This window comes from Mesocricetus auratus, unplaced genomic scaffold, assembly GCF_017639785.1.
Source record: "Mesocricetus auratus isolate SY011 unplaced genomic scaffold, BCM_Maur_2.0 Super-Scaffold_100029, whole genome shotgun sequence".
NCBI classification, from domain to species: domain Eukaryota; kingdom Metazoa; phylum Chordata; class Mammalia; order Rodentia; family Cricetidae; genus Mesocricetus; species Mesocricetus auratus.
This window is the reverse complement of record NW_024429210.1, coordinates 18,492,639-18,624,496: the sequence shown is the minus strand read 5'-3', so window position 1 is coordinate 18,624,496 and position 131,858 is coordinate 18,492,639. Positions and strand designations below refer to the sequence as shown.

At 40.6% G+C, this 131,858-nt stretch overlaps 1 protein-coding gene and 2 long non-coding RNA genes across 4 annotated transcripts; 2 read left to right on the top strand and 1 right to left on the bottom strand.

Annotated features, from left to right (window-relative positions):
- The first annotated feature begins 11,025 nt into the window (after positions 1 to 11,025).
- LOC121134696 lies at positions 11,026 to 26,227 on the top strand. Its single transcript, XR_005871815.1, has 3 exons — positions 11,026 to 11,103; positions 25,262 to 25,370; positions 26,006 to 26,227. It is a non-coding gene; the product is annotated as an uncharacterized LOC121134696 (long non-coding RNA).
- A 28,877-nt stretch (positions 26,228 to 55,104) lies between these two features.
- Positions 55,105 to 120,961, bottom strand: Efemp1 (EGF containing fibulin extracellular matrix protein 1). 2 transcript variants are annotated; one of them, XM_005070355.4, is made up of 11 exons: positions 120,804 to 120,961; positions 119,590 to 119,679; positions 110,863 to 110,911; positions 110,346 to 110,732; positions 71,502 to 71,624; positions 68,458 to 68,577; positions 67,291 to 67,410; positions 65,786 to 65,905; positions 61,188 to 61,311; positions 60,901 to 61,096; positions 55,105 to 55,691 (listed from the first exon to the last, which is right to left on the bottom strand). In XM_005070355.4, the coding sequence occupies exons 2-11, from the start codon at positions 119,668 to 119,670 to the stop codon at positions 55,530 to 55,532; spliced, it is 1,482 nt and encodes a 493-aa protein (XP_005070412.1). In that variant the 5' UTR covers positions 119,671 to 119,679; positions 120,804 to 120,961; the 3' UTR covers positions 55,105 to 55,529. The 2 variants fall into 2 exon arrangements, with proteins under 2 accessions (XP_005070412.1, XP_040589141.1); XM_040733207.1 differs by lacking the exon at positions 120,804 to 120,961 and adding an exon at positions 120,678 to 120,699.
- LOC121134657 lies at positions 107,676 to 111,679 on the top strand. Its single transcript, XR_005871770.1, has 2 exons — positions 107,676 to 108,484; positions 111,246 to 111,679. It is a non-coding gene; the product is annotated as an uncharacterized LOC121134657 (long non-coding RNA).
- Positions 120,962 to 131,858: the final 10,897 nt, after the last annotated feature.

Here is a 131,858-nt window from a genome sequence, read left to right as displayed (position 1 = left end):
GATTTCCAGAGTCTGTCATTTCATCTAGGTCAGGGCCTAAGCCCCCCCCCATGTGTCCAGGATGAGAGAGCATCCCTCCATGTGGAATGGGCTCCCAAAGTCCATTCGTAAGCCAGGGATAAATACTGTTCTACTACCCGAGGCTGCATAGATTGCCAAGGCCTCCTCACTGGCACGGAAATTTAGGGGGGTCTGGCTAAGTCCCATGCTGGCCTCTCAGTCATCAGTCTGAGATCCATGAGCTCCTTATTCAGGTCAGCTGTTTTTTGTGGGTTTCACCAGCCTGGTCTTGACCCCTTTGCTTATCACTCCTCCCTCTCTGCAACTGGATTCCAGGAGTTCAGTTCACTGCTTAGCTGTGGGTGCCTGCCTCTGCTTCCATCTGCCACTGGATGAAGGCTCTAGGATGGCATATAAGGTAGTCATTAATCTCATTATCAGGGGAGGGCATTTAAGGTAGCCTCTCCACTACTGGTTAGATTGCCAGTTGATATCATCCTTGTAGATCTCTGGAAATCTCACTAGTGCCTGATCTCTCCTCAAACCTACAATGACTCCCTCTATTATGGAATCTCTCATCCTGTTCTCCTCTGCTCTTCCCCCGACTCAACCTTCTGCTCCCCCATGTCCTCTGCTCCATTCTTCTTCTCTGCCTCTCTTTTCCCCAACTTCCTTTCTCCTCCCCTCTCACCATGCTCCCAATCCCCTGAGGAGATCCTGTCCCATTCCCCTTCTCTAGGGTACCATACATCTCTCTCTTAGGGTTCTCCCTGATTTCCAGACTCTCTTGTGGTGTCACCCCATTTTTAATGTAAGAGCTCATGGATATAACATTTCCACTTAGATGTCTTATCTGTATCCCAAAGATCCTGACAAGTACTTTTATTTTCAATTTAGAAATAATTAATTCCCTCCGTGATTTATTCAAGAGTGTCTTGTTTAGACTCTAAGTATTTGTTAGCTCCTGCAATTTTTCTTGATATTTATTTCTAGTCTTATATGATAAAGTAAATTATTTGGATTGTTTTGTGTTTGGTTAGACTCATTTGGTAGCTCAAGACAATCTATTTTAGAGAAGGTTCCATTAGTTTCTGAGGATAATGCATATTCTATATCTGTTAAATGGAATAATCTTTATATACCATTAATTCCATCGCATCAATGCTGTTATTTAACACTGGTGTTTATTATTTTTAGCCTAGGTGACGTATCTTGGTATGAAAGTGGCTATTGCAATTGGTAATATAGTAGCCTTCTTTTTATTTTATTACTATTTTTATTATTTGACATTCTTACATGTATATATTGCATGTTTATCATGTTCACCCTACTCTGCCAAGAAAGCCTCCTCCCACTCCTTCTGAACCCTTCTTATCCCCAGTACACTTCTCCATACTTTTATGTCTCTTAACCTGTGAGTCATTGCATTTAATTGAGGTTACTTGTGTGAATATGGGTGTGGAGCTATGTACTGGAGCATAGGCAATTAACACCGGCTACACCATTGAAGAAAATGACTCCCCACCCCACAGCAACTGTTACCTCTACTGGCCCTTCAGGTAGGGCCTCAGGGGCTCTTCCCTTATTCGTGGTAAGATGCCAACACACCCAGCCTTGTACACATTCGGTGCAGGTTACCACAGCTTCAGTGAATTTATGAGTGCAATGACCATGTCATGCCCAGAACTCATCTTTTGTTGCACATCTCTCCATTCTCAGGCTCTCACATTCTTTCTGCACCCTCCTTTGTGATGTTCCTTTAGTCTATGAGGCGATGTCTTAGATGTCTGTGCTGGCTAGTCTTATGTCATCATGACACACAAACCAGGGTTATCTGATCCCCAGATGAGAAAATGCCTCCATAAGATGCAGGGGTGATGCATTTTCTGTTTGTCAGCTATCAAAGAACCAGAGGTAGCTCATTTTGAGCTTCTATTCATTTGATGGTTCGTTTTCTTTTCTTTTTCTTCTTTTTCTTTCTTTTCTTCTTCTTCTTTTTTGAGACAAGATTTCTCTGTGACTTTGGAGGCTATCCTGGAACTAACTCTTGTAGACCAGGCTGTGATGGGTTGTTTTCTATCCTTTGACTTCCAGCACCAGTGAGGCATGTTTCTTGAAGGTAATAGGTAATTGGATGTAGTTTTAACTGAATCAATCTGATTCTCTTTAGTGGTGAGTTGAGGCCATTTACATTTAAGTATACAATTGAGAGATACTTACTAATTTGTATCATTTTGTTGATTATTTTATAGTTGGTTGAATTATTGTTTATTATTTGCTTTCCCCCATTCTAGTACTAAAGATTTTCTGGCTTACTTTATTATATAGAAGAATTCCTTCTACCTTTCCTCAGTTTATCTGTTCCTCTAATAAAAATTTATTTTTATTGTGCCTTTGTGTTTGGTATGTGTTCATACTGACTGTGTCATATTCATTTTGTAACTGCTCTTTGCAGTGATGACTTCATAGTCAATAACTGCCTTAGTTTATACTTGACCTGAAATATCCTCAATTCTCTGTCAGTTTTATTTTTTATTATGAACTATTATTTAGATAAAAACAATCTTATTTTACATAACAACCCCAGTTCCCTCTCTCTCTCAGCCTCCCATGCCCCCCACCAAGCCCCCATCCCACTCCCATCCACTTCCCAGGGAGGGTGAGTCCTCCCATGGGGGATCATCAAAGTCTATCACATTGTTTGGGGCAGAGCCTAGGCCCTCCCCATGAGTCAAGGCTGAGAGAGTATCCATCCATAGGGAATGGGCTCCCAAAGTCCATTCTTGTGCTGGGGATAAATACTGGTTCCACTGCCAGAGGACCCATAGACTGTCCAGGCCTCCAACTGACACCCACATTCAGGTGGCCCGGTTAGGTCCTGTGCTTGTTCTCCAGCTTTCAGACTTGCTTAGGTCAGCTGTTTCTATGGGTTTCCTCAGCATGGTCTTGACCCCTTTGTTCATCACTCCTCCTTCTCAACAACTGGATTCTAGGAGTTCAGCTCTGTGTTTAGCTGTGGATTTCTGCTTTTGCTTCCATCAGCTACTGGGTGAAGACTCTAGGATGGGATTTAAGGTAGTCATCAATCTCATTATAAGGAAAAGGCATTTAAGGTAGCCTCTCCATTACTACTTAGATCCTTAGTTGGGGTCATCCTTATGGATCCCTGGACATTTCCCTAGTGCCAGATTTCTCTTTAAACCTATAGTGGATCCCTCAATTAAGGTATCTCTTTTCTTGTTCTTCCCTATTCTTCCCTCTACTCAATCTTCCTGATCCCTCATGTTATCCTCCCCCTCTCTTTCTCCCCTTTCTCCTACCTCCCTCCTCCCTTTCCTCATGATCCCAATTTGCTCAGGAGATCTTGTTACTTTTTCCTCTGGAGGACCATGTATGTCTCTCTGAGGTATTTTCTTGTTTCTGAGATTCTCTGGGGTTGTGGATTGTTGGTTGATAGTCCTTTGCTCTATGTCTAATAACCACTTATGAGTGACTACATACCATGCTTGTCTTTCTGTAACTTAGGATGGTTTCTTCTAGTTCCATCCATTTGCCTGTGAATTTCAAAATTTCATTGCCCCCCCCCCCGCACCGAAGAGTCTTACTCCATTGTGTAAATGTACCACATCTTCTTCATCTATTCTTTGGTTGAGGGGCATCTATGTTGCTTCCAGGTTCTGGATGTTACAAAGAATGCTGCTATGAACAAAGTTGAACAGATGTCCTTGTTGTATGAATGTGCATCCTTTGGATATATGCCTAAGAGTGGAATTGCTGGATCTTGAGGTAGACAGATTCCCATTTTCCTGAGAAAAGGCCATACTGATTTCCAAAGTGGCTATAAAAGTTTGCACTCCCACCAGCAATGGAAGAGTGTTCCCTTTCTCCACATCCTATTCTACCATAAACTGTCATTGGTGTTTTTTATTTTAGCCATTCTGACAGGTGAAAGTTGTTTTGATTTGCATTTCCCTGATGGTTAAGGATGTTGAGCACTTTTTTAAGTGTCGTTCAACAATTTTAGATTCCTTTATTGAGAATTCTCTATTTAGTTCTGTACCCCACATTTTAATTGGATTATTTGGTGTTTTGGTGACTAGCTTCTTGATTTCTTTTTATATTTTGGAAATCAGCCCTCTGTCAGATGTGGTTTTGGTGAGGATCTATTGCCATTCTATGGGCTGTTGTTTTGTCTTATTGACTGTGTCCTGTGCCTTACAGAAGCTTCTCAGCTTCAGGAGGACCCATTTATTAATTGTCGGTCTCAGTATCTGTGCTACTGGTGTTATGTTCAGGAAGCTGTCTCCTGTACCAATTCATTCAAGGGTACTTCCCACTTTCTCTTCTAAGTGGTTCTGTATGGCTGGATTTATGTTGAGGTTTTGCGCATGCTGATATACATGGATCTGTTTGCAACTTGTACAAGTCAGCATCCAGGTATGCCAACACCATTTGTTGAAGATGCTTTCTTTTTTCCATTGTATAATTTTAGCTTCTTTGTAAAAAATCAGGTTTTCCTACATGTGGATTAATATTAGTGTCAATTCAATTCCATTGGTTTACCTGTCTATTTTTGTGCCAATACCAAGCTGTTTTCAGGACTATAGTTCTATAATAGAGCTTGAAGTCAGGGATGGTGATGCCACTGGAAGTTCCTTTATTGTACAGGGTTGTTTTGCTATCCTGGATTTTTTGTTTTTTCCATATAAAGTTGAGTATTGTTCTTTCAAAGTCTGTGAGAATTGTGCTGGGATTTTGATGGGGATTGAATTGAATTTGTAGATTGCTTTTGGTAAGATTGCCATTTTTGCTATGTGTATCCTACCTATCCAAGAGCATGGGAGATCTTCCTATTTTCTGGTATCTTCTTTAATTTCTTTAAGGACTCAAATTCTCATACAGGTCTTTCCAAGATCTTTATCATGAAGGGGTGTTGGATTTTGTCAAAGACCTTTTCAGCATCTAGTGAGATGGTCATGGGGTTTTCTTTTTCAGTTTGTTTATATGGTGGATTTCTGTATGTTATACTATCCCTGCATCTGTGGAATGAAGCCTACTTGATCATGGTGGATTTTTTTCTGATATGTTCTTGGATTCAATATGCCAGTATTTTACTGAGTATTTTTGGATCGATGTTTATGAGGTAGATTGATCTGTAATTTTCTGTCTTGTATCTTTGTGTGGTTTGGGTATCAGGGTAACTGTAGCCTCATAAAAATAGTTTTGTAATCAACCTTATGCTTTTATTGGGTGGACAATTTGAGGAGTATTGATACTGAATCTTCTCTGAATTCTGCGCTGAAACCATCTGACTCTTTTTTTTATGGTTGGGAGTGTTTTGATGTCTGTTTCTATTTCATTATGGGTTATAAGTCTTTTTAAATTGCTTATCTGTTCTTGATTTAGTTTTGGTAAGTTATTTCTATGCAGAAAATTGTCAATTTCCTTTAAATTTTCCAGTTTTGTGGAGTACAGGTTTTCAAAGCATGACCTGATGGTTTTCTGGATTTCCTCACTGTTATGTCCCCTTTTTCATATCTTATTTTGTTAATCTGCCTTTTGGGTAATTTGGATAAAGGTTTGTCTATCTTGTTGATTTTCTCGAAGAACCAATTCTTTGTTTCAATGATTCTTTATATTGTTTTCTTTGTTTCTACTTCATTGACTTCAGCCCCCAATTTGATTATCTCCTGGTGTCTACTCCTCAGTGGTGAGTTTGCTTCTTTTTGTTCTTGAGCTTTCAGCTGTGCTGATAATTCTCTAGTGTGACTGTTCTCCAGTTTATTCATGTGGGCACTTAGTGCTATGAACTTTCATCTTCACACTGCTTTCAATGTGTCCCATAAGTTTGGGTGTGTTGTGCATTCATTTTTATTGAACTCTAGGAAGGATTTAATTTCTTTATTTCTTCCTTGACCCAGGAGTGATGCATCTGAGCATTGTTAAATTTCTATGAGTTTTAAGGCTTTCTGCAATTTGTGTTGCTGAATTCTAACTTTAAACCATGGTGATCTGATAAAATACAGGGGGTTATTCTAATTTTCTTTTTGTATCTGTTGAGGTTTGCTTAGTTGGCAAGTATATGGTCAATTCTAGAGAAGGTTCCATGTGGTGCTGAGATGAAGGTATAATCTTTTGTGTTTGGATGGGATGTTCTATAGATGTCTGTTAAACCCAATTGGGTCATCACTTCTGTTAGTTCCTTTATTTCTTTGTTACGTTTCTGTTTGATGATTCTGTCTACTGGTGAGAGTGGGGTATTGAAGTATCCCACTTAAATGTGTGGGGCTTTCTGTGTGATATGAATTGTATTGTTTCTTTTATGAATGTGGGTGCCTTTGTATTTGGGGCATAGATGTTCAGAATTGAGACTTAATCTTGATGGATTTTTTTTCTGAGATGAATATGAAACACTTCATCTCTTTTGAAGTCTAATTTGTTAGATATTATGATAGCTACACCAGCTTGTTTCTTAGGTTTTTTTGGATTGGAAAATCTTTTCCAAACCCTTTACTCTGAGGTAATGTCTGTCTTTGAAGTTGAGGTGTATTTCTTTTTTCCCCCTTTTCTATTATATTTTTTTTATTCTCCAGATTTATTTTGGTAAAAAAAAATCAGATATAACCTTTCAAAATTACATTAATGTTTAACATGCATTCAAATAACTTTCTTTTTTTTCCAGTTTAAATTTAGATAAGAAACAAGGTTGCTTCACAAGTCAGTTCCAGGTCCCTCTCCCATTCCCTCCCCTCCTCCCGTGCCCTCCCCCCAACCCCCCCCTTATCCCCTCATTCCCCCAGGGAGAGTGAGGCCCTCCATGGGGGTGTCCACAGTCTGTCATTTCATATAGGGCAGGGCCTAGACCCTTCCCTAAGAGTTCAGGGTGAGAGTGCACCTCACATTGTTCTATGGGAGTCCAAAGTCCGTGTGTATACTTGGGATGGGTACTGATCTGCTGCCCAAGGCTCAATAGGTTCCCTAGGCCTCCTCACTGACACCCAAATTCAGGGGGTATTGATCAGTCCCATGCTGGATTCCCAGGCGCAGGAGAAGGATGGATTCTATCTTCACATGCATTCTGTTTGTCTGTGTCTTTTTAAATGTGAGCTAAGACTGTTGATGTAGAGGGATATTAATGACCATTGACTGTTGATTCTTGCTTGTTTTGGATATGTCGTTGTTCGTGGTATTGTGTGTGGGTTCCCCCCCGCCTCCTTGTCTTTTGGGAAAGTGAATTATCTATTGCCTATGTTTTTGTTAGTGCAGTTAATTCCCTTGTGATGGGGGAAGTCCTGTGTATATGTCAATATGTTGGCCAATAGGGAAACAAGATAGGTGGGACTAGAAATCCAGGAGGACTCTGGGAAGGAGAAACACAAGAAGTCGAGATGTAACGCCATGGGGTAGGAAGCCCGGAAACTTCTCCGGTAAGAGACATACTTAGATTAACAATTATGGGGTAATTACTTAAGTCAGAGCTAGTCAGTAAGAAACCAGCAAGGCCAACAGCTTCCTAATTAATATAGCCTCCTGTGTGTTTATTTGGGACTGATGCGGCTCTGGAACCAGGCTGGCGGGAAGGCTTTCCCTTTACATAATGGTGATCATAAGTGGGATCATGAATTTCCATGCAGAATGACAAAAGCTTTAAAGGAATTTTAGAAACAAAAGAACGGAGAAAAGTATGGGTTTTTGGTAGCAGCATTTTTCTCAAGTGGGTGTACAGCTGCTGGAAGTGGCAGTGACCACATCTCCAAGGATAGACTGAGGCAATGAGCTGAAATCATGCTTAAGCCCGCCATCTTGGAAAAACTGCAGTTTAAACAGCCGCGGTTTTAACAGATAAGACACATGGCCAGAAAAACATAGAGATTTACAGTAAAGTCAGACTTGGATGAAGAAAGATCTCTAAATGTTTACAGTGTGTTTAAAAATATACGTAAGATTGAGAGACAAAAATAAACGACAAAGTGGTAAATAAGTAGAGAAGCCGGCTGTGGCGGTGCACGCCGGAATAATTTGCTGCAGAGGCAGAGGCAGGCAGGTTTCTAAGGAGAAATCCTGTCTCAGCAAAAAAAGAAATAAAAGTAAAAGAAATAGAATAATAATAGATAAATAAATATGCCACGTAAAGATGGAAAATACACAGAGAGTCTGGATACTGTATGCTATTGTGTTTTTCAGTTTTTTTGATTGCTCAGGAAGGAACAACTGCTAAAGTACACTTGATTATAAATGCTGCTGAATTAATTCAACTTATATCTTTCAAAAATGCCTTGACTTCAAAATTTAAGTATAAGGATATGTTACTTGGAAAAGGAGTTTTTGTTTATGTTTCTACAGAAAATAAAAAGCTGAGGATTCCTTCCAGGCTTCTGTGGTTTGATGAATCAAGACCCCAGGAAGCAGTGGACCAGGTGTTCCAACAATTGAAAGAGCTAAGATGATGCAGCTTTACAGACCACGAAAATAAGGACTTATATAGGTTTCTGAGTTTTGTCATGATCTCCATGCTATGAACGGCGCCCCCTTCTAGCTTGAAGCAGTTTGGAATGAGCAACGTCCTAATAACCATCTTGTTTATAAATCTTTGTTTTCATTTAAATGGGTTGCTTATAATTGGTTAATGATCACAACAAATCTCTTTTTAAAGGAAAAAGGGGATTATGGTATGAAAATGAATACTTTGTATTGGTATGGTTTTTCATTTATTGAGACAAATTCAAGGTCGTATATATCTCCTCTTAATTAAGTATTGTGCTTATACTGATCTTTTAAAATGTAATGCATAATTAAATACAGACTATAGATAGTTACTTATAATACTCAGAACTTATAGTTAAGTAAGTTAGGTTTTCTAGATATACAGAAATATATTTGAGATAGTCTTCAAACCTTTCAAAGACCTTCAGAAAGTGGCATTTAAAATGGTTTAGGGTTTTTCTTGACAATGAGAAATGTCTGCTCCTGGCATCACCAATTACGTCTGAGAGGAAGATGGGCATTAAAGAAACTCGTTATGGAGTTTGCTTTAAACATGGCAAGATTAGCCATTTGGGCAAGAAATTGCTCTTGCCTGTACTGCTTGACTATTGTTGTATAATCTGGACATGCAGGACTCACAGGAAAGTGACTGCTGAACTGAGTCTTACAGGGTTCCTGCTTCTTGGAAGAGTCTATGAGACTTTCTGAAGGACACAGAGAAATGACTGACAGACTGCCAATACAGATGGACAGTTTTGAAATCTCCTGCTTTGCTGAGAAATCTTCTAGACACATTGTGGCCTATGGGCTGAAGATGGATGCCCCAACATTACAGAGGAACTTTGGGTGACTGTCCAGGTAGCAAGATGTCTCTGTCAATCCTAGTGTTTATATATTATCCTTCTGTGGTCTTTGATAGAGTTGAAGGCCGATAGTTATAATTATAGTTTTCCTTAGTTATGATAAAAGATAAGCTATATTTAGAAATTTGGACTCACAAGGATGGGATGGATGATATTCTCTTTAAATCTTGCTAAAATATTGTAACTGTGTTCTTACTTGATAACTGTTCTGTTATATATAATTTGACTATGTTAAAGTTAAGACCTTTCTTTTTGTATAGACAGAAAAGAGGAGATGATGGGGGAAGTCCTGTGTATATGTCAATAAAGCACTGTTGGCCAATAGGGAAACAAGCTAGGTGGGACTAGAAATCCAGGAGGACTCTGGGAAGGAGAAACGCACGAAGTCGAGATGTAACGCCATGGGGTAGGAAGCCCGGAAACTTCTCCGGTAAGAGACATACTTAGATTAACAATTATGGGGTAATTACTTAAGTCAGAGCTGGCCAGTAAGAAACCAGCAAGGCCAACAGCTTCCTAATTAATATAGCCTCCTGTGTGTTTATTTGGGACTGATGTGGCTCTGGAACCAGGCTGGCGGGAAGGCTTTCCCTTTACACCCTTGGGTTGGAGTTTTCCTTCCATACCTTTCTGTAGCGCTGGATTTGTGGATATGTGTTGTTTAAATCTAGTTTTGTCATGGGATATCTTGTTTTATCCATCTATAGTGATTGAGAGTTTTGTTGGGTATAGTAGTCTGGGCTGGAATCTGTGATCTCTTAGTGTTTGTAGAACATCTCTCCAGGACCTCCTGGCTTTCAGAGTTTCCATGGAGAAGTGAGGTGTACTTCTGATAGGTCTGCCTTTTTATGTTACTTGGCCTTTTCCCCTTTCTGCTCTTAATATTCCTTCTTTATTCTGTATGTTTGGTGTTTTGATTATTATGTTGTGAGGGGATTGTTTTCATGGTCCAGTCTATTTGGTGTCTGTTAAGCTTCTTGAACTTTCATACTCATGTCTTTCTTTAGGTTGGGAAAGTTTTCTTTTATGATTTTGTTGAATATGTTTTCTGCACCTTTGAGCTGGGTATTTTCACCTTCTTCTATACCTATTATTCTTAGGTTTGTCTTTTCATAGTGTCCTATACTTCCTGGATATTTCGTGTTAGGGATTTGTTGGACTTAGGATTTTCTTTGGTCCTTGAATCTGTTTCTCCTAGTGTGTCTTAAACACCTGAGATTCTTTCTTCCATCTCTTGTATTCTGGTGGTTATGCTTGCTACCATTGTTCCTGCTTGTTTATCCAGATTTTATTTTTCCAGCATTCCCTGAGTCTGTGTTTTCTTTATTGTCTCTATTTCAGCTCTCAATTCTTGAACTGTTTGAATTGTTTCCTTCACCTGTTTGTTTTTTCTTGGTTTTCCTTACTTTCTTTAAGAGATTTGTGTATTCCTCACATTTTTTCGTTGTCTATTCCTCCATTTCTTGCATTTTTGTTTGTTTTTTTCTTCTTTAAGGGACTTTCTTATTTCCTCTTTGAGGGCCTCTGTCATCTTCATAAAGTTGTTTTTAAGGTCATTCTCTTCTGCCTCATCTCCGTTGGGATGTTCAGGTCTTGCTGGTGTAGAATTCCAAGACTCTGGTGATGTCATATTAGTCTTTTGTTGTTGAATGCGTTCTTATACTGTTATATTTGCATCCCTCTTTCCAGTGGGTGCAGATGGTGTCTCTCCCTCTCCCAGTGGGTCAGGGTTCAAACTCTCTCCCAGTAGGTGCAGGTAGGTCCAAAACTCCAATGGCGGTAGACCCTGGATGTTTTGGTATGCCCCCAGCTCTCTGGGGGATTCAATCAGTAGGAACAGTCTTGGTGTAGTCCTCAGGTCAGGAGACTCCAAGCCTCTTTCAGTTTTAAAAGACAAATTTGCTTCATATAAGAAACTTGGTTTGTAGTTATTTACTTTCAGAGCTCAAGAAATATGACTAACATATCATTTCATGCTTCCCTGGCTTTTATATTTGTTGATAGGGATTGTCTGCTGTTTCTACATTTATAGATGAGCTTGTGCTTTTCCCTTATAGCATTTTAATATTCTTTACTTTGTATTTTTAAACTATAGTATGCCATAGAGAAGTTCTTCTTGGCTCATTTGTTGAGGTTTTAAAAGCTTTTTCTATTTGAATGTTATTTCGTTTTTATATTTGTAGAAAATTATGCTATGATCTGTTAGGATTTACTTCAGATATTTCCTTTGCCTCACAGGTTCTTAGATCTGATTTCTTAGTTACACCTGAGTTTCTGCATGCTTTATTTACACTCACATGTTACTATTTTCCTTATTGGAATCTAAGTGTAGTATTTTAATTCTTCCATTCTTGATATTCTTTCTTCTGAATGGTCAAATCTACTAACAGTGCTTTCTGTTATGTATTTTATATGGTTCATTTTTTTCCATTTATAACGCTTATGTCTTTTTCTCCCTAATCCTCATTTCCTTGCTGAACTTTTCCCATGTTGCTGACCCTTTCATCCACAATCCTGTTTTCCCCATACATTACTGACCTTTTAGACATTCTTCTCCAGTTCCTATATTGAATTCACCTGCTTGTTTGCATAATTTATATCATTTATTATATGTAAACAGAAAGCTTTTTAAACCTTCTGGAATTTTACCTGTTTAAATGTGTTTGAGAACAGGATACCTAGAGTCGGTGTCTTTCATAAGATTCATGTTGCCTTAACTCTTCTTTTTCTTCTTCTTCTTCTTCTTCTTCTTCTTCTTCTTCTTCTTCTTCTTCTTCTTCTTCTTCTTCTTCTTCTTCTTCTCTTCCTCCTCCTCCCCCTCTCTTTCTTTGTTCTTGTCTCATTAGATCTTGTCTGCAGTTTCCCCTCCCTTCACTCCTCCCAGCCTCCCTGCCACATCCCCTCTCCCCCACATCCACCTCACCCTCCTTCAAAAATGAGCATTTCTCCAGGGATATCCACTGAACATGGCATAACAGGTTACACAAAGATGAGGTACATCCCCTAATATCAAGGCTGGATGAGGTAACCCAGTAGGAGAAAAGGGTTCCACAATTAGGCCAAAGACTCAGAAACACCCCAACTTCCACTGTTACGAGTCCCACAAGAACACCAAGCTACAGGACCATAACATAAATGTATAGGATGCAGGTCAGCCCCATACAGGCCCCCTGATTATCTCTTCACTCTCGGTAAGCTCCTATGAGCCCTGCTTAGTTGATTCTGTGGTCCATGTTTTCCTGGTGTCCTTGACCCCCCCACTCGATCCTATAATCCTTCCTTCCCCTCTTTCACAGGTTTCCCCAAACTCCACCTAATGTTTGACTATGGGTCTCAGCATTAGTTCCCATCAGTTGCTAGATGGAGCCTCTCTGATGACAATTATGGTAGGCTCTGTTCTATAAGTATAACAGAATGTCATTAGGAATCATTTCATTGAGTTTTTTTTCCAGACATGTTTGGTATTGTCCTAGATCTCTGGACTATCTAGCCTCTGGTTCCTAGCCATCCAGACAGTGCCAGGTTTGAACTCCCTTTCATAGTGTGGGTCTCAAATTGGACCTGTCATTGGTTAGCCACTCCCACAAGTTCTGCACTACCCAGCTCATCTTGCAGGCAGGACAGATTATAGGTTGAAAGTTTTGTGGCTGCATTAGTGACCCAGTCCCTCTACTAGAAGCCTTGCCTGCTTAAGAAGATGGCTGTTTCAGGCTCCATATCCCCCATTCCTAGGAACTTGAATTAGCCATCTTCTATAAGGATCACCTTCAAAGATTCCAGGGAGTTCCCATTGCACTAGGTTTGTGTGTCTGTATGGTACTATTTGTATATCTGTTGGTTGGGATGTCTGTTTTCTTGCAGCAAGGAGAAGACCAACTGCTTTAGGGAGATGTTACCTTGGTGGAGCTGTCCATGATGCTGTCTCCAATGAAGGCCTCTGTGTTGTCTTTTTCTCCACTCTTTCCCTTTAACTTTTAACTTTGTCCCTGGCTCACAAGGAGCAGCATCAATTCCATCATTCTATCTGGAAGCAACTTAAAGGACAAATATTTGAAAAAGAAGCTATCTCTTAATTTGACCAATTAAAAATGGATTCTGTTTTCAGAAGGGTTCACCCAACATTACAGTTCCTTCCACACTGTTAATTAAGTAGCCACTATTGGAAAGTATTTTTATCCTTCCAATCTGCCTGAGTTGTTCCAGTCAAGCATAATTTCCACTAATAAATGACTAGAAATAGAATAAATTATGAACAATGCTCAGGTTAGTGCCCTGAATATGAAATCATCATGAAACTGGAGAAATAGCACAGTGGTTAAAGTACACATTGCTCTTCCAGAGGACCTGAGTTTTTGTTTGCCAGAACCTGCAAAGAGCAGTTCACAACCACCTGCAGCACCAGCTACAGGGAGTCTGGCTTCCTCTTCCGGCCTCTGTGGGTTAGGGTTAGGGTTAGGGGTTAGGGTTAGGGTTAGGGTTAGGGTTAGGGTTAGGGTTAGGGTTAGGGTTAGGGTTAGGGTTACAACCTATCATTACAACACATCTTTAAAATGAAATAATCATCTAGAAGAAAAATCCAGATTCTTGAAAGATATCATGATTATTTAGTTAATGTTCTTGAGTAGAAGCAATTATGCTAATTACATAAAAATTAGCTGGTTAATTAAAATGCAACACATTAGTTAAAGAAGCATCTTGAAAAGTTAGACACTGGTTTATTCTGGTTTAAGCTAGTAGTTCTCTGACAAGTTATAAGAAAAGAAATACCTCCGATTTTGTGTATAGGAAGTCTTTGCTTTAAGTGTCTCTGAGAAGTCAGCTTGCAAAGCACTCTTTTGCACATTGTTTACTCTGTATATGTTAAGTCTATGCTTAGGCATTGCCACATTAGGGTGATTGGAGCCCTTGGAGGTGGGCAGCTTGAATTAGATTTTCTGTAGGACTTACAGGACCTTAGGGAAATTACTTAATGGCTTCAAGCTCTGGTTTCCTCATTTCTCAAATGGGATAAGTGGTTCTAATTTACAGCTTGTTGTGAAGACCCAATGCTATCAGCACCCATAAAAATCCCATCCATCATTAGCATGACTAGGTAGAGGAGAGGTGCTTTTGGCTTGATTTTAAAAAGCCCTCAATTTTTATGTATAGTTGGTGTTTGGTAAGTGTTATTTCTACATCAATTGTTTAACTTCTACACATTTTCCCCTCAAAGGCCCTACAGTTGTGAGCACTGTAGTTTGGGATGATTAAGATAGTTAAACACAGCATGCTATTACATTGTGACAGGTTATAGGCTGTAGGCATTAAAAATATCAACACACAGAAAATAAAACATTCTGAGAAGGTACCATGATGCAATCTTGGTAAAGCTTTCCCATGTCTCCACTTGTTTAAACATTGTTTTAATCATGTAAAATTCTGGTGTTGGACTAAATCCACAATTTCCTTCCAGATCTCCAAGTGTATATGACTGTCCCATCTGAAATTCACTCTTGACAGCTGCTTCTACTTTTATGGTGCCTTATGACCTTGGACTCTTGTCAGGTAGCCTGTCATGAAGGTGATCACCTATTTCTGCCCACTCAGGACTGTTGGTGGGAACCATGGCACAAGTGTAAAGCCACCCAGGAGAGAAGTGTGGGTGTTAAAAGCAGTATAAATGTGAGGGCAGTGATAAAATGACAGTGCGAAGAGCAGAGGCCACCAGAATGCCTCGCTGCTAGTGGGTGTTTGCTTACTTCTTACTGACCTGGCATTTCTTCAAGCAACATATTTCAGATTCAAGCTGCTGGGAATTTCTGTCTTTACTAATACTGGCTTTCACCACCCTATTATCCCCCCATTGAGAAAGAAGTATATCTTATAGGCATATTTGTTACCAATGTTGAGCATTACCACTGTTAATGACCAACTATATGCAAAACTGCTCTGCTGGGCACTCAGGAAATATTTGCCGGTGTTCGAAATGCCAGGAAATCTTGAAGCCTTAATAGGAATGTTGCTTAAGCGAGAGTGGAGGAAGGGCAGTATAACTCCTGCTCACACAACTGTGAAGCCAGATTCTGAAGCTCTGGGTTAAATGTCTTCAAAAACTACCACATGGCCATCATGTTCAGAGTGCATTGGCAACTGTGTCTCCTTCAAGCTGCCTTGAAACTCTTTTCTGTTGACACTTTGGGAGATGAAGAATTCTCCTCTACTGGTTTAGTTTTGATCTGTGTTTGAAAGGGGAGTCGTGGAAACGTCGGTTTGAGTGGGTGAAGCAAAGCAAACCTCCAACCTCACACTGAGGACTCAGCAAGTTGCTTCATGCTGGCTGCCTGCAGCCGCCTCTTCCCTGTAAGCTTCCCTGAAGTACCGATAAAACAAAACAGGCTCATTAAATTTGAGAGGGTAAGTGAAACTGGCAGTTGGGCCTATTCAAATAGGCTTCCCTCTTTAGATGTTTACATTCAGGAAAATAAAAAGCAGAAGACAAGTGTCTGCTTATTGAGGGCTACTCAGGCCTCCCTTTTGGAGTCAGTAAGGTCAGCCAGGCTTTGGAAGAGGGAGATGTTTTGCCCCAGTCTGAACATTAATAACAGTGAAAAGGCAGAGAGGCCTTGTCACTGTCATTTAACACATGACATTTACATGTATGGAGAAGACCATCTCGAGGAGGTGTGTCTCTGCTCCAGCATGGCCAGCACTATGTCAGCCCGAAGACAGCTATCACAAGCACATTCCACAGGTTGACCCTCTTCTTTCATGACACCCCTTCCTCTCCAGCAGCACACAAATTTAGTTTCTTTTCTGGACCTATAGTTTCCACTTGGTAATGAGCTGAAGGGTTGCCAAGATACACGACAGATTTTTTTCTTTTTCTCTTACATTCCAATCCCAGTTCCTCCTCCCTTCTCTCCTCCCACTCTTGCCTCCCTTCCCCATCCCACTCCCATCTGCTCCCGAGAGGGCAAAGCCTCCCCTAAGGAATCAGCTAAGCCTGTCCCATCACCTCGTTGAGGCAGGACCAAGACAACCCCCACCCATGTCTAGGCTGAGCAAGGTAACTCTCCATAGAGAATGGGCTCCACAAAGCCAGTTTATACATTACAGTTAGATCTTGGTCCCACTGCCAGTGGCTTCATATACTGCCCAAGCCACACCACTGTCACCTGCATTAGTTCTGTCCTATGTTGGTTCCCCAGTTGACAGTGTGGAGTCAGAGATCTCTCACTAGCTCAGGTCAGCTGATTCTGTGGGTTTCCCTTCATGGTCTTGACTCCTTTGTTCATATTGTTGCTCCTCCCTCACTTCAATTGTACTCCAGGAGCTTGGCCTAATGGTGAGTTACAGATCTGCACACCTGTTTCCATCTGTTTCTGTAAGAGGGTTCCAGCTTCTCTGGGGTTTTGGATTGTAGGTTGGTTATAATTTGCTTTATGTCTGGTATTCACTTATGAGTGAGTACATACTATATTTGTCTGTTTGGATCTGGGTTACCTCACTCAGGATGCTTTTTTCTAGTTCTGTTCATTTGCTTGCCAATTTAAATATGTCATTGTTTCTTACCTCTGAGTAGTACTCCATTGTGTAAATATACCAGATTTTCTTTATCCATTCTTTGGTTGAGGGGTATCTAGGTTGTTTCTAAGTTCTGGCTGTTATGAATAATGTTGCTATGAACATAGTTGAGCAAACATCCTTGTGGTGTGAGTGTGCCTCCTTTGGGTATATGGCCAAAAGTAGTATTGCAAAGTATTGAGGTAGACTGATTCATAATTTTCTGAGAAATAGTCATACTAAATTTTCATAGTAGCTGTACAAGTTTGTATTCCCACCAGCAATGGAGGAGTGTTCCTATTACTTTACATCCTTTTCAGCATAACCTGTCTCCAGTGGTTTTTGTTTTAGCCATTCTGATTGGTGTAAGATTTAGAGTTATTTTAATTTGCATTTATTTGATAACTAAGGATACTGAGCATTTCTTCAAGTGTTTTTTAGCCATTTGAAAGTTTTCTGTTGAGAATCTTCTGTTTATATCTGTACTTCATTTTTATTAATCTGGATTATTTGGTAGTTAGGTGTCTAGTTTCTTGAGTTCTTTGTATACTTTGGAGATCAACCCTGTCAGGTGTGGAGTTTGTGAAAATCTTTTTTTTCTTTAATTTTTATTATTTTAATTTTAAATAGCTTGTTTTACATGTCAATTCCAGTTCCCTCTCCCTCCCCTCCTCCCACACCCCCCAACCCCCCCAGCCTCCCACCCTATTGCCAATTCCTTGTACATAGGGGATATCTAGAGTCTGTCATTTCACTCAGGGTAGGGTCCAGGCACTTCCCTAAGAGTCCAGGCTGAGAGAGCATCCCTCTTTATGCTATGGACCCACGATGTCTGTTTGTATTCCAGGGATAAACACTGATCCACTGCCCAGGGCCCCATAGATTGCCCAGGCCTCCTCAATGACACTCACATTCGGGGGGTCCCGATCAGTCCCATGCTGGCCTCCCAACTGTCAGTCTGGGGTCCAAGAGCTCTCCCCTGTTCAGATCAGCTGTCTCTGCTGGTTTTGCCAGCCCATTCTTTGTCAATTTGCTCATCGCTCCTCTCTCTCTCTGTCACTGGGTTCCTTGGGTTCAGTTCAGTGTTTAACTGTGGGTGTTTGCCTCTGCTTCCATCAGTCACTGGATGAAGGCTCCCGGATGGTTATAGACATCAAGTTCATTATCAGGAATGGGCATTTGAGGTGGTCTCTCCACTATTGCTTAGCTTGCCAATTGGTGTCATCCTTTAGATCACTAGAGGTCACACTGGTGCCTGATCTGTCTTCTAACCTAGGATTCCCTCTCCCCCTATTCTACCCCCCCACTCAACCTTCCTGTTCCCCCGTGACCTACTCTCTCTTCCTCTTCTCCCCCTCTCTTCTTCCCAGCTCCCACCCCCCCTTGCAGTGTTCCCAATCTCTTCAGAAGATGTTGCCTCATTCCTCTTCTCTGGGGTACCATGCAGATCTCTCTTAGGTTCTTTCCTGTTTCCCAGACTCTCTGTCAGTGGAAGTGCAGACTGGCACTATCCTGATCCATGTCTAAAGCCCATATATAAGTGAGTACATACCATGTTTGTCTTTTTGTTACTGGGTTACCTCACTCAGGATGGTTTCTTCCAGTGCTATCCATTTACCTGCGAATTTCAAGATTCCATTGTTTTTTTTTCTGCTGAGTAATACTCCATTGTATAAATGTACCACATTTTCTCTATCCACTCTTCAGTTGAGGGGCATCTAGGTTGCTTCCAGGTTCTGGCTATTACAAATAATGCTGCTATGAACATAGTGGAGCAGATGCCCTTGTTGTATGAATTTGCCTTTTTTGGATATATGCCTAAGAGTGGAATTTCTGGGTCTTGTGGTAGATTGATTCCCATTTTCCTGAGGAATCTCCATACTGATTTCCAAAGTGGCTGTATGAGTTGACACTCCAAACAGCAGTGCAGGAGTGTTCCCCTCTCTCCACATCCATTTGGACTTCAGTTTTCTATAAGGCGATAAACATGGATCTATCTGCAGTCTTCTGCATACCAGTAACCAGTTATGCCAGCGCCATTTGTTGAAGATGCTTTCTTTATTCCATTGTATAGTTTTAGCTTCTTTGTCAAAAATCAGGTGTTCATAAGTGTGGGTTAAAATCAGGGTTTTCAATTCGGTTCCATTGGTCTACCTGCTTATTTTTGTACCAATACCAAGCTGTTTTCAGGACTATAGTTCTATAATAGAGCTTGAAGTCAGGTATGGTGATGCCTCCTGAAGTTCCTTTATTGTATAGGGTTGTTTTGGTTATCCTGGGCCTTTTGTTTTTCCATATAAAGTTGATTAATGTTCTTTCCAGGTCTGTGAAGAACTGTGTCGGAATTTTGATAGGGATTGCATTGAATCTGTAGACTGCTTTTGGCAAGATTGCCATTTTTTATTATGTTGATCCTACCAATCTAAGAGCATGGGAGATCTTTCCATTTTCTGGTATCCTCTTTGATTTCTTTCTTTAAAGACTCAAAGTTCTTGATATACAGGTCTTTCACTTCCTTGGTTAACATTATCCCCGGATATTTGATGCTGTTTATGGCTATTGTAAAGGGTGAGGTTTCTCTGATTTCTTTCTCAGTCACTTCATCGTCTGTATATAATAGGGCCACTGATTTTTTTGTGTTTACCTTGTATCCTGCCACTTTGCTGAAGGTGTTTATCAGCTCTAGGAGTTCCTTTGTGGAGTTTTTGGGGTCACTTATATAAATGTAAACTATCATATCATCTGCAAATAGTGAAAGCTTGACTTCTTCCTTTCCTATTTGTATCCCCTTGATCTTCTTTTGTTGTCTTATTGCTGTAGCTAGAACTTCAAGTACAATATTGAAGAAATATAGAGAGTGGACAGCCTTGTCTTGTTCCTGATTTTAGAGGAATTGCGTTGAGTTTCTCTCCATTTAGTTTGATGTTAGCTGTTGGTTTACTGTATATTGCTTTTATTATGTTCAGGTATGTTTCTGTTATCCCTGATCTCTCTAGTTCCTTTATCATGAAGGGGTGCTGGATTTTGTCAAAGGCTTTTCAGCATCTAGTGAGATGATCATGTGGTTTTTCTTTCTCAGTTTGTTTATATGGTGGATTACATTGATAGATTTTCTAATGTTGAACCATCCCTGCATTCCTGGAATGAAGCCTACTTGATCATGGTGGATGATTTTTCTGATGTGTTCTTGAACCCGGTTTGCTAGTATTTTATTGAGTATTTTTGCATTGATGTTCATGAGGGAAATTGGTCTATAGTTCTCTTTCTTAGTTGTGTCTTTGTGTGGCTTGGGTATCAAGGTAATTGTAGCCTCCTAAAAAGAGTTTGGCAGTGAGCCTCATGCTTCTATTGTGTGGAATACTTTGAGGAGATTGGAATTAGCTCTTCTTTGAATTTCTGGTAGAATTCTGCACTGAAGCCATCTGGGCCGGGGCTTTTTTTGTTTGGGAGTCTTTTGATGACTGCTTCTATTTCATTAGGGGTTATAGGTCTGTTTGGATTGTTTATCTGTTCTTGATTTAGTTTTGGCAAGTGATATCTATCCAGGAAATTGTCCATTTCCTTCAAATTTTTGAATTTTGTGGAGTACAAATTTTCAAAGTCTGCCCCGATGATTCTCTGGATTTCCTCAGAGTCTGTTGTTATGTCCCCTTTTTCATTTCTCATTTTGTTAATTAGCATGCTGTCTCTCTCTGTCTTTTGTTTAGTTTGGACAGAGGTTTGTCTATTTTGTTGATTTTCTCAAAGAACCAACTCTTTGTTTCATTGATTCTTCTCAATGTTTTCCTGGTTTCTACTTGATTGATTTCAGGCCTCAATTTGATTATTTCTAAGCGTCTGCTCCTCCTGGGTGAGTTTACTTCTTTTTGTTCTAGAATATTCAGCTGTGCTATTAATTCTCTAGTATGACTGTTCTCTAGTTTCATGTGGGCACTTAGTGCTATGAACTTCCCTCTCAGCACTGCTTTCAGAGTGTCCCATAAGTTTGGGTATATTGTGTCTTCATTCTCATTGAATTCCAGGAAGTCTTTAATTTCTTTTTTTATTTATTCTTTTACCCAGGGATGGTGCAATTGTGCATTGTTAAATTTCCATGAGTTTGTAGGGTTTCTGCCATTGTGAGGGATATTAATGACCATTGATTGGTGATTCTTGTTTGTGCTTGATTTATTGTTAGTGAAGTTATTTTGTGTAGTTTCTCCTTCCTTTTTCTTTTGGTGTTTTGTTTAGTGGGATTATATATTGCCTGTGTGTTTGTAAGTGTAGTTATCTTCCTTGGATCTAGGTTTTCCTTCTAGCACTTTCTGTAGAGCTGGATTCATGGATACGTATTGTTTAAATCTGGATTTGTCATGGAATATTTTGTTTTCTCCATCTATGGTAATTGAAAGCTTTGCTGGATATAGTAGTCTGGGCTTGCATCCTTGTTCCCTTCGCGTTTGTAGGACATCTATCCAGGATCTTCTGGCTTTCATTGTTTCCATTGAGAAGATAGTTGTAATTCGGATAGGTCTGCCTTTATATGTTACTTGGCCTTTTTCTTTAGCTGCTCTTAATATTTTTTCATTATTGTGTAGGTTTGATGTTTTGATTATTATATGGCGAGGTGACTTCTTTTTTTTGGTCCAGCCTATTTGTTGTTCTGTAAGATTCTTGTATTTTCATAGGCATATCCTTCTTTAGGTTAGGGAGGTTTTCGTATATTATTTTGTTGAGTAAGTTTTCTGTACCTTTGAGTTGTATTTCTTCGCCTTCTTCTATACCTATTATTCTCAGGTTTGGCTTCTTCACGGTGTCCCATATTTCCTGGATGTTTGTGTTAGGGATTTGTTGGTTTTGAGATTTTCTTTGGTTGATGACCCTATATCCTCTAACGAGTCTTCAACACCTGAGATTATCTCTTGTATCTCTTGTATTCTATTGGTGATACTTGCATCTGTAGTTCCTGATCCTTTACCCAGCTTTTCTATTTCCAGCATCCCCTCATTCTGCGTTTTCTTTATCGTTTCTATTTCAGCTTTCAATCCTTCAACTGTTTGAGTTGTTTCCTTAATTTGTTTGGTTGTTTTTTCTTGGTGCTCTTTAGATTCTTTGAGAGATTTGTTTATTTCTTAAATTTTCCCCCCCATTTCATGGATTTTTTGTTTGTTTGTTCTTCTATTTCTTTAAGGGATTTCCTCATTTCTTCTTTGAGGGTCTCTATCATCTTCATAAAATAATTTTTAAGGTCTTTCTCCTCTGCTTCATCTATGTACTGCTTTTCAGGTCTTGCTGGCGTTAGTTCCCTAGATTCTGGTAGAGTCATGTTGGTCTTTCTATTGCTGAGTGAGCTCTTATTCCGTCTTCTTCCCATCTCTTCTTCCAGTGGGTGCTGGTGGGGTCTTTCCGTCTCCACTTGTCTCCTTCCTTCCTGAAGCTGAAGCTGGGGATGCTGACACTGAAGCTTAAGCTGAAGCTGGGGTTGCCGGAGGTGGGGCCCTGGAAGGGCTGATGTCTTTCCTGTGTAGGCGGGTCTTCTGGATGCTTGGAGCTGCCCTGGAAGATCAAGGGGATGGATGTTGGGCAGGGGATTGGGAGTGTCCCCGCTGGAGACCCAAGCTCTCCCAAAGCTGGGCTCGCTGGAGTTTGGGGCCTGGAAGGGCTGATATCTTTCCTCAGTGAAAATGTTTTCCCATTCTGTAGGCTGCTACTTTGTCTTGCTGTCCATGTCCTTTGCTTTACAGAAGCTTCTCAGTTTCAGGAGGTCCCATTTATTAATTGTTTGCTCTCAGTGCCTGTGCTATTGGTGTTATATTCAGGAAGTGGTTTTCTGTACCAAATGTGTTCAAGGGTACTTCTACTTTCTCTATGATACAGTTCAATGTGGTTGGATTTATGTTGAGGTGTTTGATCTATTTGGACTTGAGTTTCATGCATAGGTGTAGATACTCATCTATTTGGATTGTTCTACATGTCAGCATCCAGTTATGCCAGTGACATTTGTTGAAGATGGTTTCTTATTTTCCATTTTATATTTTTAGATTTTTTCTCAAAAATCAGGTGTTCATAAGTCTGTGGGTTAATATCAGGGTCTTTGATTTGATTCCATTGGTCCACCTTTCTGTTTTTATGGCAATACCAATCTGTTTTCATTACTATAGCACTATAGTAGAGCTTAAAGTCAGGGTTGGCGATGCCTCCAGATGTTCCTTATTGCACAGGGTTTTTTGGCTATCCTGGTTTTTTTTTGTTTGTTTGTTTTGCCATATGAAATTTAGTATTGTTCTTTCAAGGTTTGTAAAATTATGCTGGGATTTTGATGGGTAATGCATTGAATCTGTAGATTGCTTTTGGTAGGAATACCATTTTTATTATGTTAATCCTACCCATCCATGATCATGGAAGATCTTGCATTTTCTGATATCATCTTCAATTGTGTTCTTCAGTGACTTAAAGTTCTTGTCATACAGGTCTTTCTCTTGCTTGGTTGAGTTACCCCAAGATATTTTATGTTGAGAAGAAGTTATATTCTTTGGTGTTTGAGTACAATGTTCAATGGATGAATTTTCAAACCATCTACTCCTCCTGGCTAAGTTTGCTTCTTTTTGTTCTGTTAATTCATTCATGTGGGATTTCTCTAGCTTCTTTATGTGGACATTTAGTGCTATGGCATTTCCTCTTAGCACTGCTTTCATTGTGTCCCATAAGTTTGGGTATGTTTTGCCTTCATTTTCATTGAATTTTAGGAATTCCTTATTCTTTTCTTTATTTCTTCATTGACCCACTGATGATTCAGTTGAGCATTGTTCTATTTCCATGTGTTTGTGGACTTTCTGAAATTAATGTTGTTGTTTTGTTGAATTCTAACTTAATGCTATGCTGATCTGATAAGATACATTGGGTTATTCCCATTTTTTGTATCTGTTGAGGATTTCTTTATTACTGAATTTTTAAGAAGGTTCCATGATGTGTTGAGAAGAAGTTATATTCTTTGGTGTTTGAGTGCAATGTTCAATGGATGTCTATTAAATCCATTTGAGTCACAATGTCTGTTAGTTCCCTTATTTCTCTGTTTAGCTTCTGTCTGATATCTGTCTGTGTTGGTGAGAGTGGGGTATTAAAGTGTCCCACAATTAGTGTGTGGGGCTTAATGTATGATTTGAGCTTTAGTAATGTTTCTTTTACAAATGCATGAGCCCTTGTGTTTGAGGCGTAGATGTTCAGAATTGAGATTTCCTCTTGCTGGATTTTTCCTGTGATGAATATGAAATGACCTTCTTTATCTCGTTTGATTGACTTTGGTTTGAAGTCTGTTTTGTTAGATATTAGGATAGGTACTGGGAAAATTTTTCTCAACCCTTTCCCATGAGATAATATCTGTCTTTGAGGTTCAAATGTGCTTCTTTCATGAAGTAGGAGGATGGATTCTGTTTTCATATCCATTTTGTTAACCTGTGTCTTTTAATAGGTTAATTGATTTCATTTATATTAAAAAATATTAATGTCCACTGATTTCTAGTTCATTTTATTTTTGTTGTTGATGGTGGCACTCTGTATGCATTTTCCATCTTTGAGATTTGTTGCTGTGAGATCGTCTATTTCCTGTGTTTTTGTGATGTAATTTACATCCTTGGGTTAGTTTTCCCCAAGTTTTTGTTTGACTTTTCCCTCAGTTCCTTAAGGGAATTCTTCGCTTCCTCTTTATGGATCTCAAACATCTTCATAAAATTATTTTAAGGTCATTCCCATCTGTTTCATCTGTGTTGGGATGTTTAGGCCTTGCTGTTGTAACACCATTAGTTTCTGGTGGTGCTGTATTGCTCTTTGTGTTCTTGAGTGTGTTCTTACCTTGTTGTCTATGCATCTCTTCATCTAATCAGTTGTGTGAAACACCTGCTTCAGGGTGTCCCACTTCCTCCAATTGGTATAGTTGGGAACTGTGGCTCCAGTGGTGTGATTGCTCCTCCAGGTAGAGGCTGTTCAAGGCTCAGGTGTTTGCTCCTGGAGGTGCAGGTGGGACCACAGCTCTGGTGATTGCTCCTTCAGGTGGAGGCTGGGTCACAGTTCTGGTAATCACTCCTCTGGTAAATATGGGGCTGGAGTTCTGATGGTCGCTGCAGCAGGGGATTATCTCTTACCCAGAAATGTCAGTGGATGCTGGCTGGGATGCAGGTGTTCCTTCCAAGAGGAACTTCTTCAATAGCTTCTGGAAACCACTGCTGAAAGCTGCTGTCATCTCTCTGAGCTTCCCTCTCAGCACTGCTTTCATAGTGTCCCATAGAGTGGGTATGCTGTGTCTTCATTTTCATTGTCATTCCCAACTCTTCACTAGTTTATCACATGCAGCTATAATTGAAATGTTATCTTTCTTCCTATGTTTCTGTCTTTCTCAGATTTGCCCTTGGGAATAGTACTCAATTTTCCAGAAAGATATCAGTAACCTGGAGTGATGTTGATTTCTTCCTTTTCATAAGCCGTCATAGAGTAAATGGTTCTCCTTAGGTAAGTTGCTATTACATTTTGCTTGGATGACTGCAGTAGCCAACTCCTTTCAGACTTCAGTTATTTTTTTCCTCTGTACAATACCTAAATGTTTTTTCCTAAAATTACAAATATCATTTTCCTGTAAGCCATGTGACATTTCCCTTGCTCTAAATGTCCCTTTGTAAGCTTGCTTACCTTTCTTGTTCTGGCCCTGATGATTTCTCACACCTCTTGTTCTGTTACCATTTCTCAAGCCCCTTGACCTTCAGTCATTCTGGAATTTTCTTATAGATAAGTTTTCATATTTCCAGAACTCTGGTCATGTTTTTCCCTGTCTAGAATATTTTTCTAGGTTTGTCCTATGATCTCAGCTAGGAAATCTGTGCTGTATCAGCTCATTTTATGTTGCAGTGACAAAACACCTACAGTTAGTGCTTATAAAGACTAAATTTAGCCGGGCGTTGGTGGCGCACGCCTTTAATCCCAGCACTTGGGAGGCAGAGGCAGGTGGATCTTTGTGAGTTCAAGACCAGCCTGGTCTACAGAGCGAGTTCCAGGATAGCCTCCAAAGCCACAGAGAAACCCTCTCTCGAAAAACCAAAAATAAATAAATAAATAAAGACTAAATTTATTTATTGTATTTAACTTCACAGTTTTGGAGACTGAAAATTCAAGACAACGTGACTCTGTCATGTCAGCTTATGATGAAGTCCTGCCTTGTCTTTGACACAACATGAGAAGGGCATATCACACAGAAATACAAGAGTAGAGATTGGGAAGGGACCAGTCTATTAAAAATAATGACCTGCTCTGTGTGGACTGACTTGGACCCCATAAGAAACGTATTGATCTCTATCTCTAGTGACTTATTCACCCCGAATTAAGCCCCACCCCTACAGTTTCCACTACTTTATGCTGTCAGTTTAGGAAAACAGCTTCTAATGCAGAAATATTTTTTTCGAGACAGGGTTTCTCTGTGTTGTTTTAGAGGCTATCCTGGAACTCACTCTATAGCCCAGTCTGGCCTTGAACTCTCAGAGATCCACCTGCCTTCTGCCTCCCTAGTGCTGGGATTAATGGCGTATGCCACCAACGCCTGGTCTAATGCAGAAATCTTTAGCAGACACTGAAATCACATTTGAACCACAGAAACTGCTCATATTGTATTCGACTGGCCACTTATTCTTTTATATCCTGTTAGACAAATATTTTAAAAATTCTGTAACTTGTTAGACAACCAGAAAGATTATTTTAAGTGAATAAATTAGGGGTGGTATGTGAATATCATTAAGGTCATCCAGTTTGACTGGATTGTAGGCTACATGAAAAATGAATTCTATGTAGAAAGTGTTTTGATTGTCTTACATTGTAGCTTCTGAACACAGATTCTGAGATGAAGATTCCAGGGAAGGGTTTTTATTGGGGAATTCCCTTGGGGTTAATAACTGAAAGAATGAAGGAAACAGGATAGGGTAAAGGAAAAGCTTAGCAAAAATCAAGTTGGAAAGTGACCTTCAACTGGTCCTGTGTGAAGCTGGCAGAGCACTACAAAGTTATTCTAGATTGGGGCAAGGGATCTTAGCCTTTGTACCCTCACAGCCAGCATTGCATGTGGGCTGCCTTCTGGGAGGGGATAGAACTTGAGACAAATAGCTCCTGTTGCCAAAGGAAATTTCTGGAAAGGGGTTCGACTGTGACCTGTCAGTAGACAGAATTGCTGACATCCAGGGGAATAAATATTCCGATGTGAGGGGGAGGAGGATGGGTGACATACCACAGCACTCACTACCTCGGGCCTAGTTTATTTCAGAATGCACAATTTATACTTTATTTGATACTCTATGGGATAGCATGGAGGGTGTTTACTTTGAGAAGTAATGTGAGTCAGAGTTGCATTAGGAAGATTAATCTAGCTGGGTGTTTGGATTGGATTGGAGGTGGGGAAACTAGTGTCAGGAAGGCCAGTGGGAGAGTTTTGAAACAGTCCAGGCAAGGAAACCAATGTCTAAACAAGGATGCTGGCAGTGGGAACGGAAAAGGTGGGTGGTTGCAACAGATACAATAATGACAGAATTCATAAGCTCTGGTGACACAGGTGGCATAGGTGGAAGGAGAGGCAATGGCTCTGAACCTAGCTGAAATATAAGAAAGATAATTCTGGCATGAGAAATTGAGGGGCAACACGTGCATATGGATAGATCTGTTCAGTTTGCAATATAAAATCAAAGTGGCTAATTAGTGGTTATCAATTATGCGCGAGGGAAGACACATATAAGGGAAGTTAGGTGAGGATCTAACAGTGGTTATGTATCATCATTAGCATCAAGTGAGTATAAATGCAATTAACCCTAAGAAGTCAGAGAAAGGAGACATGAGTGTGGTCCAGAGTTGTTGGTGGAGAGGAAGTATTTGAATGGGCGTTAGATGGTGGTCTGGGGTCTAGGATGGGAAAGGAGAGGTGGAATGCAGAATGATGACCTTCTATATGAAGTGGTTTGAGAAGAAACAGAGAGGCAGGGACCAGTTAACTAGATTAGAGGTTCATTTGAGGAAATAGTGCTTTAAAAAGTTGAGATATTGATTGTTGATGAACTTGAATGACAGGCTAAGTGACAGGGAGGGTTGGGAATTTAGAAGGCTTTTTGTACAATTCTGCCTCTGTCTTCAAAGGGTGTTTGATGGGTTGCCAATGTGTGGGTCTTCATAAACCACACAGCTGTACTTGCTGCTCATAGGCATGCAGGGCTTTTGTTTGTGTCTGTGATGAAGACTCCTGGTCATTGGCAGTCTTTCACAGGACTTGTATGAAAGACACATTGAAAGAAACTCCAGTCTGAATGTGTTCTGAGGCTTTTACATGCAGTCTTTCTTAGCTTTCATGAGACCCAAAGAATCTGAGGCCTAATTGGTCAGATGGTTTACTGGCTCTCTCTGAAGAGTAAATATCATGTACTCAGTCTGTATAATCTAGTTGCTAGTCACGCCTGCCCCAAAAACTGCTGAAAGGCTTTACTATGGTCTATAAAACTGTCAGGAGCCAAGACCTGAAGTGCTTCCACACCAAATAACTCATTACTGAAGTTATTGGGAAACTAACAGGCTGTTGTGTTTGATTTGCAGGGATTTCTTTGTTATTGAAACATCTGACAGAGCTAACTGGCTTTGTATCACATTGGGTTTTATATTTTTTGTTATTGTTTTACTTCTTATGTATCATCTACTTTAATCGCCAGGGAACTTTTGCCACACATTTCTGAACATTCATGGAATAAGAAAGTGTCTAGATATGACGTCATTGATTTGAAAACAGGATCTTCTGACTGACACTCTGGCCAACAAATGAAAAGAAAAATCAACAACACAGTTTTGTTGGCCACTCAGAACAGATGTCTGATTTGCCCTCCTCCAAAGTGGTTATGGACTGCTGTTTCATGACAGCCACACCATCACTCATTTTGGGCTCTTTCTGTAATCTCATTGTTGGGCACATGAGCCAGTCAGAGATGGTGCTGAGGGGAAGTCAGATGGGTGAGTCCTGACTTGTTTACAAAAAAAGATGATTGGTTGCCTAGATCAAACCAGATGAGGTCGCTGCATGAACAGCTAGTGTTCACTAGGCAAAGCCTAGGGTGCCTAGGCATGTGATAGGCTGACCTTTGAAACCACTGGCTGGCTGTTTTTTCCTGCTCTGAGGTTTTTTGCTTGAAAAGATGTTTGCTGTGGGACAATAAAGGAGTTCCTGCTTGACTAGACTCCTTGCTGTGTCTGACTGTCTCTGGGAATCTGGGAGGCTGGGGACTGGGTGAGCAGCACACTTACTCTTCCTCAGACCCAGCTCAGCCTTCTGTGGTTGGGCTAAGACCCTGCACATCATAGAGTTTTTGAAACAGCTCTTAGGAAAAGAGATGAGAACCACTGCTTAAAGGACTAATATTTTTGTCCCTTTTTCTTTATTGTTTAGTTTTAGGATCAGGATGTGAGTGCCATGCGTCAGTTCCCTCTGGTTGGTTGGCCATTGCCTAGATTCAGAACTAGGGAGAATATGCAGCTGATGCTGTGTGAGCAGTTACTTCTGGTGAAGTAGAATGACCCTAGAATTCCTATAGATTTCCTCACAATTATTGCATGAGTTCTCATTCAGTAGAAGAAAATGTGACAAACCTTGAGTAATTAAAACACACATATACATACTCACTCTCACAATGCATACATACTCATTCACACACTCACACCAACTCTCACACACAATACACACTCACTCCCCAACTAACATACTCATTCACACACTCACACCCACTCACTCCCCCCTCTCTTTTACACACACACACACACACACACACACACACATATCCAAGCATGTTAAGTGGCAACTGTCAATTAACAGTTGTACATTTATTTCCAAATGAGAGTATTTGCTGTTTTTATTCATTGCTGACTCTTACCTAGTAAAGGATATTCTATTTTAACTTTTGATTGATTTATGAGAGGCTAGCCTCAAACTTATTATCATCCTGCTCCTGTAACCCAAATGCCAGGCTTGTAAGAGTGTGCCTGCTTAGGAATTTTATATACTTATATTTATGTTTAACCTCATCTTTGACTGGCCTGAAGAGGACAAGTCAGTAATCGAAGGAAGCAACAGACATGCATTTTTATTTAATTAGAAATCTTAATTGCTCATAATGTTTAATTATTAGAAATTTACTGTTAGTCATATCTGTGTACAAGCAGATTTCATAAATAGAAAGATCACTTTTAATATCCCTTTTTAAGAGTAAAATATAGCTCCTAAGTAGTACTAAGTTACTCAGGCTGGTCTTGAATGCTGTAGGCCAGGAAGGTGTGGAGTCTGCCACCCTCTTGTATTAGCTTTGTGAACACTGAGATTACAGGCCTGGCTAGGTACCCCACTGATATGCATAATGTTTTAACTAAAATAAATTTAATAAACAACAAAAACAGGACCCTCTTTGCTTCAGCCCTCTCTGTATATGGCATGTATAAGTGGTCTGTGACAACAACAGACACTTGAATGTCTAAGGAATGAGTAAGTGGTATTGAGACAGTGATTTGCTGAGCTCATGCAAGCCTGGGCCTATTGTCAGTCAAACATGGATTTGTTGACAGACCCCTCCATTTCCCTGCTGAACTGTTGGCTGCTGGTGGGTTTGGGGGAGGGAAGGCATTTTCTTCAGTTGTATACTCATGAGTTGGCCACCAGGCTCCAATGGAAAGCTCCAAACATATGATCACATAGATGGCCTTCTTTTATCTTGGTTTGAAAATAGTGACCTGCCTACTAGGCAGTAGGAGCCAGAAATCCGTTTATTCTTGACATGCCCATCTCTGCATACTCATGTCCTTGATTTTGTCTCTTAAATATGCTAAATCTGTGACCTTGTACTCATGTTCTCCACCAGTGCTCTTGCCTGAGTTGCCATGCTCATTCTCTTTTTTTTGACAATTTTTTATTTAAATTAGAAACAAGCTTGCTTGACCTGTCAATTCCAGCTCCCTCTCCCTCCCCTTCTGCCCCCACCCCAACACCCTACCAGCCCTTGCCCCACATTACCCTTCTGTTGCCCAGGGAGAGTGAGACCTTCCATAGGGGAACTTCAAAGTCTGCCATATCATCCTGGGCAGGTCTAGGACCTCCCCTATGTGTCCAGGATGAGAGACCACTCTCCATGTGGAATGGGCTCCAAAAGTCCATTTGTATGCCAGGGATAAATACTGATCTACTATTTGAGGCCCCGAAGATTGCCAAGGCCTCCTCACTAACCCCCCCCCCACCCCCGTTCAGGGGTCTGGATCAGTCCCATGCTGGCCTCTCAGTCACCAGTCTGGGGTCCATGGGCTCCACAATGTTCATGTCAGCTGCCTCTGTGGGTTTCACCAGCCTGGTCTCGACTCCTTTACTCATCACTACTCCCCCCTCTGCAGCTGGGTTCCAGGAGTTCAGTTCAGTGTTTAGCTGTGGATGTCTGCCTCTGCTTCTATAAGTCACTGGATGAAGGCTCTAGGATGGCATATAAGGTAGTCATCAATCTTATTATCTGGGAAGGGCATTTAAGGTAGCTTCTCCACTATTGCTTAAATTGCCAGTTGGTGTCGTCCTTGTAGATCTCTGTAAATTTCACTAATGCCAGATGTCTCCTCAAACCTATAGTGGCTCCCTGTATTATGGTATCTCTCATCCTGCCTATCTATTCTTCCCCCATCTCAACCTTCCTGCTACCCCAAGTCCTCCTTTTCCCTCCTCTTCTTCCCCTCTCTTTCTCCCAGCTCTCTCTCTCATCCCCTCCCCATATCCTCCCAATCCCATCAGGACATCCTATCCCATTCCCTTTTTCTGGAGTACCAGAGAGTCCTCGTTGATTCCCAGACTCTCTGGCAGTGGGATTGTAAGCAGGCATTCCCCTGCTTCATGTGTAAAATCCATATATGAGTGAGTAAATACCATGTTTGTCTTCTTGTGATTGGGTTACCTCCTTCAGGATGGTTTCTTCTAGTGCCATCCATTTGCCTACAATTTTCAAGATTCCATTTTTTTTTTTCTACTTAGTAGTACATCATTTTGTAAATGCACCACATTTTTTTATCTACTCTTCAGCTGAGGGGCATCTAGGTTTCTTCCAGGTTTTGGTGATTACAAACAATGCTGTTATGAACATAGTGGAACAGACATCCTTATTGTATAAATGCATCTTTTGGATATATGCCTAAGAGTTGAATTGCTGGATCTTGTGGTAGACTGATTCCCATTTTCCAGAGGAATCTCCATACTGATCTCCAAAGTAGCTGTACGAGTTGGCACTCCCACATCCTCTCCAGCATAAACTGTCATTGGTGTTTTTGATTTTAGCCATTTTGACAGGAGTGGGATGATATCTCAGAGTTGTTTTGATTTGCATTTCCCTGATGCCTAAGGATGTTGAGCACTTTGTTAATTGCCTACCATCCATTTTTGATTCCTGTGTTGAGAATTCTCTATTTAGTTCTGTACCCCACTTTTTAATTGGATTATTCAGTGTTTTGGAGACTTGCTTCTTGAGTTCTTTGTAAATTTTGGAGATAAGCCCTCTGTCAAATGTGGGGTTGGTGAAGATCTTTTCCCATTCTGTGGATTGCCGTTAGGTCTTGTTGACTGTGTCCTTTGCCTTACAGAAGCTTCTCATATTCAGGAGGTCCCATTTATTAATTGTCGATCTCAGTGTCTGTGTTACTGGTATTACATTCAGAAAGCAGTTTCCTGTTCCAATTCGTTCAAGGGTACTTCCCACTTTCGCTTCTAAGTGGTTCATTGTGGCTGGGTTGATGTTGAGATCTTTGATCCATTTGGGCTTAAGTTCTGTGCGTGGTGATAGATCTGGATCTATCTATACTCTTCTACGTGCCAGCATCCAGTTATGCCAGCACCGTTTGTTGAAGATGCTTTCTTTTTCCATTGTATAGCTTTAGCTTCTTTGTCATAGATCAGGTGTTCATAGATATGTGGGCTAGTATCAGTGTCTTTAAATCAATTCCATTGGTATATCTGTCTATTTTTTTTTTGCCAGTACTAAGCTGTTTTCATTACTATAGCTCCTGAGTAGAACTTGAAGTCATGGATGGCGATGCTTCCTGAAGGTCCTTTAATGTACAGGGTTTTTTTTGTTTGTTTGTTTTTCTACTATCCTGGGTCTTTTGTTTTTCCATATAAAGTTAAGAATTGTCCTTTCAAGTTCTATGAAGAATTGTACTGGGATTTTGATAAGGATTGCACTGAACATGTAGATTGCTTTTGGTAAGATTTCTATTTTTACTATGTTGATCCAAGAGCATGGGAGATCTTTCCATTTTCTGGTATCTTCTTTAATTTCTTTCTGTAAAGACTCAAAGTTCTCATCATACAGGTCTTTCACCTGTTTTGTTAGAGTTACCCAAATACGGTATTTTGTTGTTTGTGGCTACTGTAAAGGTTGATGTTTCTCTGATTTCTTTCACAGAACATTTATTGTCTATATATAGTAGGGGTGCTGATTTTCTGTTTTAGTTAATCTTGTATCCTGCCACTTCCTGAAGGTGTTTGTCAGCTGTAGGAGTTCCCTGGTAGAATTCTTCAGGTCACTTATGTAGACTATCATATCATCTGCAAATAGTGAAAGTTTTATCTCTTCCTTTTCAATTTGTATTCCCTGTGTCTCCTTTTGTTGTCTTATTGCTCTAGCCAGTACTTCGAGTACAATCTTGAAGAGATATGGAGAGAGTGGACAACCTTGTCTTGTTCCTGATTTTAGAGAAATTGTCTTGAGTTTCTCACCATTTAATTTGATGTTGGCTGTTGGTTTGCTGTATATTCCCTTTATTATGTTTAGGTATGTTCCTGTTATCCCTGATCTCTCAAAGACCCTTATTATGAAGGGGTGTTGGATTTTGTCAAAGGCCTCTTCAGCATTTAGATCATTCAGTTTTTCTTTTTCAGATTGTTTATATGATGATTACATTGATGGATTTTCATATATTGAATCATCCCTGGGATGAAGCCTACTTGATCATGCTATATGATTTTTCTGATGTATTATTGGATTCGATTTGTCAGTGTTTTATTGAGATTTTTTGCATTGATGTTCACAAGCAAGATTGGTCTATAATTCCTTATCTTAGTTGTGTCTTTGAGTGGTTTCCATACTAAGGTAACTGTAGCTTGTTAGAAAGAGTTGGACAGTGATCTTTCTGCTTCTATTGTGTGGAGCAATTTGAAGAGTATTGGTATTAGCTCTTCTTTAAATTTTTGCACTGAAACCATCTGGCCCTGGACGTTTTTTGGTTGGAAGACTTTTTATGACTGCTTCTATTTCTTTAGGAGTTATAGGTCTATTTTAACTGTTTGTCTGTTCTTGATTTAATTTTGGTAATTGATGCATATCCAGAAAATCACCCACTTCCTTTAAATTTTCAAATTTTTTTGGAATACAGGTTTTCAAAGTATGACCTGATGATTCTCTGGATTTCCCCAGTGTCTGTTGTTATGTCCTCCTTTTCATTTCTGATTTTGTTTGTTAATTTGCATGTTCTCTTTCTTCCTTTTGTTTAGGTTGAATAAAGGTTTGTCTATCTTGTTGATTTTCTCAAAAAACCAACTGTTTGTTTCATTGATTCTTTGTATTGTTTTCTTTTTTCTACTTCATTGATTTCTGCTTTCAATTTCATTATTTCCTAGCATCTAATCCTCCTTGGTGAGTTTGCTTCTGTTTGTTCTAGACCTTTCAGGTGTTCTGTTAATTCTCTAGTGTTGCTATTCTCCAGTTTCTTCATGTGGGCACTTAGTGCTATGAACTTTTCTCTTATAACTGCTTTCATAGTGTCCCATAAGTTTGGGCATGTTGTGCCTTCGTTTTCACTGAATTCTAGAAAATCTTTTATTTCTTTCTTTCTTTCTCCCTTTTCCCAGGAGTGATGCAATTGAGCATTGTTCAATTTCCATGAGTTTGTGTGGTTTCTGCAGTTTGTGTTGTTGTTGAATTATAATTTTAAGCCATGGTAGTCCAATAAGATATACAGGGTTATCCCATTTTTTTTGTATCTGTTGAGGTTTGCTTTATTGCCAAATATGTGGTCAATTTTAGAGATGGTTCCATGTGGTGCTGAGAAGAAGGTATATTCTTTGGTGTTTGGATGGAATATTCTATAGTTGTCTGTTAAACCCAATTGGGTCATAACTTCTCTTAGTTCCTTTTTTTATTTGTTAAGTTTCTATCTGTTGGTCCTGTACAGTGGTGATAGTGGTGTGTTGAAGTCTCCCAATAAGTGTGTGGGGTTTTATGTGTGATTTGAATTTAATAATGTTTCTTTTACAAATGTGGGTGTCTTTGTATTTGAGGCATACATGTTCAGAATTGAGACTTCATCCTGATGGATTTTTCCTGTTATGAATATGAAATACCCTTCTTCATCTCTTTTGATTAATTTTAGTTTGCAGTCTAATTTGTTAGATATTAGGATAGTTACACCTGCTTGCTTCTTAGGTTCATTTGATTGGAAAATCTTTTCCCAACCCTTAATTCTGAGGTAACGTCTGTCTTTGAAGTTGAGGTGTGTTTTTTGTATGCAGCAGAAGAATGGATTTCTTTGTTTTCATTTTGTTAGCCTGTGTATTTTTATAGGTGAGTGAAGACCATTGAAATTGAGGGATATTAATGACCATTGATTGTTGATTCTTGTTTGTTTTGGATTAATTTTTGGTGGTGGTAATGTGTGTGAGTCTTTCTTCTATTTCTGGCTTTTGGTAAAGTGAGTTTATCTATTGCCTATATTATTGTTAGTGTAGTTAACTTCCTTGGGTGGAGTTTTCCTTCTAGAACTTTCTGTAGGCCTGGATTTGTGGATATGTATTGTGTAAATTTGGTTTAGTCATGGAATATCTTGTTTTTTCCATCTATAGTGATTGAGAGTTTTGCTGGGTATAGTAGTCTGGGCTGGAATCTGTGATCTTTTAGTGTTTGTAGAACATCCATACAGCACCTTCTGGCTTTCAGAGTTTCCATGGAGAAGTCAGGTGTACTTCTGTTAGGTTTGCCTTTATATGTTATTCGACCCCTTTTTCCTTTGCTGCTCTTAATATTCTTTCTTTATTCTGTATGTTTGGTGTTTTGATTATTATGTGGTGAGGGGACTTTTTTTTGGTCCATTCTATTTTGTGTTCAGTAAGCTTCTTGTTCTTTCATAGGCATCTCCTTCTTTAGGTTGGGAAAGTTTTCTTCCACGATTTTGGTGAATATGTTTATTGCACCTTTGAGGTTAACTTCTTTGCCTTCTTCTATACCTATTATTCTTAGGTTTGGTCTTTTCACAGTGTCCCATATTTCCTGGAAATTTTGTGTTAAGATTTTGTTGGATTTAAGATTTTCATTGGTCAATGACTCTATTTCCTCTAGTTTATCTTCAATGCTTGAGATTCTGTCTTCCATCTCTTGCATTCTGTTGGTTATGCTTGCATCTGTAGTTCCTGATCGTTTTCTTAGCTTTTCTATTTCCAGCATTCCCTCAGTTTGTGTTGTCTTTATTGTTTCTATTTCAGTTTTCAGGTCTTGAACTGTTTGAATTGTTTCCTTCATCTGTTTGATTGTTGTTTCTTGTCTTTCTTTACTTTCTTTAAGAGATTTGTTGCTTTCTTGCATTTTTGGTTTGTTTTTTCTTCCATTTCTTTAAGGGATTGTCTCATATCCTCTTTGAGGGCTTATGTCATTTTCATGAGGTTCTTTTTTTAAGGTCATTCTTTTCTGTTTCTTCTGCTTTGGAACATTCAAGTCTTGCTGGTGTAGAGTCCCTAGACTCGGGTGGTGGCATGTAAGTCTTTCTGTTGTTGGATGTGTTCTTATACTGTTGCCTTTCCATCTGTTCTTCCAGTGGGCATAGGTGGCATCTCTCCCTCTCCTGGTGGGTATGGGTTCAAGGCTCTATCCTTCCCTCCTCTCTGTGTGTATTGAAGGGTGGAGGGGCAATCCCAGAATAGTGGCTGATGAGGTTGCCTGCTTTGTTCTGCCTCCAGGTCCCACTGTGGGGTTTGGTGGCTGGAGGGGCCTGGAGGTTGAGGGTCCGGGGACTCGAAGAGGGTGAGGTGGGCTAGAAGAGTCCCTGGGACTCAGCTCTCTACCACAGGGTAGAGTGGCAATCCCAGAATGGCGGCCGATGAGGTTGCCTGCTTTGTTCTGCCTTCAGGTCCCTCTGTGGGGTTGGGTGGCAGGAAGGGTCTGCCTTGCTCATTCTCAGTGGTTCACTGCAATAGATTTCCTGTCTGCACCACTCCTCCATCTTTGCAGCTTTGTCAAATTAAAACTTGAGAACTGTTTAAATCCTTTGGTACTTCTTTAAGAACAAAGCTAGAAATTCAGTGGGTTCTATCTATCTCTTAAGCTTTACCCTTCAGGGCCAGCCACATCAGGATTCCAATTTATTATATTTTATTCCAGAAAATGTTCTTTCCTTCCAAAGGCATTTATATATGTAGGTCCTTTTCTAAATATTGTGCTTAGTTCTTATTAATCTTTAAGAAGAGACACTTGCCAGGGAGGCCTGAGTAAATTGACAAATGTTTTCCTATTATAGGCTTGTGTAATATCTCACGCCATTTTCTTTAGTACTTGCCACAGCTGCAATTTAATTTTATTTGATTATTATGTTCCTCCCCCCAACAAATGATACATTTTTGGAAAAAAGTTAAGAATGATATTTGCTTGTGCAATCAATGATATGGAGAAAATACTAAGAACAGAGAAAAGACAGCTGGTTGGAGTACAATTTGTTGCATGAGTCAGCAGCAGGAGTGAGGACCTTGGCCGTGAGTTATGAACCACGAGGTTTATGCAATGTGTTTGTGTTCTGCTTTCCTGTGTAAGCCTCCCTGTGCTAAGACAGCCTTTTCCTGAAGAAACCCGATTCTACCATCTTTAAAAGCACAGAGGGCTTTCTCTGTGTCCTTGCATTAGGTGCTCTCAGCCCTCAGTGTCTTGGCCAATGTTTAAGTTGGTTCTTGTTTCTTGCTTTAGTTCTACCATAACTGATATTTGGTGTTAACCAAATAATTGAAGCTGCTTTTGTTTTTACTAGTGAAATAGAGCCCATCATCCCCCATCCCACAGGAAGTACAATGTGTGAAACAACAAGCTGAAAACTCCTGTCAGTAGTGAGTGTTGTTCAAAAAATGATGGCTACTTAAAAAGCTGGACTCAAAATATTAGCTTTCATTGTATAAGCATATTTTAAGTTTACCATGAGCAGAGCTTATATGTAATTTTCAGTCTGTTTCCTTAGTATTTAGCCCAGTTGTAGATGCATAGTGGTTATCTAGGCAAGATCCAGAGGTGGAATATAACCAGAGTATAAGTAGCCTTGAAATCTCTCCTTTCTCATTAACAACTGGTTAATAGATATAAGGAAAAACAAAGGTATATGATCATCAGCAAAACAGAAGTGAACAGGATGTTGACGTTCCAAAGAAAGCACCTACAGAAACACACACACACAACACACACTCATATCTGCCTGCATGATACATGTATATATGTCTACCATTTTCATGCCTGGTGCCTGAGGAGGCCAGAAGAAGGCATTATATCCACAAGACTGTAATTCCAGACAGTTGTGAGCTACCATGTGGGTGCTGAAAATCAAAAATGGGCCTGTGGGAGAGCAGCCAGTGTTCTTAACTGCTGAGACAACTCTCCAGCCCCTGAAATATATTTTAAACTTCTGCATGGGTTAAAACTGAATACGTTTACCTCTACAATTGTTACCAAGAAGATTGAATAATGCTGAGTGGTAGAGGCAGTGTGGCTGAATTAAAAGGTTTTCTCCTGTACCATTTCCTGCTTATTCAAATGTTCCAAGACCAGATTAAGTATCTTCTGTATTTTAGAAGTAGTTTGTGTCTTCCAAAACTTACATGGAAGCTTTGGTCTCAAAATAATAATATTGAAAAGTCCTCACAACAATGTTATTAAAAGTAATAGTTATTAAGAAGTCAAACTGTCCTCATAAAGAGATGAATTTGACCTCATGGGATCTTGAAGATTCAATTAATTCTTGAGACAGAGGTTGTTATAGGAGAGCAAAACATATCCCTGCCTTGATCCTGTAGCTCTCTGACCATAAGATTACTGCAACATTCCTCTTGCCTTCATTTTTGCCATATGGTGCATGAACCATGTTAGGGCATAACTAGAATACTGTCACAAGAGACAGAAAATAAGGGTCTACTTATATTTTCAGTGTCCAAAATTATGAGTTCTAAGACAGTGGTTCTCAGCCTGTGGGTTATGACCCCTTTGGGGGTTATGACCCTTTCTCAGGGGTCACCTAAGACCATCAAAAAGCACAGATATTCCCATTACCATTCATAACAGTAGCAAAATTATGGTTATGAAGTAGCAATGAATTAACTTTGTGGCTGGGGTCTCCACAACATGAGGAGCTATGTTAAAGGGTTGCAGTGTTAGGGAGGTTGAAGAGGTTCTTTTTATTGTAAAGTTTCCAGCACCAGGAAAGCATTAAAGTTTCCACCAAAGTACCATTCTATGACAAGAGGGCAGATTTGTGTTGTTGTTACCAGGGATACATTCAAGTTTTGAGCAAAGTGTGCATATATTAGGGACTCATTATAAGGAAATGAAGGTAAAAGGAGCACAATATTAGAAGTGAGTAAATTTTTATTTAAAATGATAAAAGAAATTACAAGGAATTAAATTACAAAATTTAAAAACTGACAAATATAGCAAAATTCACTGTCTGCAAAAATACCGTCTCACCTAATTCAGCTAACTATTGAATTCCTACTGTTTTATCTGCATAGGATTTAAGTCATTTAAATTTTAAAATTTAAATTAAAAACTCTTATTTTAGATACCAACCCTAGTTCCCTCTTCCTCTCATCCTCCCATTCCTCCCATCATCTCCCCATCCCCTATTCATCCCTCAGAGAGGTGAGGGATCATCAAAGTCTGTCATATCATTTGAAGCAGGATCCAGGCCCTCCTTCCTGTATATAGGTTGAAAGAGTATCCTTCTCTAGAGAATGGGCTCCCAAAAGTCCATTCATGAACTAGGGATAAATAGTGTTTCCACTGCCAAAGGCCCCATAGACTGCCCAAGCCTCCTAACTGACACGCACATTCAGGAATCCTGGTTAGGTCTTATGTAGGTTCCCTAGCTGTTAGTCCAGAGTTTTCGAGCTTCTACTTGCTCAGGTCAGCTTTTTCTGGGGTTTCCCCAAGCATGTTCTTGACCCCTTTGCTCATTACTCTTCCCTCTCTATGACTGGGATCCAGGAGTTCGGCTCAGTGCTTAGCTGTGAATCTCTGCTTCTACTACCATCAGCTATTGAATGAAGACTCTATGATGGCATTTAAGGTAGTCATCAATCTCATTATAAGGGAAGGGCTTTTGATGGGGAAGTCCTGTGTATATGTCAATAAAGCACTGTTGGCCAATAGGGACGTAAGATAGGTGGGACTAGGAGTCAAGGAGGATTCTGGGAAAGAGAAACACAGGAAGTCATGATGTAGCCTCCAGAGGAATGAGGTCCGGACCCCTTCCTCCAGTAAGAGAAATACTTAGATTAACAATTATGGGGTAAATACTTAAATCAGAGATAGCCAGTAAGAAACCAAGCAAATGGCTAACAGCTTCATAATTAATATAGCCTCCTGTGTGTTTATTTGGGGACTGCAACTGTGGCAGAGCCCAAGTGGCTGGTGGGGAAAAACCAAAGTGGCTGGCAGAGGAAAACTACACGTTACAGGCTTTTAAGGTAGCCTCCCCACTTAGATTCTTAGCTGGGGACATCCTTCTGGATTCCTGGGAATTTCCCTAATGCCATGTTTCTTGTTAACCCCATAATGGCTCCCTCAACTAAGGTATCTCTTTTCCTGCTCTCCTTCTCTGTCCTTCCCTCAACTCCACTTTCCTAATCCCTCATGTTCTCATCCCTCCTCTTCTCCTTCCTCTCTTTCCTACCTTCTTCTGCTCTCCCCCACACTCCCAATTTGCTCAAGAGATCTTGTCCCTTTCCCCTTCTAAGAGGTTCAGTGTAGCTAGATTTATGTTGAGCTCTTTGATCCATTTGGACTTAAGTTTTGTGCATGACAATAGATAGGGGTTGTTCTGTAATCTTCTACATCTCAGCAACCAGTTATGCTAACACAATTTGTTGAAGATGCTTTCTTTTTTCCATTGTATAATTTTAGCTTCTTTGACAGAAATCAATTGTTCATAGGTATGTGGATTAATATCAAGGTCTTCAATTTGATTCCATTGGTCTACCTGTCTGTTTTTGTGCCAATACTAAGTTGTTTTCATTACTAAGTGTTTAAGTCACTTTTCTAGGAAGAGTAGCAAGATACTCAAGTCTTTCTTCTCATATGGCTGAGATTTTCTTAAATTAATCTCTATAGAAATCTATCTTCATTAATAGCTATTACTAGGTCATGCAATTTTTTGTTCTGCCTAATTTGAGATACCTCTGTCAAATTTCTATCATGTAAGATCTGTGATTTAGGATCAGAATAAATTTTCATGCACAGGAATTCATATGACATTCTTTGAAATGTCGAAGTTCGTTAGTGTTGAGCACTGCCAGTTCTTAGACTTGGGTCACTGTTCAGTTTTGTTAATGTCTGGGTTGGTGCAGAACATGATTCCTAATGTACATTCATGGATTATTTTATGCTGCATGGTACTCTGAAAATATTTTTACTGTTGTTCAGTCTTGTTTACATGATTCATTCCTCTCTATTGTGTGTGTGTGTGTGTGTGCATGCACGTGCACATGTATCTAGAAGCCAAAAGTCAACCTTGACTGTTATTCTTCAAGACCTATCTACCTTGTTCTTTGAGGCAGGGTCTTTTGTGGCAATCTGGGGCTCACCAATTTGACTATACTAGCTAGTGAGAACATACCGAATATCCTCTTCTCTCTGCCTCCACAGTGTTGGGATGACAAGTGCACAGCACTTTTTCCAGGAGTGCTGCAGATTGGATTCAGGCCCTAGGGTTTGTGAAGCAAGCACTTTCCCCACTGGTCTGTTCTCTTTTGTCATTCCATCAACTTTTCAAGAATCTAGTCACTACTTACTTTTAAAAAATTATTTTGCCAGACAGTGATGGCACATACCTTTAATCCCAGCACTCAGGAAGCAGAGGCAGATGAATCTCTATGAGTTTGAGGCCAGGGTTGTCTACACAGAAAAACCCTCTCTTTAGAAAACAAACAACAAACAAAAAACTTCATATCTTCAGTAAAATTTGGCTTTTGGTTTTATCTGAATGTTTTGGGTTTTGTGTGTGTGTGAGTGTGTGTGTGTGTGTGAGTGTGTGTGTGTGTGTGTGTGAGTTCATTCTTCACTGTCAGAATAGTTTCCAGGGATCTTGTAGAAATATCAAAAATATTTTCATGGTATGGTACATTAATAATTGTGCACACAACATAAAGTATATCATGAGTATGCATGAAGAATAAAATCTTCTGCTTAACCCTTCTTATCTCTAGTGACAGGAGGAATTTTCTATGGATTAGCTTTTGGCTCTGACAAATGTTATCCCTCTCCTCTCCCTTTATTTACCCCCTTTGCTCTCCTCTTTCTCCCCCCTTCCTCTACAGAGGATGGTATAAATATTCTAGGAACAATTTGTACCCAGAGAGGATCTCTATTTAGTACATATTGTACTGACTGTTGACTATGTAAATGCTTCCTGCTAAAATCAAACTGCATGCCCTTTCCTGCCTCAACTGTGTCCAAAAACTGCTTGTGAACTACCCAAATGCCATGTGACATGAGAGAAAATGTGATAAGGGACCTAAAACAGAGGTGCCACCTTACAAATCAGCTGAAGTATGTGACTTCTGCAAATTTTCCATGAGTATGTGATCAGGTTAGCATATAGCTGGGGTCCTTTCCAGGGTTTTGGGTAGGGCTGGCATTTGGAAGGCCTCTTTGTTAGCTCCCTTGAAACTGACATCAAAGAGCACCCCATTTTGTGTAATACTCCACAGTCTGGTTAAGGACAGAATCAAGGTCAGATAGATGTCTTGTTAACCATGCAACACTACACTTTCTGCCTAGGTGTCTTTCTAATTCAGGCCCATAGACTGTGACAATGACAGTGCCTGAGTTTCCAGTTGACATTTGTGGAGAATAATTTAGTAGAGGAATAGAAATAGAGGGGAAAACAAACAAACAAAAAAGAATATAGGATAAGCAAAGAGTCAGAGAGGACATTTATGTGACATGAAGACCCCTTGCCCAGGGGTGACACAGATTTTGGTTGCCAGAGTCCTCTGGGCTGAGAATGACCTTGAGCAGACGTCACTGACCCACCCACATCTAAACCATGCAAGTTTACTGGGAGTAGGGATAGAATTTCATAGCTTTCTGATAGCACTCCACATAAGTGAGTCCTTCATGTCTGCCCAAGGGATGTTTCCAGTGCTCAAGTGCTCACTCACTTGCAGGCAGGTGTTTGTGCCTATGCATTGGTAGGTGATGCTCCAGTCTGTTTTGGCCTCTCATGGAACACTTCTGAGATGACCTCCCCAGATTTTGAGGGGGGGTGGTCCAGAACTGAGCTCCAGTTGTCTACAAGGTGCTTCCTCTTTGGGTTAAGATGTCTTTCTTCTTTGGCGCATGTCCTTCCTTCCTCACCTGTGCTGCCTGAGACAGTCTCTTAAACCCCCTCCTTACTATGTAGCTCATGTGTCAGGGTATGCTTATGGATAGAGCACACCAAGAAACCTGGCTTAAGCAAGACATTTACAACATGAACCACCGTCGAAATGTTAAAACACAAAAATGCGGAATACAGTTTTTAAAGGAAAACTATTTGGAGGCACATATATACTCACTAAATCATTTATTCATTCATGTTATATGTATATAATTTAAAATAATGCCAATCCTTCAGTAACTGTTTGAATTTCTATGGGAAGAACTTTAGAAAAACATTGAGTGTTTCATTTGGGTCTTTAAAATTCTCTTGTATTTATATTCCATTTCTGGCTTGTTAAGAGAGTCTGTGCTGTGTTAACATGCACATGTGCTTACAATATAAGCGGCTTTACCAGACCTCTGCGTTGACCGCTTGTAAGAGGCAGCTCACTTCTGGCCTTGTTTCTGTTCAGCAGTTTTGATATTTTAGTCTGTGGGCCAGATGAAACAAGATTGGCCTTTGGGGGAGCAGATGTGTTACAGTTTGGGTTTGTAGTTCACAAGTGCACCCCCACCCCAGCTGGCTACATGGACACATGCCATCATTCAGGGATGGTGATTTGGGACAGAAGGATGTGTGTTAATAATAATTCAACATGTTAATGGAGGGCTTTGTCCCTCATGGGTTGCTTATGCATAAAATGTGAGCAGGCCAGCAGCTGTTCTATATTTTAAAAGGAGCGTTAGAATATTAGAAACATACAGAGCTCATCATAATACAAACAACAGCTTGACTTCATGGAGACATGAATCAACAATAAGCTGATTTGTGAAGCACCTTTCAAAACAATCAAATATGATGTTCAATGGTCTTACATAGTTAAGGAATCTTTCTAGTACATCATGTAGATTCATTAAAACATCTCTCTCATAGAGTGAGGTGACACATGAAGGGTGCTTTCTAGTGGTGTCCTACATCCTAGTATTTATATTTTAAAATAATTATTTTGAAATATTTTCTTGAAATTAAAAAAATTAGACTATTTGGGTATTTGCGTGTTGTGTGTGCTGTGTGTGTAGATCAGAGGCCAGTTTGTCAGAGTAAGTTCTTTGCTTTCATCTTGTGAGTCCTGGTGATTAAACTTGGTAGCAAGCACCTTTACCCAAGCTTTTTTTAAAATTGTCTTTCATTCAAATGCATTTTGTAAGGCGTTAAGGGCATTGCTGATGGCTAAAATGCTCACCATGATGTCCTTTTCCAGGCCTCTAAGGAAGCAAGCTTTTCTGTGACATTTGTTGAACATATTTTTCTCCCTCAGTAGTAACTTATGAATATCAGTAGTTTTCATATTGATCCTTTTATTACTTTGGTTCTGTGTACGGCAGCAAGGGCTCTGTAAGCTTTTTATCCAGTTCCTTGGCCAGCAGAACATTAGATCCAGCCCACTTTATCCACTCTGCCTCTAAGAGTCCCACATGCTTCCATTTATTTAGGAAATTGCTGTTGCTTCATGTAGAATCAACACTGCATTGATCACATTTCAGTGTGTTGAGGGTGTTTTGTGTAAAGCACTTCTTAATCTTTGGAGTTAAAGAAAACAAATTTGCTATGGCATGAGAAAGTAAATAACTCCATTTTAGATATGCATGATTCCTTCTTGACTGTGTGACAGTGGGCATGACAGCAGATCATGTAAGTAGCAAGGTTGGCTGATGGTGCAAAGTGGAGTGTCTATGAAGGAGCTTGGGAGGAAAGGGATTGCCTGATGGTATTAAGATTTGGAGTATGGCTATGGACCTTGCTCAACACACTATCCTTGAGCAAGTCTTAGAAGCCAAAGGACCCAACAAAATCAGATACCCAGTTCCCTCATGTTTTCCCCCCTTCCCCTTCTGCCTTTCTTCTCCCTACCACTACACTCCCGCTTTTCTCAGGAGATCTTCTCTATTTCCTTTTCCCATGGGGAGACATGTATTTCTCTCTTAGAGTTCTCCTGTTTCCTAGCTTCTTCTCCCCATGCTTCTTCTCCCTTCTCTTTCTCCTACCTCCCTCCCCCTCCCCCCATGCTCCCAATTTGCTCAGGAGATCTTATTACTTTCCCCTTCTCTGGGGAACCATGTATATCTCTCTTAGGGTCCTCCTTGTTTTCTAGCTTTTCTGGAGGTATGGACTGTACACTGGTAATCCTTTGCTCTATGAGTGAGTACATACCATGTTTGTCTTTCTGGATCTGGGTTACCTCACTCAGGATGTTTTTTTCTAGTTCCATCCATTTGCCTGCAAATTTCATTATGTCATTATTTTTTATGGATGAGTCGTACTCCATTGTCGCACCTGCTGTGCAGCCTGCATCCAAGAATGTAACGAGGTGGTGGGGATAGATGACACAGAGACCAGTCGGTTGCTTTAAGAAAACTTTATGCTTCCCAAGTCAGCTTAGGAGGAGACCCCCAAGAAAAAATGCTTCCCTTTTTAAGGACTTCTGCCATCCATCTACATACAATTCTTCCCAGACTTCTCACCCTCCTGGCTGGTGGTTTAATCTCCTGCCCCAGAATCAGGGAGAAACAGCAGGGGGGACAGGAAGAAGCATCTAGCCGTAGGGGGTGTCAAAGTCAGGTGTTTCAGTGAGCGAGCCCTTATCTGAGCCCTATCAAGAGCATTATAGCACTGAATTGTTTTCAGTAAACATTATCTCACAGCTGCCTGCTCCCAGGCTGAAGGGGAAGTGGGTCTCTGTTCAAGGTCTGGTCCCCACACTCCATTGTGTAAACATACCACACTTTCCTTATCCATTCTTTAGTTCCAGGTTCTGGATATTACAAATAATGCTGCTATGAACACAATTAAGCTAATGTTCTTGTGGTATGACAGTGCATCTTTTGGGTATATGCCCAAGAGTGGTATTGTTGTGTCTTGAGGTAGATTGATTCCCAATTTTCTGAGAAACTGCCATACTGGTTCCGAAGTGGTTGTACAAGTTTGCACTCCCACCAGCAGTGGAGGAGTGTTCCCCTTTCTCCACATCCTCTCCAGCATAAATTGTCATTGGTATTTTTGATCTTAGCCATTCTGACTGGTATAAGATAGTATCTCAGAGTTTTTTTGATTTGCATTTCCCTGATGGCTAAGGATTTGCACAATTCCTTTAAGTGTCTTTCTACCATTTGAGATTATTCTGCTGAGAATTCTTTTTTTTGTTGTTGTTTCCTTTTTTAAATTTAAATTAGAAACAAGCTTGTTTTACATGTCAATCCCAGTGCCCTCTCCCTTCCATCCTCCCCTGTCCCCCACCAACCCCTATCCTATCCCCTTTCTGCTCTCCAGGGAGGGTGAGACCTTCCATGGGGGAATCTTCAAAGTCTGTCATATCACTTGCAGCAAGGTTTAGGCCCTCCGCTGTGTGTCTAGGCTTAGAAAGCATTCCTTTATGTGGAGTGTGAAAGAATTCAGGCTCTGTGCTGGCCTGCCCCTGTTACCTGGCAGAATGCACTCAGGCAGTACTCTGGTCTGCCCAGGGTTCCATGAGTACTAAGTCTGCAAGCAGGAGTAAAGGACCCCTTTAAAAGGCAGACCCCGCCCACTTATGCTCTCTCACCCTCTTCCCCTCTTAGTCTCTCTCTTGCTCTCCCTTGTCTCTCTCCCTTCACCCCTCTCTTCTCCCCCTCTTGCACTCCCCGTCCTTTAATAAACTCCATGGCTAATGTATCTCTTTGTTTGTGTCCCATCTCGCCTCTCGCCGTAGTAAACTTAAACAAAAGAACAACATCTGGTGGCATGAGACCCCGGGGGGCCTTTCCCCCATAGTCTCTCCCTTTGCCTGCTGGCAGCTCCTGGAGACACAGGGATCCTGCTCTCGAACCATCAACCCACTTTTCATCTCCCTGTTCGCTGCGACCCAGTCAGACACCCCTTCTCCTGGTGGGAACATTCCTGTGGATGAGGTCCAGCACTGACTCGCTGAGCGGTATTCGTATTCATTTCAGCTTTAAGCCTCTGGCAGTTACTGTTTACCATCTTTCAGACTGCTGAGCCCTTTTTCCGGGCCTTCCTGCCCTTGGCCAGGCTCTCAGGCTGACCAGTTCTGAGATCTATCATACTGAGCCATCTTCGGCCTCACCCATGGGAAATACACATCTCATTGGCAGCTTACATTTTACGGGACCTTTCCAGTTCCTGCCAGTGGACAGGTAAATGAAAGTAGTTACTATTTTTCTAAGCTTTCTTCTACCTCTCTGCTAGACAATCTCTTTCCTTAAACTTGCCTGCTTCCCTCCTCTTTCCTTTCTGGCACACTAAACCTCCCCCGCCTTCTTCCACCTGGAAATGTTGTGTTTCTTCTCTGTGCGGATGCCAGCGGCTGGCATTGACCTGGCCTGGGGTAGCCTCTGCTCCGGACGCTCTGAGAGTTTTTTAATTTTTACTTTTTTTCCTCACAAATGAGGTTTTCAGGTTTTGTACTGACTGGTGCATTCGTTTCTCAGACCTATGATGGCCTTTTTGCATGTTGTGTCACTTGGACTCTGGTGTCCTATTGGTTTCACACATCTTTCAGCCTCACTCATGGAGAAAAAAAGCCACTTCTGCTGGCAGACGGCAACATGCTAATAGAAGCAGCCATCTTGACCACGTGACCTAGCTGTAGGCCCACCTACTCTATGGGCTACTCCCTTCTCTCAGCCCATGCAGAGGGACAGCCTAGCCTGCTTGTGCCGACCTTTTTTGCCTTTTATTTTTTGTCTCTAATTTTTTCTGTGACAGATCTACTTTCTTGTCACTGGAGGTTTTGTCTACTCTGTCTCTTTAAATCTCCTGTCTGCTTGCTACAATGTGCAAATAAGAGATTATACTCTGGTTCTCCCTTTTTATTTTTATCCAGTCCTGTTTGATATATCTGCTTGTCTCTCTACATGTGATTTAAATTTAACGTTATCTATAAATGTAAGCTAACTCTGTGCAACTTAAATTCAACTATGCTAAGATGTGAATGTAAGCTAAGTATGCAACTTAAATTTAACTATGCTAAGTCTCAAATATTTCTAAATTGTTATGTATCTTTAAATGATGGTAAACATTTAAGGTTATAAAGGTCTATTTCAACTTAACAAAATATTTATGCCACCCAGTTCGTCCTGTAAGCTGTTTACAAAGGTTAAGCTCTTGTAGATGCATAAATCTAACTTACTAAGTTAGAACAAGTTACAGTCAGGCTGGAGGGATCTGAGTAAAACATTCCTGTACAGTCTCTCAGCTTGGATCTGGTTCTCCAGACAGGTACTGCACTAATATCATTGTATCCATACTAAGTACAGATTAATTAAGTTCAATGATAAAGCCTTATCTAGCCACCTCTGTGCTTAAGGCAAGTAACTAAAGGCAAATTTTGTCTGCTGAGATATACTAAACAGAGAGACAGCTCTCAAATGCTCAGAGATCTAGATAATATGGCATTTAAAATGTTTTATTAAAAAGGTTTTTATAACAGAGAGACAGGCTAGCTGCTGTCCCCACCTCATTCCCTCCAAGAAGACTGGTGGGCACTGAAGAGACTCCACCCACAAAAGTGGTAACCCTAGCCACCGAGAAATCCTACCTTTCAACTCAACTGCTGCAACGGACTCTGCAGACCATGGACAAGAGGACAGAGGAATCTACTTTTTCCACGTGGCTTGGGTCAATGGTAGGCAAGCCTTCCTAAAGATCCTAATCCACAGTCCCATGCTATCAGCAGAAGGCAGGTCTCTTTAAAGCCTTTGCCCTCAACATATGTGGAGGACTTTGGAGGTGGCTGTACATGCAACCAGTTAGTAAGTTTCTGAAAGTCCCTGTTATTCTTTAATCATTAATTCAGGTAATATTTTATCCATCTCAAGAACTCTGATGCTTTTGATGACTGTTGGCTTTGCCAACTTAAAGCAACAGCCAAAGCTCCAACTATCACAATACAGATTTCCAGAATAGGTAGTTTAGGGTTTATCTATGTGAAGATAAGAAAATATAAGGTGTATGAAGGTCTAAATATGAACGTTATGAAGATCTGAGGATAAAAAGGCTTAAGTGAGGACAAATAAAGTGAGGTGAGTCATTCAAAAGAGTGAAACATGTTCCAGATTTCTCTTTCATTGTGCTGCTGTTCATAGTCTTAACATTAATCACTTAAGTTCTGATAAACTACTAATCCAACTCCGACAGAGTACTAGACAACATATTATACCACTATACAATAACTGCAAAGTAAAATTAGGGTGCTTTTCATTGTCCTAAAGATATCTGTCAGTTTTAAAATAGTTAATGCTTTCAGCCAAGGCGTTTCTAACATAAATATGCTGCTAATGTGTCTAATACTTACATTTTCACAAACTCATAGAATTCTAGTAAGTTCCAGGGAGTTGAATTGGACCCATCCAAACAGGTCAAATTCACTCCAAATAAATATAATTCTACCTTTCCTTGGTCCCGGGATTCTCTTCCCTCATCTTGGGACCCCTGGGCAACCCCTCCCTCATCTTACAATCCTTCCCTCAAGTACCAGGACCTAAGAAAACAATTTTTTCCTAAAGTTAACTATGTCATCTGCTCTGCCAACATCTTGCCAGGTCTAAGAGGCACCAGAGAGTTCCCTACAGCCTGGACTGCAATGGAGCAACCAGCTACCCCAGGACATAGCAGTACCCCAGCTTTCTCAGGAACCCCAAAGATGGTCAACACCCCCCATGTCAGCAGGAAGTAGTCTTGAGAACTCGATGTCCTTATTCCCTAATCTGCCATGTTTGACTCCTCACCTTTTTAATAATTAATAAAGGTGAGAATGAAAGGTTCAGGCATTATACTGGCCTGCCCCTGTCACCTGGCAGAATGCACTCAGGCAGTACACTGGTCAGCCCAGGGCTCCATGAGTACTAGTGCACACAGGTGTAAAGGACCCCTTTAAAAGACAGACCCACACCCACTTACGCTTTCTCACCCTCTTCTTCTCTTACCACCTTCGTCTCTCTCTCTTGCTCTCCGCTCTCTGTCTCCCCCTTCCTTAAGCTCTCTCACCCTCTTCTTCTCTTATCACCTTAGTCTCTCTCTCTTGCTCTCCGCTCTCTGTCTCCCCCTTCATCTCTTTTCTCCCCCTCTTGCACTCCCACTCTCTGTAATAAACTCCGTGGTTAATGTACACTCTATGGTTCATGTTCTATAGCATGCCCTATTTAACTTATGCAAAAGAACAACAGAGTGGGCTCCCAAAGTCCATTCGCATACTAGAAATAAATAGTGATCCATACCAGAGGCCCCATAGATTAACCAGACCTCCAAACTGACATCCTCCTTCAGGGGGTTTGGAACAGTCCTAAGCTGGTTTCCCAGCTCTCTGTCTGGGTCCAGGAGCTTCTCCTTGTTTAGGTCAGCTGTTTCTGTGGGTTTCTCAAGCCTGGTCTTGATGCCTTTGCTGAGAATTCTCTATTTAGATCTATACCCCCATTTTAAAAATTGGATTATTTGGTGTTTTGATGTCTATTTTCTTGAGTTACATACACATTTTGGAGATCAGTTTTATGTCAGATGTGGGGTTGGTGAACAAATGAATGGCCAAGATGTGGGAGAAGGACAGAGCAAGGGAACAAGGAAATAAATATCTTGATTAGAATGGGACTAGTGAGAAACCTGGCACTAAAGAAATTCCTAGGAATCCACAAAGATGGCCCCAACTAAGACCCTGAGCATTAGTGGAGAGGGTACCTGAATGGGTCTTCACCTGTCATCAGATTGGTGACTACCTTAATTATCATCATAGAACCTTCATCCAGCACCTGACAGAGGCAAATGCAGAGATCCTCAGCTACGTACTGGGCTGAGCTCCTGGAGCCCAGTGGAAGACAGGGAGAAGTGATAATATGAGCAAGGGGGTCAAGACCATTTTGGGGGATACCCATTGAAACAGCTGACCTGAACTAGTGGGATTTCACTGACTCTGGACTGACAGCTGGGGAACCTGCATGAGACCAAACTGGGCCCTCTTAATGTGGGATACATTTGTGTGGCTTGGGCAGTCTGTGGGGCTGCTTGCAGTGGGACCAGGATTTATCCCTAGTGCTTGAACTGGCTTTTTGGAGCCCACTTTCTTTGGAGGGATACCTTGCTCAGGCTAGATGTGGGGAGGGGGATGCTTGATCCTGCCTCAAAGAGATGTGTCAGACTTCGTTGAGTCCCCATGGGAGCCTTACCCTCTCTGAGGAGTGGATGGGGTGGGGTGGGGGGAAGGTGGGGAGAGCAGGAGGAGGAGAGAGAGTGGGAACTGGGATTGGTATGTAAAATAAGAAAAGATTGTTTTAAAATAAAAAGATCAGTTATAAATCCTTCAATTATGTATAAAGGATGCTGTGTGACAGGGGAGTTTTTTTGGGGGGGAGATGGAAATTGCAAGTTGTCAAGCTGCTTAGGGTGGGGATTTGGCAACTGACTACTGTCAGACAATCCATGCATTCAGAAATCTTGAAGGCCTGAGTCAGGCCATGAGTTTTCAAACGGGCCTGGATCAGTCCTCATTCCTGAGGCTCACTGAGGAAAAACACAGACATTGCTCTGGAAGTACATTGCATCATGGGAACGTGTGATTGGCTCCTTCTCTGTGCCTAAAGCATGACTTTCACTGAGTAATCCTATTTCAGTTAGTAGCAGTGGAGAGAAATGGTGAGACAGCTCAGTGGGTAGATGATTGCTACAAACCCAGTGATCTGAGTTCGATCCCAAGAACCCACAAGGTGGAAGGTAAGGCAGTCTGCCTTGTGTTATCCTCCAACTTCCTTGTACACTGTCCCTGAAATTCTTTAAAAATACATTATTGAAGAGTTAATATGCACAAATGAATTTTATGTTGTGAATTTTAAATGTTTGTATCTGAACTAGATTATTTTCATGTCCTCAGAAGATGAGCCCACACTAAGGGTCTATTTTTGGACAATCACCATTTTTCCCCCACAGGTGTGCAGTACTTCCTAACAATGGCTACATACACAGAGCACCCAGGCACTTTTGAGGGAGCTCTTGATACATCCATGGGGTGGGGATTGAAAAGGGTTTAAAACTGGAAGATTCTCGTTTCAACCTTCTCATTTTATGGATAAAGTAACCGAGGCACCAAGAAGCTATGGGAATTGCTCCAGTCTCTTTTAGAGTCCCGGTTCTTCCACAGCCTACTGACCAGTGTTGCATGGTGTTACTGCAGAAATCCTCAATGAATGTGTGCCAGTAGAAAATGTCTAATTATAACTTTGACAGTGAATCACTGCTGTAGTTCCTAGCCATGGGAACTGCTTCAGATCAGTGATTTTCAAGGACAGAAGGATGGGATCATACAGCTAGAGAACAAAGCAGGGCTTTGTTTTACTGCCTCGGTTAATTTGGGTCATCACTGACTTTGAATTTCAAACTACAGTCAAAAAGAGCACATGATTTTTATGTGTACTGAGGATTTCTGTGCCTGCAAAGGGACTCATGTGTTAGCTTCCTCAAGTTCTTTGCAAGCCTTTGTTCCTGTGAATTAAAAGTATTTACTTGCTATTCTTTCCCAGGCAAAATTTAGCTGAAAATAGGTTAATTTTGTCTCTGAAATGGATGGGTAAATAATCAGTTTTTTGTTAAAATGTATGATAAGGAGAATTATAGGCAGAAATAATATATCAAGTGATGTCTAATCACTGAAGAATTGACGAGCAAAATGTATATCTATGCAACAGTCACAAAAGAAATGAATTACAGATATAAATTATGTTGTGAGAATTACAGATAAATGCTTGTCAGTAAATTCTGAAACATGCTGAGTGAAGGAAGCCAGACACATGGGTCACATATATGTTTCTATTTATAGGAAATGTCAGAATTACAAATCCAGACATAAGTAGCTCTTATAAGAGCTTGTGGCAAGTGGTGCTGGCAATGACTATAATGGGCTTATTTTCACTGTATTTTTTAGTGAATAGAATGTTGTGGATCTCGACAGTGGTGACAGTTGCAGGGCTTGGTGAGTGTGTTGCATACAGTGAAGTGTACACACACTGACAGTGCATCAGATGTCGTGTGCACTTACAATTTAAAGAAAGGAATTGCCTCAGTGGGACAATCTTTTCATGTGTCTGTGATTTGTGGGTTAGACCAGACTTTAGACTAAAAGGGAAATCATCTTTTTGGCAGCTAATGGTTCCTGTTGACCCAGATAATATATGCAATGTTTGAAGTGAGGCTAGAGGGCCAGTATTTATGCATGAATATTCTATAGATCCCTGTTACTTCAGCAGTGCCTTGGGGAGCTAGAGACAAGCCTGTCCTTTCAAGATGGAAAATCTTGGAAAATGTCTTAGGTTTCAGATGAAATCTCTGACAAAATTTTAGAGTCCCGTAGACACAAGTGCTCTGTACAGTAGAGATGTAATGCTCTACAGCCAACATCTGCACTAAGCTGATCACTAAAGACCAACATGAAGTGGAAGGCCCTCATTTACTGGTGGTCCTGTAGCAGCTCTGATTTCAGGGCTTTGTCCATGGGAAGGGAAATCTAGATTGGCTAAAATGGAAACGCTTATCCAAATCTCTAATTTTTGTGGACTGTAGACTCTCGTGCAGCAGGTTAGAGGGCTGTGTTCACAGTCCAGCAGTCCTATAGCTGTTCAGCAGAATCTTTTGCTCTCTGCATTTCTGTGCCCTGAAGTTCACGAAACCCACCCCAACTCCTGGTATTTTGTTCCTTAGTGAATTCTCTTTTTGACAATTCTTGCATATTTAGTCAACTCTGAGAGGCATTTTCAACAGTGAAGTCACTTGTGACAGGGTTGTTCGTTTGTGCTTTGAAATCACATGTAAGAAAAAAATCAGCTGAACAAACCTTTTGTGGCATGATTTTAATAGTCTGTGTGTCTTCATCTCCTACTTTAATATTTAAATATATAAAATATAGAGGCTGTTCTTGCTCTGGCAGCTATAAGGGATTTTTCTCAATATATAAAAGTTATATCAGCTGTTATTGGCCACATTAAAAAAACCTGTGAAAACTGGGTGATCGTCTAGAAGAGTATTTATTTTTTGTTAAAAATATGACACTTCAAAGAGAAGCAGCTGTTCTGCACCAACAAGACTTTTTCACAGAATTGGGTAGGAGGCTAATGTGAATTGTAAGGGTAAAGAGCCACCCTTTCTTCCTCTGTGAGCACAAATGGGAGGATTAGAGTCTTCTTGGCAAGTTAGAGACTTGCTGGAAATTAAGCTGAGAAACAGGAATGTTTCTCCATTTCTCTCTGAACCTTGGGTGCATTCCTTGCTTCAGGGATTCTACTACATGTACTTGCTTCTTTGGAGAATTCTCAAATTGTTTTCCAAAATATTATTTTCTTTACTATTTCTCATAGACTTCTCAATGTGATAATTTTTGAGGAGACATGTGATTCACTTGGAATTGTGGGTAACATATATGATAAAGTTTAAGAGTCCTATAGAAACTACTCTATTGCACAGTAATAATTTACTGCCAAACAATAAACAGTATCTTCAACTGATCATTAAAATGCAGACCAACACAAACATGGTAGATTCTCACTTTCTGAAGAAATATGTCTTTATTCACTTTTTTCCTTTTTCTTACAAAGCAGTTAAAAACCCCTCCTCCTTGTTCTTGATCTTAATATGGCCAATACTCATGAAATGGCCTGTGGGATTGTATTATTTCTCTGTACACTACAGAATAGTATCATTGCTTGGTCCCATTTTTATAGGAAAGAATCCAACTTTTACCAGATAATATATGCTTAACTCCCTTCAAGAAGAATGTTTGGTGGATTAATATCTAATTTACACTCAGTGATAAAGATAAACTTTGAATCTTACAGATTAAATGCCCACTTACTCCCATAGTGTAACTGTCTGGATATAGATGTACTAGATATATCTATAAATAAAATAGTGCTTTAACATCACAATATTCTTTGGCTTATTTAAATGCCTGTGGTGGACTCTTACAAAAGGCTAAAATGAAAATGGCCCCACTATTATTGTCAATCGTAACACGGAGCTCGTGCGGAAGGTCCCTATGCTGCTGACTGTCAGCATCTCCAGGTCCACGATGTATTCTCTTGGTCCTGATAGTGACTTCACAAGCACAAGCATTGCGCTCACAGGGCTTGTTTGCTAAAATAACAAGAAAAGAGGGGTGGAGAGAATGATTTTTCTTGGGCTAGCATAAGTAATAGGATGCAGAAGCATTGCTTAGTCCCTGCTTCCAAATTTCACTCTTCCATTAATCCCCCATATGCACTGGCTCCACGGTAAGGGTTTGCTCTTAAAATTCTTCTAATTTTCCCACATTTCTTGTTAACGTATGTTAACATTTCACATTTTTTTTCTTTGGTTCATGCCTTTCCAAAGAGTTCATATAAGAATCTGATAATCTTGGAATTGGTAAAGAAGGTTGTCATTTTCTTAACATTGTACATTTGTGTGGTGGTTTGTATGTAATTGGCCCCCATAAGCCCATAGAGAGTGGCACTATTAGGAGATGTGGCTTTGTGGGGTAGGTGTGGCCTTGTTGGAGGAAGTTTGTCACTGGACTGAGCCAAGCCATCTGAATATGGATGTCCCTAGGAGGCCAGGGCAGTCTATGGGACCTCTAAGAGTGGAGCCAGTTTTCATCCCTAGAGCACAAATGGACTTTGGGAGTCCATTCCCTACAGTGGGATACTATTGCAGCCCGGATACATGAAAGAGAGCCTAGGGCCTCCCCCAAATGATGTGACATACTTTGATGATCCCCTGTGGAAGGTCTCACTATCCTTGGGGAGTGGGGGAGGTTGGGGGTCGGTGGGAGGGCATGGGAGGATGGGAGAGCAAGGGAATGGGGAGATTGATATGTAAAATATGAAGGAAGGATTGTTTCTAAAATAGAAAAAAAAAGAGTTGCTGTGGTCCTGATGTCTCCTCACAGCAATAGAAATCCTATGACAATTTGTTTACATTCTAGTGAATAAAGAGTTAGATAAACATCCAGGCATGCTGGCATATGCCTTGAGTCCCAGAGACAGAGGCAGAGACAGAGTTCAAGAACAGCCTTGTCTACATAAATGAGTTCCAGTGCATCCAGAGCTACACAGAAACCTTGTCTCAAACAATCAAACAAATGAACAGTTACGTAGTCAACAAATATTAGGCTGTCTGGATATATATAGTATGAGTGCAAAGATATATATATATATATATATACATTCCTGAAACACTGAGGTAAAGCTTTCAAATGCCTTAGAGCAGGGGTTCTCAACCTGTGGTTCATGACCTATTGGTGTTGAATGACACTTTCACAGGAGTCACCCAAGATCACTGGAAGAAGTAGGTATTTATATTACAATTCATAACAGTAGCAAAATTACAGTTATGAAGTAACAACAAAAATAATTTTATGGATGGGCTCACCACAACATGAGGAATTATATTGAAGTGTCAAATCATTAGGAAGGTTGAGAACTATTGCCTTAGACTTATCATGGAGCAAGAGAAGTTCTGTAAAGTCACATGTTCAGAACTGAACATGGAATGGGCATTGGAGGGTGAAAGGAAACTCATTGGAGGAGCCAGCAAATAAAGGAGTGAATCTGGATACAAAGGTTAGAAGCATGAATTAGGATTTAGCTTCCACTACAAGGGATGCTCATTAAACTAGGACAGATTACAGAGTTCTAAAAGAGGATGACATTGAAGGAATGGACAGAGGAGAGAAGTCAAAGACTGAGACTAGGGCTAGAGAGATGGCTTCTGGTTACAACTGCTTGCTGCTCTAACGAGGAATTGAGCTCAGATCCAAGAGCCCACACCAGGTGGCTCACAACTGCTATAACGCCAACTCCAAGGGACCTGACATCCTCAGCTGGCCTCTGCAGGCACCTAGGCACATATATGTTCATACACTTATAAAAATGCACACATGCACATGAAGAATTTAAAAAGTAGAAGAACGGAGATGATAAGAAATAAGTGCTTAAGCAGAGAACATGTAAGTGAACAGCAGCACGCAGCGGAGCAAAGGTGAATCAAATACTGGAATTGAAAAATGTCTTTGGATGTAACATTACAGATGTCACTGGTGGCTTTCCCACCACAGCAATGTCAGTGAAGTATTTGACTGAAAGCACAGAAGAGTGCTGAAGAAGAGAGACAGTGTAACATCTAGATATGTTCAAAGTATGGAAGTAGAGGGGAGTCTGATGGAATAGGGCTCCAGGGGAGATGAAATGAGGAGTACGTAGGGCCCAGTTGTTCTTGACTGACAAATACAAAATACTTTTGAAAACCAGACAGTAGAATGGGAAACTTGTGCCCGTTAGTGTTAATGCTGGTGTCAGGGGTTTCAAAGCAACAAGTGACTCACCACTAAAAGGCAGGATATAAAGATTTACCAAACATGGGAACATTTGAGAACAAGGCCAAAGAGAATATAAAAGATACAAGAAAAGAATAGGATTGTTGATCACACTAAGGACCTATTTCAAAGTGGAGATTAAACTTTTGTAGTATTACCAACTGGCACTTAAAAGCTTGGTATGACATCTATGTGGGGTCATTGGCTGGAGGAGTGAGGTACCTTACAGAGTGAGAATGAGAGCATGAAGATAAAAGGAGGGTCAGTTATTGAATGTGTCACTGAAGACCAAGATTCTCATGTGATACTGTTCTGAATGGCAATGGGGGTTGGGGAGCTGGTGGCAGGGTGCCATGAAGGTCATGGAAAATGAGATGATCAGTAGGACTTAGGTCTGGTTACATGGGTGGGGTCGTCATGATGTAGCCCTTCTTTACTTTAGGTCCTCTTGGGCAATTTGAGCATTCCTTCCACACGCTGAGGGACCTTATCCATAGCATGGCCTCTGTTTATGCCAGAGAATTAAACACTAAATTGGCCTAGGGTAAAATTAACTCAATCAAAAGCTCTTTGAAAGAAGGAACCATGCACTGAGTGTCTTCTTAATTTCTCAAAGAAGCCAGCACAGCCTGTGAACACAGTTGGTACTCAACTAAAACCTGTAGGCTGATCCTTCTACTTCAAACGTTGTCTACAGGTGGAGTTTCAGTGTAGAACTTTTGTTGGAGTTGATTTTAATTATGTGATGAAGATTCTTAGATCATTTATTGTTATGGGCAATTTTTCTTGTCCCACCAAGTCCCACTGATGCTTCCAGGCCCAAATAAACACATGGATGCTATATTAATTATAAAACTATTGGCTGGTAGCTATGGCTTCTTATTGGTTAGCTCTGTATTAATTATTAACCCATTTCTATCAATATAAGTATTTCCACATGGTCATATCTTGCCCGAGAAGGGTCTATACCTGTTACTCCTTTGGCAGCCTACATGGCAACTGCTTCTGTCTATGTTTCCCAGAATTCTACTTCTCTCCTAGTTCCGCTTATCTTTCTACCTCATTGGCCAAACGGTGTTTTATTCATTAACCAAGAAGAGAAACATATATAAAGAAGGACAACGCCTATCAATTAATTCCTATTATTTTGATTTTTTTCTTATTTTCATTCTGAGATGAATTCTTTCTTAGAACTTCAGACTGGTCTCAGACTTACTGGAGAGCCCAGGCTGGCCTCAGACTTACTGGAGAGAAAGCCCAGGCTTGCCTCAGACTTACCTATTGGAGAGCCCAGGCTGGCCTTAGACTTACTTACTGGAGAGCTCAGGATGGCTTCAGACTCACTGGAGAGAAAGCCCAGGCTGGCCTCAGACTTACTGGAGAGAAAGCCCAGGCTGACCTTAGACTTACTGGAGAGAAAGCCCAGGCTGGCCTCTGACTTACTTACAGGAGAACCCAGACTGGTCTTGACTTGGCAATCTTTCTCACTTGCTTTCCTGAAAGCTGAGATTTTAGGCATGTGTAGCCATATTGTATCTTTAAATGTTTTTGTTAACTGCAAATAATTTAAAATATCTAACACTATACCAAATTGGTAATGTTTCCCATTATTCACGAGAAAGGGATTTCTGGAGAAAAAATATTATTTATGCTTTAAAAAACAAGTAAAAAATAAAAGCAGATATAAATAAAAATAATTTTCAAAATGCCATGTTTAAGGATTTATCTTCTTATATGATGGTTAAAAGTTCAAAATAGAGTCACTATATTGAAGTTTTTGAGAAGAGCTGTTATGCTACCATGCAATTACTGTCTAATTATTAAAAATCATATGAACTGTGTAAGACTCACGCTGAGGCAACTTCTACAAAAATCTAGTATAGCTCAAGTTTTAAAAAATCATATGTTAATGAAATGTATTCTTTCCTATTAGGAAAAACAAAAGCAATGGGCAATATCTTGAGTTGAGTTTCTGTCTTTAGAAATTGGCTCTGAGATATCTTGATAGAGGGAGCCATTATGAGGCTATCAAGAAACCTGGTAATAGGGAAATTCTCAGGAATCCATAAGGATGACCCCATCTAAGACCCTCGGGAGTAGTGGTGCCTGAACTAGCCTTCCTTTGTAATCAAATTGATGACTACCTGAATTATCATCATAGAACCTTCACTCAGCAACTGATAGAAGTGATGCAGAGATCCCACAGCTAAGCACTGGGCCAAGCTCCCAGAGTACAGTCGAAGACAAGAAGGAGTGACAATATGAACTAACTTTCTGGAGCCCATTCTCTTTGGAGGGATATCTTTCTCAGCCTAGATACAGGGGGGAGGACCTTGGTCCTGCCTCAAAGTGACGTGTCAGACTTTGGTGACTCCCCATGGTAAGCCTCATCCTCCTTGAGGAGTGGATGAAGGGTGGAGTGGGGGTAGGTGGGGGGAGCAGAAGGAGGGGAGGGAGTGGGAACTGGGATTGGTATGTAAAATGAGAAAAGATTGTTTTAAAATAAAAAATGATAAAAATGAAATTGGCTCTGAAAAATTAATCAATCCTAATTTTCTGTCAAAGAAATAGAATCCTATTACCCTGGAGCGAAGAAGAAGTTAATATATCAAGGGACAGATTAAATGTGCAAACACCAACACAACCCATAAAATTTATCATAAGAAAAACTCGCAGTGTTTTTCTCTGTACAAATAGACAGCATGCATTTGTAGTACCTGTTTGGGGGCATGCTTGTGTTTTGGGGAGTCACACATAGCTTTATTAGATTCTATGGCTTGAGTTTGGAGTGGCTTTTGGGAGGCTACTTAATCTTTCAGATTTTCACTTTTCTGTAAAAATTAGATTTTAATATCTGATAGTATTGCCACATATACCCTAGGATATATGCCTGCGTTGGAAACCCATTAGGTTTTAGACCAACTCCCACATGAATGCACACAAAACAAATGGCCACCTTTCCACCAGTTAACACTGTCTAAACGTACTTACTCGTAGATAGAACTCTCCATTTTCATTTCCAGATTTAATCCGAAAAGTATTAATGGTGTTGGCGTAAATAGTTGTGGCCTGTATCTGGAAGATGTCTGATGGCACAGACCTGTCGGATCTGATGCTCATGTATTTGTAGACTATGGACTGGGGCCCTTCTCGGCACATAGCATTTGACACTGGGCAGACACATCGGCTGCAGAGACAAACACAGAAGTGGTCACCAGTTTGGCTCAGCAGGACCAGAAACTTCTTACTTTTAATATAAAGGCTCTGATGTTTCTTACTTTTCTGATGCTAGAACATAGGGATCTTGGCATGGGTTTCGTGGGTAACAACGGAAACCGCCATGATAATTCCAGCACATTTCATCTTCTCTGCATTCATTAGTGGTCTCACATTCATTTATATCTGTAGGCACAGGGTTAAAGAGTTTATTGACCTAAGTAAATTGCATGTGTGGCAGATTCTGGTTTGTAAGGAAGGACACGGGAGGGATTCTAGACTGTGGTTTGTTTACTGTTATTTATTTTTATTTGTCAGGGCCTTGCCATGTAGAGCAAGCTGGTGTAGACCTCACAGTGCAACCAAAACTGGCCTTGAACTCAAACTTCTCCTGTCTTAGTCCCTTTATATATGTATGTGTACACTGCCACACCCAGCCTGTTCAATTTGCTTAGAGAGGAGACTGAACTGACCTAAGGGGCTACATTGACATCAGGATAAATATAGCTAAGCCAGTATGGACTAACTAATATATGATATTTCCTGATATTTTACCTCTTACATTGTTCATCTGCTGAATTAAAAGTCAAATGCTAATTATGACTTTGCTTATATGAAAGTAAACAAAAATACAAACAAAAAAAATTTCATCTCCTGCTCCAATGAGTTGAAAACATAGTTGAGAATATAGATAGAACAACAGTTACTTACAGAGGAAAATGCAACTAAGATGTATGTAAGAGCACTACAACTTTCAAGTACAGCTGATTGTGTGCGGAGGGTTAGGGATGACAGCGGAAGGGGGTGCATCTCAAGTGGGCCTCTGGGCTTAAGGAGAAACTTGGTACTAGGGAAATGTGCAGGGATCCACAAGGATGACCCCAACTGAGAATCTAAGCAATAGTGAAGAGGCTTCCTTAAATGCCTTTCCCCTATAATGAGATTGATGACTACCTTAAATGCCACATAGAGCCTTCATCCATTAGGTGACGGAAGCAGGAGCTGAGATCCACAGCCAAGCACTGAGCCAAACTCCTGAAATCCAGTTTCAGAGAGGGAGGAGTGATGAACAAAGGGGTCAAGACCATGCTGGGAAAACCCACAGAAACAGCTGACCTGAACAAGTGGGAGTTCATGAACCCCAGACTGACAGCTGGGGAACCAGCATAGGACTGAACCAGGCCCTCTGAACATTGGTGTCAGTTAGGCCTCTGGCAGTAGAACCAGTATTTATCCCCAGTACAGGAATGGGCTTTGGGAGCCCATTCACTATGAAGAGATACAAGTGGGAGGACCTAGGTCCTGCCCCAAATGATGTGACAGACTTTGATGATCCCCCATGGGAAGCTTCACCCTCCCTGAGGAGTGAATGGGGGTGGGATGGGGTATAGTCGGGAGAATGGGAGGGAGAGGGAACTGGGATTGTATAAAATAAGATTGTTTTTAATTTATATAAAAATTAATTTTAAAAAGGATGAACTCTCATGTAAAGAGGGAAATATATCTAAGGGAGGGCAGCTGTTTCACGAACCTGGGAAAAGGGTATGGAGGGGGAAGCGCACGCACGCACGCGCGCGTGCACACACACACACAGACAGAGAGAGACACAGAGAGACAGAGACAGAGACAGAGACAGAGACAGAGAGACAGAGAGAGACAGAGAGACAGAGAGAGAGACAGAGATGCAGTAACATTCTGCAAGAGAAGGACAGATGCTCTTGGAGAGGGATGTATTGAAAAAGTGAGCTGAGCTCATAGAGCAAAGATATTTTAGGAAGAAGGGACTGTTAATGGTGGCAGGCACATAAGGAAAAGGCAGTGTGAACAAAAGCAGCCAGATGAGGAGAGAGTCTTGAGAACGAGAGTGGTAGTGGTTACACCAACTAGACAGACTAGTTAGAGCCCTAGATGATAACTGAAGAAAGAGTTTTACTAGCAAGCATTACTGTTTGTTACTAGCAATAGTTAATGTCCATATTCTTATGTAATTCCCACGTGAATTGTAGTTTCTATTTTGTCTCACAGACGCCTTTTGTGAATCATGTCTTCCCTATAAGTGAGTATTTCCATTCTTTACTTTAGCTCTCCTTAAGTGATTTACCTAATCCTGCTTCAAGTCAGCTCTTTGGAATTTTTGTACCTGATATTGTCCCTTTAGGGTCCTTGTTGTTTTCTATTTTACTTTATCAAAATCTGTGTTTTGTTTATTTGTTTGTACTGCTAGCTTGTAAACTCCTGTGGAGGAGAAGCTGTAGCTACTCCTGAATCTTTCCATTAGCTAGTGTTAATGCACAGATTACCTAGCTTTGATGAATATTATTTTAGTTGCTCTCATACAAGTTAAGTAGAGCTAGGTGACAAGGATATCTTGGTTGGTTATGGAGAAAAAACAGAGGTTAAGTTCAATGTCATAAAAAAACAGGGATAGTTCTATTGTGAGAATAATTCTATGCCATGTCTTTGGAGAAAAACAATTTTTAATTTCCAACTGGCTGAAGTTTTCTACAATCCAGGAGGAAACTGGAAAAGCTACATTTTCAGAGAGTAAGTTATAAGGACTGTCTTCTTGGCCTGACTATGACTAAAGACAAAATAATCTAGGTTCCCTGGAAGTCACTGTTGACATGTCCTGTAAATATTTCCACCTTTCTGCGCAATGAAGGTGGTGTTCAGCTATAAAGAACACTTAAGATTGGTTCGTTCAATGAATAGTGGCAGTAGCAAAGGGAAACTTGAGGCTATGACTTCATTTATTATTTCCAGTAGTGTAGGATCTAGCATAATCAGCAGCTATATCATTTGGGAAAATTTTTAGGAAACTATATTAAAATATTTGTTATGTATGAATGAGTAAATACATCTTATCTTGACCCTCTCTAGACATGTGCATGCACAGTGCTCTGATTTTTGTGACTTTATGACCTTGAGACCATTTGTATGAGACCCTTTGAATTTCTTGGAAGATGATAAGAATCCAAATATGTTAGATTTTACATAGTTCTTACAAATGCTTCCGGGGTTTCAGCAGAGGGAAGCAACTGCTTCATGTGTTAAAAGAATGGAAGTCTGTGTTAGCCAAAGTCATTTAGTCACTATGCATCTTCAACATGATAGCACATGAACTCTCACTTGATTTCAATGTATTTAGCCCAGTTATAACAAATATTCCTGAAGATAGAGCCCAGGCAAATAAAATCCTATCACACATTAATTTGAATCTGTCTTTACTGACACTTATGATTAGAAACATACAGATATTTGTTTAGATAATTCCAGGGGAATTGGTTAAAATGTTCAACTGGATAGTATTTTCTTGCATGTAATAGTCATATCTTAATTAGTGTTAAGTGAGACCATTGGAATGCAATAGTTTCCTACAATTAGCATTTGTGGAGTTTCTAGTAGACCAGGAAGGGCTATAAAGATGTCATTGTGCAAGAGATGGCATTCTGATTACACTTATACCTACAGCTGGAGTGTGTATCCACACTGCAGAATCCTAGTTCTCAGGTGTCCTTTGATTTCATAGTTGCCCCATACAGTTGTGGTATTAGATGAAGACTCCACATGTCCTTGATCTTGTTCTCTTAAAAAATAAAGTCCTTCCTCAAATTCTAACTAAAAAGGACTCTATCTAGAGATTTACTATTTCTCATTTACATTGCTAAGCAAATTTCATCAAAACACTGAATTGTGTAGATCATGTAATGTGTTATTTGTTTTATTCCTGCACTTCCTCCTTTCAAAAGAGAAATCTAAGGCTTAGAAAAGTCTGATGACTTTTTCAGACTGTACAGATGGAATGCAGTAGGGTTAGTTAGATTCAAGTGGCTTTCTGTCACTAGGTTCAGTCATATTTTTCTACCATTTTTTGTAAATGTGTTTATATTAGATTTTCTGGGATTGTCTATATTTTTGTCTTTATTTGACAGTCTTTCTCCCATTAATGAAATTTCAAACTGTATACAACATCTAAGGTTAGGGGAGAGGGTGCATATTTTCCCATCTTCCTATCAGACTCTGAATGATATGTTTTCATAAATCTCTCTCTTCTACCCATGAGAAACTGGGTCCATGATCACTAGCCATTATTGGATCAACACTTGCTTTTGTTGAGTCATTCAAAACCATTTTAATGATATGTTTTCATCAATACCTAAAATCCTACCTGAATTGGCTTGGAGTGATGGCATATTCTTAGGAAGCAGAGGCTGCAGGGCTACAGATTTGAGGCCAATCTGGGTTATATAGCAAGACCCTTTCTCACCCTCCAAGTGTACATAATTCAGAATTGAGGCTTGTTTAAGGATGTCTAGCCCAGGTAGCAAGAATGGGCTTTAAACTCAAAACTCAGGGTAAAATATCTTTGGTAAGTGAATCTTTTTTGGTAGCTTATTGGAAAGTGTAATTCCACAGATATTAATATATTAAGAAATATTAACATTTATTTAAATCACATTTTTAGAAAGGAAGTTAAAGTTTAAAGAAAGTCAGGGTACTGTTGAATCTTCCTTTCATACGTTGTACTCTATTAATGTTAGGAATCAGGAACACAAATTGTACAATTAAGTTTGGAAAATGAAGGTCTGAATTCTGTGACTTCCCCCATGTTCTTCGCGGCTACCTCTGAACTTCAGCTTTATGAGAACAGTGTGCTTACCCTGGCAGGTCCTGCTTCTCACCACTTGGTAGCCCTGGGGGCACATGCATGAGAACTTCCCTGGTTCATTGACACATTGATATTGACACAGGTAGCTCGAGGTTCTGCATTCATCGATGTCTGTAGAATCAGACAAGAGCAAGGACACAGAGCTGAGAAACTTTCCTGCTACTGGTTTTCTTTTACATATTTTTAGATAAGCTAAAGAGTCTCAAAGCAGTGAAAATTCTAAAATAGAAGAAATGCAAGGCTCTATCTGAAATGCAGGGGCCAACTGTGGAATACATCAGTTCCTGTCTCCCTCCCTCCCAGTCTGTGGAGGTTTTCACTGAAGCTAAGCAAACTGAGTGAGTGGGCTCATGAGGGACACTCTTCACTTTGGGTTCTTCAGACCTACTCAGGTAGCAGATTTGTGTTTTCCTGTTCAGTATTGCTGTAAGCCTGCTGCTGAACTCTCTTGAATTTTGAACTTCAACTTCCACACCTGAGCAGTTTTGCAGAGGGTGACATCTTGGCATGATGTGGTCTTCTGGGGAAGAATCTTTTGCATTTCAGAATTAGCACCTATGCTATAGTTTGCTAATTCAAGGCAGAGACAGCAGTGCTAAGGCTTTAAGTACAATTGCATGGTTGAGACTTCCTTGAATGGGGTTTGACCTATGTGGTACCAAATAAACATGGTCAGAATCATGAGGGAGGTATGAACATCATATGTTGATGGCATCCCCTTAATGATGCCTTAAGCTTCTAGAATTACCCAGGGAAGGTGAGGGTGCAATGATTTCACTGGACCCAAGAAAAATGATAAATGGTGTTTATTGAGGAACACTTACACAGAAAAAGACAAAGAACCATGGTAGAGTTTCCCTGTCCTTCCTACTGGATCAGCTGACCCAAGAGAAAAAGCCCCACTCAAGCAAGACCATGCCTTATGCATCCCTCTTTCCAATTCTGTCTGCCTGAAGCCACGCCCAAAGGGGTGTGACCACCATTACAGGCAAGACTGCTACAACCCAGAATAAGCATCTCCACTGGACTTTCAAGGTCACCCTTTCCACTGACTGGTTATCTTTTTACCTATTAGAAACTGCAACCCATACTTCTTTAAAAATGTGTTCAAGCCACACAGTGCATGGATAATGCTAGGGGCCAGGTGTCTTGGGTTTTACCATACCCTCAGCTCTGTGTAAACCTAAATATGCAGACTCTATCTTGGGAGACTGGAGCCAGGGTCTGGAATTCTCACTTTCTCACATGCTCCTGGCAAAAGCTGCCATTGGAGCATACTTTGAGATGAAGGCACTCCTAGGCTGTACCTTGTCTTCCAGCTACTTGATGCTTCTTACTTCTTCCAGTAAACCACTCAAAGTCAAGGTTTTCACTGAACTGCCTTGAGAAGATTTCAAGAACAGGATTTGTGGGAGAAAGATTTTGTTTTCATCAGCAGAACAATAACACAAGAAAATGCCAATAGGGTTGGCCCTTGTATCTGGAAAACTTGTTACCTTCACAGTTGAGCCTGTCACTGCTCAGTTCATATCCTTGGTTGCATTGGCAGATGAATGAGCCAAGAATATTGTAGCATTGTTGAGCACACTGGTTGCTGGCATCACATTCGTTTATATCTAGGAAAGGATTTAAAGGACAGGTTTTAAATCTACATCTATCTCTGTGTATCTGTAGCCAGACATTTTTAGGCTCAGCCTTGTTCTTTCGTGCCTGTATTATTTGTTCGTAAGTAGTCCTTCCCTGGAGAAGTTCACTGGAGAGCATCTCTTCAATTTCACAGTTGTTGGAACAACTTCTAAAGTCTGTCACACACTTCTTTTAGAAATACCAGAATATATTTTTTCTGTTAATGGAAGTTTGATTTTTGATAAATCTCCCTCCAAAGAATTTAATGCTTCTAATAAACATACAGTCCAACACCTATTTTCTTATGTTGTTCAGATTCAAAATCTAAATCCATAAATAATTGTTATAAGACACTTGAACTGATAAGGTCTCTCAGAATGTGGTGGTAAAGACTTATCTGGGCTACTTGTTACTTCTTAAATGGTTTCTGTTAAATTCCTTGACAATTTCAGCATAAGGTTTTAAGAGCCATGCAGACCTTTCTTAAGCTCCAACACACAGACAATATGGTGAAAAAGGCATTTCCCCTCCTGCCCTAGATTTCCTCCAGGTCGTGCTGGTCTTAGAATCATGTGTCATGCATAACATTGCACTCTGAAAGGGGTGAAGAGGCATGTAAAAGTCACATGCATTGTTAGTGAAATGTGTATGAATTTGAACTTCCGGTAACCATTTGGCTCCTTCAGCACTCTATCACACACTGTTGACTAATTGAGGTACATGTATCCATTAATCTGTAGTACATACACACACACACACACACACACACACACACACACACACACACACACACACACACACATATATCCATATAGGAGAACTAGAACCAAGGTTAAAAATGTTTTCCATTCCTATACTGATGTGTTTTAAGAAACGGTTAGCTATTGTCTTTTCAGCTTTAAGACCCTGAGGGAAGCTGATGGAAACCAGTTCCCTTGGAAGCACAGAACACCAGAAACAATGCACCATACCATGAGGCTTCCTTTTCCTTGAAGCAGAAGTTGGTCAGTCAGGATAGCAGTTCTCACAGGACTTACCCACGCAGGTGTAGTTGTTTGCTGCCAACTGAAACCCAGGACTGCACTGGCAGTAAAAGGAACCTGGTGTGTTCACGCATCTTTGGTGGCAGTATGGAGGCATGGAGCATTCATCTATATCTAAGCAGACGGAACAGATACAGAATCGTATTGTTAACTGGGCATAATGGTGCATGGCTTTAATGCCAGCACAAGGAGGCAGTGGTAGGTGGGTCTTTGTAAGTTTGAGGCTAGCCTGATCTACACAATGAGTTCCAGGACAGTCAGGGCTGTTATATAGAGAAACACTGTCTCCAAAAACAATGAAAGCAAACCAAAACAAGAGCAAACAAACAGAAACAAAACAAAAGACCAGTCACACACCCATGTCAGCAGTAAATAAACGAATTGAAATGTAAAGTAAGAAAAGAGGTTGAGACCATTACACACACACACACACACACACACACACCAAAGATTTCAGTTTGGGGTGCCAAAGGCTTAATTAAAATGAGGAAAATGAAAAATAATGAAGATACAGCTTACAATTAAGAGAGATGTGGGCTGCACTCAGCTGGTGCCTGTGGCTAAGCCATTTAAACATCTTCATTTTGTTCAGAATGTGATAGGAAGGCTTGCCATATGTATCTTAGGAAGTTTTGGGAGGGTCAAATGAAAGAACATTGTGAAAGGAAAGGATACTACACCAGTGACCTTTCGAGAACGTCCTGACGTTTGGATGAAGTGCTCCAGCCCACGTCCTTCTTTGATAAATATTTCCAACTATAAAACGCTCAACAGAGAACTTGCAGAGATGGACCCTCTCAGAAGCATAATAAAATGTCATTACCTCATGACTACACTTTGTGACAACTCCAGCATTGCACGTGTAGTTTAATAGGACATTTTTGTACATATAATACAGCACTACAGGGTGACATTGTCAAATGGTAAAAATTAAAAGAAATGAACAAGACTGCTTCAACAATAGCCTGTTCAAATGGACTGAAGCTAACCCGAGTTCCTGTCTCTGATCTGGAAATTCCCTGTCTTAGCTCCAAAGCTTCCATATCCTATTCCACAAGGTAGAATGGCTGGAAAGTTTACATGGTACAGAGTAGGTGATGTGTCCAGATGAAAGTGGGTAATGACAGTGGGAGGTATTATTAGAAAGATACAAAATGTTGTTGATTAATCAGCACACTGAAATAACTAGAAAGAGATACCCACACAGCCTTTGTATCTGCTCCACTTTCACTATGCATGACAGTTTATCGTGCCCATCTATGTTTTTATCCTGATTTGTTTCCTTGTAGCCCCTGTTGTTGCTTAATATTGAGATAAATATTTATTTGATTGTCTGTCTTGCTGACTATTATTTGATGCAAATAAGAGCTGTGTCTTCCCTAGAGACAGCTATCTACTCTCTTGTCTACTCTCTGTTATAAACTTAATTCTCAGAGCAAGGGCTAGTATAGTAGGTGCTCAATTATGTTATTTGATGAACAGGAATTTTTTTTTTTGGTTTTTACGAGACAGGGTTTCTCTGTATTGTTTCGGAGGCTGTCGGTCCAGCCTGGCCTCGAACGCACAAAGATCCGCCTGCCTCTGCCTCCCAAGTGCTGGGATTAAAGGCGTGCGCCACCACCGCCCGGCTAGGAATCTTAAATTAATTGAGAGTTATTGTTTATAGTGCTTCCTTATGCCATGATAACTAATCAATATGTATGATTTTTTTTCTAATAGCTCCAGAGGAATGATCCTGTAAAATCTAAAACTGTACCTGCACACAGTCACATCTCAATGACTATGTGATGACTCAATGGTGTCTGTGTCTTCACCTAGTAGACATTTATTTTACAGCATTGCACTTGGTTGTATAATCATACCTGAACACATAATCTGCATCTGACTGGCACAGGATACAGGCACACACATGTTACTCCACAGAGTGAGAAGGTCAATAATAAAAGGTGTACAAGGGACAGATACAGCAAGCATCTCAGTGGCCTGCTGACTGTGTTGGTTCATGGAGGACTGGGTCAGTCATAACAAGTACCAAAACTCAAGAGTACACATTTAGCATGGCAATGGAAACCAGCACAACACTTTTCTAGTAGTTTATATAAATATCAGACTGCAACAGATTGGAAATTTCCAAAAAAGATCTACTCATCTTAATTGTTAGGGAGAAGGAGTGACTAATTATATTTGGATAAATCATGGTGCCTGGGGAGGCGATGCTGGGCTGAGATTTGATAATGGAATGGGGTTTTGTAGGGGAGTGTCTCAATGTTCTGGGAAGAATGTGTATAAATGTGTGGCACAGAACCATAACCAGTGAGAAGAAGCTGTGATGCATCTTGGGAGGAAGGGTGTTGATGCAATCAAACTGATGAGGAAATCCCTTTATGTTTTACTGAGGAGTAGAGCTACCTTTGTGGGCAAGGGCAACTTCTACACACACACGGCCAGATATGAGTTCATCTTTCCACTTTCCTTCCCACAAAGGCTGTCTCTCTGTGCTCCTTTGTCTCGGTTCTACCAGCAGTGGGGCATGTTACTACTGTACCTTCAGGCCTTCAGTGTTTATTTTCCTGACTTACAAATGACTATGGTGATACACAGTGACCTAAATAACCATGAACAAATGACTATGGTGATACACAGTAACCTAAGTAACCATGGGCTTAAATGACAGTCGTGGTAGACAGGGCATTTGACCTCAACATCTATCTCATGCACCATGTTCTTCTGTGTAGTGACAAGTGAACCCCTGGCATCAGTATGCTAGTGACACAATCCCTAATTAGTTAACTCCTAATTAATTTAGTTCTTAGTTGTCTTTATGGTTCCATTCAGACTAGATTTTTGCTTTCATTTAGTCTATAGTACATAATTATTCAGGCTCAACCTTAAGGTTCCTCTTGGTAGCTGGAAACTATATTGGTGTCATCAGAAGAGGAAGCAGTTGCTAGCTACCATTCTTCAATCAAGTGGGAGGGCATTGTTTTGATGCCTAAAGATTCTCAAGACAGGAGTCTCGATACTGCACAGGGACTTACCCACACACTGCTCGCCTCTCTTCTGATATCCCGGAGGACACTGGCATGTGAAGGAGCCACGTAAATTGATGCACACTTGGTCCGCTCTGCAGTTGTGGGTCCCTGAGGTACACTCATCGATATCTGAGAAAGACACGCAATATAGAAAGAATTCCAGTTGTTTGTGAAGGTAATGGAGGCTCTCTTCATTCGCCACTTCACTTTTCTTAAGCTGAATTTTACTTTATTCTTAAAAAGCATTATAATATGTTATGTTGGAGATATTTAAAATGCAAAATATCTCAAATGCCTACAAAATAATTTCAGAACTACCAGTGTACACACCTGAGATTTAACAGATTCTAACAATTCTCATTCCTGTCTTACCCTTTAGCTGCTTTCAGCTATAGCTAAAGCCTTACCCCCATCTTCTTCCTTTTCTCTATAACCTATCACTTTCCAGTAGGCATGAATCCTTCCCTGAGATAGTTTTATACTTTAACTATGCAGAGATACACCTATGTGATTAAACAACAGCTCCTTGGAAGGCTGAGGCAGGAGGATCTCCAATATAAGTCTAGCCTGGGCTACAGAGGAAGTTCAAGTCTAGCAACTTAGACTCTTATCTCAAGACTGTAAGTAATGAGAGTAGAATATAGCTCTTTGGTAGAACATTTTCCTGTATATGTAATGCCCTAGGTTTGATCACTAGTAGCATGTGCATGTGTACAGAGAGAGAGAGAGAGAGAGAGAGAGAGAGAGAGAGAATTAGATTGCACAACTCCTAATTTTGCTATCCAATTCTTTTGTATTTAAGAGAATTTCTTAAGCCTTAATATTACATATTCACTGTTGCTGTTTTTTGCAAATTTTCTCAAATGGTACACTAACACATGTATAAAACTCAAAATGAAAAGCATCAATTTGATCATATTCTTCTAGGAGAGATATGTTAGTATAAGTCAAAATACATAGCTTTCTAAGACATTTTACTTCTGGTAATGCTACATGTGTCTTCAGTAGAAAGCAAGTCAGAGTTCTAAAAAAGAAGGGAACTTACCAAAGAAAGCAGCTTTGAGAGTTTGTCCCCGACTAAAGTGTGGTAGGAATTTACCATTATTTGTAGGTAGAATTCATTTTGCCTTATCTATATCCTTCACAGTCATTAAAAAAATCACATATCTACCAGAAAGTTAGATTTTAAAAGGGGGCCACATAGTTTTGGTATTCTCTAATAACTGAAGACTAAGCGTTAATAAAAATGTCATAAAATGTGCAATTTCTAGATGATCATTATTTTTGCATGGAACCAAGATAGATTTGCTGGGGAGGGGACCTTAGATCATCACTGTGGTAGATTCAGGGTTGTGGGCAGAAAATCAGTGAAGAGAGATCAATTCCCAACAATTAGAATTAGCTATGCTTTCTGTTTTCCATCTACAACAGAGAGTGGCCCTTTGTGTTATTTTGCTTTTGATTTTTCTGGGAAAATTGGATTGTTGCATGTACTCTTAAGTGATGTCGTAAAGTAAGCTGTTCATTTCATAAGAGGACCACTCTGAGATAACCCTGCACTTAGCCGGTTTTGGGAGCAATAAGGGAGAGTCTGTACAGAAAAATAGGGGAGGGGCATGAGGATGTACCAGTGATATACGGCTGCTCATTGGTTAAAACCTAGTAACACTTTCTTTGACACATAATTCTTGGAACCTTATTTTAAAACATTAATAAGGTTTTTGTGTTTTTGAAATGCATTAATGCTATCACTATGATGCTATTTTCCATCTAGCACAGAGTGCCCTTTCTAGGTGACAGGCCCTGACGCAGCGACCCTCCTGTGAAATTATCTGCCCCCTTTCATGCCTCATTATTTTCTAGATGCACTTGATGAAAGCCTTTATACTGGGGACTCTTTGGAGCTTTATGACTTGCTAATGCAGAAATAACAGCAGAATTCCTATTGTTTTATATCAGGGACATCTGCCAACATTTGTGGTGATAACAGCCCTGAGAGATAGAGTCATGGTAGATCCAACCATGGCAAGTTCCCTTTGTCCATGCTGGCAGGAGATCAAGGACTTGGCCGGCTTGGCACTGCTATGGGAGGCCTCGTCAGTGACTAAAGCTTTTCTTTGTGCAACCACTCTGTGCAAACCAACTCCACCCCATCACGTTTCTGGTATCCTGCAATTTCCTTCCTATTTTCCCATCATTTGTTTGGAAGTGTCTTTGACAAATAGACTAACATTTCCACTGGGATCAATGCATCATGAAATAGGTTTTAAGCTCCTTTCTAAGAGTCTGCTCTAGTTAGCTTTTGAATAGAATTATTCAATGAAAATATTTGGTGAATTACAGTAATTTAACAAAAGCAAAGCCCCAAATACTACTGCCACTGTACTAACTACATTGTTTTCCTTTCTCTACCCCAAACAACAAAACTGTGATAGAACTTGCTTCATCCAGTTCCGGTGAAGGAACTTTCCTTTAACCTGGACTTACAGATGCCAAAGGTTATCACCTCTGCAGCCAGGGGGCAGCTTCATTTGCTTTTCTGTTTGTAGCCATACTAACCAGTGTTGTTGTATTCATTCTCCCCAACCCTGACATTTAGCAACTTACTTAATGCTGAAGAATATCAACAGACTGAGTTTCTGTGAACCTCAATGACAGTTTCTATTTAAATGCCATAATGCTATTGCTTTTGAAGATCCCATTATTGCTTGTTTATGTGCCCACACAAAGTCACGTTAAACGTCTCAAAACGCTTTCGTTCCTCTTTTCTGCTTATGTGCTGTCAGAAAGCTCGGTGTGTCCCTATGTCACTACGTCACTACGTCAGTGCAGCACAGTCATTGCCTTTGCAGGAACCTCTGCTGTTTGTGAGGAAAACTTACTTCCTACATCTGTTTGGGAGGTCGTCTGTGTGGGCAAAGTCCTGCTTTATTTAACAGGAAAATGACTCAGGTCAGCCATGTTTTTCTGAGAATCTAGATACAAATACCCTGGGGGAAAGAATTTTTGCTTTTGTTTTTAATTATCTACCATTTGTCCTTGACAGTTAAGTTCATTTCCCCTGCTTACTATAGTGCATGGAATGTGATGGGTTTTCAGTAAATGTTTACCCAATTAATGGATGAATGAATCATCAGCTTGGTTTTCAGGGTTTACAGAAAGTAGGACCAGTGCTTTAGATTATGGAAGTAAAATTCGTAAGGCAGAGTAACAGATAAGGCCCGAGGGGCACAACAGAATGAACAATTTGCTTGTGAGGTAAAGCAGTTGAGTTCAGAGGACTCTGAGTCCATTGCCCAGAGTGAGAAGCCTGGAAGCTTAGCAGAGGGGCTGGGTCCTGCGCTGCTGTGTGAAGAGCTGCCCTGTGAAGCTCTGGTCGGGTAGTGAAGGAAGCTGTCTGTTGGAAGGCGGGTCCCACCAGAAAGAGAATGGCAGGGAGCTGGAGTCAACATGTCTATAGGGGCTGTGTGTGAGGAGACCGGTGCTGGGTCTGACAGAATGTGCTCATAAAATGCTTGCTCAAGTCACTATCAAAATTCAAACTTAAATGAGGGATACGAGGGTTTGTATTGAACACTATAGTAAACAGCTATTGGTGAAGCAGCCATGGAACAAAACAATTGAAACTGCTTCCTAAAATTCCACAACATTTTTAATCATTCCGGTACATTGAGACAAACTAAAGGCATTATTTAGTGATTCCTTCATTTAAAAGGGAGTGTGCAGATCCTTTCTTGTTATTTATACTACTGTAGGTGTCCCTCTTCTTGACGCTGACAACCTTAGTTGCTTTAAATAATCCAGTGTAATCTTTGGTGAGCTCTCTCAGGCTGGCCCCAGGCAGTGGCACTGCAGAGCTGACTTTATCTGCAAGCTAACATAGGGATGATGTCCATCCACTGGTGTCCTCTAGGCCCCTGCTTAGGCCTTTGTTCTCTGCTTTTGGCTCCTTCCCTATATTCTGACTCATAATTTCCAAATCCCTGACTCATGCTGCTCCCCCTCTCTTATGCAACATTTTAATCTCTGAAATGTTCTTTCTACAGTTTGATAACTTAACACGACGTGGAGTCACTTCAGTGTGTTTTATGGGCAAGGGTGACATGCATTCTAAGTGCTCAGTTGTACCCCTTGGCTCTTGACTTTGTGTCACTTTAGTTTAAGAGATGACCCCAACTGCTTTTGAGGAAGACACTGAAGACTAGCAGTCAGCACACCGAAAGGGAGAAGGGGATTCTGCTGCTGCCCGTGCTATCTAGAACTGTGACATCATTAAACTTTTTCAGTACAAGGGGTTGACTGGAATAGGGTCTTAGGGACTTGGTTGCTTTTGTTTTCAAAACTATTGTAGAAGGTAGGAACTTCTTAACAAGGGCTGACAGCATTGCCATTCTACCTCTGTCTTATCTAGTAGTAGTTTCTGGCAATTAGAATCTTGGCAACCAATAATGTTTCTGATTAAAATATTCTTAGAGGAGAGTATACTATTTAATATAGCTTTATGTAGACATTTGTTAAAATTCTAAAACAAATTGCCATAAAGTAGATAAATGCTTTGCTATATGGAAACTGGTGGTCTTATTGTCTACAGTTAACAGGCCAGGAAGGAGGATACTAGTTACATGTAGAGTCAGGGATGCCTGATGTTACAAAAATCCTGAGGTTCAAACCCAAGGTTTCCCCTTTGCTCCTTCTGTGATTTAGTTCTCTGTAGACTTTTTTCCCACAAGTGTGGGTAGCAAAGATTGGGCTGCAGTCACCTATATTTTAATCTTTTTCTCAGGCTTAGACACTTTGAAAATTGTGTCCTGCATAGATTCTTCCCTGTGTCTTTCTTTTGCTTAAAGTTAGATTTCTAGCTCTCTGTGCTTCCTGTTTCCCTCCCCAGTCTCTAGCCACTTATCAACAATTTTTGTCAAAGACTTTCTAGTTCCCTTTTTGCTTTCTTTATAGAGCTGGGATTCAGATTTATCTGGCAAAATGCCCAGTTCCAGTTGGCTTTTCACCCTTCAGCTTGAATTCACCCGAGCTAAGCAGTTCTAGTGGAGAAAAGAGATGTTTACTAACACAAGAGAACTGTCATCATCATGGCCAGCAGTAGATTTATAGTTCTAGATTCCTATCAATTCTGGCAAAACATAGATAATAATTTGGTGTGCCTTACATAATAAACAAAAACATCAAAATCAGCTTTCAGCCCTCTTGATGGTTCAGTCTTTGTTTTAGAAGGTGACCAAATCAAATGGCCTGGAAATGCTTGGCACCATACCATGTTCTAGTAGAATCTTGTAATATGTTATTCCACATGAAAAAAAAAACAACAACAAATCATGTCGCATGTATCAGGGTTGCTTCTTCAGCAATGAGGATGGATTTGCACTGAGATCAACCCTTGTTCACCTAGCTTCCCATGGGACAATCAATTTCAAATATAAACTGACTAGATGGGGTTCAGTATATTATTCATAAATGTGGAAAAAACAACTGGTTCACATGAATGCTTAACCTGTGATTAGACGTACCTGTAAGTCATAGGCTGGAACAGAAGAACGGTAAGAAACAAAGGCTCAAGTGCTCACTCTTTAGTGCTCTTCGTCACTGGAAAGTGCAGCTGACTTCACTCAGAACACTAAAGCAAAGTTTCCTACAGACACATATTTTAGTATTGGGGTATTTCCAGGCATCTGTGTGAATGTATCTTACCCAGAAGAACTCACATAATTATTCACCGAATATGTTTGGGCAGAAATGCCCTAGAATAAGGATACTATGCCCAGTGATTCAATTGAAACCTTGGGCAGTATGACTATATTTTGAAATATCAGTCTTTGCTCTTGGGTGGCTGAGTCCTAGTAATAAAGGCCCTTCTGTATGACAATTCAAGCTTATTCTATAAAGTTTGTCATTATTTTTTGATATCCATTAAGAATGGATGGTCTTGAGAGTAGTTATTATCCCACTGGTGATGGGATTTGTTTACACCCAGTTCTGTTTTGTTGGTGTCTTGGCCCCCAAATCAAATTCTGGTGAGTGACGAACTGAATGGAGACCAACTCCACTTCCTGAGCCTACTGAATCTTCCATGAGTAATATATGTATTGAGGCCTTACAGTGGATTGCTTGGTCCTCCATCCCAAAGCAAACTCATTCCTAGCCTTTTCTTTTAAGGAAATCATCACTTGGAGTCACACAAGCCCCTGGCTATGGCAATGCCAATTATAACAAACATGGCTTGGTGGCTGCCTAATTTGATGAGACCAATTGTATTCCTGTTGTTCATTTGACATTAAGTAGATTTGTTTCTGCTAAATTTGAGCACAGTACTAAATGATGGCTGCAACTTCGCATTATTTCTCCAACTCACTGACCTTCAGCTTTTCAAAGTATGTGTTTGTGATGCTTGCTTTTGGAGCATGATACCTTATTGATTATGTTTTCCTGCCCACTTAATTTAAATCATATGATATTTATACACAATGTTCCTTATGCATTTTTCTAACTTCTAAATGTAACACGGTGGTAAGATGAAGGACTAGAGATGCTAGACTAAAAAATGTTGTAATTATTTCTTTGCGCTTCTGTTTTAGATTCTGAATTCTTTAGAATAAATAGTAGTAGAAGACGGGTATGTGGGTGAGTTGAAGTGAGTAATGACAGTAAAAAGAGCAATGGTTTTCAGAGGCATAAGATACTTAAAACATACAGGAATCATATGACTTATAAAATGTTAATAATAGATGCATGGAAAGTACTGGGGAGATGCTCAGGGGAGAAAGCTCTTGATTTGATAGTGTGTGAACCAGAGGATCCCCTAAACCCATAAATAAGAGAGATGTAGTAGTGCCCATCTGTCCCCTCAGAGGGACCATGAGAGGGTGCACATCTGTCCCCTCAGGGTGACCATGAGAGAGTGCCCATCTGTCCCCTCAGGGTGACCATGGGAGAGTGCCCATCTGTCCCGTCAGAGTGACCATGAGAGAGTGCACATCTGTCCCCTCAGGGTGACCATGAGAGGGTGCACATCTGTCCCCTCAGAGGGACCATGAGAGAGTGCACATCTGTCCCCTCAGAGGGACCATGAGAGAGTACACATCTGTCCCCTCAGGGTGACCATGAGAGAGTGCACATCTGTCCCCTCAGAGGGACCATGAGAGAGTACACATCTGTCCCCTCAGGGTGACCATGAGAGAGTGCACATCTGTCCCCTCAGGGTGACCATGAGAGGGTGCACATCTGTCCCCTCAGGGTGACCATGAGAGGGTGCACATCTGTCCCCTCAGGGTGACCATGAGAGAGTGCACATCTGTCCCCTCAGGGTGACCATGAGAGGGTGCCCATCTGTCCCCTCAGAGGGACCATGAGAGAGTGCACATCTGTCCCCTCAGGGTGACCATGAGAGGGTGCACATCTGTCCCCTCAGGGTGACCATGAGAGGGTGCCCATCTGTCCCCTCAGAGGGACCATGAGAGAGTGCACATCTGTCCCCTCAGGGTGACCATGAGAGAGTGCACATCTGTCCCCTCAGAGTGACCATGAGAGGGTGCACATCTGTCCCCTCAGGGTGACCATGAGAGAGTGCACATCTGTCCCCTCAGGGTGACCATGAGAGGGTGCACATCTGTCCCCTCAGGGTGACCATGAGAGAGTGCACATCTGTCCCCTCAGGGTGACCATGAGAGGGTGCACATCTGTCCCCTCAGGGTGACCATGAGAGAGTGCACATCTGTCCCCTCAGGGTGACCATGAGAGAGTGTACATCTGTCCCCTCAGGGTGACCATGAGAGGGTGCACATCTGTCCCCTCAGGGTGACCATGAGAGGGTGCACATCTGTCCCCTCAGGGTGACCATGAGAGAGTGTACATCTGTCCCCTCAGGGTGACCATGAGAGGTTGGGAGGCAGAGGCAGGAGATTTCCCCAGAGCTCGAGAGGTAGCTATTCTGACATTCACAGGGGCAAGCAGCAAGAATCTCTCAAAACAATATGGAAGGTAAGGACTGACATTTGACATTTTCCACACTTGGGTGGCAGGGGCTCCTGTGTTTTCAGATAGGAAAACTCACACATATTAATACAAAAACATAAATATCACTTATATTTACAGTATTTTTAAATGCATGTGGATTGATAGGAGAATAAGTAGAACTTAAATATTTTTACTATATTTTCAGATACTCAGGAAAGGTTAAACCTAGTTTACATTGGATTGTGATAAGCTAGGATGCATGCTTGAGCAATCCCCAAGGGAAAATAAAGGACTAACAACATGGAACTAGAAATCTGACTGAGGGAAAACAGAATCAGAAAATACTTTGTGAATTTAAAGAAAAGGCAAAGAAGGAGAAGGAAGAGGAGAAGAAGAAAAGGACATTGAAATGTGCAAGAACTGTAGAAGGCAGATAGTAAAATAGTTGTTTTGGGTTTTACACATATTAAGTATTGTGACTAGAAGTGAACTACATGTTGTCTCAACAAAAACAAAAACTGAGTAGGTGGATAGTTCAGCAATCAAAAATGCTCACTATGAAAGCTGATGACACAAGTTCAGTTTATGGAACCCATGTAAAGGTAGAAGGGGAAAACTGAACTCATAATCATATTGCTCACATCATATATATAAATAATAATAATTTTAAAAATCAGGTAATTAAATAAAATATGCTGTTTCAAGTAACATAAGTTAACTGTAAGTATATGGATATTAAAGAAAAAGTTGGAAAATATACTATACAAATATTAACCAAAAAAAGTTTAGCTTTGCGATTTTAATGGTGAATAAAATTGACTTTAAGGGAAAAAAATCATTAAGGAATAAATCAGGAATAGTATTAACAGCAAAGTTTTAGAGAAATATAGAAACTCTAACTTTAAAAGCATTTAATCATAAAATAAAAGATAAATGTCGGGCGTTGGTGGCGCACACCTTTAATCCTAGCACTTGGGAGGCAGAGGCAGGCGGATCTCTTGTTAGTTCAAGGCCAGCCTGGTCTACAGAGTGAGTGCCAGGATAGGCTCCAAAGCTATGCAGAGAAACCCTGTCTCAGAAAAATGAAAACAAAAAACAAAACAGATAAAAAAACAAAACAGATAAATGTGAAACTAGCAAAGTACAACTATGGTAAGATTTTAGCACATTTCTCCCAGGAACTGAAAGAATCATCATACATTACTCAGAAATGACAAAATAAAAATAACATGTCAAAAATCTTTGAAAAAAAAATGCACACCACTGCATAGAATAGATAGCTTTTTATGTACTGAGACAGTCAAAAGAAAATAGCCATAGGATATAGGGATTACATTTCCCAGTGAGTGTAGGTCAGTGGCCGAGCATTAACTGCACACTATGTTCTCCAATTACAGCAGAGATGAAGCAGAAACAAACAAGCGGACAATGGCAACAGCAATAACCTTAGAGAAGCTCTGGTTTGGATAGAGGAGGCAGGAGTTTCTAACCAGCCTGTGTCTTAGAGAAGGTAGGGAAAGTGAAAACGAAGACTACTCAAGCTGAATCACATCCTAAATTGTGGGGGCAGGCAGCCTACCTCTGTACTTCCTCGTCAGTCTTGATGCCTTTCTCTGTACTCAAGCCTAAGAGTCACGGTTGGCTCACAGTGGTCTCTGGCATCTTGAGAAGCTATCTAGAGGAAAGAGGAAACTATCTCGACCACACCATTTCCAAAAGGCAGACGTAGAAGAAATGGGAAGAAACCCAAGGAAGCTAGAGTTTGCATTCAAGAGAAGATGTTACAATTATTAAGTGCCTTGAAGTACACAGAAGCAATGAGTTTCCCATCTCTGGGAATATGCACACAGCGCACCATGAATCTCGGGAAGGTAGCAGCGGTCTGCCCGTCTCATTGTCTGTGTTTGAAAACAGCGATAAGGTGTTACATGAAATGTGGCAGTGGAAATGGCTTTTTAACCTTGCCTTTGTATTGTACAATGAACTTTTCCTCTAAGATGCACACACACATGCATGCACACACACACACACACCAAAAAACAAAAGAAAGAAAGAAACACTGCATTCATCCTAATAGTATTACACAAAGCACATTTTCTCATTTGGTACATCACGTGCACACATCACGTGCACACACACATCACGTGCACACACACATCACGTGCACACACACATCATGTGCACACATCACGTGCACTCACACCATGTGCATGCACATGTGTCTTTGTATAGTTAGGAAGTTAGTTTTTGTATTTATCTCATAAATCTGACAACTTTGATAGAATATACAGAGAAACATTCCTATCTCAAGGGCCTGATTATTTCCTCTCTTCTTGAGCAGAAAAGCAGTTCACATCTTTGACTTCTTGCTCTCTGCCCAGTATTAAAGCTTTCTAAGAATGGAGGACCCTTCACTTTTTACTACGTCAAGGCATGAGTTTACTCAGTAATCGAGATAGTAAATGTGAGCAACTATTAGGTTGTACTCACAATCACCATTTTCCCCAGCTATCATCCTATATTCTTACGTTTAATTTTCAGATAAACTGTGTTGACGTAGACTGTGAGGTCCCTGCTTCTTGTGTCAAAGCACAGTGAACGTTGTGGAAGTTGAGCACTTGCAAGAGAAAGTCCTGTTCAATAAAGCTGCTGGCCCTGCGGGAGGTCTGTGTCTATAGATCTCTGCAAACCAGTATATAAAATGGTCTTTGAACTTTTAAATAAACCCTGGGTCTTTTATTTCCTTGGTGGGAATGGTAAGTTTTCCAGTATTATCATTCTGAGGTCTCCTTCAGTCCTGAAATAATGGTGTCTTAGATCAGTTCTTGGGTGCTGTTTTGAAAAGAGTCCATTTCCCTGCTCATCTCATTTCCAGAAAAAAACTTGTCCTTGATTTTTGGGGTCAGGGTCTCAAGTCTCTGTTTCTTCTCCACCCCTTTTTAATTTTTCACCAAACTTCTCCTTCTCTCTCCTGGATTGGATCAAAGGGAAGTCTGAAAACAGACTCATCTTTCTGGGTAAGAGGAAAGGATTGTCCCCAGAGGAGCGGGGAAGTCTTTGCTGGTTAAAGTCACCACCATGCATCTGAGAAGTTCCTTGTTTACAGGACTTTAGAGTAGCAGAATGCACGCTTGGCAATGCAAAGTGGAGGAAACCTCATAGGAGATGCTCACTGTACAGAGTTGCTCAGCTGGTGAAGTACAAAGACAGATGGAGTTGTGCCAGGCACTTGGTACATGTGTTAAAGATAGATGCTCGATAATCCAGTCTTCAAGGGAATCGCTGTTTTGGCTCTCTTACATTTACTATAATGGTTGCTGTATGTGGCACTAGTATGGAGTCTATCATATTCCACAAATATGGGAAGAAAATGGAACATTTGAGCAATTCATATCATTAATTTTAAAATTACCTTAGGATTATTTTCCCCTAGGAATGCAATATTTTATTTATGGAAACCTTTAAACCAAAACTGTTGGCTTCAGGCACACTTGTGGTTAATGCCGATGATAGTGAGGCTGCCAGAAATGTATGTAGATGTATCCTGCCAACCATTTATCTCTTTATTTTCTGAAATAGAGGAATCAAGCTATTCTCTCCCTGCTAGTATTTTAAGTCCTAAATTCTTCTATTTGAAATGCTATTTTTATTACAAACACAACAAAGATGTTTATGTATAACTTACTATACCATGAACCAAGGTCAAAGGAGCTGTCTAAAAAGTTTTAGAATTGCAGAATAACTTCTTCCTGTGTGGTTCCTTGTCTGAAATATGATTGATACGGAAGGGTTAGTAAGATCATGGGTATTCTTTTCCATTGTGTGTGTGCGTATGTGTGGCATTTGCATATTGTATGTATGTATACATGTTCATATAGGCATGTACAACCATGTATGTAGGTGTGCTCACCCATGCAAGTGCCTATAGAGTCCAGAAGTTAATGTTTTATGTTTCCTCTTTCCACCTTAGTTTTTGAGACATGGCCTCTCACTGAACCTGCAGCTCCCCTTTTCAGCTAGTGTGGCTGGCCAATGAGCTCTGGGATCTGTTTCCCCTTCTACAAAGGATTGGGATACAGACACGTGCTGCTGCTTCTGGCTTTTGTCTGAGTGCTTAGGTTCCAAATACAGATCCCACACTCGTGCAGTAAGCACCCTCCTCATTGTGCTACCTCTCCAGACCACACGAGTTTCATAATCACATAGGTCTCAACTCTACACACAATTACAGTTTTACTTTGTGTCCTAGGAAATTTATTTGACCTTTCCAAGTCTCGCTGCTATATCTATCAAGTAGAGATAGTATTAATATCAAAATGTTATTGTGGTGATTAACTGAAATAATACAGTAAAAATAGTACTGGGTCGTAGTGCTCGATAAATTGCTTAGTATGAAAAGGCTAAAAGTTGACAGTGGATCAGGTTAATATTTCTGTTGGGTATAGATTGAAGGAAGTAAGAAAATAGCAAATATGTCTTCCAACATAATTTTCATATTAATTTTTATATAACTAGGCACCCTGTCTTCATTTCTTTGCTTATTGGTGTTTTAATATGGACTACCATAGCTGCAGCCTGTGTGACCTTCCCTCCTTTTGACATTTACAGATAAATGGGTACAACAACAGGTAAAGCCAGACTTCCTTATATTTATTTCTCATTGAGAGAATTGGAGCCTTCAAACAAAAGGGGGTCTGGCAAAATAAACTAGATGTAGCACTTTTCATAATGCTTTGTTATAGGAAAGAACTACTCATGACAATGAAGTATTAGTGTTTATAAAGAAGACCTAGCAGACAGTACCAACCAGAGCCCCAACTAGTATTGAAATATAAATCCAAGACAGTACTATCACAACAGTTCCAGCTATTTAAAAGATATGGAAATTTTAGTGGCAACTTTTATATATGTATAATTATGTTAGTGGAATTATAGTCACTGTCTTTCAAGTTAGCAGTGAAATTATAACCAGAACTAGAGGAGAAATGGAGACTACGTTCCAATGTCACCAGAATACCTGCATATGACAGCAGGGTCAGGATCCTGCAGTTTTTTCTAAGGACAAGGCTGGGTGATAACTGAAATGAATGGGTTAGATTTGCAGGGTCTCATTTCTCCAGTGAGGAGGTTCAAAGCACAGCTGTGGTCTATGGCACTTGGACCTGCGTGTCAGTGAAGCAGCCGTGTGACCACAGAGGGAGGTTTCAGTGAGAGCTGCTTTCAGGTTTTGAGATGTTTATGGTAGTGAGCTAAGATCATGTCATACTGAGAGGCAGTTTTTTTGAAAGTTAACTTTCATTTTCTTTTGGACACCAAACAATGTGAGGAGAATCATACACATTCATGTATGTAGTCTCTTGTTTCCGTATTAAAGGTGTAAGACACTAACAGGGACTTTCTCTGTCATGTTGGATTGAGTCAGCATTTCTTATGTTTGATATTTAGTTTCGCATCACCTTTGAGACTATTGCTCTAATTAGAAAGTCCTAACTGCCACTCCCTCAGTGAGGGACACAGACCTTGGACACCTCTTGTTGGACAGTTGTTTGAAGTTGCTATTACTCTGGCCCGGGGCATGTCACCTGCCATCTTCACCTTCCTTGTGAGGCTGGGGCAGCCAGGCTCTTAGGGATCCCCAAACCTGGATCTGGATATATACTCAGATGTTAATTAAGTTTAGGCAGTTCTGCACAATTGCTCCAAACGTTCATTGAGATGGATGCTTCCATATACAAAAGGGCATCTCTGGGCTCCTGCCCACCAGTGCATCTTATACAGCTCTCCATACCACCCATGCTACAGTCATGTGTAACACATTCTTGCCACTTGCTTGCCTCTGTCAGTTGGCCTCCCTCCAGCCCTCCACCTCACCAGGAGAGATTCCCCTCCAGGGTTAGTTCATGTCAGGTTTATGCTTCTTTTCCAAAATTCCTTTGACCAACATGGTGTCCCATTGTCCAACTGGCCTTTGGACAACTGTAGATAACCCTCCTTGCTAAGAAAGACTAGCACCAATCGTGGTCAAGCTCCTGCTGGCTATTTTCCACCTCATTTTTAATTAAAGCCACAGTAAGGATGAAGGGGCACTTGGTTCATGGTGCCTTATCTGGCCCAAGCCTCTATACAAGTTCTATTCTGACCAATAAATCCTGGCAATGTCCTTTGGTAACTGCAGCTTTATAACTCAAGGCACGTACCAGTGACCAGTGTCATTTCACAGCCCAGCAAAGTGAGACTAGCAGCTGAGCTCTCCATTGGATTTTATGCATACATCCTAATATTTTTATAGTATAAACAACAAAGCACTTAAAATAAACAATGGTTAACGCTTCCATTATACCTTACAGTTTACTTGTCTCTACGATAAAAGATTTCTTTCTGCATAACTAGAGAACGTTGTGCCAAGTAATGTGTTTATATGGACTTTCTTCCTGGCCTCTGCAAACCCCAAATTACAACTTAGTTTTCAAACCAGTATTTCAATCAGTTTTAGTACAAGCTCTAAAACAGAACAGACTTCAAACAGTAAAAACTCCTTCAAGAGCTACAGCTGGGGTCTGAGTGGGGAAAACTAGCAGTGGTGGAAATGACTTGCCCATCACCAGGGGGATCCATCAAGCTAGCTTGACCTCTGCAGGCATTCCTGTCCTCATCTCTGCTGCAGTGTTTAATGAGAAGTTACTTACAAACAGACTTGTGTTTTGGGAATGAAATCTGTACCTAATTTTCTACATGCCATGACTATAAATGGAAATTACAATTCAGAAGCGAATTTAAAAGTTAACACTATGTTTGTGCATTTAAACCTTCTATGAGCCAAGATGGTACAGAGCACCTCTCAACTTAAACTAAGGGCACTCATCTTGTCATGTTTGTGTGTCTTAGGCTAACACTCAAACTATTACCATGGCATGTGGGATTCTTCATGTCTGACTCCTGTCTATGCACACTCTGTACACTGAGGTCACCCCCAAAAACTTACAATCTCAGCAAACATTTCTCACTAGGCCTGGAAAACTCTTCTTCCCTTCCCCATGTCTCTGAAATCACTTTCCTACAACTTTCTAAGATCAAGGCCTCATGTCACTTTCCCCAGGAAGTCCCTAAATAGGACTTGATAGTTGTAATGCCGTACTAAGTTAGTCTGCTCTCATGTGTGAGCTTTGTGGGCAGGCCCCATAAACTCTTATTTTTTTCTTGGTACCTCCTGTACTTTGGCCATGCTCAAGCAGGCTTTGTTGAATAACCTTGCATTTTGAAGACAGGTTAGAGATCTACCTTATCTGTGGTTGGGGCTCAAGCAGGCTTTGTTGCATTTTGAAGACAGGTTTAGAGATCTGCCTTATCTGTGGTTGGTGGCATTTCCCCAAATGTGGTAAGGCAAGGTTAAATCCATCTCTATCATCTCATTCCCAAATCTAATATGAAACATAAAAGCCACCCAGACAACTAACAGATCAACACAGAAGACTCCTCCCCACAGAGAGAAAGTTCAAGTGTGACCATGACTTCCACAATCAGCACACACATCAGTCACTGTGGCCTTTGTAAACTGCTTGTGTGCTAGTCTTCAGAGAACAACTTAGTGAAATAGCATCTAAATTCAGCAATAGTTTCTTTGGCCTACTCCACAAACCATACATTCTTATGAACTCAAATTTGTGTTTTATTAGTTCAGCAGATCAGCCCTCCCCCTACTCTTAAACTATCTTTCTTTTTCCTCTACAATTTAAAAATTATTATTGTTAATAAGAACAATAACTGAAATTTACTTCCTGTAGACACCATGCTTTCCTCTTTGTTAAGGAGATTTCTCTTCATTCATTCTTATCTGAGGAGTGGGGGCGGGTAAGGGGACAGATAATTACCTTTTGTTATAATTCCATATGCTCACAAAAAACCTTACATTTGAGCTAGCCTTGGGTTCATTGCATTTTGAAAAGGCCCACCTTGCCCGGTGGCAATGGTGCATGCCTTTAATACCAACACATGGGAGGAGGCAGAGGCAGGAGGGTCTCTGTGAGTTCAAGACCAGTCTGGTCTACAAGAGCTAGTTCAGGACAGGCTCCAAAGCCACAGAGAAACCCTGCATGGAAACCTCTCCACGTCCCCTTCCCCCGGAAAAAAGAAAAGGCCCACCTTAATGCTCACACAGTAGTATGGCTGTGAAGAGCTTATGCTTAGACAGAGTTTGTAGGTGGAAGACTTGCTGCATACTCCTCTAGTTAGACTTCACAATGAATGAACACTGTATAGCATAGCATAGCATAGTGAAGGCTGGTTGCTTAAAAGATCATTTAAAGGTTAGTTACCTCTGATTATTTCATGAAACATAGAAATAGAAATCATACCATCTCATGGATGTGTAATTGACATTGCCTTTATAGATATGAATGAATACATTGTTACTAATAAATACATTGCTGCTGACCTCCTTAAAGTTAACTTGTTTGAAATCACCAACTCAGGAGAGGCACTCAGAGGCAAAGTAGCAAAGGGTACTCACTAAAAACAGTTTCAAGCTGGTTATTATGATCCATGTTACACCTCCTCCTAGCACACTGCCCTGCGTGCAGCATTTGAATGCACACATTTCCTGCTGGAGACGCTCACTTGCCTATCAAGCATAGTAACACATTTTCTATCCCACAGCGAAACTCAGGACAAAATTAGGACACTTAACCATTTATGTAGACTTCTCTTCTTTATTATATATAGTTTCTTGAGGTGATATTGATCAAAAGTTTTCCTGTGACCATAGCAAGTCTAAATGGCTTAACCAAGAATTCAGGGTCTTATCTAAGCTGTCACCCAGGGACTTTTCAAGTCTTGTTTCCTGCTGTGCTCACTGAGGTTGCCTTTTCTCTGACTGCAAACAGCAGCACCAGGATTCACACTGTGTGGCCTCTAGTGGGTGCTCCCAGCAAAGCCTGCCTGCCTCCCCACTCCACACCCCTACTCCCCAGCTTGTTTAATACAGATCGTCCTTTATGGCAACTGTTGTCTAAAAAGTCCTAACAGGCCACCTGGTTGCAGTAGCCAGTCCCCCTTCTGAGGACCTCAGGGCTGCTCTGCAGCTGCCATTTGCCATTGCCTACCTGGAGACCACAGTCTCAGCAAGGTTTGTTTGCTTGTTCAGCTGACTTGTTTGGAATATTTCATGCTTAAAAACCTGGGTGGTGGTGATGTACTTCTTTAATCCCAGCACTCGGGAGGCAGAGTCAGGAGGCACAGTCAATCTCTGTGACTTTGAGGCCAGCCTGCTCTACAGACTTCCAGGACAGCCAGGACTCTTACACAGAAAAAGCCTGTCTTGAAAAACCAAAACAAAATAATACATAAACAAATAAAGCAGATGATTTCCTATTTTTCCAGTTAGATTGGAAAGACTTTTCAAGGAAGGCGGTATACTCAGGTACTTATCCCTAAACAGAACTGTACCCGTTCCTGCTAAAGCTCTGGGCTTACTGCAGAAGATGGGGTGGAGAGAGTAAGAGCCACAGAAGCGGGTGATTATAAGAAAACATTGTCTTCTGGACACAGCAGGCAGCTGCACACATGAACTCCCAGCAGTTTGACAGCACACACCAGACCTGTGCAAGCCCAAGGCAGACCAAATGCTGTCATGGAGGGCGGGGGTGGGCATGGAGTTCCAGCCCCAGCAGGGGAGTTGCTGGCAATTGTTAGCTGCAGGGTCGGGTTTCTCTAACAATATAGCCACACTCCAGAGCAAAGCCGCACACCTAGAACTATTTGGGCAACACAGATTGTCTCCATTTTTTTTTTTATTGACACAAAATTATGTGGATAGGGAAGGGGGGAATAGATCTGGGAAGAGGATGGGGTGCTGAATGTGATAAAAAAAAACATTGTACGAAGTTCTCAAAAACTAATAAAAGTATTTTAATTAAGGTCCTTAAAATTTAAATTATCCTTTAATGTCTACAATGCAAAGGAAAACAAAAGAATGATCTAGTCAAGAAAGGCCTGAAACAGACTCTTTTTGGTTCTATACCTCTCCTGGTAAGCCTGCCTGTGGGGAATTTGAGAGCTGCATGAAGAGGTGGCCTTGTCCCCTCCCCCTTCTTTTCTTCATTTTAACCTTAGGGAGAGAGACTGGGACCTCATTCCCTGGGGAGTAGCCTCTCCTGAAAGACAGAGGGTCTTTCAGTGGTTGAATGCACTGTGAAGGGGGGACAAGTCTACACAAATCTTACAGAGTGCCTGAGTTCTGGAGAGAAAGTCATTGTTGTGTCTTATATTTTTTTCCTTCTAAAACTTTGAAAAGATCAACATTGTTTAAGTTTAGTTTTTTTTCTTTCTTTCCACCCCCAGAAGTAACCTACATGGCCACTTTTTCAAATTTGTTCCAGATGGTTTTAGTCATAGCATGATTTATTATCCACTCAGCTGTGAGCTGTGTGGTTAAGCCATGTCTCATGGTAAGTGGCAGAGAAGATAATCCTTCATCTGTCATCCTAGACTTAGTGATGGAGAAAGAAGAACACAGCAAGGCTGCTCATGTCAAGAGATTATATTGGCAAATGGATAGCAGAAAATGAGGAAACGTTAGGAGCACAATGCCCCCTCCTCCTCTAGGCCTCCTGGTAAAGGGAACCAGACCTAACCGAGACCCCCACTGCGAGCAGAGCCAGCTAGCCCTGCTTTAGCCCCCCTGGGATGCTGCAGGCTAGAGGCTGGCCTGCACCTGGCTTGCAGGCCCCAGCAGCCCATTCAGTAGGCCCATAGATGCTTTTGTTATTGACAGATACTTAAAGAATTCTGGAAAGTAATCTGCACTACAGTGAGCTTAGGGGAGACATACTGTGCTCTATCAAAACTGTATTACATTCTTTAGAAAGCAATCTTAAAATACCTATCTCCATCTTCAAGAGAAAATCAGTTTCCTCTGGATTTTTGTTATTATTTAATGTTAGTATAGCTGAATTAGACTCTTCTTTTTTCTTTTTCTCTGGTTAATTCACAGGCTGTCTCCAGACTACTGTGCTGGGAGACACATCGTGGCTAGTGCTACTCCCTTCACGGCATTACCTGATTTTGCCAGTCTTCCTACATACTGTTCAGTTGCTTGATTTCTACCTCTGTTGCCTTTTCTGGTTTCGGCTATGTATCTTTTCTCTCTTCCTTAGAATGTGATTCAGCTGTACTCCTTATCTCTTTTTGATAAATAAGTCACCATCCTGTCTCTTATTAAGACCCTTTTCCCCAGAACCCTAAGAAAGTTCATGTAGGATTTCATTGTCTCTGAATTTTTAACTTACACATCTATTTTAGGTTATGTTGGGGGCATCTCTCCTAGCGACTTCTGATGACAAAAGAAAACATGAACATATTTAAACATAAAGAGGATGATTTTAGGTGCAGGCTGTAACTTGTGAGAAGGATGCAGTGCCAATTTGGAAATGAGATGGGAGAAGAACAATTATCTATGATCTCAAAGAAACACACAACTACCACAATGTCTAGAACAAAAGTGACCATGAAGTAAAAACTGTGTATATTGTATTTATTTTATATATCAGGCACCAAGTACACACTCATCTCTAAAACTGAAGGGGATTGTTGTACTCTCTCACTAAGTACACACTCATCTCTAAAACTGAAGGGGATTGTTGTGCTCTCTCACTAAGTACACACTCATCTCTAAAACTGAAGGGGATTGTTGTACTCTCTCACTAAGTACACACTCATCTCTAAAACTGAAGGGGATTGTTGTACTCTCTCACTAAGTACACACTCATCTCTAAAACTGAAGGGGATTGTTGTACTCTCTCACTAAGTACACACTCATCTCTAAAACTGAAGGGGATTGTTGTGCTCTCTCACTAAGTACACACTCATCTCTAAAACTGAAGGGGATTGTTGTACTCTCTCACTAAGTACACACTCATCTCTAAAACTGAAGGGGATTGTTGTACTCTCTCACTAAGTACACACTCATCTCTAAAACTGAAGGGGATTGTTGTACTCTCTCACTAAGTACACACTCATCTCTAAAACTGAAGGGGATTGTTGTACTCTCTAAGTATTATTCCATGGGTGTTGCTCACAGGCACAGTGGAGTGAAAGGGTTAAAATCCAAGGGGATGGAATTTTTAAGGAAAGAGTTGCAGGACTGGATAGTATTTGAAAAGTCCAAGTTAGTGAAAGCAAAAGGAGTATCTTGGGCAAAAGGAGCAGACAGAAGTAGGCAGGCTTTTCTATCGGACAAGACCTCAGCCCTAAGTCTTGGGATGAGTGTCTAAATGAAGCATCCTGAGTCTTATGCTGCCTGCTTGCTTTCAATTATTAATTATTTTATGAAACAATTTCAAATTCTAGATTTAACTATAAAGTTTGGCCAGCATAAGCTCTGGAGTTTTAATTAGATTGCAGGGGACACCTCTGACCTGGCTCCCAGTGATGCCAGTTTCCTGGCATTCTTTCCCCTGAGTGTGGCTGGATTCACTGACTTATTTTGAAGGAATAGATTGACTGCCATTTCTTTGATTAGATTACAAAGGACCATGACTTTAGTTCAGTCACCATTCTCCCTTGCTCCCTCCCTCCTTTATGTCCTCTAATGAAAGAAGCTACACATCAGTGGACGCCCAGGGAAGAGAAGGAGTTGCAAAGACAGAACTCATGAGGGGTGGAGGCAGAAATGAAGGAAGAAGTGGATCTTCCTTAGTCTATCCTAGAGATGGCTGCTACCTTGTGAAAGACTCGTCTATCACACTTAGAGCTATGACCCAGAGAAGCCGTGTGATAATCAATGTTTGTTGAGGTGATTTTATGTATTGCAATAGATAACTCAAGTATAGCCTTCCTCATGCTTTAAATGTGATAGATAGCAATGAAGCTAGGCAAGATAAAACTGTTTGGGTTGTGAACCTGGTTTGAGTGCAGAGCTGAAAAGAAATCCAAAATGTAAGGATCTGTAGACTCTGTAGACTTTTAAGAGACTGATTCTTACTGAAAGGCATTCTTAACCTCAGTGAAGGGGAGAAATTTCAACTCAGAATCAAGAATAGAGCAGAAGGCTAGTTGTTCTTAATGTTGGTATTTCCACATTTATAAAGAAGTTTCTGTTAACACATGCAAACACTTATTTACTGTGCACCAGAATTAAAGCAATTGCTTTGCAAGCCACCACAGTTGTTATTCACCCTGGGGCCTGGGGATGGAGAGCTGTGATTTGGACCAGATAGCCAGTAGACAATCAGTACTAGGTGTGAACTGTTTTGCCAATAAACTGTCAGGTCATTAGAAGTCTAGTTTCTCTTTCTGATACTTTCATAGTCACAGGATGCGCCTGCTTTCTTCTCAGGGCAGATTTTAACTTGTCTTTCATGCTTTCTTTTCCTGATTAAAATGTTATCTGAGGCAAAGAAGAACCCCCATCAATAGAAACAGTTTAAAGTGTCAGCTATTTATCAGCCAAGAGCCAGAGTACCACTAGATGAAGCCTCTGTTGCTCTCTGTACTGTTGGCAGTATATCTGCATATGCAGTTCAGATTAGGAGCTAAGAAAAGTCCTCAGAGGATACTATTGCAGCCCAGATATGGAAAGGAGGGCCTGGGCCCTCCCCCAAATGATGTGATGGACTTTGATGATCCCCCCCCTGGAGGGTCTCACTGTCCCAGGAGAGTGGGTGGGGGGTAGGTTGGGGGTTGGTGAGAAGCACGGGAGGATGGGAGGGTGAGGGAATGGGGGGATGGATATGTAAATAAGTGTCTCTAAATAAAAAACCAAGAAAGGTCCTCTGAGACATCAACTTGGTTAAATCAAATCTCTCAGGGGAGGACCAGGATGGAAACCTTCGTGTCTTGCTTAGTTTTGTGGACTTTCTAGCGTTTTTGCTGTTGGAGGCTATTTTCTGGAATCCTCCTGAGCATGCAAGCTTGAAAGCATTCTGCCAGAGAGGGGCATTCTCCTCATTAGTAAGCAAATGGAAGTTGTGTTCGGCACAGTTGTAGTTGTTACATGTTAACTCATAATGAAGAAGCCGCGGTCAATCAAAGGGGAAAATCACCACGTGCAGACCTGATTATTCCTGGGTTAGACTGGCTACTACAGATGTCTGACCCGGAAGAAGCAATGGGCATATCAGCTTCATGGCCAGAAGCCCATAGCTACTATGGGAGACATGCTTTTCATTCATAATCAAGGCAGAGATGTTTTGTTAGAGATGTATATTATTTGGTGTCAGACTGGGTGTAGAGTCAGAATCTTTGTTTTAATAGAGTACTCAAGTGATTTGTAAATTCATTAAAATCTGAGAGTCTTTGATTCTGAATGCATAGCAAATAGTAATTTTAAAAGATATATTGAACTGAATTTTAGGTGTAAATATTTCTACATAGTTTTAAAGTGATTCTTAATAAAAATTCACAACTGATTTACTTAGGTATCTGAATCATACAGCAGTGGAACCCAGGAAGTCTCATGACTGGCTTTGTCATCTCATCCAAATACAATGGGATAATTGTTTTACCCATGTCATACATTCTTGACAACTGCACTTTGCTAGGGGTAATGGTTGTAGTTAAGAAGTATGATGGTTAATTTTATATGTCAGTTTGACCGGACCAAGGGTTTCCAGATAACTGGTGAAATATTATTTCTGGTGTATGTTCTTAGGGGTGTTTCCAAAAGATAGAGTCTTTGAGTTGGTAGAATGAATTAGGCACATGGCTCTCACCAATGTGGGTAGAAATAATATAATGCACTGAAGGCCCCAGAAGCAAAAGTACAGAGGAGGAGCAAACCACCCTCTGCTTCTTGGCTGGAAATATTACATTACTCTAGGCATCAGAGCTCCCAGATCTCAGATCTTTGACCTCTGTGACTTTTACTAGTGGATGCCACCTTCTTAGACCTTCACACTCAATCATTTTACACTACTGACATTCATGGTTCTTTAGCTTGTTGACTGTGTTCTGTGACCCTTCTTGGCCTTCATAATCATGTGACAATTCCCATGGTAAGTCTCTGTCTTTCTCTGCTCTGCCAGCTCTGTTCTGGACAGCCCCAACTCAGTCTCTAACACACAGAGAAGAAACTCATTACTTCTAATTGTGTTTTCTTCCTGTTGAATCATAGCTTTGACACAATTGTGATATGCCATCTGTTGAGACAATTTTAAAAAAAAAAACTGGATTCCCTTATTTTATTGCAAAGGAAACTCAAATTCAAGGTTTTCACTAAGGAAGAGGAAGGCCCCTTACTTGTAGTAAGTTTTACCTATTTTGCACAACTGTTCTCTGATTTTTGTTTTAACTTTGCAAAAAACATCAAATATCATTCATGTACTCCTTCTTCTTGATATCTCTTTTATTTTCCATTATTTAATATAAACTGTACCTGGGCACTGTAAATCTGAGAGAAGAAACTGTATTTTCCTAAGGACAATACATGACTGAAGTTTGTTTTTTTTATTTTTACTAGATTCACATTTTTGTATGTCTGCCTATCTCTGATTTTATATATAAACAGATTTTCCAATAATTCTTCAAAGCCATGTGTTAGAATTCTACTTCTGCTTTTTAGCTATGTCTTACAATGACAGCCAAAAGTACAGGTTTTCCTACAGAGCCACATCCTGGTAGTCTTTTCGAGGAATTAACCTCCTGTGATAGGCTGAGTTATCGGAAGTGACCACTTTGCTATGTGTGCACAATTTGTTTTCATGTTTTAATTAAACATTCAATGAGATGGTTTTTCATTTTATTTAGAATTGAGTTCTAATTCACAAAGATTTTCTATTTAACACTTTTTTTGAAGGAACTATTCTCCAAATAATTTTTTTCCTTTTTTTCCAGGACTATCATTAGCATCTTAAATTGCACCATAATTACATTTCCATTTTTTAATTTAGCTTCTTTTTATCATTTTCTTTTTATCTCCCACCCCCCATTACCAAATCTGAGAATGGGTGAAGGTAGTCTTGGTGAAGATCAAAACAAAGGTTGGTTCTTCAGCAGTTTGGCTTCTTCCCCACATTAGGGCTATTAGGACCTAATTTAACAAAAAGGGCCCACAGTTTCCACTGTGAAGTTAAATTCATCATGAATGACTGACTTTTCTTCCTTGCTTGTTGAACAGGACTTCACTCCGAACTTCCTTCTGACTATGTAATTTACTAAACTCTGAAGAATGTAAAGATTTGGAGATTTAACACTTGAGTTAAGCTATTGTTTTCTAGTCTACTTCACGGTTTCTCAAACATTTTCTCTTTGCTAAAAGTTTCTCAGACTAAGAAAGAAACGACCCCAAATGCTTCGGAAGTGTGGGGTGACAAAGGCCAGGGACTGTGCCTTGTCAGCTATAGTTCTGTTTTGTTGACCTTTCTAAGTAAACAGATAGAGAAAATTCTTTAGTGAACAAAGTGATGTAGCTGTCCAAGGTGCCCTGTTGTCTTGTGAGGGGCGGTGTTCAGGTTATTCTGAAGTCTTGTCTCTGATCAGTGTGATCCAGGTGCTTTCCTACTGCAAATAATGCCGAATGCATGTTCCGTGTATGCACATATATGTATAGATATGTGCTGGAATAGGTGTCTATATGTGTACATGCATATAAGCACAAATTGCTGGAATATACTGGCTCCAAGAAAGAAAGGGACATCAGTGCCACACAGGTAAGTTTCTTAATCATCATTCAACAACTTCTTCTGGAATATTCTACCATTACAAAGTTCTCAGGAATAAATATGAAAAAGGATAGAAACACATTTTATGCAACTGTTACCGGAGTCTTCCTGACTTGGCATTAAAAAAAAAAACCAGCAAGGTTGTTTTAAGAGACTCTGCTAACGATTGAAAGGTGTGTGCGTACATCTGGAAGTGGCAGCATTTGCTGGATGTCAGCATGGACTGAGGCAGTAAGCTGGAGTCACGCTTACGCCTGCCATCTTGAAGAAAAAAAAAACGTCAGTTTAAAACAGCCACAGGTTTAACAGATAAGACACGTGGCCAGAAAAACATAAAGATTTACAGTAAAGTCAGACTTGAATGAAGAAAAACCTCTAAAGGTTTACAATGTGTTTAAAAATATACATGAGATTAAGAGAGAAAATGAAACGGCAAAGTGGTAAATAAATAGAAAAGCTGGCGTTGTGGTGGCACACGCCGGTAATATTTACTCCAGAGACAGAGGCAGGCGGATTTCCAAAGAGAAACCCTGTCTCAGAGAAAAATAAATAAAAGTAAAATAAATAAAGTAATAATACATAAATAAATAAGCCACGTAAAGATGGAAAATACACAGAGAGTCTGGATACTGTACGCTATTGTGTTTTTCAGTTTTTTGCTTGCTCAAGAAGGAACTGCTACTAAAGTACACTTGATTATAAATGCTGCTAAATTAATCCAACTTCTATCTTTTAAAAATGCCTTGACTTCAGAATTTAAGTATAAGGATATGTTACTCGGAAAAGGAGTTTTAGTTCATGTTTCCACAGAAAATAAAAAGCTGAGGATTCTTTCCAGGCTTCTGTGGTTTGATGAACCAAGACCCCCGGAAGCAGTGGGCAAGGTGTTCTAACAATTGAGACAGCTAAGATGATGCAGCTTTACAGACCCTAAAAATAAGGACTTATACAGGTTTCTGAGTTTTGTCATGATCCCCATGGTATGAACAGCGCCCCCTTCCAGCATGAAGCAGTTTGGAATGAGCGACGTCCTAATTCCCATCTTGTTTATAAATCTTTGTTTTCATTTAAATGGGATTGTTTATAATTGGCTAATGATCACAGCCGATCTCTTGTTAATGGTAAAAAGGGGAATTATGTTATGGGTATTGTTTTTCCTTTATTGATATGAATTCAAGGTCAATTTTGTGATATGCATGTTTCTCCTCTTGATTAAGTATTGTGCGTATACTGATCTTTTAAAACGTAATGCATAATTGAATACAGACTATAGATAGTTACTTATAATAGTCAGAATTTATAGTTAGGTAAGTTAGGTTTTCTAGATATATAGAGATGTATTTGAGACAGATAGATAGTCTTCAAACCTTTCAAAGACCTTCAGAAAATGGCATTTAAAATGGTTTAGGGTTTTTCTTGGCAATGAGAAATGTCTGCTCCTGGCAGCACCAATTACGTCTGAGAGGAAGATGGGCATCGAAGAAACTTGTTATGGAGTTTGCTTTCAACATGGCAAGATTAGCCATTTGGGCAAGAAACTACTCTTGCTTGTACTGTTTGACTGTTGCTGTATAAACTGGACATGCAGGACCCACAGGAAAGTGACTACTGAACTCAGTCTTACAGGGTTCCTGATTCATGGAAGAGTCTACGAGACTTTCTGCAGGACAAAGAAAAATGACTGACAGACTGCCAATGCAGATGGACAGTTTTGAAATTTCCTGCTTTGCTGAGAAATCTTCTGGATACATTGTGGCCTATGGGCTGAAGATGGATGCCCCAACGTTACAGAGGAACTTTGGGTGACTGTCCAGGTAGCAAGATGTCTCTGTCAACCCTAGTGTTTATATATTATCCTTCTGTGGTCTTTGATGGAGTTGAAGACAGATAGTTATAATTATAGTCTTCCTTAGTTATGATAAAAGATAAGCTACAAATAGAACTTTGGACTCACAAGAATGGGATGGATGATATTTTCTTTAAATCTTGCTAAAATATTGTAACTATGTTCTTATTTGATAACTGTTCTGTTATACACAATTTGACTGTGTTAAAGTTAAGACCTTTCTTTTTGTTTAAACAGAAAAGAGGAGATGTTGGGGGAAGTCCTGTGTATTTGTCAATAAAGTACTGTTGAGCCAATAGGAAACCTAAATAGGAGGGACTAGGAGTCCAGGAGGACTCTGGGAAGGAGAAACACAGGGAGTTCGAGATGTGACGCCATGGGGTAGGAGCCCGGAACTATTCTCCGGTAAGAGACATACTTAGATTAACAATTATGGGGTAATTACTTAAGTCAGAGCTAGCCAGTAAGAAACAAGCAAAGGCCAACAGCTTTATAATTAATACAGCGTCTTGTGTGTTATTTGGGGACTACAATGCGACAGAGCCCAGGCGGCTGGCAGGGGATAAACCAAAGCGGCTAGCAAAGAAAAAGCTTCTCTTAACAATGCAACAATAGTTCTTTAGGTCTCAAATTATGGAAAATGGTGACACCTAATCACACCAATAGGAGTTCTTCCTGAATCCAGGTTGTGCAGGATGTGGTGTGAAGAGCACACACTGAACAGGATTACTGGAGTTATTTCTCATTTTGGATTCTGTTTCACGGCTCCCCTCCAGGGAACAGGGTTAGAACATTGACAGTACACTCAGCTGCAGAGAGTGAACATTTACTTCACTATAGCCCTCTGAACCTTTTTAGACTTAACTATATAAAGCACTTCTGCTATGCTTCTTCTGTAAATTGAACATGCGTGATGCAACACAGCCAATACACTCTCCTTACTCCACTTTTACTTTGCCAACTGTGTAAGTGTAAGCCAGGTCTCAGCTCTTCCAGAGGTCCCGAGACCGTGGCATTCTTTCTTGCCTCCCAGAAATTAAATCTTTCTTACCCTGTCTTGAGACCAAAAGTGATCTTCCTTAACTCATCCCTTGGCTGTGTGACTTTTCGGGTTCCAAAAGCAGAGGACAACCTCTGGTCTGTAGGTCCAAGGACATCACGTCCCGCAAGGATAGCATGTCCTGCAAGGACATATCCCATAGAGGCAGGCTGCATTCCTCCTCCTTTCTCTAATCACCATCCTTCATCGAGAAATTTTGAAAGTCTTTAGAATATCAGAGAACTCACATGAATATCTGTGAGACTACAAAATCTTGCATATGTGGAACCTGGAAAATCCAAGCTTAGAAAAGAAAGAATGTGGTTGTCAGGGCTGGAAGAGAGAAGGGGAGAGGTGAGGAAATGCTAGTGAAAGGTACAGTTTCATTAATTTAGTCTGGAAGAATGAATTTTTGAGATCTGTTCCACAAGTTGAAAGTATGGTTATAATTTATTGCGTATTTCAAAATGTGTAAGAAGTAGATCTTAACTATTTATACCATAAAACGTATGTGAAGAAATGGATACATTACTTAGCTTGATTTTATCACTCCATAATGAATATACCTATCAAAAATCGCACTGTGCCCTCAAAACATATAGATTTACTACTTGCCAATTAAAATACAAAAACACAGGGACTGGAGAGATGGCTCAGTGGTTAGATCACTGACTGCTCTTCCAGAGCACCTTGGTTTGGTTCCCAGCACCCACATGGTAGCTCACAACCATCTTTAACTCCAGTTTCAGGGGATCCAATGTCCTCTTGTGGCCTCCAAGGGTACCAGGAATGCATGCACTATACAGACATACATGCAGGCAAAACACTCATACACATAAAAAATAAACAAATAAAATAAATATATGAAAGTACAGCTGGAGATATACCTCAGTTGTAGCACCCTTGTCTAATATTTGCAAGACCCCAGGCTTCATTTTTAGCCCTACACATTTTGTAAATTAAAAAAATTAAATAAGGGTGTAGAGAGACGATTCAGAGAATAAAGGCACTTGCCTCCAAGACTGACAGTCGGAGTTCAATTCCCAAGAGTCACATGTGGGAGAAGAGAACTGATTCCAGAAAGTTGTTTTTGACTTCCACACATGCCATGGTACACCTACACCCACACATTAAGTTAATGCAATAAAATATTAAATAAAAATTGCAGCTTTATGATTTTTTATTTCACATATCATGAATATTAAAATTCTGCAACTAGATTTCTGAAACAGGCTGTATTTGATACAGACTTGAAGTCACTACATAAAAGGCTTGTCAGAAAATGATTTCCATGTTTCCAATTTTCCTTTCCCTAGGACTAAGAACACCCTGTTTAGTTACTAGCATTTATTAAAACATAACAATTCAGGACTGCAAAGAATAGGCTTTATGGATCCTTCTTTCCAGTAGAAAAGCTTAGCTAGAACAGAGCATTCAAGATTCCCTTCATTAAAAGATGGGATGTTCTTTTTAAACAACTTCTTTGGGGTCACTTGGAAAGCTCGTCGCACTTCCGGTCGGAACATGTGCCTTGCTCAGTAATACTCAAAGGCTTGTCTTTCAGAGTAGTTCAGGTCTTAGATCCAGTGATTAAAAACTGCTCATTTATAGAAACAAAGCATTTTAGTGCTCTTCTGATATTAAATAAAATGGCCCAGGAAGGTGTTTACCAGGATTTGGAAGCTCCTAGCATTTTGTTGGGAAGAGCTACAGGGATGGAGCCAGGCCATGACAGCCTCTTTCTGATGTGGTGTGTCCCTCTGCACATTGTTGTCATTCCGATGAGAAGCCCTGCCTGAGGATTAGCTGTGAGGTTCTCTGAGACAGCAGGGACCTGGACACAGTGTCCCTCACTATTCTGCTTGGCTATAGGATGGTCATGGATGTTAACTTCTAAGGCATCCCAATTTTACTCCAACATTCTCTCTTAAATGCTCCATTCCAAGGAGGAACTTTTATCTTTGACCATGCTTTTGGGTGTATGTTTTTGGTCTGAGTATGTGTTTTAGCCAACTGTGAGACTCCCTGTGTCACAAACTAGTTTTGTTTTGACTTTTAACTGTTTATTGGGTAAATTGCGATGTTTCATGCATTATTTGGCAAACTGTTGTCTGTTTTAATGTCATTTGCCAAATCAGGGGTCAGCTATGCTAAGTTTTCTAAGAATTATACTGTGATCATTCTTTTTCTCTTTTGACTATCAAAATGCCATCCTTCCTTCTACAATAGAAGGTGGTTCTCATACGTGACTGCATTGTTGGCACTAGTTGAATATTTTTGTATTATTAAGCCATCCTATTGAAATACTGCCTACTTAGCCTGGACTAGCATGAATGTACAACTATTTGAAGAGTAGGTAAAATTTTAGAATTTAAGTAAAATATCTCTCTCTCTCTCTCTCTCTCTCTCTCTCTCTCTCTCTCTCTCTCTCTCTCTCTCTCTCTCTCTTCTCCCTGCTTATTTATCACCCAATTATGCAACATTGAACCATTGTCTTTTTGTCCTTTTACTCTCCATTCAGACTAAGAATTCCATGGACGTTGCAAATATCTTGGTACTTAGCCTTCCTTTCATCTATTTCTTCACTTTGCTTTTGCTGAATGTTTACATATCAATTAGGGCTGAACTACAAACCTGCAAGTGTTTTAACTTCTTGTAATGACAGTGTTTTCTTTTGCCAATGTTTGCACGCAGTTTTGTTCATCAGTTTTGGTTTTGAGTGTACAATTTGCAGTTACCTCCTGGAAAAGGCAGTGTGCTAATGGATTTCAGATGTGGTATGAATAACTTATTTGTACATTCGTGCAAAATCAAACACATTTGGTACAAATTTTGTTTACTCTTTGGTTTCAAAGAATAAAATCATGCCAGTAACTCAACAAGTGCAAAGACATTCCTTACAAGAGGAGACTTACTGATTTCAGAGAATGTCACTTGGGATCGCTGGTCAAAGAAATAATGAGCCAGTTCCCTTGCACATTGTTGAAGTTACCCAGGCTAGCAACTCTATTCTAATCTGCTCCTTTGCTCTTCTGTGGGCAGAGGGAAGTCCATTACACAGATTAAGTGTTAATCAGTCCTACCAAGAATCTTCTCCTGTGATGGCAAGTGCATCTTTGATCGAGTTTCTATTGAAAAGAAGCCACCATGTGCTTTTCCAATGCCTGGTGACTCACAGAGTATGGACAGAGGGGGATGGTCATTTGCACAGCCAATCCTGGAACAATTCCCTGTCGCTTTGGTAGCTGAAAGATGATCTAGGGCCAAAGCTAGAGTTTCCATTCCTTCTGTGGCTCAGTGTGAACTGAACCTCAAAACCACATTGCTTCATACTGCAAGTCTGCGTCACAGAGAAGACACAGGTGTCACAACAAGAACACAGCTACTGTTTCACTCTGGCAATGTGGAGACTTCACCTTCTCAGATTTTACAGAGAGATGTGGGGCTCCCCTGTTTACTCCTTTTCTTTGAGATTGTACATTACCACATCTTTGGTTTAGAGATACAATTCCATTTGGGGCGTAGTGACTGAAGTAGGACGAGAAGGAGAACACAGTATCATCCTAACCTACAGCAACGTGTGTTTTTATGCTTTCTTTCCTACTATCTATAGCATTCTGACACTACCTTCTGATTTATATGGCTCGTGCAGCTTCCTAAAAGCTAAGACTAAGCTAGGACACTCATTGTCAGATTTGAACAAGTACCAGAAACACAGGATTATTACAAGGTGGGTTTGGGGCCTGCTTCTAGAGTTTCCGATTCTGCAGGTGTGGGACCCAGAAATCCACATTTCTAGTAAGTGACAAATGTGCTGGTGCTTCTGGCCTAGGGGTGAGAGTTTTGAAAGTGCCTGAGTCAGGAGTTCAATAGCACAGCTTCCTAGGGCAGGAGAAGGAGCACATGGATTCCCTCTACCCTTTTGCCCCAGTTTTATGATTATGAAGAATTTCTTTTTGTTATTTTGAGACAGGGTTTCTCTGTATATCCCTGGTTGTCCTGGAACTCACTATGTAGACCAGGCTGGCCTTGAAGTCAGAAATCTGCCTGCCTCTGCCTCCGGAGTGCTGGGATTAAAGATGTGTACCACCACTGTCTGGTTATTATGAAAAAATTTAAAGGACATTTCTTAACATGAATCAGATACATACATGTATTCTTCATGAATGCATATTAAAATAATATTACATTGACTAGAAATTCAATGACCACAGTATTTTGAAAAGTAAATAATAAAACATATTATAGTTTAGGAGGAAGCCAATCATCTCTACTGCAATATATCCATTTATTTAAATGTCAGTCAAGTTTTCTCTATACATTTCTGTCCCATCTATTAAGTTGGCTTTAGAGAATTTTCAGATACTCAAAGGAATTAACAATGAAAAACCATAAGCAGGCTTAAATGCCCATTTTTCTTTTTGCTTGAAATATTTTTTAAGGTAGTATCATAATTTACACAAGATATATCTGTTTTCTTATATCAAAGCTCTTTCCTGGGCTGTGTAATTATACACAACAAAACCTAGGCATTGCTCACGAAACTAACCCAAGCATCCAGAGACCCTAGCAACATTAGGCAACATCAAAGGGTAGTTTCTTAAAGCTGCCTGTTAAGAACAACACCAGGTATGCTGAGCCACCTGCTTAACTATAATTTATAAATATTCTTTAGGTTATGGGATAATATTCATTTGAAATGAAGACAATAAGAGGAGTATTTCTCAAGCATCTAAGAAGCTGAGCATGTTTGTTCAAGATTTTTAAAGAAGTACATGTATAATTACTTCTTTCTTTTTCAAAACAGCATTTTAGCTTTAAATGTGCAGAGCATAGCACAAGGCCCCCCAGAGGGTGGAAGCTTTGTCTGTGAGCCCGAGTAGGGGATATGCTGGAGGTTGCGGCTCCTCCAGGCTTCGTGAGAGTGCGCACAGCTGTTTTAGTGTTTCGTTTACTTCAGTTTTTGCTGCTGTGTCAGATAAATAAAAAATAGGATAAAATCACTGACAATCCACTTCAGTTGAAAGTTGAAAAATGAAAAATAATATGACCTTTTCACAAAAACCAACTAAACAGCCAACTGATCACACACCAGTCTCACTGACTAGACACTGCCTCTACCTGAATGAATAGCTCCAATGTCAGCTTGGCTCTAACCTGGGAGATGAATGGGATCTAGCACTGTGCTAGGATGGCTACCCATCCTATTCACTTTCTCATTAGGTGATTCCAGTGAAGTAAGAACTTCGGTTTTAAAATCATGATAGCTTTGGCAGACAAAGACAGTTGGAAACCCTAAAGCATGTTTTTCACATTTTCTCTGGTGCCTTACAGTATGCATGCATGCATATCTTTATTTATATCTACATATCTATATCATCCATATCTATGCAATCTATGTCTACATCTTCTGTAACACAAGCCAGTTTCTAACTTCTGCACTTGACTCTGAAATCCATTTCACTGGGCACCTTTACTGGGTTCATTCATTTGTTGTTTAAAAATTTTTTATTGCAATGGCTTATTGACTATGTGTGTGTGCACATGCACACACATGTGCATGCATGCCTGCATGTACGTGAGCTTAAATGTGCGTGACGTGGCTTGCATGTTGAGGTCAGAGGGCAACTTTTGAGAGTCAGCTTTTTTTTTCACCAGAGATCAAACTCGGATTGTTAGATTTCGTGACAAGTGTCTTTATCCACTTGAGTTTTCTTGATCGCCTAGTTAGTTTCCTTCATTAATTAGTAGTTGTCCCTGTGAAAGGTGACCAAGTTAATATCTTCTATTTGATTACAAAACATGATGATGTCCCATTTATTGAAAGCTCAATTAAACAAATTTGGCAATTTATATGTTCTCTTCCTGGCAGTTTCAAAATAAATTTTCCCCCTACAAAGTGGGTACTCAGAAAATTCTTTTTCTTTGTTTGTTTGTTTTTGTTTTTTGAGACAGGTTTTCTTTCTGCAATTTTGGAGCCTGTTCTGGAACTCCCTCTGTAGACCAGACTGGCCTCAAACTCAGAGATCTGCCTGTCTCTCTCTCCTGAGTTCTGGGATTAAAGGCATGAGTCACCAACACCTGGCTTAAAAATGTGCAGTCCTAGTTGGTCTCAAACACATGATCCTCCTGCCTGTGCTTCTTTTAGCAAATCCTACTGGTATGCGCCACCACAAGGAGTCAGAAAATTCTATAGGATAGAAAAATTCATTCTGGATTTCAACTAGTGGTTTCTAATTCTATTTCTAATTCCATACCTTCAAGGAAGATCATGTAGGAACTGTATAACAACAATGTAGAAAACTAGAGGTGAGCCATTGATGGGTTCTAATGTATCTCCTATTCATCCAACTTGCTTTTCTAGACACATTGTTGTTATCTGTGAGGTGGATGATATCACACAGACTTCAAATATGTAGCCCTGAAATGACCATGTAACATGTATCTGTAAGTGTAATGGCGGCCGCTTACAAATCTCATTTTGTCTGGCTCCCCTCCTGACCCTCCTTTGTCAAGAATTACTTTAAACAATAAACATGCCAGGACTTGCTCTTTGGATGATGTATCATATTTCAAACCTTTTATTTTTGCACAAAACTGAAAACTCTGGAAAAACATGGAAAGGAATAAGACCGTCATGTTTTCATTAAGATATAGGCTGTTGGTTATATGTTTATTAAAAAAAATTCCATGGTAGTTCCACTAAAAAGTGTGATTGGCATGGTGCATTTGAAAGCACTGTTTAAGACAGAACAAAATAGAGACCATAATATTTGCATAAAAAGTTCTCAGTTTTGGATTATATGACGATATATACCTGTTGGAAAATGTATGTGGAAAAAAGAAATAATTTTTGTACAACCGTGACTCATGTGTAAGCTTTCATTTATCGTAATCCAGCCAGCCAAGGTAAATGTGTTTGGCTTACTAGACACACTTATGCAGCATTTAAAAGGGAGCAGGGAAGTTTATTAAAACAGAGAGCTCCTCGAACAGCATGCAGATGTCAGGGAGCTAGGTCCTTGGAGCACACTTGTTGTGTTGTAAGCAGAGGTCCTCACAGTTTCACACTGGTTATAAAACCTTATTTTGTGCTGCTGGCCTGGAGTGAGAACGCCATACATCTGCAGGCAATTAGAAAGAGCTGGGCTTCGTATTTGATTAGCTCACTAATAAACCGGCACAAGTGTGACTCGACTTATATTAGTCAGATCCCTAGACAGATTATTCTGTTGTTATCATATGAAATAACCCTTTTTGTCAACAATTAAGTAAATCCACATTTATGGGCACTTTGCAAAATTGGGAGGTGGGAAGAAATCCAGCTTAAGCCTTAAGTCATTAAAAGGCTTTTAACCCTAACTTTTCATAGTACAGACCCCCAAACCCAAATTTGGAAATCGATGAATTATTCCAAACAGTTTAGATTAAAAACTCTAGTATGTATATAACAGATAATTGTTATAATTTATATTTTCCATAAGCAAAGTGCCTAATAATTTTAATTTGCAATTAAAAACCCTCCAGAGAACTGATAATTATGCTATTTTTAATATGTGAAAACTAACTTTGTAAGGTAGTCTTTTGGTATTCTAATTCATTTAATAAACATAAGATAAAGTTTCATCCAGTAACCTGAAAAATAGTTAAATAACTACTTAAAGATACAACTTTTCAATTAGACAGAGAGCTTGTAATGTATCTGTGACAATACTGTGAAACTATATGGCTAACGGCTTTATTAAATAAAGCTTTCTGCTTTTTATTAATTAAATATGTCTCTACCTGTGGGTTTTAAAAATGTTTTAAACTGAAATAGAATTATATCACTTCCACCCTTTCCTCCTTCCAGGCTTTCCTAGATGCCCTCCTTTAGTCCCTCCTGAGACTTAACCCCACTCCCAAGTAGATAGCCTATTTTTCTTTGATTATTATTGTCATATATTTATGTATGTGTATGCACACATATATGACTACACCTGCTGAGTCCGTTTTGTTGTTGGTGTGTGTATGATTTGGGGGTTTCCCACTCTCAATTGGATAATAGCCAGGAAGTGGAAACAATCTAAAACCCTTCAATAGATGAGTAGAAAATAAAAATGTGGCACATGAACACTCTGAAATACTATTCACTATAAAGAAAAATGAAGCTATAAAGTTTTCAGGTAAGAGGACAGACCTAGAAAATACTATACTGAGAAAGGTAACCAGACCCAGAAAGATACTTCAGCATGTTCTCTCTCATCTGTGGTTCCTATCCCCAAATCCTCAGATGTAAGGACATAATCTGGAGTAGCAACAAAGACCATAGGTGGTGGGAGTGTTGGTGTGGAGTTGGGAGTGGGAAGGTGCTGGGCTTGATAAGGGAAAAGCAGGATACAGGTGATGAGAAATGAGAAATGGAAAGACAGGGAGGTAGACTCCAGCTGGGGAGGAGGTCAGTCCAAAAGAAGGAGGATGAAGGACAAAGAACACTAAGGTTGTTTGATAAAACCTCAAGGAATCACGATTTTATATTTACATAAAATTATACAGAATGCATAAAAGTGTGTGTGCGTATGTGTGTGTGTATCTGTGTGTTTGTGTATGCCTGTGTATGTCTGTGTCTTAAAAGAAGTTAAATCACTCTGACTGCAGTGCTCTCACAAGAATCACAGACTAATAAAAAAAACCAGCAAACAAAACAAAACAAAACCTTGGTACTGGTCAAGAATGATTGGTCAGGGTAGTCCAAATGACTCCCCCAAAATACAGATTTTTAATGTAGCCATTGGTTGCCTCTCAGAGGTTAAGATTGGTCCCTATTGATGAAAACACCACACACTTAGGGTACTTGACCCAGATGACCCAAGCTGGATCTGATCTGAAAGCATCTTTCTTATGGTCTAGCCTTTCCTATGGTTCCAGAAAATACTATGCAAGCTGCCAAGAGAGGGAAGCAATTAAACGGTTCTTCCCAGATGAAGCACCTATGAACCATGACAACGATCAGAAAACTATCCAGAAATGTGCAATGTGTGAAGCTAACATGTTCGTGGTAACCAAGCTGTCTAGGTGGACGGAAGGTCCACTCAACATCAGGAAAGTCATATTGATACTACAAACCTAGCCAGCTTTCCACGGCTAGTAAAATCATAGGTATTAGAAAAGAGTCAGCTACCATCACTTTGTTAGACCAATTTCTTACTACACTCTAAACCTTATCCTTATACCCACAGATAATGTAGCTACCAGCCCTCATCAAAGAAGCCTCTCTTTACAGCAAATGGAGATTATCAGAGAAAGCCACAACTGCACGCAATGCAGAGGCCAACAGAATGTGGTGAGCACAGCCCCTGCAGATACAGCTATATCACAATTCCTGTAGCTGTCAGGGGAGAGGCAGTGAAAAAGATTATTAAAGTCAGACCGCCAGGAGCCTGCTGTGAAACACTCTCTCCTAGAAATGGCTGCACTCACTGGATTGGAACTATGGCACTATCAATGGGTATGTTAATAAGGAAGGGGGAAAATTTCAAGGGGTCCTACTCCTAGACATAGAACTACAGGCAACTAGTCTAAATATTTTAAAGGAAAATTACAAAGGATTTCATTTTCACTATTCACAAGTTTGTTTCTATCATGCCCAATGTGTGTCTTGGATTAATTTTGTTCTTCATGTAGTTATAGGCATTGTTCCTCAATTCAGTCAGGAGTGTCAAGGATGAACCATGAACTACTTTGATAAATAGCCCACTCTTTATCTTTCTTTCAAGTATCATTAAAGTATACAATACCAAAGGGCTAAAAATTACTCAGAATGTAAACATCTAAACAACTTCATCAAAGATATTTTATTTCAGAAAAAATACCATCAGAACTTTCAAGCTAATATATTTAAATGACTCAACTAAAAGATGGTATATCTGAAATAAACGGAAGGTATTTTTCACCAGCACACACACACACACACACACACACATTCTCATATAACCTCATCAGTTTATCTCATTGTCATAATCCTAAATTAGATACTAGCATATCAAGCAGATGCTGACGCATTCATCATCAATACTGGAATTCTGACTCATGACAGTAACACAAAACAGATGCTCCTCTGAGGCCCCCTGAAAGGTGACACCATCATTGCTCCTGATGTAGGGGTGACTTAAAATTTGCCCACAAAATATCAAGTAATAAAAACCAGAGCAGGGCGGATTCCTCACTTAACTTATAAAAGTTAACATTTAAGAGTTCCCATCTCTATTTTGAAGATAGAACAAAGCACCAGAGAAGGAGAGCATGCTCCACTAACGCTTGATGGCACTAACTCTTGAGGGATCTGTGACCTCATTCATGACCGGACAGAAGAGCAGGGCAAGCTTGCCCATCCTGCGGGTTCTACCTCTTCAGCCCCTAGCAATGTGAAATGAGTCTTGGGTCTCCTATAACCTGGTCTCTGGAAAAGAAGCATCACACCAGCAGTTCTGAGAGAATTTTGCAAGAAAGAAAAGGCAAACAATCCCTTAGCAAGTCCACTTGGTTAATATCTTACATATCTTCAAAGTCCGCATTCTTATTGCTTTGCTAGCATGAATCTACAGCTGTTTCTAGAATACACAGTGATGTGTACTCTGTGAAAATAAACAGAAAAGCCCAGGCCTATGGTGCCATGGAGCAAGTGATAGAATAAAAGTGCTGAAACAAGATCTTTAACAGAAACAGCCTCATGAATGCAGAGCCTCCCTCCGCGGTGGAGAGAAGTAGGATCCTTTTCTTGAGCGAGAGAAATAAGTTAGTGGCAACTCCAACGACAAAAAAATATCTTGAGAAACTGAAGGGGGACATTTACGGAGCAGGTCAACAGCATAATTTCAAATTCCAAGCAAATAACTGGACCCTTCTCCTGGCATCGACTCTGGCATGATTCTGGCAACCCCCTCCTTGGGCTTAAAAACCAGCTCTGTGCCTAACACCTGTGTGACCTCTGCTTCTCAAGCTTGGCTGCATACTGGAACCCCACTGGGAGCTTTAAAAAACAGTGATGCCTGGAATTCATCCTGAGGGAGTGTTATTTAATTGTGCTAGGGTGTGGCTTGGCCACTGAGAAGCATTAAAAGGCGCCTAAGTGACTATAAATAGAGCAGCTGAGGTTCGGAACCACTGGTGAATTTTCTTCCTCATCTGTAAAACAATGATGACATCAAGAGCAAGTAACTTTTAGGATTATTGCTATGGTGACATATGCTACTGCAGACATAGTGCTTAGCACCATGTCCTGTGTGGGAAGCCCTTGATCAATGTGAGCTATTACATTCTCACCAGGAGGTGAGGGCAAGAACTCACTTGTCAGTACAAGTCATGCTCACCTTGGCACACATTATGCTCACTCTGCTCGTAGCCTGCTGCACACTGGATCCGGTGGGAAGGGTTGGAAGGGATACGCTGAGGGTCAGCTGGGTTCCTCCGGATGACAAAATTATTTCGGCCAGTTTGTACTTCAGGGCCAGCAACTGCAGTAGCGCTGGCCATGAAACCACCTCCAGGCACCACACCGCTGGTTGCCACGCTACTGGCAGCTACGTTTCCAGTGGCGGCACCTGATGATGCTTCTGCAGCTGGTGTTTCTTGCTGAGGCTGTTCATTATTGACAATAATTTGGGCTGTTTTAGGAAGGCAGAGATATCCTCCATAGTGGTTGACGCATTTCATTCCACCTTTGCAAGCATCTGGGACAATGTCACATTCATCAATATCTGTAGTTAGTAATAAAATAAGTCAGCAATCTTCTCAGAAGAGAGTATGGTTAGCTCACATAGGACTGGAAGAGCACATGAGATGAGGACAGAGCTGTTCGTGGATCAGGAGTCTTAGAAGCAAGCTTACCTTTGCACTGCTGTCTTACGGGGTCCCACTCATATCCATCGGTGCATTGCTGCAAAGAAAACATCAAACATTGGAGCTGGAAGACAATGAATGGCCTCCCTGAGAAGCTACTGTACAAGGATTATCTGATGCTTGGAACCCTAGGGAAATGAGATGGGCAGTGACTTCCACATTCTTCCCTCTAAGACCAGTAAGGCTAATGGGCAGGTTCTCTTCTCTTTCTTAGCTGGTCCGAGCCCTCTGTGTGTTTGAAACAGTTGTCCATCACAATCTTCTTGGAATTCTTTTTCTCTTTTGAGACTGCTCACCCCAATATTTCTGACTGATCTCCCCCACTTTGTGAAAACCAAAGGTCAGCTGGGTTTCCTATTTTGTCCCAACAGGTCCAGTCCACCCGTAGCTGTTCCTCTCTCCAGCCGGGGCTTGTGGAGATCAAGCTGTCAGGCATTCCCAGGACACACCCCAAAGGCGGCCCCCATCATCAAGGTCACACCATCTTCTCCCTAAACCCAGTACTCCTTCCTCTCTCACAGCCTTATGGGAACAAGAGGAAGCCTGACTGCAACTATATATCATGGACTGCCTGGCCTGGAACCTTTCTCCTTCCTCTGACACACATCTGAAGTGACTCCCTCACTCTGCCACGTGGACCTGCGCCCTCCTGAGAGCTGCCACCATGCTGCCTATGACACTGGGACCTAGTATCTCAGAGACTAGGCCGTGCCTTCTGTTTGTCTGTCAATGTCTCTCTTAGTAATTATCTTATCTCTCCTCAAACCCTGAATATCAGTCTCCACTGGTGAGGTTTTCAGGTTCATCAGGAGTTTTGACTGCCTGCTAAATTTTTTCTAAAACCTTGGCTCTGGGTCAGATGATGCCCTGGGCTGACTCTGTTGCCCTAAACCAGCTGAGTCTTACTGTTTAGGACATCTGTTGCACCTACACGCCCCCAAGGAGGAAGATGGATGCTGGAAACCTCTTAATGGAATTTTTTATGTCCGAATTCTTCCAGGTACAGTGCAAGGGCAAATAGTCAGAGGGTTTGCTCCCAGAGTCCTTTTGACCATAGGAACTGCTTTCCTCTCTGCCAATCATGCAACTCTCACAGCCCCATCCTCTGGCTGGCCCGAAACTGGGACCTTTTTCTGTGGGAGGTCACAAGTCTGTAAGCTTTCTAGCCAGACACTCTACTCCACAGATCTCAAGGCAGCTCACTGCCGCCCCCTCCTCCTCTGTGAGAGCCAGCCATCAAGCATCTCTGTAAATCCTCCCTTTTCTCTGATTCCTACCCTTTATATCTGGCCTCCACAGGCCTCTTGGCCTTCCCTCTCCTGTGGGCCACCTTCTAGGATTTTCCTCCAGGACTGCTTCAGAACTGTACAACATGTGGTGCTGCTGCTCCCCAGGCAACTTCATTCTGTGTTCAATCAGCAGGTGCGGCGCCCGCGCCACAAGCAAGTCCAGGGTATCAGGAAAAGAAAGACCAAATGTCCAGCTGTTTGTACTAAGAAGTGTATTTTGCAAGTGCTAAGAGGTCTCTCTCCTGTAGGAGGGAGCAGTCTTACATATAGTCTTACAACACAGTGGAAAAACCCCAGGTGGAAGAGAGCGTGTTTCCCTCCTGCTAGATGTGGATGTCAGTGGGGCAATGCAGGGGCAGTAAACCAGGACTAGAAAACAGGATGCACCTGTGGCTATCAGCTGACAAACAACTCAGAGACCCTGTGGGGGCCCCAACAAGCAGGCTCCTGAACTTTGTGGTCTCCAGACTCTTCAGCCACACCTCCTTCCTGAGACATGACGGTCTACACCCCTTGGGTCTCCTACAGCTCTCAGCTACAAGTGGCAAACTCTTTGTGAGGGGAGGGGTTGATGAAGAGGCCCAAACTGGCTCCAGGCCAGAGGTGTCTTCTGCAAGCTTGCCTGCTCAGAAGAACTTCTTTTCGCTATGCCCCTCGCAGGTTGGATGTAATCATGGCATTTCAGTGTGCCGTCATTTGTTTATGTGCTGCCCGTGTTTCCTGGCTTGTGTTCACAAGTCACATGTATGTAAATTACCTTTAGTTGCCATTCTGTATTCCAAGGAAAAAACTAAATAGAACCTGTAGTTATTGTAACTGAGTGATATATACCTGATTTTAAAATATGGGTGTGTGCACAAGTTAGTGGGTACACACACACACACACACACATACATATATATGTATATATGTTTACAAAAATTTTAAGATACTGATGTTTTTGTTCAAAGACATACAGGGACATTTACAAATGAATGACTACCTGTGCCTGGTTATATCATACATGTAGCTTCTTTTTCATAGTGACTTTAGGTGATCTCCATGCTGTCTGTACTTATGACTGTTAGACATTCACATACAACATGTATGTTTTCTGTGTTTCAAATATGATTTGTTACGTTTTCACTTAAAAGCTAATTATTAATTATCTTTTTATTTAAAAAAGATTTTATTAAAAGTTAGACTTAAAAAGCTATCACATTAAAAAGAGATGTAAAAGTTATATATATATATATAATATATAGATGGTAACAAAGGTTAAAAAGGGCTGTTGTCTTTAGACAAAAGAGATTTTATATGGGAAATTTATGAAAGACGGTTATAACATAGTTGAAATCTAATTATAAGTACCACAGCCAAAATTCTAAGTATGGAGGTAAAATTAATGTTCTAGTTTTCTCTCTTGTTACAACAATAAGTTTTCCTTTTTTCCTGCTACTTTCATGAGTGTGTGGTATGCATGTATGTGTGTAAGTTTTCACATGTCTGTGTGTATACATGCATGGCAGGGCTGAAGCTGATGCCAGGGATGATCTCAACAGTTTTTCTACCTTATTCAATGAGGCAGAGTCTCAAACAAAACCAGAGCTTCCTGGTATGAGCAGTCTCACTAGCCAGCTTGCTCTGGGGAGTCTTTGGGCATTTCCTTCCAAGGCTGTCATGACAGAGGCTGCCATGTTCTCCCAGCAATTATATGGTTCTGGGGATCCAAAGGCTTGTTTCACACTTGCATGGCGAATAACTGGCCATCTCCCCAGCCTCTAGCTTCCCTAAGTTTCCATTTTTCTCTTAATAATATTTACAAAGGATTAGTGATTTACTTAATTAATTTATATGTCTATGTGTTGGCTAATGTGTGCCATGGCTCATGTATGGAAGTCATGGGACAATTTTATTTTCATTTTATTATCATAGTAAATGAGATACTAAAAACCTAGTGACCTATTGAGAGAAGCCAGTCACTTTCTGGGTACTCAGGGTCTTAACATTAGGAAAGATTAGGCCACAAAAGATTATTTCTCTTGAGATATTCTTGCTAAGTTACATACTTACTATAAAACTTACTCTGGTAGACAAATAATTAAATCTATTTTATGGGGAAGTCCTTCTGTGTACATGCTTATCTTATTGGTTGTTAAATAAAGCACTGTTGACCAATAGGGAAGCAAGATAGGTGAGACTAGGAGCCGAGGAGGATTCTGGGAAAGAGAGACAAAGGCAGACACCACGTAGGCTGCCAGAGGTCTGGACCCTTTTCTTCAGTAAGGGAAATACTTAGATTAGCAATTATGGGTTAAATACTTAAGTCAGACCTAGCCAGTAAGAAACCAAGCAAACCACCAACAGCTTCATAATTAATATAGTATCTTGTGTGTCATTTGGGGGTTCAGAGTGCGGCAGGGCCCAGGCGACTGGTGGGGAAAACTACACTCTACATCTATTTATAAATTTGGCCCCTATACAAATTTCATTGTAACTGTGATCCTCAGTCCTCTAGATGGATAATTAAATAAACAACTAGAATCAGTAAATTGTGAGATTTTTTTTTTACAGTAAACCTGTGGGAACTAAAGACAATGAAATGATTTTATTAATCAAAAGAAGACCCCCTCAGCCTAGAGGGAAAATATTGTGCTTTCATATTTTGTAAATTCTGCTATATGTTAGAGATGCTTGAAGTTAGATTGGTGCATTTCTAAGGCTAAGGTAAAGATTATATTGTATCCTTAATTAAATCATGTTTTTTTGTTTTTGTTTTTTGTTTTGTTTTACGAGACAGGGTTTCTCTGTATTGTTTTGGAAGCTGTCGGTCCAGCCTGGCCTCGAATTAAATCATGTTTTTGGTGATTTACTTTTGCAGACTATTCACCCTACTTGGACCAACTTTACATCTTTAAAATTTTCAAATATTAAAGAAATTAATTTGAAATTGACCCAAATTTATTTTAAATCTTCCAAAAGAAATTGTATTTGTAGTGTATCTATAATTTAATCCAAACTCTTAAATCCAAACCTTAACTTTTGCTAATTAAAAGAATTAACTGAGTCCAACCACTGAGATCATTACTCTTCTGCTTTGACTCAGTTTACTCCAGTTGGGAATAACTGAAGATTTCCAGCGACACTTTCCAGACTGTACAAGAGCAATTGCTTCATTTACTGTGTCTTTACTTCAAGATGTACTACGTTTTGGCTTACTTTAATGTGAGACACAGTACTTCTGTTACATCAGACATAGTGGACAGGACAAAAATCAGATCAAATCATAATGGCTAATTGACTAATGTGATCCAGGAATTTCTTTCTTCACAGCTTTGCTAAACACTTCTCTTTCCCAAAGACCCACCTTCCTGTCTTAGAATGACCTTTCTGGCAATGGAACAAATAGAAGAAAAATTTTCATGTTTCTTCAAAAGCTGTACTGTGTCACTACAGTTTCAACAAGTGATAGATATGTTGTCAGCACCTCCATAGTGAGTGTGGACAGGTCCAAAGGCAAAAGTTATATCCAGGGTTATATTACCCTCTCTAACTCCATGATACACCCCCTGTCAGCAGGAGGCAAACAGTGCTCAGTATCTCAACACCCTCTTATATAAAGTTATTCCTCCATTTATGTTTATATAAATAAAAGACAGGGAATATTAGAACCCATACCAACTGCTGCCACTGTAATTGTGTTTACAATTACCCTCACAAGTCATCCTGTATACACTCCCCTAGGCTAATAGAATCTGAGCAATTAGAGGATGCGGGAAACACCCTTTACCATGGAGGCACCTTAGCTAGATGCCAACTCCCATCCTCAAGGCTCTACCCTCAACATCACATTCCTTCAGCAAAATGCAAGACTTTCTCCCCCCACTGCTGCCCATGAATCAGAGCCAGACTGACTACAAGTGTGTACTCATCAACCACATGCATGGCAACTCCCCCTCCCGCTGCTGACGCCTGTATGTGCATAAGGGACTTTGTTAACTCGACCCCAGCAGCTTGAGCACCGCAAAGCCTCCTGCACGCTGTTTTTGTCTATAGCACTCGGGTCTGAAGCCCCACAGAGCCTCGGCTGCGCTGAGGCTCCTGTCTGTCTGTGGGTCTGAAGCCCCACAGAACCTCGGCTGCGCTGAGGCTCCTGTCTGTCTGTGGCATTAACAACCCTTCTAACACACTTCTCACACAAAAGGACAATCTGCCTCCGTGTCTCCTTCGCACTGTGAACCCCAAACCTTTCACTGAGTATGTGACTTCCTGATACCCTGACTTTAGTACACCCCTGGGTCCGTCCCTAGCTCCACTTCTTCACAGAACAACCCACCAACCATCTGTTCACACTAGGCACGGGCTGGCCTGGGCATTCAAGCTGGTGAAGACCTTGTCATTTTCTTGTGGCAGCTCAAGGGCTACAAGAGCAATGATTACAAAATGAGTTGTACTGATATATCAGGGGTGTGATAGATGCTTTCATGTGGAAGGGGACATGAGGAAAGTCCTTGAAGGGAAGGTGAGATTGAGCTTGGTCTTACTTAATGAGGGCTCCCCACCTGGGAGCTGTGGAAATTCTAGGAATGGGATCATTATTAACAGAGTTGTAAAACTATTGAAGAGGGAAAGAGTTACATGTAGTTCTGGCTGGGCTTGAGGTCAGCAAGGCAGGCAGGACCGAATCCAGGAAGCCTTCTTCTTCAGAGTAAGGAACTAGATTCTACCCTGAAGGTCTGGATCCCCGCGTTTTATTAGGCCTCTGAACCACTTGGGGTGCTGGTTGAAGGAGACTTTTCAGCTCTCAAGAATCTGACTCTCTCAGTCTAAATAGGGTACCTGGAATCTGATTCCTTGACAAGCACTTCAGACAGTAGCCAAACAGGTTGTCACAGATTACACCCTGAGAAACACCACTGGAGAAGATAAGAAGCCTCTGCAGAATCTTCAAATTCAGGACGTACTTTGACCAGATGTCTGAGAAAGTCAAAGTGAAGAAGACGCTTCAAGGCAGACTCCATAGTGGAGTAGACAAATTTGTTAACTGGAAGTGAGAATTGACTGTATAAACAAGTGATTAGGAAGAACCTGGCTGGTGGAGGCACTGAGGTTAAGTCAGCTCAACTCCTGTTACCCCTTACACTAATTTGTCTTAGTTTTTCCGACACTGTTTTAGATGTCTCCATCACCTTATGCAGAACTCAGAGGCATCATCAGCTCTGATGCCTGTACTTGTTTACTGCCAAGCTCTGACCACTCTTCCATGTCTGTTGTTACCATAGTGACACAGCCTTCCTGGCCTCACAGGGGCAGGACTCCTTTTGCTTACATTCGGTGCACAGCAGTCATGCGGGTCAGGCTTTGCGCCCCCACCTATGAACTCAGTGACCTCAGACATGCACAGCTCCTGTTGCTCATCCATCCTCCTTGTCTCACCTGCTCACCTCCTGGGGTCTTGCTGGCTGTGCCAGGCCTTCCTGAGCTGCTCAGAACCTCCCTCAAGAGCCAGCACCAAGTTACTCTCTTTTACACTAGCACTGACATTAACCACTTTGCCCTTTCTATTCTTTAGTGATTTGTATAATCTATGATAATGTTATTTAGAAGCTTTGTAGTTTTCAACGTATCTTCCCTTGAATAGAAGGCTGAATTGTCTCAGTAAACAAATAACCTTAACTTATTTTGGTAGTGAAAACTTGTTTGTGTAGATATTTAGTAGGTTAGTGAACCCTAATTCTAATATGAAAGGGGAATATAAGACTGTCTGTTTTATAGATACCAATCTTTCAAACCATGCCAAGATAGTCCCTCATTTCAATAATTGTGTGATAAATAAGGAAGACTTGCAGTTTGTTTAAGGTATTTAGCATGTTACTTTGGTGCATTTAATATGGTTCTACTATTAAACAAGCCTAGACTGAAGTTAGTTTCCTTTCTTGCTGGCTGTGTAGCCTTAAATCAAGTGGATAACCTTTATGTTCTTCTATTCTATCATCAGCTGGATAGTGTCACTCATCTCACACTTGACTGCAAGGGTGCAAAAAGTATGTTCACACTGAGGTGACTAAGCATGGCTAGTCACTTCTGGTCATTTAACCATCAGTTATTAGGTATACACAGTTTACAAGAGAAGAGGCTAATTTTAGACTTTCATAATAATAATCTTAAAACTGTAGGGCTTAACCCACAATGGACACTTTCTGCTAAAAACAAGTATGATTAGGTGATTGGAAAAAGGAGGAGGTATGAGATAAGAGGGAGATGGAAAGATCATACATTCAAGGCCAGACTGGGCTGGACAGTGATTGCTAGTACAGAGTCTCAGAAGAAAAGGAGCAACTCTTTTATTAGATGAATAATAGCTCACCGAAAAGGTGTACTGTGAGCCTAAGTAATAAAACATTTTCATTTGAATATAAGTAGCAGCACATGCTTTCATTTTTCTTTATTTTAATGTTAAATTGATACAGTGTTTTCACTAACCAACAGCAGAAAGGAACATCTGCCGAATGGGTAATAATATTCTAGGGATAACATAATGCAAAAGTGAGATAATGTTTATTATTAGCAATTGATATTAGCTCACTTCTGAGTTTTATTCTAAAAACATTTGCATTCTTTTTAGTAGGATTACTTAATTTTAAAAATTGGAAAGAAGTAGAAAAATGTGTTTTTCATATACTCATCCAGGACACATGTCATTCATCTCAACATTGACTGAGTTAGAAACCTCAAAACAGAGGACCCAGCACCTCATCAGAGGGAGGTGAACAGTGGCCTGCTCTTTCCTCACACACTGGGTACTGGGAGAGGCAAGATGCTGTTTTGAATATTTTATTAAACATTGGTTATATTGATGCAACTAATAATTGACTAGATTTGACTCAGAGATGCCAATAAAAGTTGCATGACCAGGAGGCACACAGTGTATTTTAAATCCACTTTGGCAAATGCTATATCCTGCTGACAGATAAGCTTTCTGCAGGGTTTGTACACAAGTAGACAGCCTCCATGAACTCGGTAAAGATCACTTCACGAGGACAGAGGTCACAGGCACAGAGGAGACAGTGTCTTTACATGATACTCTGCATGCCTTGGTTTCATGGGCACTACCCAGGCTTCCAGATACCTCAAACCTATCAATTCACTGAGTGTCCTAGAAACACAGAGCTTACACAGATTTGAACAGATTTGAATTTTAAAGTACTCATTTGGGCCTTTCACAAGTCATTCTGTTTTGATTCCCATCCCATCTGGTGATCTGAATGCGCCTTAGGAAGGACCCAGGGCAGTTTATAAGGAATCCTAAATCTGAGTCACATTACAGTGTTGTCTAAGTTACTTTGCTTCACAGAGAGCATCTGGCTTCCACTGGCAGAGGCAGGTAGTCTTGTGTCATAGACTACCACTCAATAATACACTTACATCAAATTCCATCAACCCTTACCGTGTATGTGATGGTTTCCTCAGTGTCCTGTGACTTTACCAGCATTACCGTCAGCATAGTTAGGAAAACTGTTTGCAACATCGTGACTCTCTGAGGGAAACAAAAGATAATGCTTAGCGCCTGCTGCCTGCAAAATCAAAACTCTAGCTGGCAAGAAAGGGAGGGCGGGGAGCCCAAGATACTCAATTTCCAATCTGCTTTCTCACCCCTGCCCCCAGTCACCAAGAGGAGAAACTACAGCAGAACCACATTTATTTCATTTCATTCATCCCGTACCAAGGATGCTCAGCGTGTGTTTATACCACGCCTAAGCACTAGGCTCCCAGTAAGGGGAGTCACAAGGGGGCTATAGAATATGAGCAATTCCAAAGACCACTGTGCAACCCCCCTCACCCCACGGAGGTGGAAATGGGCAGCATCTGTCTGTTCTCCGGAGCTTTAGAGCAACTACATGGCTCACCTCTAGCTGGTGAAGTTCTCCACCCCACCCCCAGAAAAATACCTGAGAACTAATATGAACCACGTGGCCTCAGACTTTCTTCCCCTTAAAAAAATAAAAAATATCCAAACTAGAAGAGCGATCTCTAAGGTCCTAGTAGAATATCCCACAGAGTTTCTCATTCACCGCAGGGTCACTTCTCTAATCCCCTCTCTTAAAGCTCCATTTCCAGCCCTGCTCTAGGAGCACAGCTTTGAGGGGCGAGATCAACCCCTCAAAGTCCCTGATAACTTGTTCCTTCGTTCCCAGGTCTCAAAATGTGCTATGCGCAAGGTCTAGGCTGTTAAGGTCGGACATCAGACTGCACTGCAACAGTGGGTGCCAGTTTTGGGGTGCCTGGCTTGGTGCCTACAGGGAATTGAGCTCCGTTTTCTTGGGTGTAAGCTACTAGGCGCCTGCCTGTCAGCGAGAGTTGCTGAGCGCTTTAGCTTCCAACCAGCGGCTGCCCAATTCAGGTACCTCTCAAATCTCGCACATCAGTCACTGAACCTAGAGACCATGGTCATCAGCAAAGCTTTAGGAGTTGGTAGTCAGCGCGTACACTCTGTCCATCGGCTTAGGCTGACGGATTGCATTTCCAGACCCTCACCTTAACCTCCCTCTCCTCTGCCGGGTTGCACAGACTGGGACAATTCTTGGGTCACCCCACCACACTCCCCGGTGCAGCCATCGCGGGTGGAGCGCGCACCCTGCGAACTCGGCTTGGGGCTCCTACCTGCCGGGGCCGCTCGCCCCTCTCCTGCTCTGGCAGCGAAGGAGTGCACAGGGGAGGGCAACCCGGTGGGTCTGAAATGGCGAGGTCTGGCAGCAGCAGCAGCCACAGGAGGAGGAGAAAGGGAGGAGAAGTAGGGCGAAGGAGGGCGGAGGAGAGAGAGAGGGAGGCGCAAGAGCCCAGCCCAGGCTTCAAGCCCGCGGGAAAGCGCGCCTCTAGGCGTCAGGGGTGCCCAGCTGTCCTTGGTGTAGGTCCCTCGGTCCCCTATTCACAAGGATTTGTTTGGGACTTGGTGCTCAAATATCACTCCCACAGCGCCTTTTAGGTTCTACAGAAATGCCTTTTTTTCTTATCGCAACAAGTGATTCTTGGAAGAGTAAATAAACTAAGGTTATTCCCAGAGCTGGTCCTTTTACTCTTCTTCTCCTTTTTATTACCTTTTGGGGGGTGGGTGGGTGGTGGTGTAGGTAGGAGTCTGCTTCCTCAAATGGTGAAAGATGAGAATGAATGAGTTCATTTCCTGACCTACTAGGTGCTCGGTGTTGGGTGTGGGTCAAATGGAGCTCACCTAATGAAATGTGTGCCTGCCTGAATGCATGCCCCCCCTCTGTCTCTGTCTCTCTCTTTCTCTCTCTGCCTCTGTCTCTCTGTCTCTGTCTCTCTCTCTCTGTTGTAATGTTGCTGGTCTTTCAACTCCTCTCCTTTTTCATCTACAGCTTTTTATTTCTCCCCAATATTGCTCATCCAAAGTTATGTTAGGCATTTGCTTCCATCTTTCATAATAGTAGTGGAATTTCAGGAATCTGAAGAGAGATTTTTTTTAAATCTACTTCATCAAGTCATACCACACAAATTGCAGCTATCTATGATAGTTTCGCTAGCCCTAGAGACAGGCACTTCCCTTCTGCTGCTGGTGTGCCGTTTAAGAACCAAGTTACCAAATGCATTTCAGAAGTTATAGAACTTGGTAACTTGGAGGGGCTAAGGACATACTTGTTCAGGGGCAGAATGCAGAAGGTGAGGGAGTGGGGAGTTGGCAGAGAATGTTGGGGAAAACCTGCCAGGTGGTGACCACTCTTATGTCTTTGGGGTAGGTGGGTTACCTAGACAACAAGGTAACTGTGGTAACAAGCCACCCAACACTGGGCAGGATCAGAGGAGTTTGATAGAGTGTGTAAGACTTTGATGATTGTAACAAAGACTTTGACTACTAAGTTTCTAGTAAGTCCCTTGACCCCTCTTGTCTTCAATGACTCCAAATTGTTTTTCTTTATTTTGAAAAGTTGATTCTTCTTTTCTGTATGACAAAAACACCTCTCTATGTGTTTTCTTGCTTAAATTCTCTTCAGCTTTTTCTTTGGAGCAACAAGGTAAAAGGCTTCCGATCGTCTATCTGTAGTTCAGTGATCTTCTTGCACACCCAGATGTTGGTTGACTACCTTTATTTAGACATCGGACAGGCATTTCAGACTGAACACGTTCAGGCCCCATCTACTCCTCCACCCATCGGCTTCATCCTTTCAGTCAAGAGGAATTTCATCTCTTTGTGCTCACATCCAGTTAGCTTCATTCTTTGTTTCATGGACACTGCATTCAGTTCTCCAGAAAACTATGCCAACTTTACCTTTGAGATGCATGCAGAACTGGACCGTCCTCATCTTCTTTGCAGCCACGCTGATTTAGACTTTTCTATCTGGATTATTACAACTCCTGATTGATCTCTCTGTGTGCACCTTTGTTCATCTGCAGCTGTTCAGCTCAGAAGTGCATGTGAATAGAACCATACAGCATATAATTGTTTTGGATCTGGTTTCCTTCACTTGGCATGCTTTTGAGATGAAGCCTTATTTAGGGCCCAGAAATTCATTTTATTCATTGATGGGTGGCATTCCACTGTGTGGCTGTATCTCAAGTTTTCTGTTGGATTTTTGATGAATATTTGGATTGTTTATGAATAAAGCTGCTTTGGGTATTCACTTAGATTTTTTAAAAAATAGGTATGTAGTTTTCTTTTAGGTAAATTCTTGAGGAGTAGAATTGTACATTTACCTTTATTCTCTCTTTGCTCTGTGACTTTATTAACAGTTAGTGCCTGGCAGCTGCAATGCTGTCTTTCTGGTGGCTAACTTGTGTCTATGAAGTTTCATGTAACATTTCCGCTATGTCCATAACACAACACTCTTTTTCATTTAACTAATGGTAAAACTTCCTTTTAAAGATTTTTCTCCAAATCTTTTGTTGATTCCTTTATTGACTTTGTCTTATTGGTTGTGGAAGTGCTTTTCAGTCATCTTTCTAGTCCTTAGTCAGATACAATTTGAACGTTTTCTCCCTGTCGTTTCAATGTGTTACGGCTGTCTTTTGAGAGTCAGTGTTTTCAATTTTGAAGAAGTTTATGATCTTTTAATATTTTGTCCTTTTTTTCTACTCAAAAATCTGTTTTGAGAATTTTTTTTTACCATTTCTAAAATTGTACTGCTTTTGTCAAATGGAAGGACGGAGTTTCCATTTCCCAAGGTTTTTAAAACTGACATTTGTGTGTGTGTGCGTATGTGTGCATGTATGTGTGTGTGTGTGTGTGTGTGTGTGAGTGTGTGTGTGCTTGCGCACGCGCTTGCTTGTGCACATGTATGCATGCATGCATGCGTGCCACATGTGCAGAGCTTAGGGGACAGCTTGTGGAAGTCACTTCTCTCCTTTCACCATGTGGGCTCCAGGGATTGAACTCAGATTGTCAGGCTTGGCAGCAAGCGCCTTTTCTCAGCTGAGTCATCTTACTGGTCCCTTGAGGTTGTTCTGAACAAAAAACCCATGAAGACTATCAAACACACGAAAATAATTGTTTTTAGATATCAGAACATCTGGTGCTCCACCCTAACAGGGTATTTTTCAGGCGTTACTTCCTGTCCTGACCGTGTGCTGACTAGCACAGATGCCATGCAACGAGTGAGGTTGCTGATGGGTGCTGTCTCATGGTGGACCTTTATTCTATGTAGGACCAATAAGGGCTAAAATAAAGAGCTGTTTTGTTCGTTTCTTCTTTGTGGTGCTGGCAATGAACCCAGGGCTTTATGAATGCTGGGCAGTCTCTTTGCCATTTAACTATAGCCCAGACTCGAAAGGAAGGTCAGTCTGTATTCACTATACTGCTGTTGTCATCATACACTGCTGTTGTCATCATACACTTGCCAGTAGTTGCCACACTGTTTTCGTCTGTTCCTCGTCTTTCTTATGTGAATAGCTTCTTGGCTTTCCTTTGGAAACTAAGGCATATCGTGTAAGACCTTAATGAGGTCTGTTTACTGAGTGTACTTAAATGTACACAAAAGAAAAGGCCTTAAGCTCAGAAATATTGCTGTAATTTTGGTCCTTGCTAAATTATTTTGGAAAGCTTAAGCCATTGAACAACTAGGTTCCTGAGAATTTCAAATATTTTTACCCACATTCTTATATCTATGAGATTAGTCAGACATAGATTTTGATCTTCAAATACTTCATAGACCTGCAGAATATGGTATTTAAATGTTTTAATATTAGTACTCTGTTGAGATGAGACACAATTGCTCCTGACAGCATCATGCTGTTTCCCGAGAAAATGTTGGGCACCAATGTCACTCTTTCCAGAGTTCATTCTCTCCTTGGCTAATGGTCTCTTGGGCAAAGAACTGTCCCCACCTCAACCACTGACTTTGGACCTGCTGTCCTACTGTGCTTGCAGGAGATAAACTAGAAGACTGCTGAACCTTGCCAAGTCAGGGTAAGACAGCCTTTCTACCTCCCTGCTTCTGTGTTGGTCAGTCAGATACTCTAGGCCTTAGCCAAAGCTGGTTGCCCCTACGCTGCTATGAGACTTTGGGTGACTGTCCAGGTAGCCTGCTGTTTCCGTCTTCTCTGCATCTTTTGAAGTTGCTCACCTGGGATTCCTGCCTACCCTAGTATTTTTATCTTCCTTCTCAGGTCTTTAATGAGGTTGAAGATTAGACACTCACAATTTTTGTTCTCTCTCCCTAGATAGAAATATTAGGTACAAGACTTAAACTTTCCAGCTTATAACAGCTCTATAGTAATCTGTTATGCCTTTACCCTAGGACTGGATATGTAGTACTTGCCATTTGCTCTTGTTGCTTTGCTGGCTTTACATCTTGAGGGTGTGTGTTTGTACTTTTACTTCTCCTAGCACATACTTGATTTTTGCCGTCTTTGCATATAGTTTTGTATCAAGTCTAAATCTTTTCTTTAGACTAAAAGGGGAATTGTAGGGAGAGAACTTACTAGGTACTCATTTGGGCATGTGGGGTTTAGACCTGAGGAGAGGACAGGCACTCCCTGTTGAGGGTTCCAGTCAGATCTCTGAGGGCAACTGAGATTGGATGCTCAGGCCACTGACCCTGGGTTATTGGTTTCTAATGTAAGTGATTTCTCCCCCAATAAAATTAAACTATGTCACCCCTATCCCATGTATAGTATTCTTTTTCCAACACAGCAGTGTAGTTAAGGGGCAATGGGCCAGAACCAGAACAACAAGCATGTCAAAACTCAGCTGTTGGGTTTGGTGACATGACTGAATCACTGGATTAATGGCTTTGGTAGTGATTTGCTTCTGTGTGCTAGTAGCACTAAGGACACAGACCACCTTTCCTCTTCTCTGGTCTAGAAGACAGCCCTTCTAGCTATGATGCCGAGATCTCCAGTCTCCAGGCCTGCCTTTGGGAGTTACAGGCACACTAAAGGCTGGGTAGCCTAAGAGTCCCTACTTCATTTTGTCCTTTGCCGGGATTTTACATACCTTTGAATCCAGACACCATGGTTTCTGGAAAACATTTCTTTGCTATGTGATTTGCATGAGGTTTCTCCCCAACTCCCCTGGCTTCATGGGCAATGTGTGCCTTGACTTCGTTAATCATAGCATCAAACCTCCTGTAGTCATATAGAGAATGGCTAAAGAATGGCAGACTCACCCTGAGATAACCAACATAATGGTGATGGAGCATGAGGCATAGAGCCTGCAGGGCTGTATCCAAGTTTTGACTAGCATTTCCCAGTCATGTGAACTTTGAACTTAACCTCTCCAAGCCTCGATCTCCTCATAAGTTAAAAAGGGGCAGATGGAGTAATGTTTTTTTACATTGTAGATGTTCTACAAGTGTTAAAAGTATCCACAAAGAAAAACTTGTAGGAATTTCATCATACTGTTGGTAATGTTGTTGATCATGGTGGCCTATTACTGGTCTGTTCCTTGAACTTAGGAAATCATATTCATTGCATGACAAAATAAATTAATGTCTAAATTTTTTTCATGGTTTTGTTTGTACCCCTCTGGGATATTTTAGAAGCAGTGGGCTTTGGGCACGGGTCGGCTGTGGTTTGCTAGGTCATGGGAATGTGACTCCCTTAAAAACTGTATCTTAAGATGAAGTTATGTTTGTAATAGGGTACTCAACATTTGTAAATTTCTTCTAAAGTTCTGAGGCTCTGAGATATTTAACTTTTCCAAAATTAAGCATGTGATAGACTACCTTCATACTATTAGTAAGTAGGAATAACTAATATTATATAGCATGCCCATTGTCCCAGAAACTAACAATCAGACTATATGTCATGTCTTCTTAGCATTATTGTATCCTTGTGAAAAAGGAAACTGAGGCAGATAGTAACTAAGTAACTTGCCTCAGATCAAACTTGAGGGAGGTTCAAAGTTAGGCAGTCTGATGTCTTCTATGAGTACTTTCCTACTTTCCTCTCTCCTCTTCACTGGCAGTACTTAGTACAACGGGGTCAGAAAGAAGCAGCTAATTGTAGAGAAGGAAGCTATGTCAACTACAGAGATTCAAGGCTGAAAAACCAGAATGGAGCAGAATGCTATTGGACAGCGCAATAGATTTGACTTGATAAATTGCTGTGAGCTTAGAAGAATCTGAGATTTCTAAAGGCTTCAAGTTCTGTTTGGTGGAAAGAGTTCACAGTTCCAGAGGAGATTTATAGATATTAAGGACTATGTCCTGTCACTGTGTCCTAAGATTCTAATGTTTGAAGCACATATCTGGATCAAATCTGTCCTGTAATTATATTTTATTTCAAAGCGGAGGTCATAGAGGTATGGGCTAATAGAGTCCAACAAGGAGCCACAGTGGTTATCTCTGGAGTTTTAGAGACCAAGACATAATTCATCAAATTATCTGACAGTTATGGCCACTCAGCCAAACCAGGCAATGTTGATACCCTCTCATTTTGTATGTACTCTTATGAGGGTATAGGAGAATTAACAGTTATAGCCAGAACTGGATGAATCAATGGACTAGTGTTATAGAAAGAAATTATTATTGTTTAGTCATATTCTCAGTGAGTTGATGAAGAACTGATCACCTGCAAGAATAATACAGATCAAATTATTTATTTTCTTTGGTTACTCTTCATACTGATGCTTAAAATTATTTTGAGTAGCTAAATTGAACATTATTGTCCATCAATCAGCACACATATGAACATTTGCTATGATCCAAGCAAGCCTGTGAATGTGATAGTGATTAGTTACTTTTCACTGCTAAACTTTTCCCACTCTGTCTAGTCTTTCATCATTGAATTGGAGCTTATGTAAAGTCAACAAAAAGGAATAGTGTAAGTGAACTCTTAGCAGATCTAATTAGTTTCTTAGAGAGAAAAATAACCCCAAACCCCAATGACTAAAAGTGAAACACATCAAAGTGGTAGCACAGTCCTGTAATCCTAGCACTGAGAAGGCTGGGGTTGAAGGGTCCTGATCTGTAGATCAGCCAGAGCCACATAGATCACACACACACACACACACACACACACACACACACACACACACACACACACGCCACATTACATAAACATATATTGTGTTCATATAACATATATTTTTTGAGACATGTATCTCATGCTTGCCCTGAACTTTCTATGTAGCCAAGGATGGTCTTAAAGTCTTAATTCTACTGCCTTTACCTCCAGAATTACAATGTAATGCCACTACACCTGGCTTGCCAATAATTATAAATGTGTTCACTGAAGATAATGCGTGTCTATGTAACTGATTTCCAAAATGTCTTCTAAATATAAATCCATGGTTAGAAGATGAGCTCACTAAAACGTGTGATGATTGTATTGAAGCTTGGGCCCTAAAGAATATTGACAAGTTTGCATTTATGCAAGATTAATTGACTTCAAGTATGTCATTGGTGAGTCCTTTGCTTTAGTGACTGCCAGATGTATCATTCTTCAGAATCTAGTCTGCAAAACTCTCTTCCTGAATGCCAGATGGACATAAGAAAGCTTTCAGTCATCTGGAGCTGGTAAATTGTTCTGAAATATTTGGAATTTTATTAGAGGCTTGATTTCATCATAGAGCAAAGAATATCTTGGACAAATAAAAGTCAAATCAATCAGAAATGATTGGAACCAGTAATTACAATTTCTTTGGAGAGATACAAATGCATGATGTAAAGCCTTGCAGAAGCCTGCTTTCTAACAAGTTCTCAGATCCTGGGAGTGGACCTCAGAGAACACAGATGGCAAGCATTGTTTTATTTTCAGCTACAATCCCCTCTCCCCTTTTCTGGAACCCTCCTCCAAATTGATGGGGTTTCAAGATGATTGTTACTGAGCATGAAATTACAAATAAAGGCCCTCTTTAATGACTAATTTCCCCTCAATATGTAATTTAAAGAATTAGATCAATGCTGTTCCACTTTGCCAGTTTGGAACCTTACCATAGTAATTTGTTGATATTTAGAACTTTCAATGTTCTACTACTTTGCAACATCAAAATAAAGCTATATAAATAACTTATGGGGTGCCAGTGAGTTGGCACAGGGGATGAATCCCTGGCTATCTAAGTCTGATGATTGGAATCCCATCTCTGGAAGTTACACAGAAATGGCAGGAGAGAGCTGACTTCACAGAGTAGCCTCTGATTCCACGAAGGCAAATGCCATGCACACCTCATGCAGACACACAGCAATAATAACATTTTTTAAAGATTGAAATTTCCTTCAATTTTATGGATTTTTACTACAGTAAAGATGTGTTTCAGCTGTTCTTTAGTAACTACTTAATTTTATCTTGATTATAGTTAAATCAGGTCTTAAAATGGGTTTGAAAATATTTAAACTAATCTTTAGGAAATAATGGTTCAAACAGAATAATAAAGATATCTGTTGACATCTGTAATCGTGAAAATGTGTAATAGCATCAGTAAGAATGATTTGTGATTTTCCCCCAGAGTACATCATAATGTATATCCTGAGACCAAAGTCTAAAATGGAATGGACATTATTTTCTCTCTCCTCTTTAAGGGATTTAAAACATAAATTATTTTTGATGAACTAGTATTAACTTCTTTCTCATTGTAGAATGTGGAAAGACCAAAGAAAATACTTTCCATTTAGAATTTATAATATACTGCTAACAGACAATATCTAGGGAATGGCATGTCTGACTTTTATGGATGATTAAATGGGGCAAATAAGGAAATTCATTCATTTGAGGTAAGAGGTTAAAAGTTTACATATCCTCAAGAGAGACTTTGCGTGGATATTATTTGGATTTCAGCCTCTTTAAGATTTCTGTTCAAGCAGATGCGTCCTTTGTAGTTAATTTTTTAAAAGGGTCAAGAATTATAAACAGTATTGAATTTGTTCAATTCAGCTGGAAGAATGACAGGCACAGAAAGGACGTTCAAGGCACAAGAACAGATGAATTAACTTTACGGTAAAAAGAGAAAAAAAATGAGGGTCCATTTCCCCATACTCCCTTGGGAGGCTTAGAGATGAGAGGAGTTTTTGAAATTCACACTTGCCAGAAGAGCTCATCCACCTGGCCAGTACTTAATTAAAGCTTCCTTTAAATCTGACTTTAAACTGTGGTAGTGGTCTTATTCTCTACAGGTGGGATTAACGGTAGCAGTTTTCAGAACTAGGGAAGTGAGTGTGGGTCTTACCAATTGTTAGGGTGGTGGTGGGGCTTTAGCAGTTCTACCGGGGAGAACCACAGTTAAGGGCAGTTTGGAAAGAAGCTTTGTGTTGTTTGGTCTGGAGCTTAAGGGAAATGGAGCTTCTAACAGCAAGGAATGAAAGCCTTGCATAGGCATCATCTGGAGATACTAGAAGAAATAAAAATTACAGTTTAAAAATGTAGAGACCAAATGCAAGAATCACATAGGTGGCTATGAATGGTCCCAGAGAGCACGCCATCAGAACAGTCCTGACCAGACACTTGTTTTAAAATCACATCAGCTCCACCCTCCTTCTGTTTTCATATTCCACAACAGCAGCATTCTGTACAGTACAGTTTAATACACAGTGTAATACACTCAGGAGTAACCAGTAAATAGAGGATTGATGGTTTTGAAGTGTAATCACTGTAGATGACTTTAACTCTTCTTGTATAATTGGGAAGCCCCTGGGTTAGCATAGCCACTTGGTTTGTAGTTCTAAGTGATAGTCCTTGGGGGCAAGAAAATGGAATTTATAAGATAGCCCTCTATGTCTGTACTCACAGCAAGAGTAAAGCCAAGGAAGGCTAACAATGACATGAGGTCTGTTCTTTAGTTTTGTTGAAGAGGTATTGAACCTTGATTATCAACCTGATAGGTGTAGGTGGAATTTTCTGTTCTGTCAGTCAGCTCCAAATAACCACACAGAGACTTCTTATTAATTATGAAAGCTTGGCTGAGAGCTTAGGCTTGTTTCACTAACTGTTACAACTTAAATTAAACCATTTTTATCAGTCTGATTTTTGTCTCCTGGCTTTATTACCTTTACTGTTTATTGCCCATGCTGCTTCTTCTCTGTCCAACTAGTAACTCTCCCCCATTCTTCCCAGTGTTCTCTCTGCCCTGAAAATTCTGCCTAGCTACTGACTGCTCAGCTTTTTATTAGACCAATCCGAATGACAAATCTTAACAGTGTACAAAAAGACTATTCTGCAACAGATAAGATTTAGAATCCCCATGGATACACACCTCTGAATGAGTGTTTCTTTAGTGAGAAATGTCTGAAGGTATTTCCAGAAAGGTTTAATCAAAGAGGGAAGACCCACTCTGAATGTGGGTGGCATTATCACCAGTCCCGAATTGATTAAAAGTTAGAAAGTAGACTGAGCCCCCGACAGTAATCTGTTTGTGCTTACTGATTGGGATCACAAGGTGAACAACCACTGCACACCCCTCTGACATGCTTTCTCTGCTGTGATGGATTGTAACCTTGAACTACTTCATACCCCTCTGACATGCTTTACTTGCTGTGATGGATTGTAACCTTGAACCGCTATTTAAAGCAAAATAAATGCTTCTTCCCTTTATTTGGCTTAATCAGGGATTTTCATCACAGTAATGAGACAATTAGCTAATATAGAACATTGATAGAGAGGAGTGATGTTATTGGCATGATAAATCTCATCATATGGTAAATATTGAACTATAGTATATTGTTAATAATGTTGAGAACTGTGTAGGGTGTGCTTGCTCCAAAGGGACTTAAGGAAGAAGGTGGGTAGGCACCTAGAAGAAGTTTTTTAGCCATGGAAACAGTTTTTAAGTGGGCTCTCATCTCAACTCAGACCCCCAATGAATATTTTTGTGATGCTTTAGGCTGAATCTATTTTGGAGAAGCAGACTGATTATTTATAGAAGGAGGCAGGGCCAAAAATGTAGAGCAAAATAAGAAATCTTATTAGATCATAAGAGGGGCAATGTATGACCACAGCCATCAAACAATGATTAGAAAAATTGCCAATAAGAAGAAAAAAAATAGAACAGAAGGTTTGGAATGAAAAAAGTTATATCAGGAAAGACAGCAGGAGGAAAAGAGACTTTTAATATATGACAGTGAGTTTTCTTTTTTGTGTTTTTTGAAGCTCCTCCAGGAGGCAATTGAAAAAGTCAGCTAAGTGATAGATTTTATATAAGGACTGCTAGTCTGTACCAGTTACACAGTGATACCTTGGTGTGGTACTCATAGGAGTAAAGGAAGAGGTTTTGAAGAGTGAGATAAATTTCAGGTGTAGGTTGAGTCTGAAGATAACTGCTAAATGCACAGTCAT

Bases quoted from the DNA above. Each gene is read 5' to 3' on its own strand.
- Efemp1 (XM_005070355.4), bottom strand. From the start codon at position 119,670: ATGTTGCAAACAGTTTTCCTAACTATGCTGACGGTAATGCTGGTAAAG. The intron at 110,912-119,589 runs GTAAGGGTTGAT...TTTTCTTTGCAG, and splicing joins AGGAAACCATCACATACACG to CAATGCACCGATGGATATGA. The intron at 67,411-68,457 runs GTAAGTCCTGTG...ATCCTTTCCTAG, and splicing joins AAACAACTACACCTGCGTGG to ATATAAACGAATGTGATGCC.